A 123743-nucleotide genomic window follows, 5' to 3' on the forward strand; every position below is an offset into this window, starting at 1 on the left:
AGATAGAAACAGGAAGTCCTGCCCCCAAGGTGGAAGAGGCTGTTAGGCCCAGGTCTCAACCTAGAGTTTGGAAAGAGAACTCCGAAGCATGGACACCTTTTTGACTCACGGGAAGCAGAGTTCTCTCATACATGGGTGGCAACAGACTCCAGAGTTAGTTATCAGACCTGTCTCCTTGTCATCGTCTTCATTTTCTCAGCTCAGCTGAGCTGGGGAGCAAAGGTTGTTGGGTTCCTCTAGCCTTCTGCCTCAGTTCCTCTTGTTTTATAGTCTTACTACACAGTCCTGGCTGGTCTGGAATTCACATAAAGCCACCTGCCTCTGCCTACTAAGTACTGGGATTAAAGGTCTTTTTCCCTTTTTATTTTAAGTTTCATTTTGTTAGCATTGCATCTACTTTGTAGCCAGTGATGACCCTGAACTCATGGGCCCAAGCAAGCCAGCTTCAATTCACCCCACCTTCCAAAATCTTGACTTACACATGCCACTGTTGCTGACACCTTGGTCTCTCTCTTGAGTTTTCCTTGCTACAGGATTCCTGCATTATTCCATCTCCATAGACCCTTGCCTTTATTTTTTTCTTAAAGTACAGAATCTTGGGGAGGAGGGAGGTTTTGAAGTCAGGAAAACATCCTATTGTCAGGGCTGGAAAGGCCCGTTCTGCAGTTATGAGTGCTTGTTGCCCTTCAAGAAGACCCAGGTTTGATGTTGAACATCCAGATGGGGTAGCTCCAAAACCACCTGTAACTCCAGCTCCAAGGAATCTGACACCCTCTTCAGGCCTCCCAGCATTCACACAGGGTGGTGAATTTATGTAAACAGACACATAAATAAAAGTAGACCTCTAAAACAAGTTTCTCAGCTGAACGTGGTGGTGCCCGCCTTTAATCCCAGCACTCAGGAGGCAGAGGCAGGCGGATTTCTGAGTTCAAGGCCAGCCTGGTCTACAAGTGAGTTTCTGGACAGCCGGGGATACACAGAGAAACCCTGTCTCGAACATCCCCCCCCCCCCACACACACACAGAACCTAGTTTCTCAGTGTCATCTTCCTAGAAGATGAAAGGCCATCCCATAATGCAAGTAGGGTTAAGGACTAGACAGCTTTTGCCTTCATGCTTCCTAACGTTGGCAAGTTATTTAATGCCTGTGAGCCTCAAGTCCCGAAATCTGTACAAAAAGGGGCGCGCATCAAGTTTCACAAGTTGCTTTATGGAAAATGTATAATACATTTATATGTAGCATAGAATGAAGGTCAACACCGTGTGGCTACTATACTTTTCCACTGAGCCCTAACCCAGATCTGGTAACGTGGTATGGTGACACTTCTTGAGTACCTGTCCAAGAGATGCTGAAAGGCTAGGCAGGCAGACTGCAGGAACAGTGGCTTTTTTTTTTTTTTTTTCAGTGTTAATGGGAAAGAGCGAGTCAAGAAGAAACTGTGGGGACAGTAGAGGAAGTTTAAAGATACAGCTGTAGTTCTAGGCAGAAATGCTTGGGGGGGGAGAGAGAGAGGAGACAGAGGGGGAAGAGGTGAAGAGGGGGCGGTAGGGAGACCCGAGTCTGAGGAAGTAAACAAGGGGAGTGCCACCACCGAGAGGAGGGCTCGGCTGCTGGGAATCAGCCCCCTCACACTTTCCACTGCGAAGCGAAACCCCGCGCCTTGGTCTGGGGGGGGCGGGCAGTGGGGAGGAGAAGCAGAAGGACTGGGTCTGGAGGAGCAGCTCAGGTTCTAGCTAGCTGCAGTGGGTTTGCCTGTGCTCTGCTCTGGGTCCCAGCCCGGGCCTCTGATCATTGTCCTGCGGTCTCCAGTCCCCACTCCTGGGGCGTCCTCTTCACCCTACATTCTTTCCCTCTGCCTCACCTCCTCCTTGTAGAACTTCTCTCTCTGTGTCTCTCTCTTCTCTCTCTCTCTCTCTCTCTCTGTCTCTGTCTCTCTCTCTCTCTCTCCTCCCAGGACCTTTTTCTGACCTCCCTTGGAGAGCTGGGAAGGCCCGGGCCATAGAGGAGATGAGGGAGGACCTGCTCCTTGGCTTTTTGCTTCTGGGACTGCTTTGGGAAGCTCCAGGTAAGGTGGAGAGTCCTGGAAAAGCCAGCAGGGACCTCTATGGCCTGTCTCGTCAGCTCTGTGATGATATTCCAATGCTTTTGGTGAGGGGAGGTGTGTGTGTGTGTGTGTGTGTGTGTGTGTTGAGACAGGGTTTCTTTGTGTTGCCCTGGCTGTCCTGGGACTGGCTCTGATGACCAGGCTGGCCTTGAACTTATAGTGATCCACTTGCCTCTCCTCCCCAGTGCTGGGATTAGAGGCCTGCACCATCACCTTGTATAAGGGCAGTCCTTCCAATCCCAAAGCTGCCTCGGCCTCCCTTCAACAGGGAGGAATGATGTTTCTTTCTTAGGAAAGCCAGGGCATTTCTCTAGTCTCCAATCTCTTGGCTCAATGCCCTTGGCCTCTCTTTTGCTCCACTAGTTGTGTCTTCAGGGCCTGGGAAAGAGCTCTCCGTGGTGTGGGCCCAGGAGGGAGCTCCCGTCCATCTTCCCTGCAGCCTCAAATCCCCCAACCTGGATCCTAACTTTCTACGAAGAGGAGGGGTCATCTGGCAACACCAACCAGACAGGTATGAACTCCAAAGTTGAACAACAGAACCTCCCAATCCTGTCCTAATGGATAAAACCCTGTCCAAGCCAGCTTTGTCCTCGTTGTGAGCCCCTCTAAAGCCAGTAGCTAGCTCAGTGTCCTCTAAAACCACACAGCCTTCCTGTGGATTGCTCCACACACACCTGGCATCCTGTAGTGCCCCGCCTCTCCAGTAGCAGATAGTGCTGAAGACCAACGGAAGTGGGGACAGGGGTAGTTATGCGGGAGAGGGGAGGCTGCTGACGCTCAAGAGGTCTCTTAGGCAGGTTAATTTTATCCTCAAAGCATGCTTGAGTGCATCTTCTTCGTGGCCTTATCAAATTTCTCAATCCTATTCTCTCTCCCCAACCAGTGGCCAACCTACTCCCATCCCGGCCCTTGACCTTCACCAGGGGATGCCCTCGCCTAGACAACCCGCACCCGGTCGCTACACGGTGCTGAGCGTGGCTCCAGGAGGCCTGCGCAGCGGGAGGCAGCCCCTGCATCCCCACGTGCAGCTGGAGGAGCGCGGCCTCCAGCGCGGGGACTTCTCTCTGTGGTTGCGCCCAGCTCTGCGCACCGATGCGGGCGAGTACCACGCCACCGTGCGCCTCCCGAACCGCGCCCTCTCCTGCAGTCTCCGCCTGCGCGTCGGCCAGGCCTCGAGTAGGTGGGGCCGGACAAAGGGAGAGAGAGGGCCTGGGAAGCAGATCCCTGCTTCCCCCGGGGCAGGGAGAGCAATGGCTAGGGTTGTGCTTTAGACCCTGCCTGAAGACCTCCAGAAGTGTAGAAGAAGGGATGGCCCCCAGATGGCAGGTTGGAAAGTGCCCCCTGAAACGCACGCCTTTAGGCGGGGATGAGGGGGCTATGGAGAAATTGTATCACCCCACCCCCTCCCAACTCCCTTTCCCCCACCTACTGCAGGAGTGCCATCCCTTGTAGAGGTAGAGCTGGGGAATCACCTCTTCTTTGGGGGGCTAGAGTGATTCATCTAAGATATCTGTAGCTCGTCCTCAGACCAGGTCTGCCCAAAGAAGAATCGGCCAAGCCAAGTGAAGTAGAGGCAGGAGGCCGTGGAAGAGTCCCGGGTCTCTTGGAGATCCACCCATAAACACCCCCAGGTTTCAAGAAGTGACTTGGAATGTGCGGGTGTGTGGACAATCTGAAAGCAATGCCCCGTTTCTATGAGTTTTCGGCTTGGGTTGGCCGGCTGCGTTGAGAAAGCATTTTCACCTATTGGACTGATTTTTTTTTTTTTTTTAAACTTTTGCACAGTGATTGCCAGTCCCTCAGGAGTCCTCAAGCCATCTGATTGGGTCCTTTTGAACTGCTCCTTCAGCCGTCCTGACCGCCCAGTCTCTGTGCACTGGTTCCAGGGCCAGAGCCGAGTGCCTGTCTACAACTCACCGCGTCATTTTTTAGCTGAAACTTTCCTGTTACTGCCCCAAGTCAGCCCCCTGGACTCTGGAACCTGGGGCTGTGTTCTCACCTACAGAGATGGCTTCAATGTCTCCATCACGTACAACCTCAAGGTTCTGGGTAACTCTTCTAAGCAGCCTTGACCACAACCTTCCTGCTCACCACCTCTCCTGACTCATGCATGGGCCCCCCAAAACTTTCTCAGCTGCGTCCGGTCTCACTCCACATCACTTTGTCTCAGTGTCCAAACCATTTTCTCTCTGGGCATCTTTTAGCTGCTGTCTCTCTTACATTTATTTATTTTCATTTTAGCATGCATTGGTGTTTTGCCTGCATATATGTCTGTGTCAGGGTGTCGGATCCCCTGGAACTTGACCTACAGACAGTCATGAGATACCATATGGGTGCTGGGAATTGAACCCAGCTCCTCTGGAAGAACAGCCAGTGTTCTAAACTGCCATCTCTCACTGTTTATCCCTTGGCTGTTCAGCCTCCTGAGCCTTTGGTCTCTTGCTGCCTCAGTTTCCCTAGTTTCTCTGCTTTGCTCTGTTTCTTTCTGTGTTACAGCCAAATCCCTTCTTCCCCCTTCTGCCTCACTTCCTTGATGTCTCCACCCTCTGGCCCACTGCTTACTCTTGGTAATGGCTTGGCTTTTCCTTCTTCTCTCCAGGTCTGGAGCCCGTAGCCCCTCTGACAGTGTACGCTGCTGAAGGTTCTAGGGTGGAGCTGCCCTGTCATTTGCCCCCAGGAGTGGGGACCCCTTCTTTGCTCATTGCCAAGTGGACTCCTCCTGGAGGAGGTCCCGAGCTTCCCGTGGCTGGAAAGAGTGGCAATTTTACCCTTCACCTTGAGGCTGTGGGTCTGGCGCAGGCTGGGACCTACACCTGTAGCATCCATCTGCAGGGACAGCAGCTCAATGCCACTGTCACATTGGCGGTCATCACAGGTCAGCCACAGGTGGGAATGGAATAGTTTCCATCTCAGGGAGAAAGAACAGGGTGGGGGTGTTGGCTGTCAGAGACCGGGTGTGTGCATTCGTGCGTGTGCATGCCTGTGTGTGTGTGTGTGTGTGTGTGTGCGCGTGTGTGTGCACGTGCACACATGACCAGTACATGTTCCTCAGCATGTATTTGAGGTCACTGGACAACTCTATGGAGTTAGTTCTCTCTGCCCACCTTTCTCTGGGTTCTAGGGTTCACAGAGCAGGTACCTTTTCTCCTTTAGCTTAGGATGACCTTGAACTCCTGATTCTGCTACTTCCAAGGCCCAAGTGCTGGGACTAGAGACATGTACTACTGTGCCTGTCAAATTATGAGCTGTTTTTTTTTTTTTTTTTTACCCCTGTGATAAAACAAAACAAAAAACAAAACTGAAACTGAAAATCTCCCCTTGAGTCACAAAATAAAAGTTCCACTCTTCTCTGAGGGACTCCCCTACTCTGAATTGCCGGGATGTCCGAGAAGCTAGAAACAGAGATGATAAAAATTTGAAAGAAAAATTTGAATGGTTAAAAGAATGAGGCATATATTCTTGAACCCTTGTCTGCTTTTGGCCTAGGGCTCCGTTAAAATTGTGGGAGTTGACCTGGGTTTCGAAGGAGCTGATAAATCAATCTCTTGTCAGCAAATATTTAGTGAATAAGGTTTTTTTCTTTTTTAAAGGCAAAATAAAACAAATACAGGCAAAACCAAAACAAAACAACCCCAAATCAGAAAGTATGTGTTCATTGATTGGCAGCTGTCAGCTGTGACAGATCAGCTACATCTATGGTTATTTACCTTCGGCATTAAGATGCACCACATGGTAGCTGCTTAGCAATGTATATTGGAGCCAGGTGAGGCAGGACACTGATGTAATCCTAGCACTTTGCAGGAGGACCAGGAACTCAAGGCTAGCCCCAATGTACATGGTAAGTTCAAGGTCAGCCTGGGCTACATGAGCTCCTGTCTCAAAACAAACAGACATTGAATACATGAATGAGTAAATGACATAACAAATAATGTTATCCCTGGCTCCCACACACATTTTCTTTCTTTCTTTTTTTTTTTTTTTAAAGATTTATTTATTTATTATATGTAAGTACACTGTAGCTGTCCTCAGACACTCCAGAAGAGGGCGCCAGATCTCGTTACAGATGGTTGTGAGCCACCATGTGGTTGCTGGGATTTGAACTCTGGACCTTCAGAAGAGCAATCGGGTGCTCTTACCCACTGAGCCATCTCACCAGCCCCCACACACATTTTCTATAATACTATCTAGATATTATATTGACTCAACCCCTCAGCTTCACAGGGAACCCCATCTTTTCAAGTCACCCCTTTGCCAACTTAGCCTATTAGCAATGCCATTGGAATCCCACTGTCCCAAACCCTCCTTTGCCACATTCAACAGTCACCAAAGCCCACCCATCTCTTGCCTTTAATGTTTTTGAGTGATCCAGTGCACTCGGGCTTTCCAGGCAGAGGCAGGCCGATCTCTAAGTTTGAGACCAGCCTGGTCTACAGAGTGAGTTTAGGATAGCCAGGGCTACACAGAGAGACCCTGTCCTTTCCCCACCTCTCCCCCCCACCTCCAAGGGAAAAAAAAAAAAGAAAGAAAAAGAAAAAAATCAGCTGTGTTCAGGTGCTCAGGGGGAGAGAGATTGTCATTTCTGCTTTACAGAGAGGGAATATTCAAGGTCACACCACTGTGAAATGCTAGACTCATGGTCTAAATTTGAAAGTTGGATATCTGTGTTACTAAGTCCCGTGCCCTGCTTCTACCATCCTATCTCTAGTCAACTTAGAGCATGTTCTGCCTGGGGATCAATCAGTTGCTTACCTGTTCTGTAAACATTCAAGAAGCTGCTGTAACCTTCATTTAGAGACACTACAAACCTGGGGACACTGGTGGGGGCACTGGTGTGAGCGAGGTGATGGGGGCCGGGGAAGTCTTTGGAAGTAAGGGGTGCTGATTCACCTGACTGAGCCCTGAGAGTCCGAGCAGTTTAGAAGAGAATGTGCTTGTGAGTTTTGTGTTTCTGTGTGAGTGTGCACACATGGGGTGTCCGAGAAGACATGAGAATGGACTGTTGGGTTCCCTGGAGCTGCCAGGTGTGGGTGCTATGAACTGATCATGGGTCCTTTGGAAGACCAGTAAACCCTAATATCTTAGTAAACTCTGAGCTACCTCTCCATTTTATTTTATTTAAAAATGTATTTAATAAGCCAGGTGGTAGCAGCACACACCTTTAATCCCAACACTGATGAAGCAGAGACAGGTGGATCTTTGAGTTTGAGGCCAGCCTGGTCTACAGTGTGAGTTCCAGGACAGCCAGGACTACAGACAGAACCCCTATCTTGAAAACAAACAAACAAAAAGTATCTTATTATATGTGAATTGTGCCTGCTTGTACATCTGTGTCCTGTACCCACAGAAATAGAAGAGGGCGTTGGTCTCGAGATCTGGAGTTACAGACAAGAGTGAGCTACTATGTGGGTGCTAGGAATCGAACCTGGATCCTCTGGAAGAACACCAAGTACTCTTGACCACTGAGCCATCTTTCTAACTTTATTTTATATTTCAAAACAAGGTCTTCTGTAGCTCAGGCTGACCTTGAACTCAGTGTGTAGTGAATCTTTAGCTTCTGATTTTCTTGTGTCCACACCAGTTTATGGGATGCTGGGAACTGAACCCACGGACTCAAGCATTCTAAGAAAGTGTTCTTTTTTTTTTTTTTTTTGGTTTTTCGAGACAGGGTTTCTCTGTGTAGTCCTGGCTGTCCTGGAACTCACTCTGTAGACCAGGCTAGCCTCGAACTCAGAAATCCGCCAACTGAGGTACATCTCAGCATAAGTACTGCCTCTGTGGCCTTCAGCATCTGTCTGAGTTTGAATAATGTCTTGAAGGGTTGGGAACATTTCGAGTGCAGTATTAAGATGACTAATGGCCAGATGGGACAGCCCTGTAATCCCAGTACTTCTGAGATGGAGGCAGGAGGATCAGGAGTTCAAGGTTATGCTTGGCTACATAGGAAGTTCAAGGTCAGCTTGAGCACATGAGACCCTGTCTCAAAAACAAAACAAAACCAAGGATGAATGTCGTCGTGCCCTATGACCTCTGCCCCTGAGGTTTTCCCAGCTTGATCCCAGTGAGAGTTAGGTGACAAGAGGATTGTAACACTGATGACAACTAAGGGGTCGAGGCTCCCATGAGATCTCTCCCCTCTGATTTTTCAGTGACTCCCAAATCCTTTGGGTTACCTGGCTCCCGGGGGAAGCTGTTGTGTGAGGTAACCCCGGCATCTGGAGAGGAAAGATTTGTGTGGCGTCCCCTGAACAATCTGTCCAGGAGTTGCACGGGTCCTGTGCTGGAGATTCAGGAAGCCAGGCTCCTTGCTGAGAGATGGCAGTGTCAGCTGTACGAGGGCCAGAGGCTTCTTGGAGCGACAGTGTACGCCGCCGCAGAGTCTAGCTCAGGTTTGACGTCCCAACTCAGAAGTCTTCCAAGCCTCCCCACCCCCACCCCCACCCCCACCCCGCGCCTATCTCCTAACCCCACCTCCCCTTCCATCAGGGACCTGACTTCCAGCTCTCTAGGCCTGACCTATTTCTGTCATTAGTTAGCTGAATGATCCTGGACAAGGCCCTTAAACTCTCTGGCCTCATTGTATCTGTAATGGATAAGGGTATAGCAAGGTATCCTTTCCCATCTCCAACCCCGGATCTAACCCAGTGCTTTCTTCACAGGTGCCCGCAGTGCTAGGAGAATCTCAGGTGACCTTAAAGGAGGCCATCTCGTTCTCGTTCTCATCCTTGGTGCCCTCTCCCTGTTCCTTTTGGTGACCGGGGCCTTTGGCTTTCACTGGTGGAGAAAACAGGTGAGACAGACCTCAGAGTGCAGTGTGGGACCCCCCCCCCCACTTCCGCAAGGAAGAGAACCATACTGGGTTCTGAATTTGCTCCCAGAGTCCCTCTACTGGGAACACCTTGTAGCTGGGAAGCTTAAAGGTGCTGAAAGGCGGCCCTGGGCCAAATGGAGAAGCCTGGAAAGACAGAAGTGGAGCGCCGTGATTATCTTCTTTGTTCTCCATTGTCCTTTCTGTCTCCCCCCCCCCCCCCACACACACACACAGTTGCTACTGAGAAGATTTTCTGCCTTAGAACATGGGATTCAGCCATTTCCGGCTCAGAGGAAGATAGAGGAGCTGGAGGGAGAACTGGAGACGGAGATGGGACAGGAGACAGAGCCCGAGCCCGAGCCGGAGCCACAGCCGGAGCCAGAGCCCAGGCAGCTCTGACCTGGAGCCGAGGAGCCAGCAGGTCTCAGCAGCTCCGCCCGCCCGAATAAACTCCCTGTCAGCAGCATCAGCAAGCTGGAGTCTCCTCTGTCTTTCTTGTCTGAGTCTGGAAAGGTTCCTGTTTCTCCCAGCCACTAGGGGCTCCCTTCTCTCACTCCAGCCTCCCAACCTACTTTCTCCAGCCAATCTTTCTCCTCATTCCCTTTTCTGTTGCTTGCCTCTTTGTTTCTTTCACTGTTGTCCCCTTTCTGTTAAGTAATCCGTTCCTCTCCGCCTCCTTCCCCCCCCCCCCGCCCCTGAAAGCTCCAAAGAGCCCTCACTTCTGACCTCCGTAGTCCTTTCCCCATCTTGTACCACATTGTGCTCTCCTGGTCTCCTTTATATTCGGTCCCTTCGGCCCACACCTAGCTCAGCTGCACTTCAGTACTTGTGCTCAGACCCCTGGCTACAGAGAAGGAAAGCACTGACAGGCGGGTGCGCGTGCACACACACACACACACACACACACACACACACCTCACGCTCGCGGGCTCACACCAGCCATGTGAAATCCAGGAGATGGGAGCCTCCTAATCTTTCTGGATAACCAGCTGACGTTGCTACCTCTGCCCCATCCCCCATGTTTGTCATCCGTGGGTGACTTTTCTGGCCCCAGGCATGACAACACACTGCCACCTAGTGGTCACCGCTCGCCACGCCCCCAGAGGAGGTCACTGGACCAACTGCCACAGCCAGGATGCCTAACACACTGCAGTAGGCTAGGTGGAGCAAGGATGCAGGTGCTTCATTTACATATGCATTCTGGGTGTGCAGCCTCGAATGTGCTCCCAGCATCTGTCACGTGTCTGATGTACCCCGCAGGAGAGGGACTAAATAATAAAAGCTTCAGGAAATACAGCCCTGGTACTGGCAAGGTTATAATCCAAGTAAGACAAAGGGGAGGGCTGTAAACAAAGACCACAGGCAGGGAGAAAAACAAGCCACCAGGACTTCTGTGTACTGCCTGTGGGAGTCCTAAGTCCCAGATTCTCTTTCTGTTACCATTGATGAGGCTGTTACAAATATCTTTAAACCTTTGTTTTCTAATCTATTAAGTGGGACAATGACCAGGCACGGGAGGCAGGAGGATCCCCCTGGGTCCAGGAGTACTGGACAAACATGGGTAACATAGTGAGATCCCCCTCCCCATCTTTTAAAAGTAAAAACTAAATATGGAGGTGCCTGTCTGTAATTCCAGCACATGGAAAAGTCACCAATTTAGTAAGTTTGAGGCCAGCTTAGGCGACATCAGATCCTGACTTGGGAATAAATTATACAGTGGGGCATGCCATAGGGGCTCCCAACACTCAGGAGGTAGAGGCAGGGAGATCTCTGTGAGTTTGAGGCCATCCTGGTCAACCTAGTGAGTTCTACGACAGCCAAGGCTACACAGAGAGACCCTATCTCAAAAACAAACATTATTTTAATTACTAGGCCAGTGGGATGGAGCAGAGGGTAAAGGAGCATGCCACACGAGCTTGGTGACCTGAGTCACCAACGCCTGGGATGCAGGTAAAGATGGAAGAAAGCAACCACCAGTTCCACAACGTTGTTCTCTGAACATGCATGCCATGGGACCCACTCACATATACACCATGCACACATACCTTCATCATCATCATCACCATCATCATCATCACCATCATCATCATAATGATGAGGAGATGACTCAGCACACGCTTGGCAAGCCTGAGGACCCGAGTTCAGCTCCCTGGCACCTGTATTAAAGTTAGGTGACTTCCAAAGACCCTGCCTGTCTCTGATCCCCCTTCCAGGGCCACTGGGTTTCCACCTGTGACAACCCAAGAGTCCCAGCCCTGAACCCCAAACCTCAGAACATCAGATTGCCTTAAATGGCTGGGTATTCAGGCTTTGGGGACTCCCAGCACAAAATAATGGTGTCACTTTTCATTCTCTGTCCCCAAGTCTCCATAGAGACGGAGATCTTCAACCTCCTGTTTATGCTCAGGTACCAGTGTAGGGTGTTTGTCACAGCTGTGTGTATGCCACCACGAAACTCCTTCAGGCTCCCTTCCTCTTGGGGTCACTAATTTGCTCCCCTGTGCAGAGCTACAGCTCCCTGACAAACAGCAAGGGTCCAGGCTCCACCTTCATTACAGTTTAAGGTCTCAGGTCCTACCCCTTTGACTGAGGCCCAGTGTGTTCTGCAGAGACCCCTGCTGAGGCCCTGCCTTGCCTCAGGCCTTCTTTCCATGGCCTCAGGGGAGGCCACCATGTTTTCACAAGGCAAGGATTTCCTGGAAAGTTCTGTGGGTGGCATTTTTTCCTTTGCACTAGATAATAACCCATGCCCTTTGGGTTTGTGAGAGGAGAAGTCACAGGCTCACCAAGGCTCCTGCAGGGACTTCCCCACACTCTTTCACGAAGGGAGCAGAGGCAGAGTGGAAGACCACCTTGGTCTTCTGTCTCTCATAGAAGATGCATGAGGCCAGTGGCACAGAACACAAGACAGAGGGGCTGGCAGCTTGTGTTGAACAGTGCATAGTTCATACAGAGCCCCACCCTCTTGCCAGCAGGATAACTTCTAGCCCTTTCTTGCGGTGTGTATCCTTGTTAGATCTCTGCGAGTTGGGTTAATTCGCTAGCTGTGTTCCCAAGTGGCTGTTTATTTCGGTGTTTTGTTTTGTTTTTTTATGGCATTGGAGTTTGAACCTAGGATCTCGTGTTTGTAGCAAATGTTCTACCACTGGGCTCCTCAGCCTGTTGACCAGTTAGTTTATCTGTAAAACAGGGCTCTGGACTGGGAGCCTGAAGGGGAAGGGAGCCTGAGAGGAGGCAAGTTGATCGGGGAGCTTTAGGGGTTGGGCAGGGGGAGTCATCCCAGAAGCAAAGAATGTATATTATAGCTATCTATCACTGCACTTAAAAAAAAAAATCACCCCAGAACTGGGTAATCCCCTCCCAGGCAGAAATCAGGCTAGCGGATCGTGCTGGTACAGGGTTTGTCACGAGGCTGCTCTAATGTGTGGCCAAAGCTGTGGTCAAGGGGAAGCGAGGCCCCGGTTGAGGAATCTGTCTCCGAACAGGCTCGCTCACTTGGTCGAGGGCCAGAGGCCTCAGTTCTTCCTCTTTAGTGCCATGGCAACTGGCCTCTCTGTGGACAGGATGGATGAGACAAAAGCACTCAGACTTCATCACCTGATCTTGAAAATGATAGGTCATCATTTCTGCCCCTGTCTGTAGATCACACAGGCCACTTGTGACACAGTATAGGAAATGGAAATGGAAGATAATCATGTCAACCAAGGAAGGGGATTGCTGGGACCTCTTAGAGCCTGGCTGTCACAAGCTAGCAGTACTTGAATGACAGACAGCCCAAGAAAGAGGAGGGGGCATCTCTGATTATCCGACATCTGTGCCCTTCTCATGGAATTGGCAGGCTCCTCCACCGTCAACTTTGCAGAAGTTCTGGAGGCTAATTAAGGCCAAGCCTGCAGGTAGAAGGCTATCCGGTGGACCTCCAGACCCTTGGCTACTGCTCCTTCCACATCTGAACTTGTTTACAGGGCTCCATGGCTCAGAGCCTACCCAGAGAATTTTCTGTTCTACATCCCCAACCAAGCCAAGGTGTTGGGGTTCAAATTTGAGCCCCAGCTGTTAGCCCTCTGCAAAGAAAAAAAAAAAGAACAAAGGGCCTAGATTTCCCTTCTGAGCCCCACCCTAAGATGAAGCCTCTTCTTTCAAGGGAGTGGGGTTGGGGTGGGGGTGGATCCTGTCAGCTTTGCTCGCTCTGTGGCTGGCAGTTTCTCCAAAGGTAACAGGTGTCAGCTGGCTGAGCCTAGGCTGAACCCTGAGACTGCTACCTCCGTCTTCTCATGGCTGGAGGAAGCCTTTGTAAGTCACAGAAAGTAGCTGAGGGGCTCTGGAAAAAAAGACAGCCGGGGTGGAGGTAGATTGGTCCTTCTAGTTGCAGCTTCCAAGGTGCCACCAGGGTCTGGGCATTTCACCCCACACCAAGGAGAAGCCTTTGTAACCCAGCCCAGCTACCGACCCAAGCCCACCCCACAGCTATTTTTCGGGAGTGTCAGTGCTATAGCAGATGGTTTCTGTAACGAGGTCACCACAGGGCTGCACCTGGTGCTCCACTTCCATCGTCCTCATCTCTAATACACTGGCCTCCTCTAGTGCTCTTTTGGCAGCCTCTCACAGTGTCCGGGCCCCTGCTTCCTTTCTCCCATTTGGTCACCTCCCCCTCTTCTAGCTAGGAAGCACAGAATATGGACAGCAAACATAGCTCCAAACCAGAACTAGGAATCTGTAAAAATCAGGCTCTAAGCTCACCTTCAGGGACCAGGGCAGACAGCCTGACTTCAGTTTCCTTTGTAAAATGAGGACTGTGAGCTGACCCTAGTGGTTCCTGCCTGTAGCCTTCCAACTCGGAGGCTGAGGCAGGAAGAGCTCTGCTTCCAGGCCAGGCAGAGCTACTTAGACTATCTTCTATGATACTCAGGATTGGAGCCAGGGTCTCACACAGAGATCCCGAGCAAGGTAAATGCTTTCCCATTGAGCTATCCTCAGCCATATTTATTTATTCATTTATTTTGAGGCAGTGTCTAACTATGTAGTACAGGCTGGCCTACAACTCTCTTTCCTGTAGTCTGAGCCTCCCAAGGACTGGGGTTACAGGTGTGAGAGCACAGCAGCCAGTTTCTAGTTCTTAGCTGATATATCAAAACATTAAGTGCACTTATTAAATTAGGTGTGATGTCACAGGCCCTTAATCCCAGCACTTGGGAGGTAGAGTCAATGGATCTCTGTGAGTTCGAGGCCAGCCTGGTCTTACAGAGTAAGTTCTAGGATAGCCAGGGCTACACAAAGAAACCCTGTCTCAATTAATCAGAAAAAAAAAATCCAATTATTTGTGGGAGTATCTCCTGTGTAATGTGTTGACACATGTATGCTATGTAATATTTAAATAGGCAAATGGGATTATAGAGTTGGCTGAGTGGTTAAGAGCACTGGCTGCTTTTCCAGCAGACCTGAGTTTGAATCCCAGCACTCACAACCATCTGTGGCTCCAGTCCCAGGGATCCGAGGTCCTCTTCTGACCTCTGAGGGTACCAGGCATGCACACATTACACAGACATACATGCAGGAAAAAAACTCACACATAAAACAATAAAAATAATACATCTAGCGGGGAGGGTATGGGGGACTTTTGGGATAGCATTGGAAATGTAATTGAGGAAAAGATGTAATAAAAAATATAAAAAAATAATAAATCTAAATCAAGTTAACTACCTACTTCAAAAATAGCATTTCTTCATAGGGAACTTTTTGTTTGTTTGTTTGTTTGTTTGTGCCTTTGCTGCCTTGAAGTTTGCTATTCAGACCAGTGTGGTCTCAGAGTCACAGAGATCCACCTGCCACGGATTTCCAGAATCTGGGACTAAAGGCTTGTGCTGACACGTTGAGTCTCACAGTGTTTTTGGAGTCAGGGCTTGTATCTTGGATTAGGCTGGTTGGCTGAGTCTAAGGGTTCTTCCTATCTCTGCCTGCCTAGTGCTGGGGTTAAAAGTGTGCGCTAGTAGACTAACTTTAATTACCTGGGTGAGGGGCCCAAACTTCACAGCCTTATGCTTGCTTGCAAGCTCTTGACGGACAGAGCCATTTTTCTAGGCCCTTCAGCTCTAATTTCTAAAAGAATTTTGTTCTGCCCCAGTTTCCTTATCTCTGTTCCTGGGGAATGGTGTCTAGGTCCCCCTCCTCTTGTGAGGATTAAATAAAGACATCAATCACATAACACCCATAGCTATACCATCTGCTCACCACAAGCCCTCCCTCTCTTCCTCTTTTCTTTTCCTCTCTGGAGATCCCCGCAGGAGGAGCTAGGCTCGTGATGCCCTTGATTTTCAGGTGCCAGTCTGCACAGGCAATCACAGCCACACACACACAGCCACACACAGCACACACACACAGAGCCATACACACACACACACACACACACCACACACACATACACAGACACACAGACACAGACACAGACACACAGACACACCACATACACACACACAGACACACACACACAGATACACACACACACACACAGAGTCAGAAGGCTGACTAGGTTCTTCTGGCCCATAGTTTGCAAACTGGTGGGTCTGAAGCTAGAGCCAGATTGCTTTGTTTGATTTACCCAGTGGTATTACCAAAACAAAACACCCAAAAACCAGAAGACAACCCCCCCCAAAACCAAAAAACATTTCATTGCCCTTATTAAAATAAGGAGGTATTACATAATCCTGGTTTTTTATTCTCTCCCAACATCTTTTTTTTTTTGTTTGTTTGTTTTTTTTTTTTTTTTTTTTTGGTTTTTCGAGACAGGGTTTCTCTGTGTAGCCCTGACTGTCCTGGCACTCACTTTGTAGACCAGGCTGGCCTCGAACTCAGAAATCCGCCTGCCTCTGCCTCCGGAGTGCTGGGATTAAAGGCGTGCGCCACCACGCCCGGCTCTCTCCCAACATCTTTGCAGAGCTGGCAACTCTGGGCTCACGTCCTGTCATTCTGATAGAAGTTCTAGGATTGAGCAGGCATTGGTGCTGCAAACCTCTAGTCCCTGCACTTGGGAGATAGAAGGCAGGATGGTGGGGAGTGGAAGGCCAACATGGTCTGTGGAGAGAGAGAGTGTTCAAATCCAGCCCAGGCTGCATGAGACCTTGTCTGAAATAAACAAAAATCTAAACCGGGCATGTGGGCACACGCCTTTAATCCCAGCACTTGGGAGGTAGAGGCAGGTGGATTTCTGAGTTGGAGGCCAGCCTGGTCTACAGAGTAAGCTCCAGGACAGCCAGGGCTACACAGAGAAACCTTGTCTGGAAGGGGAAAAAAAAACAAACCCAAAAACAAAACCAAAAAAGAACAAAACCAAAAAGCAACCAAACATCTACTGGCTCAGCTGGACCTCTAAAGATGACCTTCTGCTCAACCTAAGTGAGGTGGGTACTCTCTGGCTTTCCTCAATTCCCACCCTTCCCTATTATGTCACAGCCAGCCTGCTTTCTCACTTTACTGGGCAGACTCCTAAAGGTAGTTAGGTCGGAAACCTGCTGCCATAGGCCAGGCCTTTTCATTTCTTCATCATCAAATAGCTAGGAGCTAGTAATGCCTCCCACCCGCCCCCAGGCGTGTGTGTATGTGTGTGTGTGTATGTGTGTGTATGTGTGTGTGTGTGGCTGTGTGTGGCTGTGTGTGTGTGTGTATGTGTGTGTGTGTTTAATGAGACCAGAGAGTTTAGGTGGGTAATGTGATAACATTCCAGTGGTGGATACTGGTATTGATGACAGAACTGTGTTAAAGAAACTATCTAAGATTTCCTAAGTTTAATAGCAAGGGCCAGACAGTGGAGAAGACCAACAGGAGAAGCCATCAGTAGCAGCTATGTTGTCTCACCAACATCAGCAGCACAGAACCACTCCACAGTTCCGAATGTATCCATCAAAAGTTTGACTCAATCAGCAGGTGGCTAACTGACAGGAGTCCCTGCATTTTGCTCCCAACTTAATCCAGAAACAAGTCTGTTCTCCTCATGGAGCTTCCCGGTCCAGAACGTTCCCCTCTTCGCTATCTCTTACCTCTCTTTTCAATGAGAAGCTTGTATTTTCCTTCCTTAACTTCTGTTATTAAAAAACACTCTTAAGGCCTAGCATGGTGGTGCACACCTTTGAGTCCAGTCCTTTGGAGGCCGGGGCAGGCTGATCTCCGTGAGTTTGAGGACAACAGTTCTAGGCCAGCCACACAGAGAGACCCTGTCTAAAAAACAAAAAAAAAAAGCACCTGCTCTTGAACATGAAAGAGCCAAGAAGGGGTGTATGTGTGTGTGTGTGCGCCTCTGGGGTACTATACCTTATTTTTTTTTTTTTTTTTTTTGCTTTTCGAGACAGGGTTTCTCTGTGTAGCCCTGGCTGTCCTGGAGCTCACTTTGTAGACCAGGCTGGCCTCGAACTCAGAAATCCGCCTGCCTCTGCCTCCCGAGTGCTGGGATTAAAGGCGTGCGCCACCACGCCCGGCCTATACCTTATTTTTTGAGACAGTTCTCTCAATGAACCTTGCCATTTTTTAGGTTAGTTTCCAGTGACTTTGGGGGTCTGTCTCTGTCCCCAACACTGGGGTTACAGGCACACAGTTGTGTCCATCTCTGCAAGTGCTGGTGCGTTGATAACTCACTTGGAGTTATCTTTCTTTCACCGCAAGTGCTGTGAACCATCCCCCCTCTCCCAGGGTAAAGGTTTTCTTTCTCCTTCCTTTCCTTTTCTTGCCTCCTCCATTTCCTCCTTCTCTTCCTCCTTCTCTTCCTCCTCCTTCTCAATATGATTCATGCCTGTAATCCTAAAACTTGGCAGAGACAAGACAGGAGGATTTCTATACATTTGAGGTCATCCTGGCCTACAGAATGAATTCCAGGCCAACCAGGACACTGGCTGTTCTTCCAGAGGCCCCTGAGTTTGATTCCCAGCACTCAAAAGGCAGTTCCATTCTCAGGGGATCTGATGCCCTCATCTGGCCTCCTAGGGGGCTGCATGGTCATATATGCAAGCAAGACACCCACACATATAAGATAAATCTTAAGAAAACCACCCAAGGCCGGGCGTGGTGGCGCACGCCTTTAATCCCAGCACTCCGGAGGCAGAGGCAGGCGGATTTCTGAGTTCGAGGCCAGCCTGGTCTACAAAGTGAGTGCCAGGACAGCCAGGGATACACAGAGAAACCCTGTCTCGAAAAACCAAAAAAAAAAAAAAAAAGAAAACCACCCAAAAAGCAGAGGTGTGATTGCCACATCTGTAGCTTAAGCACTTGGGAGAGGGAGGTAGAAGGACCAAGAGTCAAAAGCCAGCCTTGATTACAAGAGAGTTTGTGGTTGGTCTGAACTGCACGAGACCTTGTTAAATTAAACAAAAAATGAAAACAATGAATTTTTTTTTTTTGAAGTTCTTGGCTTGTAAGTCTAGTGGCCATATTTTCAACCGCTGTTTAGCTTTTGGCTGAAGGTCTGGGGACTGTCCTCTTCCTTAGCAGGAGTTGGTAATGATTCAATAAACCCTTTTCTTTCTGAACCTCTTGTTCTCAAGAGTTTTGCTTTAAGGTTTAATCAATACAGTGTGCCTGTGATCTCAGCGCTGGGGAGGCTGGGGTGGAGGGTTTAATCAATACAGTGTGCCTGTAATCTCAGCGCTGGGGAGGCTGGGGTGGATGGAGGGTTTAATCTTCTGTTTTGCTTTGCTTTTCAGCAGGGTCTCCTGTTCAGGATGGCCTCAAATTTGCTATATAAGCATAGGGTGACCTTGAACTTCTGATCTTGCTGCTTTTACCTCCTAACTGCTCGGACTACAGGCATTTGCCACCATGCCTAGCCTAGCAGAAGGAACTTTGGAGTAAGAAGCCAGTATAGGCTATGCACTGAGACTGTTTAAAAGGCAAAAGGATCCGGGTGTGGTGGCACACGCCTTTAATCCCAGCATTTGGGAGGCAGAGGCAGGTGGATTTCTGAGTTTGAGGCCAGCCTGGTCTACAAAGTGAGTTCCAGGACAGCCAGAGCTATACAGAGAAACCCTGTCTTGAAAAACAAAACAAAACAAACAAACAAACAAGACCAGCCTGGGCTATCTGAGACCCTTTTATCTACAAAAAAAAGTCATTACCTCCACAAGCAAAAAAATGTAAGTGGCTAACATGGTAAACTTCATGGTATGTATATTTTACCACAAGAAGTTTGATATCAATTTCACGTCAATTAATCTTAACATATAAAAATATATTTAACATATGGATATATGGATATAGGCCAGGAGTTGGGAAGTAGGAATTAATAAAACAACGATCTGGGCAGTGGTAGGACACACCTCACAGCACTCCGGCGGAGGCAGAGGCTGCCAGGGCTCTGAATTCCAGGCTAGCCTGCTTTACAGAGCAAGACACTGATAAAATAAAACAAAACACTACCCTGGTCAGAGTCTGCAACAGCCCTTGTCCCTATGACCCAGGGTCACAACTCATCCACCCAACACAGAGGAGGTACCTGTCTTAGTCAGGGTTTCTATTCCTGTACAAACATCATGACCACGAAGCAAATTGGGGAGGAAAGGATTTATTCAGCTTGCACTTCCATACTGCTGTTCATCACCAAAGGAAGTCAGGACTGGAACTCAAGCAGGTCAGGAAGCAGGAGCTGATGCAGAGGCCATGGAGGGGTGTTTCTTACTGGCTTGCTTCCCCTGGCTTGCTCAGCTTGCTCTCTTAAGAACCCAAGACTACCAGCCACAATGAGCCCTTCCCCTTCTTGATCACCAACTGAGAAAATGCTCCCCAGCTGAAGCTCCTTTCTCTGTGATAACTCCAGCTCGTGTCAAGTTGACACACAAAACCAGCCAGTACAGTATCTATTGAAACTTGAACTTGATTCTAAGAAAATAGCTCCTAATCCTGGAAATATACTCTGTTCTTCTTTTGTTTGCTCCAAAAAGCCTGCCTATTCTTGCTGAATCTCTTTGTGTGTGTGTGTGTGTGTGTGTGTGTGTGTGTGTGAACAAGGTAGCCCAGGTTATTCTAAACTTGTAGCACTCCTCTTGTCTTAGTCTCCAATGATATAGACATGCATACACCACCCTTGAATTTCTTTCTCCAAGGAAACCAAAAAAATGGAGCCTGTAGTCTGGTAGCATAGGTACTAGGTGTCTTTGCTGGGATCCTTGATGGGGGTGGGGTGGGGCGCGGGGCATCCAGTGCTAAATAAGGCACTAGCTACCACCATTGTGTTTAATGAGGTGGACAGCAGCTAATAAATATTTGATTTTGGTTGAAAGATGGCTACAGAGAAGAGGCGCAAGGCATCAGTCGTTCTTTACATTAGGGAAGTGTACTGCACCTGAAGAACTGGAGTGGCTACAGCCTGCCTATTCTTGCTGAATCTCTTTGTGTGTGTGTGTGTGTGTGTGTGTGAACAAGGTAGCCCAGGTTATTCTAAACTTGTAGCACTCCTCTTGTCTTAGTCTCCAATGGTATAGACATGCATACACCACCCTTGAATTTCTTCAAGGAAGAAATAAAAGAACAAGAATCCCAGCAGCCTCTTCTAGGCCCTGGAGTAGCTGGAGTAGCTGGAGTAGCTGGAGTAGCTGGTGCTCCCTCCCAAAGAACCACCACCCTCGACGTCTTTCTTATGAGGAACAGACTCTTCTCAGTCAAGCCAAGCAACTGTTTTGAATTTTCCTCCATTTGCCGCAGCATAGAAGCTCCTAATGCTTAGAATACACTTGGAGTTGGCATAAGGCTACTTTGTGGTAAGCGCTCTCTCTCTCTCTCTCTCTCTCTCTCTCACTCTCTCTCTCTCCTCACTTTTCCTTTTGTAGTGCATGCCATTTGCGATAAGATCATTCATTATGGACATGTCACACACCAAAGCTTGTGCGAGCTGATCTGCTTTGATATTCACTATTACATAGTCACACTCCCTGTTACACCCCCAACTTGGACTAAAGTGGCTTGGTCTGGTGGATGCTTAACACTCTTTGAATATATGGCTAGCTCGCCTCATAGCATTGTGGGTAATTGTTTCATGGAGGCTTCATTTGGGAACAGATGGTGGGCTAGTCTGAATGGAGAACTCTGAGGTTATGAGGAAAGGAACAGAGAGGGCGGGGACTTCTTGTATCTGTATCTGATCGGTCCTTTCCCATTTTCTCTCCTCTAGTCAACTGTAGTGGAGATGTGTTCACTGCCCTGATTGGGGAGATCTCAAGTCCCAATTATCCCAATCCGTACCCAGAGAACTCAAGGTAGGTAGGTGGGTGGGTGGCTGGATAGATGGGTGAGTGGGTAGATGAGTAGATGGGTGGTTGGATGGATGGATGGGTGGGTGGATGGATGGGTGGTGTAATGGTTTGTATATGCTTGACCCAGGAAGTGGCAGGATTGGAAAGTGTGGCCCTGTTGGAGTAGGTGTGGCCTTGTTGGAGAAGGTTTGTGACTGTGGTGTGGGCTTTAATACCCTCATCCTAGCTGCCTGGAAGGCAGTATTCTGCTAATAACCTTCAGATGAAGATGCAGAACTCTCAGCTCTTTCTGCACCATGCCTGCCTGGATGCTGCCATGTTCCCACCTTGATGATAATTGACTGAATCTCTGAACCTGTAAGCCAGCCCTAATTAAATGTCGACTTATAGGAGTTGCCTTGGTTGTGGTGTCTGTTCACAGCAGTAAAACCCAAACTAAGACAGGTGGGTGAATGGGTGGGTGGATGGATGGGAGGGTGGGTGGGTCTAGAGCACAGTCAAAAATTCAATTGCCTACTGAAGCCTGCTAGGTAGTGCAAATGAGAAAGGAGGGCTGTCTATAAGTTATAGGGAAGGGTTTGCATAGCAGACTGTAAGAAAAGAAAGCCCCAGGCAGGGGAGTCAACACCTAGCTGCTTTTAAAGAGCAACTCTGAGGTTTTGTCTGACACGTTCACTTCAATTCATTCACAAAACTGAGTCACTTGGCCAGAATGACTGCAAAGAAAGCTTGGGAGTGTGTGTGCTATCTGGTTGCTAAAGGCTGGCCTGCAATTCCAGCTACTTGAGAGGAGGCAGGAGGATTGTCTGAGCCAGGAATTGGAGATCAGGCTGGGCAGCCTTGTAAGATCCCATCTCAAAATAAATAATCAATAAAAAAAGTTGAGCTCAGTTGAAAATTGTGAGTTCTGGGGCTAGGGAGATGGTTCAGTGGATAAGGCATTTGCCTTGCAAGTGTGAGGGCTGGAATTTGGACCCCAGAACCTGCATAAAGCCAGCTAGATGCAATAGTGAATGTCTGTAACCTTAGCACTCCTATAAAGAGGTGAGAGGCAGAGACAGAGCAACCCAGCATGCTCATGGGCCCAGGATATACAGCAGAGGACAAGAGACCCTTGTTCACCCGAGGAGGAAGGTGGAGACCAACACCACTCGAGATTGTCCTTTGATGTTGTCATTGGCATGTGTGTCCCTTTACCCATACAGAATAACACCTCTTTCTCTCTTTCTCTCTCTCCCTCCTTACACACACACACACACACACACACACAGATGATAAAAAATGAGGGGGGTCTATTAGTAAGAAGAAAGAGAAAACCAATTTGAGACATAGCTAAATAAAACTGATAGCTAGGCTCTAAAGAATGAATAAAGAATCCCCTAGATTTGTGGTTCCCAACGTGTAAGTGTAACCCGTGGATCCCTAAGAGACCCTGAAACCTTAAAGGGCAAGCCAGCTTCATTAAGGCAACAGGACTCCATCTGCCCATTACTGTCCTAAATCCCAGCAGGGCCGCAAAAGCTTCCTGGGTGAAACAGCTGCCTCAGCACAAAGCGAGGTGGTGTCAGGAAAATGTACCCTGGTCCTTCACTGCCAGGCACTTGCGATTTTCAAAAACATGCCCATATTTTACTGAACAATGTCTTTGGTTGAAACAATAAAATTTAATTTTATTAAAATGCAACTTTTGGGAACACTGTGTTGTGAAACAGGAAGCTGCAGAGAGCACTTGTGGTGCAGATGGGGTTGGGATGTTTTCCTGAGTAGAAACTCGTGGGGGCTACAAGTCAAGCTACACTTTTAACATCTCTCGTTTCTTCTTACCATTTTTAATAATTTATTTTTGCTGCCAGTACTCTTAACTGCTGAGCTATCTCCCCAGCCCATTATTGTTTAAAGTTAACATGCATAGCAATGGGTTTCACACATATATGTCATCACAGTGATGGCATCTTCATATGTATAGATTATTATGCTTTGCTTTTATCTTATTCTTCCCATGCCCCTATGCCCATCTCGCTGAAGCAGCCACTTTTTTTTGGTTGTCTGTTTATGTGTGTGTGTGTGTTTTGTTTTTCATTTGTTTGTTGTGTGTGAGTATTTTGCCAATGAAAGAACCTAGTGGGGAAACCCCCACTCAACTCCCGATTCGGCATGCACCCAAGAGTCATGAACAGAACAGAACAGAACGCCTTGATGTAAAAACACGAGGTAGTTTAATGGTGGAGCTCCTGGTCGAAACATATCTCACGCAGGAGACAGTGGATTCGACTGTTTAATGGCGGAGCTCCGGGTCAAAATGTATCTCACGCAGGAGACAGTGGATTCAACCATGAGCCTTGGAAGCTAGGGGTTGTTATAGAAAAGGGGCTGGGGCTGGGGGAGGAATTGGCGCAGTTTCACATGATTGGATCATTCAAACATCAGCAGGGAGGAATTGGTGCGGTTTCACATGATTGGTCCATTTAAACACCAGCATCCTGTTTAACATTTAACTTAGGTCAGAAGGGCGGGAGATAGGGAGGCGCTGGGCCAGTCCATCATGTCCTGGCCTGTTCTGCTATGTTCTCAGTCCCAGGTTTCAAAGCTCACAAACAACTCTTTGGGCTATTTGACATCACAGGTCTCAAGTTTTATTTTCTTTCACCTCCACGTCTACATATCATGTGATGTACCTGGTGCCAGAGGAGGCCAGAAGATGGGGCAGATCTCCTGGTGCTGGAGTTACACACAGTAGTGAGCCACCAGGCAGGTGTTGGGAATCAAACCTGGATCTTCTGGAAGAGCAGCCAGTGCTCTTAACCACTGAGCCATCTCTTTAGGCCCAGAACCAGCCACTTTTTCAGAGTAGGGGGATGGCTAGAACACGTGTATACCTTTTAGTGATCACTCTGGCTGCTGTGTGGAACATGACCTGGAGGGAAGCAAAAGACAGAGTGGGAGCCGGGCGTGGTGGCGCACGCCTTTAATCCCAGCACTTGGGAGGCAGAGGCAGGTGGATTTCTGAGTTCGAGGCCAGCCTGGTCTACAAAGTGAGTTCCAGGACAGCCAGGGCTATACAGAGAAACCCTGTCTCGAAAAACCAAAAAAAAAAAAAAGACAGAGTGGGTACCCACCAGCCATGGGTATCAAAGGACTTGGCAGGGAGGGTGATGGTAGCCAGAGACCCAAGACTCTGGGTTCACTTCAAGACTAAACAATTTTGACAGGTGTGGTGTTGCATGACTTTAATCCCAGCACTCAAAAGGCAGAGGCAGGAGGATCTCTATGACTTTGAGGCCAACCTGTTCTATAAATGGAGTTCCAGGATAGCCTAGGCTGTTCTACAGAGAAAAATTCTCTCAAAAACAAACAAACAGACATGAACAGAGTTTGTTTTTTCTAAAACTGTTTCTATATGGCTTCTCTAGCCACTAAGAGATTGTTGTTGCAAGCAGTGCTTGAATAAACAGTGTCTTTGCCCCCTTATAAGAGTTCTTCCTGCCAAGCTCCCCTGACCTTGTGGCTTTGCTTGGCTCCAGAGGACATTCCTTCAAGGTTTTATCTGTGCTTGAAGTTTTCCAAAGTCAGACAGTCATGGGACTGCATCTGGGTCAGGATTTGTGCCCAATAAAGGAACAGCGAACCATCTGGATCCCAACAGGAGAGGCCAGGACATGGGAGGTAGGACTGGAGCCACCATGCCGGCATAGAATGGCAATGTCACCCTACGCTGGCATATTGGTTCAGAGTGACCTAGAGAGATTTTAAAGACATTTAGAAGAATTTGTAAATAGATACATGACAGGGACTGGGGACTGAGGAAGTAAAAGATTGCATCCGATGTGTTTGGCTTGGGTAGCTTGCCCTCACTCGGTAGAAAACTTGAGGCAAAGGCAGGCAGATGCTAAGTCAGTCCAGAACTAGTCTGAGATTTATGGAAATTGCTATGTGAAGAGACACAAAGACCAAGGCAACTCTCATGAAAGAAACCATTTAATCGGGGACTTGCTTGCAGTTTCAGAGGGAGTCTGTTATCATCATGGTGGGAAGCATATTGCTGGACCAGTAGCTAAGAGCTACATCTTGATCTGTAAGCAGGGAGGGAGGGGGGAGAGAGAGAGTGAGGGAAGGAGGGAGGGAAGAAGAGAGAGAGAGAGAGAGAGAGAGAGAGAGACTGGGCTTGGCATGGACTTTTAAAACCTCAAAGCCTTCCCCCAATGATATACTTCCTCCAATAAGGCCACACTTCTTAGTCCTTATAATCCTTTCAAATAGTACTATTCTCCAGTGACTTAGCATTCAAATATAAGAACCTATTAGGGCTATCCTTAGTCAAACCATAGTCAAAGCACCACAGTCTTCAGAGCTTAGGTGAGATCTGGGCTAGAGGAGAATATGGGGAATGTTAGCAACAGACTGCTCCACAGTCTCCACAGCCATTCCTGTCTTCTCAGATGTTCATATTTCAGTCCAGGCCTCTCTGCCACAGCGAGTCAGCTATAGAGTCTGCTGATCACAGACTGCACATTACACAGATGCTCTCAGGGGTGTGTAATGAGAAGCCCTTAGAGGGATCACCGCAGCTGCTCTCAAATTGTCGCTAAAGGAAGTGTAGCGTGTTTGCTTACCTGTCCAAAACAGTGGCCCTATTCTTCCTGTAAGACGGGCACACAGTCTGAAAGGTTTCTTTATGCCTTCCCCATAGAGGAGACACACAAGGTTCTCATCATGCATGCTTTTTTGCACCTTGGCCATATGCTACCCACTCAATCTCCAGCAATGGAGTAAGGGAAAGCCAAACCATTATGTCTTTAGTTGCTACAGAGCCGTGTTGACTCTTGCTGTTTCCCTATGGGCTCTTTGTCATCTCTAGAACAGCCGACTCAGTGGATCTGTTGGGCAATATAATCTAAATTTTCCATTGATTAAATTGCTAACTTTTTTTTTTTTTAAAAAACATGGCATTACTGCATAGGCAGCCTAGTCTGGCCTTGAGCTTGTGATTTTTCTACCTAAGTCACCCAGTGCTGGGGTTACAGTTATGTGTCCGTGCCCGTGCCTGTAAGCCTTGCCTCACGTCGGCCTAACCAGGCTGTTTCAGCTTTTTATGGCACCAAACAATGGTGACATTCCAGACTCCAGCTTGATTCTGCTCAGGCATTTTCAGTGACTTTGGCATTTTTAATTTTTCAACTTCCCCAACAACTGGGGGTGGGAGGGAGGGACTCCTGAGGGCTGGCTTACGTCTGCCGTGCAGAGGAGCCTCACGACCAGGCTTCCTGTCTTTTCGTTTACGAAGATCTGTGAAGGCATAGCAAGACTCTCTTCTTCACTAGGTACCTGTTTGCAAAGTCTCGAGCCCTCATATACACACACCTGTGCAAGAAGCAGAGTGAAGGAAGGACTGGCCAGAGGTAAGAGGGACGTGTTCAACTTTGTTCTTTCAAGGAGCTGGAAGGGGCAGCTAATGTGCTGGAATGTTCTGGATGCAGTTCTCTGATCTCAGTTGTGGCCTGGGGTTCTCCTGTATTCCTCTTAGAATGGGTCACGAACAGTGATCTCCCACTGCAATCATGAGCTTCGAAAGGCTCAGCAGTAAGCCCTTCTCATCTTTGCCTGCCCCTGGCCCCCAAGTATAGTTTAGTGCTCAGAACAGTAGGTGCCCCCTTGAACCACCCCAGGAAGAATGCAAAGTCAGAGGGGTAGAAAGGCAGCTGGGACATGGTGGGGTGTGGGGGCAATAGTGGGGAGTGGAAAGCTGGGGAGAGAGAAAATGCAGAAATAATTTAGCAGAGGACTGAAGATTAGAAAGAGGAAACATATTGAGAATGGAAGAGACACTAAAACAAAAAAAAGAAACAGAAAACACAAGAAAAACAGAGTGGACGATATGCAATTTAAAAAAAAACTTTCTTAAAAATCTTCACCAAGGATCATGCAATCAAGAATACTGTAGGCCACATGGTCAATTTTGGGCTCCCTCAATTTCAATTGTGTTGACGTGAGCTGTAAAACTCCTGTTTTCTTCTGTGAAGTTTTAGGGTTTTGGCTTGTTGTGTTTTGTTTCTGAGGTTTCACTGTGTTGCCTGTCTCAATATCCTGGGCCCAGATGATATTGTTGCTTCAGCTTCCCCAGTAGCTGGGACCAAGGCACATGCCACTCTGTCTGGACTGATATTTAGGGTTTTTGAAATGTTCTAAGAGGACTCTGTTTTAGTTACCCTGGGTTAGGAGATGAGGAGGGGATTTTATCAGAAAATGTTAAAACTGGCCCCTTATCTATGAATTGCTGTAAAGGGACACTTTTTTTTTTTTTTTTTTTTTTTTTAGTAGACATGTTAGAATAATTAATTCTAAGAGACTTAGTCTTGGCTACAGACCCCAGAGGGCTTGGTACAAAGCGGTCATAAGTCAGGAGTCTATTTCTCAAGATCGGGTGAGCTATTCAACTCTAGCCCCCCTGTCTCCACACCCTCAGACCTTTCTCCTTTCCCAGAGCCACATGGTCTTGAAGTTATGTTGTGCCCCCGAGTGTCCTTCAGTTCATAGACTTGTTCCCAGACAGTGGTCTCCTGAGCTTCATTCTGATCCTTCAAAATAGAAAGGTTCCATTGTGATAATTCAAAAACTTTTCTGAGTGGAATAGCGGAATATCCTGGTCTCGTAGGGAACTCTTCTTGGAAGCAAGGCTGGGAGAACCCGATGAGGGAGGCCAGTGCTAGTTAGCGTTCTGACCATTTCCGATGCTATCTTAGATTCTCTAGGTTAATACAAAATGGCCGCCCTGAACCACTAATGAACGATCCTCCGAGGAGCCAGATACCCAGAACCAATTTTCCCTTTCAATCCCGGGGCCCTCACAGAAGAGGCCTCTACGTACAGAGTCTTCCCCACAGTCAACCAGTTCTAGGCAGAGGCTCAAAGTGGCCTTGGGTCTCACTCTTGACCACAGTGGTGAAGCAGCAGTGGTTGGCACATTTTAGACACTTAGTAAACATTTGTTGGGTTAAATACCTTGGATGGAGATGGGAAAGGGGATGACGGAAGGGAGGATGTATATGTGAGTGTCTGTAGGGTGTGAATGTTCAGTGCTGCTTACAGCATTGCTTCGACCTTTCGTTCTGAGACAAGAGAAGCAGGGGGTACAGAGCTCCCACCCACTGCCACCCACCCGCTGCGTGTGGGCACCCGAGGCAAAGGAGAGGGTGGCAGAGGTTGCAGCCACTGAACCACAAGGGTCGCTTAGAGGGTCACATCTCTAGGAAGTTTATATGAAGCTTAGGCAATAGAGGAAGGGTGTGTGGCGGGGGGCACATCCCACAACTGGGCTAGAGTGGGCTGACTGGGGGGCCATGAGGAGAAGATGAAAACGCCTTCGGGACCACAGGCTGTCACTGTGGTGGGGCTGCTGTGCAGGGACTGTGCCCTCCTCTCCCATCTCTGGGGGCCATGTGAGGGTGGCAGGAACCCCAAGTACCTTAAAAGGTGTGTGGTGTGTACTGTCACTTGATAACATCCCTTGTGTGGTCCCTCTCTTTGTTCTTTTGGTGCTGAGTTCTCTGCATGTATCTTGCCTTCTAGAGTCTCTTCCTTTCTATGCCTCTCCTTCTGACTTGCTCTTGTCCTGTGTTGATGGAGCCTGTGAAGTGTGGTCGTTCTTACTGACTTTCCTTTGTTCCTTTCCCCTTCGCTCCTGTCTTCCCTTGAGGCTTCTGTGGTTGGTTTGTTGTTGTTGTTGTTGGTTGGTTTGTTATGTCTTTCCAGAAAACATGTCCCCTCTCCCTCAACTCTGCAGCCAGTTCCTCTCACATCCACCCTTCCGGTCCAGCCTATACTCCACAGCTTCCTGTCAGATCAAAGCTCCTGGAAGACCTGCCAGAAGCCAGGCTACTTGTTTACAGGGTAGAAGGAACCAGAGATCTTGGTGGCATCTGGGGAGGGGAAAGGGGAGAAAGAAGAGATAGGGGGCACTGCAAAGGGAAGAGAACACTAAAGGCTGCAGCTCAGAGGAAGACATCCAAGGAGCTGAAGGCCAAAGCACAAGCATGGAAAAATAGATTGAGAAATGCAGACATGAGCAGAGACGGGGGAGGGGGACATTGCAGCCAGTCAGCTCTTGCATCCTTTCCCAGGGGTGACGTACACAGGATGCTGCGCTTACTATTTGTGAGATATAGCGCCTCTGGGGAGGCTGAGGATGTGGGAATCAAAGGCCAGGTCTCTGGGGTAGCAGCGGAAACCTGAAGCATCAATGTAGGCTGTGGCTGGAAACCCACAGCCTCCTCCACTGAGCCAATTCCCAGCGTGCGTTGGTGTGGGGCCAGGAGATGGAGGCAGACTCCAAGGTTGTACAGTGAGGAAGAGAAAGTGCCTACCCTCTGGGGAAGAGCCAGGAATGCCCTTGCCCCTGCAGCATCTTTATCAGAGCTATGTGAATTTAGATCCCAAGGAGGAAGAGCCCAATAGAGCCTTGGTTTCTCTGTTAACTTCTACTCACCAGGGACTGACACACCCGCTCATCAAGGTTCTCCATCTAGGGTAGGGACAGTAGGAAACCTTCTTGGGCCTAGGCTGCTCCTTCAGCTCTTATCACCCCACACCCTTCCCTTAAATGCTTTGCAGGCCCTGGCCCAAGTCAACTGTGCCAACTTGTAATCCCCTCTGTGACTATAATGAGTAGTCTCAGGCCCACCTTCCCCAGAAACCTCTCTTTTGGCTATTTCTCTTTCTAGTTCTCTGATTAAACAAAATTTATTTTTCTATCTATCTATCTATCTATCTATCTATCTATCTATCATCTACTTATCATCTGTCCAGCCATTTGAAGCATCTTTGTGTTTTAGGTTCTGTTAGATTCCCCTTTCAGCCAGTGGAGGATCTGGACAGAGCTATTTCTTAGCTTCCCCTAAGCCATGTTGTTAGAACGAATTCCCCACACCTCCTCTGAGTGCTATGTCTCCATTAAGAATTATGTATGTGGGATCCAGATGGCCCAGTGGATAAAACTGCAAGTGTCATGACCATGACCTGACTTCAAGGGATTGTGTAGAAAGGGAGTTTTTACAGGGCTAAGGAGACTAACCCGTATTTGAGGGGCACAGATGCTAGAAACAACAGTGAAGTGTTTAAAAAGGAAAAAAAAATCATGCTTCTAGAAGCCAGGAAGAGCCTAAGTTGTGGACGAGGACCAACAGGCAGCAGTTGTAATGGGGCAGGGCAGAGGGAGGGCAGACACGCAGCTTTTGGCATCAAACACACCCAGATAGAGAGTGGATAGAGAGTAGGGAAACACTCTAGTCTCTGGCTAGGACACTCCCCTCTCTTTTTGACATTTCTCATTGGCAGCCCCAAGTGGTCACTGGAGAGCCAGGAAGCCTAAAGGATACAGTTAGTAGCAGCCAACTCCCTTGGTGGAATTTTGGGTGCATGGTGGGGTGGCTTGGCTCCATCCAGGCCAGGGCTGGGTGTGAGTATACACTTAGTGACTGGCCTTCTTTCTCAGGTTCCCTCCCTCTCCCTCACCCTTCTTTCCTTGAAGCTACATTTTTGTAATACTGAGGCTAGAACCCAGGGCATGCAAAGCAGACCCTGTACCCCTGAGCTTCGTCCTCGGCCTTCAGTGACCCACTTAAGGAACAGAATCCATGTACTGCGTATAGGAAGATGCACCAATGAGATACTTGCCTCTGTTCATCCTATTTGGCTTAAATTAAACAGGGACATTATCCACTTCCACTGGTGCCAGCCTCGTGGTGGCTTAAGGCAGCTTGAGACTGTCATCTCTGTCCTTGTAGAGTTCAGGCTAGCGGGGAAGGGATTATGTGAATCACTCTCTGTTAAGGTGGCAGAGGCAACATGGCCAAGAGAGCATCAACAGAGAACTGATTGAGTTCAGAAAGGGCAGACTGCTACAGAGCAACGCAGCAAGGGTTAGTCAAGGGGACAGAAAAATCAGGCTTGGGATAAAGAATAATGAATAACTCTTCATGAATATCTTTCCTCACCAGCTCTGGACCAGATTCCCTGTTGAGACTCACCCTTAACAGTCACTTCCCTGAGCCCCACTTAGAGCCCGGGCCACTGGGTTGCATTGCTTTCGTGCATGTGCGCATGCCCGTGTGTATGTGTGTGTGTGTGTGTGTGTGTGTGTGTGTAAATAACAGTGATTTCACTCATCACCAGAACCGATCTCAACCCTTCTAGCTTGCCTGTTAGGATTTATTGCCAGCCCCTAAATACCTTCCTATATCAGCCCCCTGTGCTGTGTTAGTTCTTAGCACCTCTAGCACACCCCGAGGGACTGAGAACGGTCCTTCTCCTTCTCCTGTCTGCTTGCTGAAGATGGCCTTGAACTCCCGATTTCCTGCCTCTTTCTACCTTCTGTGCAGAGATTATTGGTATACACCACCACAGCTTGGACCACTCCATGTCCGGTGCTCCTGAACCCATGGCCTCACACACACTAGGCAGATACTTACTAACCGAGCCACAGTCTCAAATGCTGCTTTTAATTTTTTTGGAAAATTTATATTAAAGCATTGCCACCGTCGGCGCAGACACACAGTGGTGGATAGAGCACTTGTCTATTGTGTGTGGCTCTGAGTTCCATCTCAACAGAAAATTTTATCAAAAATGAATATACCCAGCTGGTGAGGTGACTTATCTGGTAAAGGCGTCTGCTGCCACCGAGCCAAACCATCCCACTAGATCCCTAAGCCCCAAAATGGTGGAAGAAGAGAACTGACTCCCACAAGTTGTCTTCCGACCTCCACACAAGTGTAACATTTGATAAACAAATAGACAAATAATTAGATTTATAGATAAGTAAATGAATAAGTAAATAAGGTGAAAAAATTAATGAATAACAAGCTCTGCTCTCGCCACTTCAGTAAGAGATGTGTTTTGCTTTCAGTTTGATGTTTTTCTCTTTCTTACTTAAACATGTTATTTTTAGACAATTTCATATACCTGTAACTACATTCTGAGTATTCAGCTCCCACCATCTTCTCTTTCTCCCAAGTTGTCAACCCTCCCCTTCCCTGAAAACCTTGCTTCCCCTTTTATGTCTTTTTTGGTTTTGTTCTTTCATGACCCGTCCAGTTTAACTAGGGCAGCCCCCGTGCATGGGTTTGCAGTGATCCAGGGCATGGTCAAGACACCAGTGGCTACGCCGCTGAATACCATGACTGTTCCTCTTCCAGCCGCTGCCCGCTGTCTGCTGCCCGCTGCCCATAGCTGCTCAGGGAGAGGCGGGGCTGTGGCCTCCTGAGCTCCTGCCCATCCACAACTGGGCCCCGTCTTGTGCAGGGTCAGTGGTTTAAGGTTGGCAGGGGCCACAGCTTTCATTTGCCTTGCTTTTGGCCAGCAAGCAAGAGATGCATCAACACAAAAACAAAGAGCTGGGGGTCCAGTTCAGTGATAGACCGCTTACCTGGCAGGCACACACGGGGGTTGTGTCTCTGGCACCATGAAATGAGTAGACAAGCCAACTGCGCAGCCTTGGTGCAAGGTCCACCCATAAACCTAACATAGTAACTATTTGAAAATTACAGTTATCAGGGTTAGGAGTGTGGCTCAGTAGTAGAACACATATCTGATGCATGGGAATCTCTAGGTTATAGGCACACTACTGGGGTAAAACAAACAAAAAAATTACAGTATCAGTAAAGGTGATATGATTTATAGGTGAAATAAAGCTATCTGGAAATGGTTTACTAAAGTTTCTGAACTTGGACCTAAATGTGTGTGTGTGTGTACGTATAATTTTTATATACATGAAATGTTGTCGGTCTATGCTTATACTTTACTTTTTGTTTATTTATTTATGTGTATGGATGTTTTGTCTCCATGTGGGTCTGTGTGTCACATGCATACCCTGGGACTAAGTTCCAGACAGGCCACCAGTAAGTGACTGAACCCAGATCCCCTGGACGAGCAGCCAGTGCTCTTAAGGGCTGAGCCGTTGTTTCAGCCCCTGTTTATATGTCTAACCAGAACAGACATCGAAAGTAACAAGAGATGTTTCTCTATACGGAGTCTAATGGTTTCTTTTATAAACTACTTGTCCAAAGCTTCAAATAATTAACAAAACAACAAAACCCATTCATCATATTGTCTCTTAAAACTAGATTTGAGTGTATGTGAGTATGTATGTTTGGGATAGCATATTTGTGTGTGAGTACATATGTCCACTTAGCATGCTTGTGTGTGTGTGTGTGTGTCCATGCCAGCTTTTTGGGTGTGTGTCTGTATCCATGCCAGCTTGCTCCAGAGATCATTTGCATGGTAAACACTTTATCTTCTGACCATCTCTCCAGTTCAAAATTAGGTATTTCTTAAGCAAAGATAGCTCTCTCTCTCTCTCTCTCTTTCTCCCTGTTTGCCTTTTGTTTTTTGCTTGGGTTGGTTTTGGTTTTTAGAGACAGGGTTTCTCTGCATAGCCCTAGCTGTTGTAGAACTTATGTGGAATAGGCTGACCTTGAGCATCGAGATCTACCTGGTTTTGCCTCCTAAGTGCTGGGATTAAAGATGTGTGCCACCCAAGAAGACAGGAGTAGGTGGGGGAGCACCCTCATAGAGGCAGTAGGAAGGGATGGAGTAGGAGGTTTCTGAAGGGGAGACCTGGAAAGGGGAAAACATTTGAAACATAAATAATGAAAATAGCCAATAAAAAAAGAAAAAGAAACAGTATATGTATTTATAAAGAATACATTAGTATATATATATATATAATATATATATATATACATGTATATGCATGTTAAATTTGTGTGTGCTTGTAAATCTACACATATATGTTCCATGAATATAATAGTCTGCTGATAAACATTTAATGGTTGCCTCTCTAAAGCAAAACAAACAAAAAACCTAATGGTCAATATTTGGCAACTTCCATGGTGTGAAGATTCCTGCTGAGGCGGCTTTACCAGGACCCCTCCTGGTGACGTCACTCACTGTAGAGCTGGGGAGAAAACTGCACAATCAATTCTTGCCAATCACTGTGGGATGCTGCCAGTGCAGTGACAGATAACATACCCCTCACCAAAAGATGTGTGCCACCACCACCTGGCTATAATTTTATTAAAAGGCAAGTGGGTCCTTCTCCCCATACTTGAGATAGGGTCTTTTATAACCCAGGTTAGCCTTGAGCTTAGTATATAGCTGAGGCTGGCCTTGAACTGGGTGTTTGCCTGCATGTATATACGTGTACCATGTGGTTGGCTGGAGCCTGCTGAGGTCAGAAGAGGACACTGGATCCACAGTACTGGAATTACAGACATACCCATGTAGGATCTTGGAATCAAAGCTGGGACCTCCACAGGAGGAACGAGTGCTCACAACCGGTTAGTTTTATTTTTGAGATAGGGTTTCTCAGTACACTCCTTGCTGGCTTTGGACTCATGATCCTCCTGCCTTGGCCTCCTAGCTACTAAAAGTGTACACATATGCCTCTGTGCCAGGGTCAGAGACAATAACGGTGCACATGAGGACCTAAAACCGTAGTTTGTCTTTGACACCCAGGAATATACTTATTTCTGGGTCTATGTCATGCACTGCTGCTATTGCTCAGGATGTTTAAATTGCTCTTCAGCTACTGACATCACAGTCTTAGTTTGGCAGGACCTTTGGGGTGTATTATTGCAGGTTGCCCACTTTTGTGTATGCAGATAATGTTCTCTGGGTTGGTTATCAAGGTCCTGAGGAAGAGAGAGAGTTCTTGTGTGCCCCAGGCCCAAGGAATACCTGAAGACTGCTGATTTCTATCTTCCTCCGCTCCTGACATTTTTGTAGGCTCAGATTCCCATCGGCTCAACGAGACCACCATGTGCCGAGGCATCTCTCTTAGGCACTTGCTGCTGCTGCAGCTGCAGCTGTGTAAGTTTTCTGACTCGGGGACCAGTGGCAGATGGGGCAGGAGGAGGGGTAAAGGGGAAACCGCAAAGGATGGGACACAGGGAGACAGCTGTTAACATCTGAAATATGACCTTCTTTTCTGTGCAGCACAACTCCTAGCTGTCACTCAAGGGAAGACCCTGGTGCTGGGGAAGGAAGGAGATTCAGCAGAACTGCCCTGCGAGAGTTCCCAGAAGAAGATCACAGTCTTCAACTGGAAGTTCTCTGACCAGAGGAAGATTCTGGGGCAGCATGGCAATGGTGTATTAATTAGAGGTAGGATTCCCTGTCCCGCCCCCCTCCCCCCAACCCAGGGAGGGAAACAGTGAGTTGAATGAACCCTATTCCTAGAAGCCCAAAGTCCCATGATGGCTAGGCGCCACACAATCTCAGTGGTCCTCTTTTCTGAGACTCCCTTTTTCTAACTGCTGATGACACTTGGATCTAGAATTTTATTCTTTTAATGGACATTGTAAAATTTACTGTATAAAATATATGATCTCGCCGGGCGGTGGTGACGCACGCCTTTAATTCCAGCACTTGGGAGGCAGAGGCAGGCGGATTTCTGAGTTTGAGGCCAGCCTGGTCTACAGAGTGAGTTCCAGGACAGCCAGGGCTACACAGAGAAACCCTGTCTCCAAAAACCCCAAAACCAAAAACCAAAAACCAAAAAAAAAAAAAAAAAAGAACTCAAGAGTATTAATACTACAGACCGTGGAGATGATAGATACATTGTTTACACCTGTGAAGAGTATTAATACTACAGACCATGGAGATGATAGATACATTGTTTACACCTGTGAAGAGCAACAGCTGACGATGTAGAGTGCTTGACTAGACCATGTAAGGGCCCTGGTCTGATTCCCCAACAACAAAAAAATCAATCAAACAAACAACAAAGCCAAGTGGTGGTAGTGCACATTTTGAATCCCAGCACTCAGGAGGCAGAGGTAGGCAGATCTCTGTGAGTCTGAGACCAACCTATTCTATAGAGTGAGTTCTATGACAGTCAGAGCTATGTAGAGAAACCCTGTCTTGAAAAACAAACAAGCAAAAAACTTACACACACACACACACATACACACACACACACACACCTCAGTGCATGTCCTATGATCAATCCTAGCATTAAGAGGCTAAGGCAGGAAGCTGATAAGTTCTGAGGTCGTATACCAAGACTGTCTCAAAATTACATTTACTTACTCTTAAAAATGAACACATTCTAAGATGCTGTATAAAGCAGATAGATTTGGCAACACCATGTGCACTGTCTGTGAATGGCTGACATTTGAGAAACGCTGGGCTGGAGAGATGGCTCAGGGGTTAAGAGCACTGATTGCTTTTCCAGAGGTCCTAAGTTCAACTCCCAGCAACCACATGGTGGCTCACAACCATCTGTAATGGGATCCGATGCCCTCTTCTGGTATGTCTAAAGACAGCTACAATGTTCTTATATATAATAAATAAATAAATCTAAAAAAAAAAAAAAAAGAAAAGAAAAGAAATGAAACGAAACGCAGCCCTGGTCCAGCCTTTAGTCTTCCCAGAGAAGCATCTGAGGCCCAGCTCCAAGATTTCATGCCTACTTGTTATCACCATCATCATAATTAGTGTTTGTGTGTGTTTGTATATGCAGCCGTGTGAGAGTTACTGGATGTGTGTTGAGGTCAGAGGACAACTTTAGGGACTGAACTCAGGTAGTCAGGCTCCTGTGGAAGCACTCTTACTTGCTGGGCCATCACACCAGCCCTGAAGCCATTTCATGGTTGTTGCTGTTGCTTTTGAGACAGGGTCTCTCTTTGTGGCCCTGGTTGTCCTAGAAATTGCTACTTAGAGCAGGCTATCCTTGAACTCACACATGTCCGCCTGCCTCTGCCTCCCAAATGATTAAAGCCACACCCAGCTAAGATTATGACTTCAAACTTATAGTTTTATAAATTTAAGGCTGCTAAACTTTATTTATTTACACATTTACATGACACAGGGTCTCTTGTAGCAGCCTGGCCTCAAGTTCAATGGTGTAGCTGAAGATGACCTTGACTTCTGAGCCTTCTGTTTCTGATACCTTCCAAGCACAGGCATTACAGACCTGTATGAACGAGCACACTGTGTAGCCCATGCTGCCATACGTGCTGTTGAACTCCTTGTTCAGCATGCTATGAGAGGGCTCCACCAACTGAGCTACATCTGCAGCTTTGTTTACTTATTTTATTTTTTTCTGAGACAGGGTTTCTTTATATGGCCCTGGCTGTCCTAGAACTCACTTTGTAGACCAGGCTGGCCTCAAACTCAGAAATCTGCCTGCCTCTGCCTCCCGAGTGCTGGGATTAAAGGCGTGCGCCACCAACGCCCGGCTGACAATGTTCTTTTAAATGGGATTTATTTTCCTTACCTGTGAGATTAAAAACTTTCTAAATATTTCTAATCTTTTGTGTTAATGCTTTTGTTCTGTAGGAATGGTTCCTTTCTAACTTCCTGGTTGTGTGTGTTCGTGTGTGTGCACATGCAAGTGTGCTCACCTGTGTGTCTGAGTGGAGACTAAAGGTCAATGTTTGATGTCTTCCTATATTGCTCTCTGCTTATTATTTATTTATATTTTATGTGCTTTGGTGTTTTGTCAGGTCCCCTGGAAGTAGAGTCACGAACAGGTGTGAGCTCCCGTGTGGGTGTTGGAAATTGAACCCAAGTCCTCTGGAAGAGCAGCCAGGGCTCTTAATCACTAAGCCATCTCTCCAGTCCCACCTTTGCTTTGTTTTTGAGGCAGGGTTTCTCACTGAACCTGATGCTCAATGTTTCAGTGAGATGCTCTACTGAATAGCTCCAGGATCTGCCTGTCTCCATCTCTCGTGGAGCGGGACATGTGGGCTTACATCTTCCCAGTTGGCTGTCCGTGGCTGTAGGGAATTCCAACTCAGGTCCTCTTGGTTTTGCAGCAGGCTCTTTATCTATTGAGCCACCTCCCTCCCCTCACTTCCTGATGTTTAACAATGGCAGTGGCACCCTCTTGTTGCCTTGACTTGTGGACCTCAAACCCTTTCCTCTCCTCTAGGCTCCCACCCCTCACCACTCCCCAGCTGCAATCACCCCTTTCTTTGACTGATTTTTGGTTTCATCCTCTCTGAGGCACGCCTGTCTGTCTCAGGCACCACAGTGAGCAACCTGGCCATTCTCTTTCTTGTCTTTCTTCTTGGGTCTCTCTCTCTCTGCTGCTGAGGTGCAGACTGGCACGTGTCATCCCCTGTGAATGACCAAGCCTAGGAGCACCCACTGGACTTTCTGCTTTCTTTGCACCATGTCCTCGAAGCACCCCAGCTGAAAAGCTCCACGCCCTGATGTCTCTTGACAACTTGCCTTGAGCTACTTTCTTGTGTCATCTCCCCTTCCTGAACCTCCTTCCTCCCACCCCCCACATCCATTTTTCTGTTCTTAAATCTTTTGTTTTTCTTCTTGTGGCTGGGGAGCTGGCCAGTGTGTGATGAGAGTTCTTACAACCTGAAGACATGAGTTGGAGACTTCATCACTCATGTGGAAATCTGGAATAGTGTGACCCACCTGCAACCCCTGTGTTGTACAGGGCAGAGCCAGGAGGATCACAGTTTGCTCACCACCATACTAACTCCAAAGAAATAAGGTGGAGAGTGACATAGCAGAATATCTGATGCCCTCTGTTAGGCACCTACACACTCATGTGCACATATAGCACACACACACACATACACACACACTTGAAAGCTTTTTTCTTCCCATGTTAGAAACTGAAAAGAGGCAAGTGGTCTACTGTGAACCACACCCCAGCCAGCCTATATTTTCCTTCTTAAAAATAACTTTATTTATTATTGGGCTGGAGGGCAGCTGAGTGGTTAAGAGCATGTTCTCCTGCAGGGGACCTGGGTTTGGTTTTCAGCACTCATTGAGAAAGGCTCCCAACCATCTGTAACACCTGTGCTAGGAGAAATGATACCTCCTTTGGTTAACATGGGAACCGGGCACATATACATATGTGCTGTCAAAACACTCACACATACAAAAGAAATCTTTAAAAAAAATATTATTTATGCTAGGTGGTAGTGGTGCACGTCTTTAATCAGAGCAGTCAGGCAGAGGCAGGTAAACTCTTGAATTGGAGGCCAGCCTGGTCTACAGAGTGAGTTCCAGGACAGCCAGGGCTACACAGAGAAACCCTGTCTGGAAAAACCAAAAAAAAAAAAAAGACTTATTATTATCCCTCCAGTGAGTGTGTGTGTTCAGGGGACAGCTTATTGAACTCAGCTCTCTGCTTCTGCCTTTGTGCGGGTTACACTGAGGTCGTACCCCACCCCCACCCCATCACACTCACTTTTGGTGGTGGTGGGATAGAGGCTGAACCCAAGACCTCATGTCTACTAGTCAAGTTCTCTACCACTGAGCTACATTCTCCAGCCAGGCTTTTAAGACTTAGTCCAACACTGCTCTCCTCCACCAATTTGTCTCAGATTTGCCCATTTTCTTAGATACCCTATACTCTTTTGAATTGCGTTTTCAAATTACAGGGCATCATAGACAATCGAGTCATGATTTTCTTCATCAGGAAGGCAAGCAGGAGGGCTTATTTTAGGAGAGAGGCGATACATATTACTTTGAACAATTTACTCTGGTGTGGTGGAGGTTGTTGAAACACAGCTAACTATTCCTTGGGCTATGGGAAACACAAGCCTAGAGGAGAGCAGAAGGCTGGGCTGGTAATCTCATCTGCAGTGATGATAGAGCTATTTAGGGGAAGTCAGAATGGATGTAGAAACAGGGAAGCAGAGCAGAAGATAGTTAGGGCAACACCAGACAATAGTCTGAGGTCAAGACCAGCAAAGGGAACTAAGGTGTGAAGGGGAGAAAGAAAGGGTGAAAGGGGGTGAGACCGGTCAGCAGATAAGGGCACGTCCCACCAAGTCTGGTGGCCTGGATTTGATCCATTTGATCCCTGAGCCTCACACAGTGGAAGGAGAGAAACACACACACACACACACACACACAGGTGGGGTGGGCAGGGAGAGGATGGAGGGTCTGGTCAGTTGTGAGAAGAAAGGAGAAATGGGTTATGGAGCTGCCACTGTACCCAGGGAGCTGAAAGAGGAATTTCCTCTTGTAATCAGTTTGACAGGAACTGAAACCACCTTAGAGATAGGCCCCAGGGAACTGGGGAGACATTTTAGCCTCTAGGCATGACTGAGAGGGCTTCTCTTGATCAGGTTCTGGTGGAGGAACCAGCCCACTGTGGGAACAGGAAAAAAAAAAACAAAACAAAAATCAGAAAACAAAAAACAAGACCCCAGCTGAGCACAAGGATCAGTTGATCATACTCTGCCTCCTGCTGGTGTGATCAACTGCTTTAACTCCTGTTGTCTTGGGTTGAGCCATGATGGACTGGACCCTGGAACCTCGAAACTCCCTCTCTTAGGTTGCCTTTGTCAGGATGTTTTAGCATAGCAATAGAAAAAGAACAGAGACCGGACCAGGAGGCATGTAGTTCTGACATACAGCCTCCTTAATATGTGCAAGCCCTTGGGATCTGTCTCTAGCATGAATGAGGAGGAAGGGAGGAGAGAGGAGGGAAGGAATAAACAGAGCCTGAATTCATGCTGAAGGAGCTCTCCAGTGACAGCATTGCAGAGTGTACATATGGGGCTCAAACTTTAAGCTCCACCTCTTACAGATGTCAAAACTGTAAAGGTAGAAAAGGGATGTGGCAGGGGCTGGGGGGAGGGAGCCCTGAGTTTGAGGCCAGCCTGGTCTACAAAGCCAGTTCCATGACAGCCAGCACAACATAGAGAAACCCTGTCTGAAAAAACAAAACAAACAAACCAACAACAACAACAAAAATAGAAAACAAAACAAAAAAGTCATTATGGGGTAGAGGTTGTCAGGGGACAATTTGTGGGAGTTTGTTTCCACAAAGGTCCTGGGAGTTGAGCTAAGGTCACCAGGTTGAAAGTGTTTACTCACTGAGGTGTCAGGTAAGTTTTGTAGCTCAAACTGGCCTTGAACTCTCAAATCTTCTTTCTTCAACCTCCTGAGGCCTGGCTGAGATTAGAGGTATACAGCACCACCCAAGAGTGAAGTATTATTTACTCTACCGTCCTCTGGGGAAGGCATTTACTTCTGAATGGTCATTAATAGTTCTAATTCATGGGACAAATGACTAAGATGTATGAATTCGAGCCATTGTCTCAACCCTGAGTGATAGTGTCCATATCTGCCAAACAGTCTGTATTCTCAGGAATTATTGTGAAGATCATAGTAGATGGTATGTACAGTGTTCAGTTTGTAAGAGTGGGTGCTCCCCAAATCAGCAGAGAATCTTATGGTATTTCTGAGCTAGTGGGATACTTTACTGTTCCCACCATGTAAATAGACATTGGTGGGCCTTCTCATCAGTCCAGAGTCCTTCATGAGGGTGAATTAAAGACTGCCAACTCAGACCAGCAGAGTTGTGGGCACTCTTTTCGGCAGGGGTGCCAGGGTACTTCAACTTCTTTTGTATGGCTTCGATTTACAGGAGGTTCGCCTTCGCAGTTTGATCGTTTTGATTCCAAAAAAGGGGTATGGGAGAAAGGATCGTTTCCTCTCGTCATCAATAAACTTAAGTTGGAAGACTCTCAGACCTATATCTGTGAAGTAGAGAACAGGAAAGAGGAGGTGGAGTTGTGGGTGTTCAAAGGTGAGTCGGGCAGCCATGGGATGTAGACATCTCTCCCTCTTCCCTTCCATGCTCACACCAAAACCAGGACCTGAACTGATGATATTTCAGACCCCAAGTAGGTCAGAGTGTTCCTCTTGGTTAATGGGGGTAGGGCAGGAGGGGACCCCTGCTTTGTGCTGGGCATGGCCAGCTGGGAGTTGGGAGGGGAGGCACTGTAGAAAGACAATGATGGAGAGACACTGTTGTTCTTTCTCCCTCCGTCCTTGGGGATGGTGTGTGTGATGCAGGTACTCTGCTTCCTCTACAGTGACCTTCAGTCCGGGTACCAGCCTGTTGCAAGGGCAGAGCCTGACCCTGACCTTGGATAGCAACTCTAAGGTCTCTAACCCCTTGACAGAGTGCAAACACAAAAGGGGGAAAGTTGTCAGTGGTTCCAAAGTTCTCTCCATGTCCAACCTGAGGGTTCAGGACAGCGACTTCTGGAACTGCACCGTGACCCTAAACCAGAAAAAGAACTGGTTCGGCATGACACTCTCAGTGCTGGGTAAGAGGCTACACACCCTTCAGCTTCCTTCCTGCTCAGGCATTCCTGGGCCTCACTCTGCTCTTCTGTTGGTTCCTGGCTCTCCTGGAGGGAGTGACAGGATGGCTCTTGATCCTTCTCTAGCTCAGGTCTATGCTGAGGGCCCTTCCCCCTTAGGGAGTACAGTCTAGCAACCAAGGGAGTATACAAGAGGGAAGTGTGGGAAGTAGGAGGTGAGAGTAAGGGACACCTATTGCCCTGGTCTCTGACCTTCACTCCTACTAGTGGACAAGTCTGTAGAATCAGGAATACTACAGTCACAAACCAGTCACAAAGGCACCTGCATTGCATCTCTGTATTCTGAACTAGGCCCCGTGGGAAGACTGGGGATCCTGAACACAGGTCCTGTGTGTAGGTAGTATTGATTTAAAGTCCCAATTCACACACACACACACACACACACACACACACACACACACACCACTTGCTCAGTCTGTATAATGTGGGGCTTGTATGTATACATTTTTTACAGAGCTGATCTTTTGTTATTAGATAGCCAATTAGTGTGCTTTTCCTGGGGTAGACTTTTTTTTTTTTTTTTTTTCGGTCTGAGGTTGAGGCCTCCTGAGTTTTCCCCCTGGCTCAGGTCATGTTTAGGAAGCCATGTTGGTAATGAGAGCTTGCAGGCGTAGTTTCTGACATTCGTCAGAGACAGTCTCACAGCAAACTCTCCGTTCTTCTGGCCCTTACAGTCTTCCCACCGGTCTTCTGAAACGATTCCTGAGCCTTGGGTGCAGGAGTTGTGTTGTACTAGGTGGGATTGGGCTCCACACCTCTGCACTGAAAAGTCTCCATCTGTTACAAAGATTCCTGGATGAGGGGCGAGGACTACGCTTATCTGTGGGTGTGAGGACAAATGGTTAGGATGTTGTCAGGGAATGTGCTGGTTTAGTAAAGGGGTGATTGTAGGCTGTAGTGGTTTGGATAAAAATGTCCCCCCATAAGCTCATGTGTTGAAAGCTTAGTCACCAGGGAGAGGCACGATTTGAGAAGGATTAGGAGGTGTGGCCTTTGAAGTGGGCGTGCCATTCAGAGTGAACTTTGAGATTCCAAAAGCCTACAGCAGGCCCAGTCTATCTGCCTCTGTCTGCCTCTGTGCCTTTGGACTGGATATAGCTCTCAGCTCGAGCTCCAGAACTGCCTGTGTGCCACCAGGTTTCCCTCCACAACGAGAATGGACTAATTCTCTGAAACTGTAAGCCGGCCCCAGTTAATTGCTTTCTTTTATAAGAGTGGCCTTGGTCATGGTCTCTTTGCAGCAACAGAACAGTGACCACGACACAGGATGTCCTCCAGTACCCATGGCTTCAGCAGCCCTGGGGAGTTGCTTTGCTTCCCATACCAGGAATGATTTTGCTTCCTGACGAGTGATAACTACATACTCTTGTCCTGTGGCCTCTGCATTCATAAGATGGAGAGGATGCTAACTGTGGCAGCAGAGGCAACTTTCTAGTACCATAGAGAAAATTACAGTATATAGCATGTAGACTAGTGCCTGGCACACAGCAAGCTTTATTTTAGTATTGGTTCTTATTTTGTGAAGGATGATAAGCAAACATCAAATAGCTGCTGGCCTCCAGAGGTCCCAGGAGAGAGAAATGACCACCCTGCTTGGTAGATGGTCCTATGCCACACACTTGCCCCGACACACGCTCCCTCAACTTTCTCTTCACCTGCCCCCAGAGTTATTTCTGCTTATCTCACACCTCCAGGTTTTCAGAGCACAGCTATCACGGCTTATAAGAGTGAGGGAGAGTCAGCGGAGTTCTCCTTCCCACTCAACTTTGCAGAGGAAAACGGGCGGGGAGAGCTGATGTGGAAGGCAGAGAAGGATTCTTTCTTCCAGTCCTGGATCTCCTTTTCCATAAAGAACAAAGAGGTGTCCGTACAAAAGTCCACCAAGGACCTCAAGCTCCAGCTGCGGGAAACGCTCCCACTCACCCTCAAGATACCCCAGGTCTCACTTCAGTTTGCTGGTTCGGGCAACCTGTCTCTGACTCTGGACAAAGGGACACTGCATCAGGAAGTGAACCTGGTGGTGATGAAAGGTAAAGGGGTGGGCTGAGAAGGGCAAGTGGGGAGGTGGGGGGTTAAAGGTGAAAGGGGTGGTCTAGGCCTCTCCATGGCTGGTCAGGTCCCAAAAAGGGAATGCTTTGACCCTGGTTGTCTGGCTAAATAATGAAGGACTCTCTGGATCTTGAAACAGTTTTGTTGGTTTTTTGTTTGTTTGTTTGTTTGTTTGTGCATGCTATGCACAAACTCTATTACTGAGCAGCACCCAGTCCTGAGCTGGCTTTGAATTGAGGGTGAAATTCACACATTCTCCCCCAACATCTATAATCTGGGACTAGCTCCACTGAGAGTAACACACAGGATTTAGTTCTTCCTCAGCCTGACCCTCTGTGACCCTGGCTAAGCCCCTTCCACATTGTGGACCTTCTTGCTCCTTTTTTAGAATAACTTATTTGTTTATTCACTTTATATCCCAATATCAGCCTCTCTCTCCTTCCATTCTCTCTCCTCCCCTCAGTCCCCCTCCCCTTCACCTCTGCGAAGGGCGAGCCCCACCCCCACCCCCACCCCGGCCACCCCACCACACAAACATGTCAGTCACTACAGGACTAAGTGTATCTTCTTCCACTGAGGCCAGACAAGACCTCCCAGTTAGGGGAATGACATCCACAGGCAGTCAACAAATTCAGGGACAGCCCCTGCGCCAGTTGTTAGGGGACCCACATGAAGACCAAGCTGCACATCTGCTATGTATGTATGGGGGTAGCGGGGCTAGGTCCAGTCCCTGTTTGGTCTTTGGTTGGTGGTTTAGTATCTGGGAGCCGCCAAGAGTCCACGTTAGTTGACTCTTGTTAGTCTGCCTGTGGAGTCTCTATCTTTTTCAGGTCCTGCAATCCTTCCCCTAACTCCTCCATAAGACTCCATCTAATGTTTGGCTGTGGGTCTCTGCATCTGTTTCCATTGGCTGCCGAGTGGAGCCTCTCAGAGGACAGTTATGCTAGGCTCCTGTCTGCAAGCATAGCAGAGTGTTCATAGTGTCAGGGATTGGTTCTTGCCCGTGGGATGGGTCTCAATTTGGTCCAGTCACTGGTTGGCTATTCCCTCTGTCTCTGTTCTTTGTCCCTGCACATCTTGTAGGCAGGACACATTTTAGGTCGAGAGTTTTGTGAATGGTTTGCTGTTTTTATCCCTTCCCTGGGTGTCCTGCCTGGCCACAAGACTACTTACTTCAGTATCCATATGCACCACTGCTAGAGGTTTCAGCTCGAGTCACCCCCATATTCCCCCTGCCCCAGTCTTTGGCATGTTCTAGAAATACCCCTGCCTCCACCATCACTGATCTCTGTTCTATCTCTCCTGTCACTTTTTAAAAAAATATTTCTTTGTTTATTTTTATGTATATGTGTGCACTGTAGCTGTACAAATGGTTGTGAGCCATCATTTGGTTGCTGGGAATTGAACTCAGGACCTCTGCTCGCTCCAGCCCTGGCCCTGCTTGCTCCAGCCCAAAGATTTATTTATTGTTATATGTAAGTACACTGTAGCTGTCTTCAGACACACCAGAAGAGGCTGTCAGATCTCATTGCAGATGGTTGTGAGCTACCATGTGGTTGCTAGGATTTGAACTCAGGACCTTCGGAACAGCAGTCAGTACTCTTAACCGCTGAGCCATCTCACCAGCCCTAAATTTCTTTATTTTACATAATTTATCTTTATTTTATGTCTGTGTGCGGGTGTCAGAAGCCCTGAAACTAGAGTTACATACAGGTGCGAGCTGCCATGTGGGTACTGGGAATTGAACCTGAATCTGGAGGAAGAGTGACCAATGCTCTTAACCACTGAGCCATCTCTTCCGCCCCTTAAGATTTTATTTATTTATTTATTTATTTATTTATTTATTTATTTATTTATGTGTGTGTGAATGTATGCCACGAATGTGTATGACAGAGGAGTCCAGAGAGAGTATCAGGCCCCTTGCAGCTAGAGTCACAGGTGGTGTGCTGCGATGTGGGACCTCCGGAAGAACAGCAAACACTTGTAAGCTCTGAGCCATCTCTCCAGCCCCGTCATCTTTTGAAGACGGAATGAAATCTTTGCACACAGTAGTGGTTGTAACATCAACCTTGACGATGAGTTATCTGTACCCTTAACTCGTCATCATTTCACCTCCACAGATCACAGTGACTAACCCTTCCTCCTTAGCCCATGCCTGGCCCTATTCAAACACTTGAGGCATTCAGACATTTCACTACAGTCAGTGGTACACGCGGTTAAGCAGATTGTCCAGGGACACCCTGTTTCTGTGCAATCACCACAGCTGCCTGAGTAGCGATCGAGCCAGGGAGAAGGAAATTCGGTTCCACACTTACAGCTTGAACCCTGAGCAGCAGGATCCAGCTCTCTGCCTCTCTTTCCTCTGCAGTGGCTCAGCTCAACAACACTTTGACCTGTGAGGTGATGGGACCTACCTCTCCCCAGATGAGACTGACCCTGAAGCAGGAGAACCAGGAGGCCAGGGTCTCTGAGGAGCAGAAAGTGGTCCAAGTGATGGCCCCTGAGACAGGGCTGTGGCAATGTCTACTGAGTGAAGGTGAAAAGGTCAAGATGGACTCCAGGATCCAGGGTAAGGATCCAGTTTCTAAGGCCTCACCCTAAGCCTTGGACTCTTCAACTGTGGAAAGCCCCAGCGACAAGCTATGCCGACCTAGAGTCTCAGTTCCCTAGCTCCTCACGGAGGCATTTTGTACAGAGGCTGAAGATAGAAATGAGGAGAGAGAGAGGTCCTGGGCTCTAGGTTCCCACTTATATCCCCCAGTTACTTCCCACTTCCACAGAGCTTAGGAATGAGGTCTTCCTGGCTAAGAGCTACCCATCTCCTTGTCTTCCCCCTAAACCTAAACAAGCACACAGGGCCTAGTGCCAGACACCTGCTTCTAGTTCTCTGGAGAGCTCTCTAAGAAAAAAACAAAACAAAACAAAATGATCCCTTCCCTGGTCTGTACCCCCAAGAACCCTTTGCACTCAGCCTTGTTCTCTGACCTGGGGCCAAAGTTAAGTCTGTCCCTAGATAAAGGCACTGAGTATCTTTCTCTTTCTTCACAATATCTGGGGTGGACCCAAGGCTTCCTGCCACCAGAGCTGTATCCCCAATCAAAATACCTCCCTTCCTTCTTCTCCCAGTTTTATCCAGAGGGGCGAACCAGACAGTGTTCCTGGCTGGCGTGCTGGGGGGCTCTTTCGGCTTTCTGGGTTTCCTTGTGTTCTGCATCCTCTGCTGTGTCAGGTGCCGGCACCAACAGGTGAGTGAACACCCCATAATTGCCCGCTGGATCCTCAAAGCACCTCACAATTGCCCACTGGACCCTCAAGCACTGTATCCTCAGCTACACTGTATCCTCAGTACCCTGCAACGGGCTTCTGGTTTAGCTTTCTCTGCCTAGCCCCTGAAGTCCCTCACTGCAGACCAGTCCCTGCCTCTGATCCCAACTGAAGGGAGACACAAGGAGGAACAGATGTCACTGACAGGACGGGGACTTAAGCCACAGTAAATGCTTCTCCTCTGCCAGCTTCCCCCCCTCCCCCCTCCAAGGGGCACCTCCCTCCTGGAGGACTGGGACCCTCACGACTACTCTCCTTGTCCCTGGGCAGCGTCAGGCAGCACGAATGTCTCAGATCAAGAGGCTCCTCAGTGAGAAGAAGACCTGCCAGTGCCCCCAGTAAGGATCTGGGCTGAGGGGTAGGAGGGGGGAGAGAGAGAAGGGGAGACAGGGAAGAAAAGGGTAAGGGAGACAAGACAAGACAAGTTGAGAAGGATGAGAGGGGTGGAGTAAGGAGAGGGGTAGAAGGGAGGACTGGAGAGAGTGAGGAAGGGAACTTGGGAAAGGGTTGGCAGAGGGAGGTGAAGGGGCAGTGGGCCTCTGGGTCTGCACAGACACAGCAGCGGTGCCCTGAGGTATCAATGTGCTGCAGGAGAGAGGTGGGTAGCACATGGAGGGGCCGGGAGACCGGATGTGCTCCCCTGTCCTTCTCTCTTCCAGCCGGATGCAGAAGACCCATAATCTCATCTGAGGCCTAGGCCCCACCTGCAGCCCACCACCTGCGTCCTGTCTCATCGCCTGAGGCCTGGGGACCAGATGAATGTAGCAGACACGGTGCCTCCAGCCTCCTGCTCTCCTCTTCCACAACCAGCCATGGTCTCCCACCCTCTGTTCCCAAGCCCGTCCGTCCGCAGAGCTTGCCCTCTGCATTTCAGACACGCAAGCACACCAGATCAGCTTATTTATTCTTCGCCGCTGCCTTTCTGCCAGAGCCTCGGCCCTTCTCTAACGTCCTGGAACCTCTTTCCAGCTGTCTGCTTGGATTGAAGGGCAGTGTATAGCACCTGGCACGGATGGTGGGACTGGAGTCTGGAAATACACAGCACAGTTTACGAGAGGGCTCTGGGACCAAGCTGAGTGGGGCGGGGAGGGAGGGGGAGGTTGTGCGTGTCACACATCCTTTCAGGGGTAGATGCAGACTGAAAGGCTGCCGGAGTCAGCCTCAGCTTTCCATGATGACTGCTTCTCTTTTGAGTTTGCAAGACCAGACTCACATTCATTCTAACCAGTGCACCAACACACATCCAAGCCACACACCTGTCCATATATCCAAACAGCATATCTTAATTCATAAGCCACTTTAATGTCCTGGGTATTCGACCCTTACAAAAACCTTACATGTGGATGAATGGTAAAAAGCTCTTGCTGCCAAGCCTGATGACCTGAGTTTAATTCTTGAGAGTGGAAGGAGAAGATTAACTCTTGAAAGTTGTCCCCTGTGTATGTACCATGACCCTCATGTGTACACAACACATACATATGAACACGCGCATGCTGCACGCACGCATGCATGCTGAAATCCTACAAGCTGGCAGTGGTGACTAAGATGGCTGAGATAACCAGTCATCCCTAGTGAAATGGAACTTGGTTGAATAACTAACCAAGGTTACCCAGCTAACCAGTGCTGAGTCAGGGCCAACCCCGGGCTCCTGATCCCTAGAGCCACTACATGGAACACAGGGATGAATACCACACAGATCTCTGGAACCACACACACATAGGAGCACAGCCCCTGGCAGAGATCTTGAGAGGATGGAGGAGCCATTCTGGTTTCAAATCCCTCCTTGATCACTGCTGTCTGTCGTCCCCCCCACCCCACCCCGCCCTGTATCCCTCCCCCCAAGTCCTTTACCAAAGGACAAAACCCTAGTTCTCTTTGAGTGAGGCTGGGAGAGATGCACAGAGACCTGCCGCAGTGTGTGCAGAGCCTGGGGAGTGGACCAAGCTGGGGTCCTTTATGGAGAGCATTGTGACAAGTGGCTGTGCCTTCCATGCAGAAGATGAGGGGTCTAAGGACTCTCCCTGAGAGTCTTGATCTGTTTCTCACAGATCCACAGCCTCCTCTGCCTCTGTCGCTTGCCTGCTTCAGCACCTCCTTTCCCTTTTTTCCTCTTTTCTTCCCAGCTGGCCTCTTCTAAACATCCCTTCCCCATTTCTCCTCATTGTTCACTTCTTATTTTTGCCCACTCCCCACTCCTGCTTCCTGAGCTGATAGAAAAATAAAGGCTATAAATAAAATGCACTGTGTGTGTGTATGTGAGAGACAGATAGAGACAAGAGATGGAGAGAGACAGAGACAGAGACTACACTTCTCTGGGGGACCCAGGAATCTTTGGGGCTTTAGTTACCAGACCTGGCCCAGGGAGAAGATGAAGTTGCCCAGAGAAGGGAAAATTCCCTGGAGGCCGATTGCCCACCTGCACATCCTAAAAGCATTGTGTGTGACTCTGTAATTCACAGAGAGACTACACGGTGATGTATGGGAAAAGAAAGAGACTATGAGAAACCATGTGTGGCAATTGTGCGTGTCCCCATCCTAAGTGTCTGCTTGCATTCCAGGAAGAGAAAGAGGTGTACGCAGGTGCACAAAAAGCCCACTTCTTTTCTTGATCCGAGCAAGCACTTCCAACTTCACAAGCGATCTCAGCTGGCATCGCAAGCCCCTTTAGCTTCTAGCAGGCCTTCATGCGGGGCTCCTCTGAGCTCTACCCAAGAACAACCCTCACAAGGATGCACACAGTGACACACGGTGACACACGCTTCCTCCTCCCTGAACAGCTAGCTCCTTGGTCCCTAACAACACCAGCTGCCTCTTCGGGCTCATTCGTGTTGAAAATCCGGGATGGGGTGGGGGCAGGACACCAACCGCTTCACCAATGAAGCCCGCTCCCCGCCGTCCTCCTCGCCCCCTCCCTCCCCGTGCCTTCCTTGCCCCTCCTCCTCTAAGTCACCGCCGTCCAGTTTCCCCGCCCCACCCTCGCCACCCCCGACCCCAAGACTGGTCAGCGGCTCCCTAACCCCGGGCTCCCAGGCTGATGACCCTGGGAGACAGGGGCCTCGAGGGGCCGCAAACTAGCGCGCCGCGGGCTGAGCCCGAGAGGCCAGGCTGGGGGGAGGGAGGCCCGGAGGGAGGGAGTGAAGGAAGGAGGAGGGCTGGCGAGCTGGAGCAGGCAGGCGGCGGGAGCCCGGGCGAGCCTCGTCGGGAGTGCGTCTCCTCGGCAGAGCAGGACGCAGCCAGAGGTAAGTGGACCCCTGCCCGGTCCCCCGCGTGTCTCCACTCCCCCACCCCACCCCGCCCCGCGAGCTGCCTCCGCGCCCCTCCTCCCGGCCCTCCTCCCCAGCCACCTGCTGTTTCTGCCCTAGAGAACACCCTAGGTGACTGGAGGGAGGAGCCGCCTGACCTTATCCCATCAAGGCGAAGGGCGAGGGACCCCTGTCGGCCAGAAAGCCCCCAGTCTTCCTCCTCCCATTCCCTTTGCTCTCTGTCCTTCACCCCCTTCTCTCTGTCCTTCACGTCTTTCTTCTTCCCTCCCTTTCTGACTCTCCCTCTCTTTCTTTCGGAACCACCAACTGGGTCTGGGGGGTGGGATGAGGGTGAGTGGGAAGGGGTCCAAAGGCTGTAAGGGAGGGCAGTGGGGGGCATCCGGACCTATTCCCTACACCTCCTCCTGGCTGTCCATTGCCATGGCAACTAGGATGTACTGGGCTAGGGGGGAAGAGACAAAGATGGGGGTGGACTGGGACCTCTGGGGGAGAGCTAGGGTCTAAGGTTCTTCGCAGGAAATGAACGGTGGCACAGCTGTGCCCCACTTTCCCCGTCTGCCCCAAAGCCATCACACCGGTCCTTACAGCTCTAGTCTGTTCAGTGTTGCACTTGGTTTCCTAGTGCCTTCCCCAGCTCTCCCTGAACCATATCACTAAGACCAGAACCCTCCTGCTCTCTCCCAACAGAGGGAAACTGAGGCTCTGGGCCAGGGGAGGAGACCCAAAGTCTCCTAGTGAGGTCAGCCAGCCTATTTAAGGTCTACCCCCTCCCCATCACTATTCCCAGGCTCCCTACCTCCATCCTCCTCCTTCCCACCCACCTCCCTCCAATATCTCCGCCTCGGGGGCCTCTGGACCTTTCCGTCTATTTCCAGATACTACCACTTTCCCCCCTCTTTCTCTCCTGCTCAAACTCTCCTCCTTCTCCCTAGTTCCCCCTCTTTCCATTTCTGGATGCTTCTGATGTCAGTGGCTTCCCCGCCTTCAGGTTCCCTAGCTACAACCCCCCACCCCCACCCCAGTCTCAGTCTCCTTCCTCCCATTTTCCTTAGGTAGCTGAAGGGGTGAAAACCCAGGCTTAGATAAGTAGGCTGAGCACAAAGTCCAGGAGAATAGCATGCAGGAGAAGGGCTCCCGCTTTAATGTGAGTCCCCAAGGAGGAACTCATCACACCGTCTGTCTCCCATTAGCAAATGAAGAGAGACCTAGGGACATGGATACAGGGCTGGGTAGTTCTGAGCATGGGCTATTATAAGCACAAAACCTGGAATTCCAAAGCAGGGAGAAAAGGCTAAAAGGAATGGAGACCCTTCCATGTAGTCTGCAAGTAGATGAGGTCTTATGCCTGAGGGTAAGGGGGCATCTGACTTAAGGCAGGGGAATGCTCTGAATGACCCCAGCGACCCTCAGCATCAGTCATTTCATCAGTTACAAGGGAAAGGGGGTACAAGTGAGCCAAGCACAGCACAGGCCTAATGCTTGCTCCTCATCTCATCCTCCCTCACAGCTTGTCCAGGTGACTGAGCTCCACCCCTGTGCACCAAGACACCCCACCCCCACCCCCACTGGTCAAGCCTCGCTGGAGAAAGAGACCGGGAAGTCCCAGCATGAGAATCAGAGCTGCCCAGCCAGATTCATAGATGGGGAAGCAGCCTGCTTGCCTCCCCCATCAATTACAGGGATAACTGAGAAAAAGCCCCACCCAGTATGGAGGCTGAGGACTACTGCCTCTATTAATTCCCTGCCTTCTCCCCTGCCCTGCCCACCTGGCCTTAGCTGGGTCACTCATGCAATGCTGAGAAGTAAGGAAGACTTGGGGTCAGCTTGCCTGGCTACCAGGCAAGGACTGTGGGCATCATGGGGGTGTGTGTGAGCGGGGCTCCAGGGTGAGACCTAGCCCCCGCCCCCAGGAATTCAAGGGGGTGGGGGTGGGGCCAAGGATAGAATGGCTCGGGGAGGGTTGGGGGCAGAAGAGGCCTCCCTACGCTCAAACGCATTGTCCTGGCTGGCCTGTGGGCTCCTGGCCCTGCTGGCCAACGCCTGGATCATCCTTAGCATCTCGGCCAAACAGCAGAAACACAAGCCGCTGGAGTTACTGCTCTGCTTCCTGGCCGGTACTCATATACTCATGGCGGCTGTGCCCCTTACCACCTTTGCTGTGGTGCAGCTCCGGCGCCAGGCTTCCTCTGACTATGACTGGAACGAGAGCATCTGCAAGGTCTTTGTGTCCACCTACTACACGCTGGCCCTGGCCACCTGCTTCACGGTCGCCTCGCTCTCCTACCATCGCATGTGGATGGTGCGCTGGCCCGTTAACTACCGCCTCAGCAACGCCAAGAAGCAGGCACTGCATGCCGTCATGGGCATCTGGATGGTCAGCTTCATCCTCTCCACGCTGCCCTCCATCGGCTGGCACAACAACGGGGAGCGCTACTATGCCCGAGGCTGCCAATTCATAGTCTCCAAGATCGGCCTCGGTTTTGGTGTCTGCTTCAGCCTCCTGCTTCTTGGGGGCATTGTCATGGGGTTGGTCTGTGTGGCTATCACATTCTATCAGACACTGTGGGCCCGGCCCCGGAGGGCTCGGCAGGCCCGGAGAGCGGGGGGCAGTGTGGGAGCCAAAGCAGGGGGGCTGGGGGGGCTGGGTACCCGGCCAGCTTTTGAGGTGCCAGCCATTGTGGTGGAGGATACTCGAGGGAAGCGTCGGTCCTCGCTGGATGGCTCTGAATCTGCCAAGACATCCTTGCAGGTCACCAACTTGGTCAGCGCCATCGTCTTTCTCTATGACTCACTCACGGGGGTGCCCATTTTGGTGAGATTGAGGTCCTTCAACCTTTTTTTAATATACAGGGCCTTCCAGTTCTACCAGCCACGCAAAAGCTCCGTCTCCAGTCCCGGCATCTACCGTCCTCTCCTCTGTCTGTCTCCTGATATTTGGGGTTCCCTGTCTCAGTCCTCACCCACCACTACTCAATCCCCCAGCTCCTTTGACCATTCCTTGCTTCCACTTCTATTCTTCAGCTCCGCAGGCCCTGTCACTCTTCAACCTGTCACATGGCTAGCTGCCCTGAGCCTTTATCTATTCCCTGATTCTCCCTGGAGAATCATTCTCTGAGCACTCCTGAGTGGAAATGAGTAGAAACCCCAGGCTCACCCGACCATACTATCCTGGCCCGACTCCTGGGTTCCTCTGTCTTTGACTTTCTTGGAGTCTCACTCTCCTCCCACCCCCATCTCTCCCACCCCGCTCAAGCCCCCCACACCAGGGATTTGTTTATAGCACTTCTCCCCTTTCATCATTCAGCCCCTTCCGGAGGCTCACCTGCCTCCCTTCCTAATCCCTTGCTTTAAGGGTGGGTATCAGGCTTAGGTGGGGCCTGGGCTCTCAAGCCTGACCAGCCATTGCCTATTCCCCGTCAGGTGGTGAGCTTCTTCTCCTTGAAGTCAGACTCAGCTCCGCCATGGATGGTGCTGGCAGTGCTGTGGTGCTCCATGGCACAGACACTGCTCCTGCCCTCCTTCATCTGGTCCTGTGAGCGCTACCGTGCAGATGTGCGCACAGTGTGGGAGCAGTGTGTGGCGATCATGTCCGAGGATGACGGTGATGACGGTCAGAGGAGGGACGGGGCCTTTTCTTTCCTGGACAGCTACCTCTATTTTCTGTCCTTTCTACTGCCCTTCTCCTTGAGGAGACGTGCTGCCCTGGGGTGCCCCCTGCTGGACTAAGCTGGAGCCAACTCCAGGCTCCCTCTAGCCTGATGATGCTTGTCCATCCAAGCCCTGCTTCCTTTGATGAGCCTTTCACTAGGCTTCTGCTCCTCTCTGGAAGCCTATGCCAGCCAGCTTGGTCCATGCCAAACAGGGATTGGGGCTTACAGACTGATGGGAGCCAAAGGGTCCTCCTGGACTTTATGAAGGGCATGGGGAGAGGGTAGGTCTTCTCTGCCTGTAACCACTGGGCTCCTCCTCTCTCCTAGATGGCACCTGTGACGACTACACAGATGGCCGAGTGTGCAAAATTCGCTTTGATGCTAACGGGGCCACAGGGTCAGGGAGTCGGGACCCCACCCAGGTGAAGCTGCTGCCTGGGCGGCACATGCTCTTCCCACCGCTGGAGAGAGTACACTACTTACAGGTACGGAACAGAAGGACTCACCGCCATTCTGGTCCCCAGCACCACTGCTCTATGGCTTTGGACTGCAGGGTACCCTAGGGGGTCAGGTGAAGGAGAGACAAGAGGAAGAAAGTTTCCCTCAGGTCTCTCAGAACCAGGTTTGCCCACTAGAGTAAACGCGTTGGAGAAAAGGAAGAGTATGAAGCCATCTTGCAGAGTCCCCACCTTGGTTCCTGTCACCTCTACCTTTGTCTCTGCAGCATCTCCAGGTCTCACCTGCTCCTCTTCCCAGGTCCCGTTGTCCCGACGATTATCTCACGATGAGACCAACATCTTTTCTACTCCTCGGGCACCAGGCTCCTTCCTGCACAAGTGGTCCTCATCGGATGATATCCGGATCCTCCCAGCCCAGAGCCGAGCCCTCGGAGGCCCTCCGGAATACCTGGGACAGAGACACAGGCTGGAAGATGAGGAGGACGAGGAAGAGGCTGAAGGCGGGGGCTTAGCCAGCCTTCGCCAGTTTCTAGAAAGTGGGGTTCTGGGATCGGGTGGGGGACCCCCACGAGGTCCTGGTTTTTTCCGGGAGGAGATCACCACCTTCATCGATGAGACACCTCTGCCTTCTCCAACTGCGTCACCAGGACCCTCTCCTCGTAGGCCTAGGCCGCTGGGTTTTTCACCTCGACGGCTCTCCCTTGGGTCTCCGGATAGCCGAGCCGTTGGACTTCCTTTGGGGTTAAGTGCAGGAAGACGCTGTTCCCTGACTGGGAGCGAAGGGAGTTCAAGGGCTTGGGGAAGACCCTGGGGGCCAGGCAACCCCATCTTCCCCCAGTTGACCCTGTGAGGCCGCATGGGCCTGCTTCACTGGAGGGGGCGGGCGGGGCACGAGCGAGTGAGTATGCCTCATCCTGGCCCTGAGTCTATGGCAGCTGCCTCCAGGGAGATGGGGGGTGGGGGCTACATCCGGGCTCTAGAGCCCCAGCTCTCTCCCATCCAAGTGACCAGATACCCAACTCACCCGTCTTCACCCCTAGCAAAATGTATTAAAAGGCTGAGTTGCCGTGGAAACCTTGATGTTCAGCGTCTGCGGGGAGTGGGGACAAATGCTCAGTGGCTTGGGCGAGGGAAAGTGGCTGATAGAGGACAAACCGGATAAAGGACAGGGGGAAAAGGTATAGAAAGAGATGGCCCAATACGACGCAGACAGACATAGGAGAAATGGGCATAGGAGTGTATGATCCTGGGGTGGAGCATGGGACTGGAGTGTGTTAGTTTGAGTGGGAAGGATCTTTGCTTAAATTAGTAAAAACTGTTCAACTCTCATCTCCCCTAAATGCGTCTGGGCGCTCAGTTTCTGAGTAGAAAAGTTTTGGTGCCAGAATTGGTGTCCCAAACTCGGAGTCACCCTCTTCCAGGCAGCGTTTCGAAGATCCATCTTCACATGGTGGGTTGGCAGGAGCGTGGGTAGATGAACGTGTGAGGGGCGCCCACAATCCTTTTCCAGGATTCAAGGATAGACGGAAACGAAGTTACCCCCACGTCACAGGCCAGGAGCCCTATTTCACCCTTCTTTCTCCATTTCCCTTTCTTACCCACACTAGACCCATGTGTCCCTCGGAATTCTCGCTCCGTCTCACTTCGGTTTTCCAAGCGGCAGGCCTAAATCCAGTAGGTTTCTTCGGCATCACTCATTCCCTCTCTCTTCCTCTTCTCCATCTCTCCTTCCTTCTCCTCCCCCTGCTCCCCCTCCTTCCTCTCCCTCCCTCCCTCCCTCCAGTCTCCGCATTTCCCTTCGGCGGTGGGCCCGCGGCTCCGGCACCATGCTCCGGCTCCTGGGGTTGTTGCTTTTGCTGCTGCTGCCTCCCCCGGGGTCCCCCGAGCCTCCCGAGCCCCCGGGCCTGGCTCAGTTGTCACCGGGGTCGCCTCCCCAGGCCCCCGACTTGCTCTACGCGGACGGGCTGCGAGCCTACTCGGCCGGGGCTTGGGCGCCCGCAGTGGCGCTGCTGCGAGAGGCGCTGCAGAGCCGGGCGGCACTGGGCCGCGCGCGCCAGGAGTGCGGGGCGAGCTGCGCGGCCGAGCCGGGCGCTGCGCTCCCCGCCCAGCTCCTCGGAGCCCCGCATCCTGTCTCCCGGCCCGGGGTCTGGGAACCGCTGCTCCTGCGCGCCACGCTCCGCCGCGCCGAGTGCCTGACCCAGTGCGCAGCGCGGAGGCTGGGCCCGGGGGGCGCGGCGCGGCTCCGCGTGGGGAGCGCGCTGCGGGACGCCTTCCGCCGGCGGGAGCCTTACAACTACCTGCAGAGGGCCTACTACCAGGTGCGGGGGCCGGCCAGGGTGCTACCCCAAGCCTACTGACTGTCTTACTCGGAGCTGACCAGGAGAGGGCAGGATGCTCGCCGCCCGGACTCGGGGGTGGAGCCTTGGGGGGCGGATAACGGAGTTCTACTCTTGTGTGGGTACCACTGAAACGTGGCCAGGACTTGCGATGGCTGCAGAGGGAGGGTCAAGAGAGAGCGGGACAAGGGGGCGTGGAGAACGTGTCAAATTAGAATGAAGAGGAGTGGGAGTAGACCGAATATGTTGGGAGGGCTCCGCAGTTTTATTTTAGCGGGTCTAGGTGAATGAATGCAACCCTTCAGATACGAAGAGCAGATGGAGAGGGGCCCCAAACCAGCCATACACACACACACACAGACACACACACACACACAGACACACACACACACACACACACACAGAGAGAGAGAGAGAGAGAGAGAGAGAGAGAGAGAGAGAGAGAGGCAGAGAGAGTGCATGTGTTCGTTCAGGAGTGGGCGTTTGAGTAGGAGCTTTCTCTTGGGGAAGAATCGAGCTTCGGAAAGGCTGAAGGAGCGGGGCTAGTTTGCAGAAGGAAGTACAGCTGAGGCTGGAATCTGGGTCTGTGGCAGTAGACAGTGTGCAGTTTCCAGAACGGTAGCCGATGCCTACGTGGCTGGAGGCGGGAGGGGCTCTAGTTACACACACCTCAGCCCAGGGTCCTAGAGGCCTCAGATTCTCATCATTCAAGGTCTCCCCGCTCCCCCGCCCCTCCCCCATCTACTTGAGCCTCTCATTTCGTTGTCTCCAAAACAGAGATCCTGGGGCCTTCAGCCTGTGGCCCACCCACGCTAACGCTTCCAGATCTTCTTTCTGTACCAGAGTCCTGGGGAGCCCAACATTCTGGCTCCCCAGGGATCTGGTGGTTTCCAGTTTTGATTGGCTAGGCTGCCATAAGGCTCTGGGGGAGGCTGGTGAAGGATAGAGGTCCAAAATCCCACCTCCACCCACCATACACACACACACTACCACCACCCCATGCACACACATGCGCCCGCGCCCGCGCACACCCCTCTGGACTCTCATATCTCATCTCTTTGGATCCTTAGTTGAAGAAGCTGGACCTGGCAGCTTCTGCAGCACACACTTTCTTTGTGGCAAACCCAACACACCTGCAGATGCGGGAAGACATGGCTAAGTACAGAAGGATGTCTGCAATCCGACCCCAGAGCTTCCGGGACCTGGTGACGCCCCTATACTGGGTGAGGTCCTCAGTGCTGGCTGAAATCTGCCAACTCCAGCCTGTGCAGTTTGAGCGTATCTGGGTACCGCTCCTTGGCGGCACTGGGTGAGGAGTCTTTCCCTAGCACCCAGTTTCCTCAGTGGTCACTAAAGTGTGCCATTCTAGCGTTCTGATTCTGAGGCCACACCTGTTCTTCCTCTGGGTGTATGAAATACCATACAGATTTCCATGTTCCAAATAAGCTCATTTCTTTTCCACCTCCCTAACTTTCTTTTTGAAACAGGGTCTCACTGTGTAGACCTGGGCTGGCCTGGAACTCACTATGCAGACCAGGTTGGCTTCCAAGTCAGTAAGATCCGATTGTCTCGGCCTCCTTTGTGCCAGGTTAAAAGCATATGTCACCATGCCCCCCCCTTTTTAAAGAATTATATATTTATTTTATGTATGTGAGTACACTGTAGTTGTGTTCAGACACACCAGAAGAGGGCATCAGATCCCATTACAGATGGCTGTGAGCCACCATGTGGTTGCTGGGAATTGAACTCAGAACCTCTGGAAGAGCAGCAGTGCTCTTAACCTCTGAGCCATCTCTCTGGCCCGTCACCATGCCCCCCCCCCCAGTTTTATTTAGTACCTCCCCCCCCCCACTAATCTCTGGTGACTAGGTGTCCCATGTCCCCACAGGCAGCTTATGACACTGGCCTGGAGCTTCTGGAGCAACGGGAGGTAGCACTGGCTCTACCCAAACTGGAGGAGGCCCTGCAGGGGAGCCTGGCCCACATGGAGAGCTGCCGTGCTGCCTGTGAGGGGCCTGAGGAGCACCAAGGGGCTGAAGAAGAGGGAGAAGGGAGCCAGGGGGGCCTGTATGAAGCCATTGCAGGTGAGGGAGGGGCTGGACGTGTGCTGTGGGAGAGCGGCGATGTCAGAGATAGACCGACCGGAGGAGGACTGCACACAGCCTAAGGCTCATCTGGGTTCTCTGCAGGACACTGGATACGGGTTCTGCAGTGCAGGCAGCACTGTGTGGCAGACACGGCCACCCGTCCTGGTCGCAGCTTCCCTGTCCAGGACTTCCTCCTCAGCCAGCTGAGAAGGCTGCACGAGGCATATGCTCAGGGTCAGCATGGGAAGGATGGAGCCTGGGAGTCAAGATTTGTATCTGATGCCATTCTCAGCCGCATCTATCTATCTCTCCTGTCCCTCTGACTCTGCATTGCTAATTTCACTGTCAGGACCTCTGGGGACCTCAGCTTCAGGATGGTGTCCTTTGGCACCATTGTGCGAAGCTCAGGAGATGGCTTACTGCCTCCTTCAGCTCTGGTTGCTTCTCCCTTCCCTCTCATTTTCTCTCTGATTCCTCTTCTTTGAACTCTGCCATTGAAGGTAGGTTTGAAAGAATCGCTGGTTGGGCACAGCCCAAAGTGGGGCTGGGACTTCCTGGAGTTGGCAGTCTTCCCAGGTGACCTTTATTCTGTCTTGTTTGTTTCTGACCCCTTCCTCCAACTGCAGTAGGGAATGTGTCTCAGGCCATGGAAAATGTCCTGAGTGTCCTGCTCTTCTACCCAGAGGATGAGGCTGCCAAAAAGGCTCTGAATCAGTATCAAACTCAGTTGGGAGAACCAAGACCTGGCCTGGGACCACGAGAGGTAACCCCTCCCCCCACACTCACAGATAGGTAGGGCTTGGAACAAGGCAAACATCCAAGAGTGGGTGGCCTAGATGTTATACTTTATTTGGCTTGTTTACTTCATTTTATCTATCTATCTATCTATCTATCTATCTATCTATCTATCTATTATTTGTTTCATTTTATTTGTTTGCATGTATGTGCTCTATATATGTGCTCTCAAAGGTCAGAAGAGGGCATGGGGCCAGTGTGGTGGTACACTCCTTTAATCCCAGCAGTTCAGAAGCTGGAGACAGACAAGTCTCTGAGTTCAAGGCCAGCCTTGTCTACAGAGTGAATTCCAGGACAGCCAGGGCTACGTAGAGAGATCTTATCCTAAAACAACATCAGCAATAACAACAAAAGACAGTGTGGTATGGAATGGAATGGAAATTCCTGGGATGGAGTTAGGATGGTTGTGAATCACCAAGTAGGTGCCGAGAACTGAACCTGGGTCCTCTTCAAGATAAACAAGTGCTCTTAATTACTGAAACATCATCTGTCTGTCTGTTTGTGTATTTATTTATTTATTTTTAGACAGGATCTCAGTGTGCAGCTCTGGCTGGCCTTGAACTTACTATATACACCAGGCTGGCCTGGAATTAACAGTGATCTGCCTGCCTCTGCCTCCCAAGTGCTGGGCTATTAAATGTATAAGACCACACTGAGCTCATTCTAGCTTCTTACTCAAGTTTTTTAGTCACTGAAGAGGTACCCAAAGCTAGGTTCTGACTTTTCTGCCTTAGCTCCCTGCCTCCACATATTAGGTTGTACTTACTTGGGAGTCTATCCCCAGAAGTATTCTCTTCCCTTAATCTTATGTTTGCCTAATGTACACACACACACACACACACACACACACACACACACACACTCATGCACTCACGCATGCTCACACTTACAGAGTCTCCTGGGTACTCTCTTACTTGAGCCCAGACACTGAAGATTGAACCAACGCAGCATCGGAGTTGGTGAGGGCTCTCAAGAGCATGCGAATATCTCATACAAGCCAGGGCTGCCCTCTTTTCCAGCTTTCCCTTCCTTCCTCCTTATATCTCCATTCTCCTCCATCTCTGCCCTGCTCAGGACATCCAGCGGTTCATCCTTCGCTCCCTCGGAGAGAAGAGACAGTTATATTACGCCATGGAGCATCTGGGCGCTAGCTTCAAGGACCCGGTAAACAGTTATGTTCTTCTCCCCAGAGGGAGGCACAGTAGTGCTTGATAGGATACGCTGCTGCAGCCCACAACAACGGTCCACTTGCCCACAGCCCTGCAGACTTAACTTACTCTGGCATCCCAGGTTCCCAGGGATCTCAACTGTGTGCCTGTAGTTAAAATGGCCAAGGGAGGGACTGGAAAGATGGATCAGTGGTTAAAGAGCACTGGCTGATCTTCCAGAGGACTTGGGTTCAATTCCCAGCACCTACATGGCAGCCCACAAGTGTCTGTAACTGCAGTTTCAGGGCATTTCACACCTTCACACGGACATACGTTCAGGTGAAACACCATAAAATAAAAATAAATAGTTTTTTTTTTAATGGCCACAGGATCATGCATGGCTAAGAATCGGTCTCTGCCACAAATACCTTCTGGTTACCAGTTTGCCTTTATCCCAGTTTCCTTACCTATAAATTGTACAGATCACACACATTCCACAATCCTTTGCTGAAGCCATGCCATCTGATAAAAAAAAAAAAAAAAGGAGTACAGAGCACATCACTGCCACTTCATCCATGACCTCCCTTTAGCCGGGAGGATGCAAGCGCAGTGCCAGCCTAACGAAGCTGGTACTTAACCCAGTAGATTTTTTTATTGACTTTTTGAGGGCTCGGATGGCTTAGTGATGAGTGCTCGCCTGGCAGACACAAATTCCCAGGGTTCTGTCTCCATCACTGCAAGAAGACAAAGAAAGGGAGGGAGGGAGGGAGGGAGACAGTGAGGGAGGGAAGAAGGGGGGGACAGTTTGCATTGGATAGTACTTTGTTGGAGGAGGGATGGGCTGTCACTCCCGCACTGATGGGGTTTCAGCTGTTATCCTGACCTCTTCCCAGCAGATGTCAACAGCACACAGATAGCCCCTAAATCATAAAATCGATAGTTTCCAGACGTTGTTTAATGTCCTCCGGTGGGGTGCTTCGAATCGCTCTCACTGAGAAATGTTGGCTAAAAGTGAGGGTTTTACAAAGCTGGTTTAAATCCTACTCTGCCACTTACCTGCTGTGTGAAGGAGACACTGTCATTTGGCCTTTCTGTGTCTCGGGCCATCAGCATCAGGGCATCAGAACTTTCTGCTTCGTTAGATTGTTATGAACTTTAAACCAAATCTCACTGCAAGTGTAAAGCCTTAGCGCCTGACAAACTGTAAGGGAAGTCACTGCTGATTACAGTCTTGTCTAGAACCCGAGGCTTTAGGCTGTTGTGGGTGAGCTAGGTCTGGCGCTGAGTCCAGGCTCTTCCACCTTTGCCTTCTTCCCTGGAATCGGGAAGAAGACCTTAATAAGGACCTTCAAATCACCCCCCACTCCCTGCCCCAAGAAACATATTTAACTTTATTTAGAAAAAAGGCTATTTATTTTATATATATGAGCACACTGTAGCTGTTCAGATGGTTGTGAGCCTTCATGTGGTTGTTGGGAATTGAATTCAGGACCTCTGCCTCCTCCGGTCCATCCATCCCCCTACCACCCCAACCCCCCATCTCCTGCTTGCTCAGTCCCTGTAGCTGTCTTCAGACACACCAGAAGAGGGCATCAGATCTCTCTCTCTTTTTTTTAAAGATTTATTTATTGTTATGTGTAAGTACACTGTAGCTCTCTTCAGACACACCAGGAGAGAGCATCAGATCTCATTGCGGATGGTTGTGAGCCACCATGTGGTTGCTGGGGTTTGAACTCAGGACCTTTGGAAGAGCAGTCAGTGCTCTTACCCGCTGAGCCATCTCACCAGTCCCGATCTTCAGAGTCTAACGTTTGGAATCTCAGGAGCTAGTCACAGAGGGTGAGGATGCTCTTCTTGACTATCACAGGATTCTTGGACCCCGGAGGCTCTCATCCCTAAGGCACTGAGAGAGAAGCTCAGGTAGGGTGCACCCCATGGTGGGGGCCACTTGGCCCAGGCTGGGAGGTGAAAGGGCGGGTCTGCACTGTCTCCTGAGTATGTCTCTCACCCGAGAGAGGATCAAGAGAAGAAGCCCTGGGACCATGAGCCTCCACAGCAGAAGCCCTTGGCTCACTGGAAGGGTGAGTTCCTTAATACATATGGGGGAGGGGCAGGAGGTGAGAGATGGGTAGGAGGGTAAAAGGGGGAAGTGGGAAGCTCAGGAGGCAGAAGCCTGAGGGGCTGGGATCTGCCAACTCCTGCTCTTCACTTGAGCCCCAGTGACATCACCCCAACCCTTTCTTTTGTAGATGCCCTTCTGATGGAGGGTGTGACCCTCACCCAGGACGCCCAGCAGCTGAATGGGTCGGAGCGAGCTGTGTTAGATGGGCTGCTAACTCCGGCTGAGTGTGGGGTTCTGCTGCAGCTGGCCAAGGTATGGATGATGGTGTGTGGTTCAGCCACCTGGTTAGGCACCTGCAGGCTCAGCCGCCTGCTCCTGTGTCCACTCAGGGCTCTGTCTGTCTTGAGTTTCTCTCTTTCTTTTTTTTTTTTTCCTCCAGTGTTTCAAGATAGGGCTTCTCTGTCTAGCCTTAGCTGCCTGGAGATCATTCTGTAGACCAGGCTGGTCTTGCTGGCTTCGAACTCATAGAAATCCACCTGCCTCTGCCTTCCAAGCACTGGGATTAAAGGCATGTGCCACTACCTCCTGGATTCAAGTTTCTCTTAAAGTCTGTACTTTTTCTCAGCAGTGGAAAAATTCTCTTTCCTCCATTTATTTATTTATTTATTTATTTATTTATTGCATAAACATGGTGAGTTTATTCATGATACAGTCTTCATATTACCTCATTTAAAGTTACTAGCCAGTAAAGTCTTTTTAAAGCTATATTGATGATGTGGAAACAGGCATAGCATGAAAACAAAGACTGCTCCTGGTTTTAGAGACTGTCCTGCTGTGGTGTTATCTTTTAACATTTTAGTGTTGGTTCTGGGTGAACCAGGGTGGCCTCTCCCTTGCGTTGTTCAACAGTTCTTCTGCCCTGATCCTGTTCTGACAGTGTCTCTCGTGTGTACAGCGTCCTCAGAAGGAGCTTTAACACATACTGCCCCATTTTTGAGAATTGGTCTCACTAGATAGACCAGGCTGGCCTTGAATTCAGAGAAAGATCCAGAGGTCTCCGCCTCTCGAGTGCTGGGATTGAAGGCCTGTGCCACTTCGACCAGCTCCTTCTTGATTTTTTGTTTGTCATCTCCTCAAACATTTTCTTAGAGCAAAAGCCACAGAGGAAGTGTTTCTGTTTCGGGTGACCACATTCAGGACAAATGTCTACATTGTTCTTAACTTAGCAAGGTCAGCAGGGCTGCTTCTCCTACACCTGTTAACTTCACTCCTATATCTGTTTTGGGAGCTGCCATCTGAAAGACACTATCTAAAAGGCTGGCACTGTGTATTCCCACGGGTACCATTTGCTAGCTCTGTGGGCATGGACAGACCCTGGATGGCTAACACCCACAGAGCTCTGCAGCAGCTTCCAGAGCTCCCGGAATGGTCCAGGGTTACCAGACCCAGGAGCTCCATCAGCCATGCAGGTGCCGTGTTCCTCTACTTGTGTGTGTGTTTTCTTGGCTTTTATTTTTTGAGACAACATTTCTCTGTACAACCTAGTTTTCCCGGAACTCACTTTGCAGACCAGGTTGGCCCTAAATTCACAGAGATCTGCATGCTTCCACCACCCAAGTGATGGGATCCAAGGTGTGGGCCACTACCGCCCAGCTCCTTTGCATCTTAATTTAGTTGATATAGAGAGTGTGAGTGTTCTTTTTTTTTTTAAGATTTATTTATTTATTATATGTAAGTACACTGTAGCTGTCTTCAGACACTCCAGAAGAGGGCGCCAGATCTCGTTACGGATGGTTGTGAGCCACCATGTGGTTGCTGGGATTTGAACTCTGGACCTTCGGAAGAGCAGTCGGATGCTCTTACCCACTGAGCCATCTCACCAGCCCAAGAGAGCGTGGGTGTTCTTACTGAGACAGGGTCTTGCTATGTTGCCCAGGCTGGCCTAATAAATTCAGGATCCTCCTATCAGCACCCCATCTCCCCTTCAGTGCTAAAGGACAGCCTTGTAGGTGTATGGCCCCACACCTGGCCAGAGTGCGTATGCTTTACAAAGATTAGGAAGAAAAGACAAAATGGAAGGCTCCCTGGTTACCTGAAGTTCTGATGGGGTTCAGGAGTCCTTTCCCTGGCCTTTCATCCTCCCCTGGTTTGGGCTGAATGACCCACACTCACATGTTGAAGCTGCCATCCCATGATGCTTCCTTCAGGCCTCACTCAGTACATATTCACGGAGTACCTGCCGTGGCCTAGATTCTAGTTGGAGGTGGAGGAGCAGAAGCTGCCCGTTAGAGTCATGTATATAGAGGGAAACCGACATATATAGAGGGAAACCGACATGGAGACATGATGGAGCCGGTGGTGAGTGTAGAAAAGAAGTGTGTACTGTCCGAACAGAAACACCGACGTAGGCAGTTCATCAGAGGGTTGATGTTCCAGTTCAATCCTACACCAGTCTTGCTGTGATCTGCAGTGCTAAAAAGTCAAAATCAGGGTATTGCACACACTAGGCAAGCACGTTGCAGGAGGAGGAAAGGGGAAGAAGAGGAGGAGGAGGAGGAGGAGGGGGGAAAGGAGGAAGAGGAGGAAGCGGAGGAGGAAGAAAGAACAAGGTGTTTTCCAGGAACTGCAGTAAAACACAGATTGAAAGTGTGGACTTCCGGGCGTGGTGGCGCACACCTTTAATCCCAGCACTTGGGAGGCAGAGGCAGGCAAATTTCTGAGTTCGAGGCCAGCCTGGTCTACAAAGTGAGTTCCAGGACAGCCAGGGCTACACAGAGAAACCCTGTCTCAAAAAATAAAACAAAACAAATAAAACTAACCAACCAAACAAACAAAAACCAACAGATGAGGTATTTCTGTGACTTTGGGCAATTTACTTAAATGTCTGTGAGTTAGTTTCCCATCTGTAAAGTAGGACTGATCATAATGTTGTCCTGAGGGTTAAATAAGTTCGTACATTGAGAAGCCTTTTGGAGAATAAAGCAAGCAACGCAGGATGCACAGCTGCTGTTAGTTGGCAATTATCAAGACGGTACAGGGAAGAGGGAGAGAGCCCAGAGTGATGGCCTATCAGCAGACAGGGCCTTCTGTTCCCTACCAGGGAGTGTCAGCTTTATTGGACAGCTACTGCTGGATTTAAGCGATTCACTTGTGCCACTTGTGCGGACCATCCAAGCAAGTGCCGCATTCTGTAGACTCAGTGGCCCCCTCTAGTGGCGGTCTTTAGAAGGCAGTGGGAGGAACTTGGGAAGTATGAGGTTTTTGATAAAGAGGGGAACAGAGGAGACCGGCAAGGACTAAGAGGGTGACAGCAGAAGACTGAGAGGGTGACACCAAGGGTAGCCTCAAGTATCAGACGTCTTTTGGTTCCTTAACTCAGACTGGCCTCAGGACCTTCGCTTGTTTTCCCTTTCACATATCCAAGTGGCATCCTTGTGTTACTTGGTTTTAATTTACATGGCACCTCTTTAAGTATATGCAGACAAACACGTGTAAAAACCATAACCCTATTTAATGTTCTTCATATCACTTATCCCCATCGGAATTGGTTTTTCTGTGTATTTGTTATCCTAAAACAAACCCTGGGGATTGAGGTTGCCCTTATTCAATAGAGGGCTGGCCCACCTTGAACAAAGTCCTGGCTGTGATCTCTAGTTCCTCATGAACCAGGCGTGGGGGCACAGATCTGTAAGCGGCACTTAGGAAAGCTGAGGCTGGAGGAGCAGGAATGCAAAGCCATCCTTGGCTATCCTTAAAGTGGATACTTTAAGGTCAGCCCAGGCTACACGAGACACCACCTCTAAAAGCCCACAATGTTTATAGATGGACAGATGGACAGTTTGGTGTGGTGGAGATTGCTTAGCATGGGTTAGCCCCTCGGTTTGACCCCAGCACTGCAGAGGAGGAGGAAGAAGAGGTGTCAGCTTAGATGTCTTGCGTGACCAGGTGGACTCTCGGGCTGAGGTTTGTAAGCAGGGAAACTAGGGAGTGGCGCTTACACAGAGCTTCAACAAGTAGGCTGGAAAATGAATGTCTGCAGGAGGAAGATAGCTGCAAACTGGAGGCCAGACTGGGACACACAGTGATTTCCAGGCCAACCTTCACTACAGAATGGTACCCTGTCTCAAAAGAAAACAATCCCATAGGGCGACCCCGAGTGATGAATTATGGGAGGCAGGTGGCAATAGGGGTCTGGAGTTAGAGGCAGTGGAGTCATGGAGCCCATAGGTTCCCCAAAAACCATCAGTGGGACAAGCTCGGTGATGTCTCAACACCTCGTGCTTCCTATCAGAACTGGCCTGTCAGACTCCTGTCTCCCCAGAGAAGGGTGATGTACTTCCTTCCCCAGACTCTAGCTCTGTCTCTCCTTCAACCACTCTGACCATCTCTGGAGAGCATCCCTTCTTCCCCACTGTGGGATGCTCTCCAGGATAATGGCCACATTGTCCCCTTGGTAAGAGCATCCCAGAGCTTATCTTTGAGAGTGGCTCCTGCACATGCGCACAATGGAGCTTAGCGCCATCTAGTGACGGCAAATGTTATCACGGCTTCCCACAACTATCCAGAAAACCAGGACAGTTGCCATCCTCTGGGAAAGGGAAATGGCTGGGGTCAACTTAACCCTGTCTCTTCCGCACCTCTCTAATCCTATGGGCCATAGCTTAGGAAAAAGTCGCAAGGGGATTCTGGAAATTTCTCTTCAGCTCCAGGCATCGGAAAGGCCTGCAGAGGAGCCTGGTCCTGCGTGGTAGTGACGTCTGAGTGACTCAGTGTAAACCCCTTCTCTTTTTAGGATGCAGCAGAGGCTGGAGCCAGGTCAGGCTACCGTGGCCGCCGCTCTCCTCATAGTCCTCATGAACGCTTTGAGGGGCTCACGGTGCTCAAGGCTGCTCAGGTAAGAGGACGCCCTGTGACTGGTCTGGTGCTCAGAGTTTGAGAAGAGATGGCATATCAGGAGGCTGGATAGCAGGCCTGGGCTTCTGAGGAGGAGTCCCTGGGGACGAAGATCATATATGTCTCTGGGGACCAAGATCACATATTCTGAGACTTGGGGTCATGGAGTCGCTTGGTCCACTGGGCAGACTGTGGACCCACACTGAAGAGTAGTATCAGAGACATCTAGGCCTCCCTTCCCATGGCCTCTTTCCTGCCTGCAGCTGGCCCGGGCAGGGACTGTGGGCAGGCCAGGCGCTAAGCTGCTTCTGGAGGTAAGTGAGCGAGTGCGGAGTTTGACTCAGGTCTACTTTTCCCCGGAACGGCCACTGCATCTTTCCTTCACCCACCTGGTGTGCCGAAGTGCCATAGAAGGTAACCACCAGGGAACCCCCTCGCGCCGCCCATCTTCACTGCAGAAAGTCCCCCTCTGGCCTCACTGGGAGCAGGGAGCATCTCTGCTTATTTGTCACCCCAGGAGCTAAGGGCATCTGGGTGGGGTGAGCCCAGGGGGCCTGTGGTAGGGACCCTGATTCATTGGCTAGATCCATTGACATCCTAGGTGAACAAGAGCAGCGTATGGACCTGAGTCACCCGGTTCATGCAGACAACTGTGTCCTGGACCCCGACACTGGCGAATGCTGGCGGGAGCCCCCAGCCTACACCTATCGAGACTATAGGTGAGTGGCCAGTTTCTCTGGGGGAGGCGCAGGAAGGCACAAAGGCTGGCTGGCTGCAGGCCTGGGACTGGGTGGGGGCCTCACTGCCTCTTGCCTTTTACTTCCCAGTGGACTCCTCTACCTCAATGATGACTTCAAGGGAGGCGATCTGTTCTTCACGCAGCCCAACGCCCTCACTGTCACGGTATGGGGCTGGGGTGGAGGGCCCAGCTGTGGGGTCAGGATTCAAAACAGCAGCTCTCCAGAGGCAAATGCAGGGAAATGGCTGGGGCCACTTTAACCCTGGCTCTCCCTGCCTCTCTAGTCCTACTGGTCGAATGTTCAAGGCTTTCTGCAGAGGTCGACTGAGCCCCACAGGCAATCTCTAAGTGGTGTGCCCCCCCTCCCGTCTTCATGGTACGCCTTACCTCCTAAGGGTTGTCAAGTGTAGCTAGGTAAACGATATACACTTGGAGTTTAAACTATTGAGGAAGCCGAGGTTGGGGGAGTTCAAGGCCAGCCTGAACAATGTACCAAGACACCTTCTAACAAAAACAAAACACCAGCCGGTGAGGTAGCTCAGTGGGTAAAGGTGCATAGCCCTAAGCCTGACAACCGGAGTTTGCTCTCTCTAGAGCTGACATGGGAGAAGGAGAGAAGCAGTCTCTACAGTTCTCCTCTGCTGCAACACTCACCCCCCAGCCCCAACGAAAGCAGTAAAAACTCAAAACAAAACAAAACAAACAAAACAGGGAGGGACTGGAGAGAAGGCTCCGTGGTTAGGGACACCAGGCTGCTCTCCCGGAGGGTGTGGCTTGGTACCCAGCATCTACGTTCACAACCACCTCTAACTCTAGTTTCAGAGGATCTAATATCCTCTTCCAGCCTCTACAGGCACCAGGAATGCCTGGGGTATACAGACGTACATGGGGACAAAACATGCACATGAAATACAGTAATAAGCCGGGCGGTGGTGGTGCACGCACTCGGGAGGCAGAGGCCAGCCTGGTCTACAGAGTGAGTTCCAGGACAGCCAGGGTTACACAGAGAAACCATGCCTCAAAAAACCACCACCAACAAAAAAATTAATAAAAATTTTTTTGATTTACTTTATTTGTATGAGTACACTTGTCATTGTCTTCAGACACCAGGAAAGGACATCAGACTCCATTACAGATGGTTGTGAGCCACCATGTGGTTGCTGGGAATTGAACTCAGGACCTTTGGAAGAGCAGTCAGTGCTTTTAACCACTGAGCCATCTCTCCAGCCATATATATATATATATATATATATATATATATATATATATATATATATGATTTATTTATTTATTTATTTATTTATTTATTTATTTATTTATTATATGTGTGTATCTGTCTTCAGACACTCCAGAAGAGGGCATCGGATTTTTGTTACAGATGGTTGTGAGCCACCACGTGGTTGCTGGGATTTGAACTCAGGACCTTTGGAAGAGCAGTCGGTGCTCTTAACCGCTGAGCCATCTCACCAGCCCCAAAATATATTAAAAAAAACAAAAACAAAAACAACAAGAGAGCGTGAAACACAGCCTCTGGGGCCCCCGCAGAGCCCTGTGTCCCTATTCTAAGGATCTGACCATTTAACCCTACCTCCTCCATGGTGAGGCCCCAGTGGAGCTAGGGGCACAGGCACAGACAGGACCATTGGACTAGAGTTTATTTGGGGTTCTTAGCACTTCTGAGACTCCCTTTCCTAACTAAGGGTGACAATAGTACCTATTATTGTTGACATTGGTATTATTTTTATTGTTGCGGTTTATTGTTATTTACAGAGTCTTGCCACATAGGCCAGGTTAGCCTTGCTAGTAGTAGCCCCTGAGTGTCCCTGATACTATACTCTTCTATGTGGGTCTCACTGTGTAGCCAGGGATGCTTGGAACTTACTATGTAGACCAGGATGGCTTTGAACCACTGAGACCTGACTTTTTTTAACTCCCCAAGTGCTGGGATTAAAGGCGTGTGCCGCCATGCCTGGCTTTGCACACACACACATACTATGTGGCATGCAGGTGTGTGCACATGCTAGGACATGCGTATGTCACAGTGCACATGTGGCAGTCAGAACACAACTTCAGGTGCCATCCTCCTGTCTCTGCTTTACATCTGGACCTAGGAGTGTTGGGATTGCAGACAGGAGCGACTTCGCCTAGCTTTTCTGTGGGTTCTGGGGATCCGAACGTGGGCCCTCAGGCTTGCTCAGAAAGCCCTTACCTACTATGCCATCTTCCCAACGCTATGAGAAGTAATTTTTAAAAACGTTTGCTGATTTTACATGTGCATCTGTAAGGAGTGAGCAGGGGCGATGCACAGTGCTCACGGCATGTGTGCAAAGAACAGAGAACAACTTGCAGGAGCTGGCTCTCGCCTGCAACCACATGGCCTCTAGGGCTTGAACTCAGGTCGTTGATCTTGGTGGCAAGCGTCTTTGCCTCCTGAGCCAGCTCTCTGACCCCATAAAAAGTAATGTATGTAATATGCTTAGAAGAATGAGCCAGTACCTTGTGTTATTACTAACAGTCAATGAACGCTAGTTGTTGCTATTCTTCTATTGTCCTTCTTTGATCATGGAGACTTCTATTCCTGGGCCTAGAAATGGGGCAAGAAGAGGAGTAGACATGGTAGTATATACCTGTAATCCTAGCATTAGGGAGGCTGAGGCAGGAGTTCTGGGCTAGCCTGTGTTACACAGAGGAATTCTGCTTTACTCTTCACCCTAAAGCATGGACAGAAAGGAGCAGACGCTGTTTTGCACTCATGCACAATCTAGTGTTTTCTCAGGAGGAAATGCATTCACCCAAGGTCCTTGTCTCCTTCCATCCCTTCCAGGGCTGCCGCAGGGCCCTCAGATTTCTTCTCTCCAGTATCATGGAGTCAGGCAGGAAAGGTCAGGCTCTAGGATAGGGCACCAACAAGAGACCCTCCAAAAGGCTCTGCCCGCTTTGGCTTCCATGTTTGGCAGCCCCCGTTTTGCCTTTTTCCTTCCTGGCTTAGGGCCGGTTTCTCATTTGCCCTAAGCTCGTCCCCGAGTGAGAGGGGGGAAGAGTAAGAGAGTCAGGAAGCCTGATGCTGTGTTCCCACATCCTCAGGCTCAGGTCCGTCCTCGGTGTGGGCGCCTTGTGGCCTTCAGCTCTGGTGGCGAGAACCCCCATGGTGTATGGGCTGTGACTCGGGGACGGCGCTGTGCCCTAGCACTGTGGCACACGTGGGCACCTGAGCACAGTGAACAGGTAGGGAGGAAGAGGTGAGAGAGTGGGCAGGTGGGCAGGTGGTCACTGGAGAAGTGTGTGAGTGGGTGAGACCCCCAGCAAAGCTCTTGGGTGACTGAGATAGCCCAGGAGAGGTGGCTACAGGAGAATGAACCACAGTTCTCTCCATTCTCAGGAGTGGACAGAAGCCAAAGAGCTGCTGCAGGAGGAAGAGGAGGAAGAAGAGGAGGAGGAAGAAATTCTCAGCAGAGACCCTTCCCCAGAACCCCCAAGTCACAAGCTTCAGCGAGTCCAGGAGAAAGCTGGGAAGCCCCGCCGGGTCCGGGTCCGAGAGGAACTGTGAATGGCTGAGCCTGCTTCTCAGGATAAGGCCACTCAACTTGGGAAGGAACGGATGAGAAGGCCCTGGAGGATATCAGGAACATAGTAGCATGCCAAGTCTACCATCTTGGGGACCTACAAGGGCCACCAAGCCCTGGACTCACAAGCTTGCTACACAGACTTAGCCTACAGCACATCAGGCCCGGGAGCCAGGTCTGGCACCAGCTGAGGGACCTACAAGGTCCCCGGGACAGACAAAGATCACTATGCCTCCCTGAAAGGCATGTGGAGGAGTGCAGAGCAACTGATTCTAATAAGAAACACACAGAGGAGACAGGATCCATCCTCTTCCAACCTGTGCAATAAATAAAGATCATGAGGCTCTCCAGCCAAGGCCTGGTCTGCTCTATCCCAGTGGCTGCTGGAGGTGGGGTTGGTTAGGACTGGCCTGGGAGGGGACAGGTGGTGTCTTGGGGCCTCCCAGAGGTGGAGCCATGACAGCCCAGTGATTTGTCAGGGAAATCTCAGCCACCTGCTGCTTCATGCAAATAGCCACACACACCCCCCAGCCCCCGTGCCCCATCGCTGCCCGTGAGCCTCCAATTCTAAGCCATGCCATCCCTCCCCTTCTGGCTCCTACCTTCACCGGTCACTAAGACCCTGGGAGTCATGTGTGGGTGCATGAGGACAGACCCCAGAGAAGCAGGACACAGAGCTCTGTTCTCTTTTGTAGTCATTTCTTTGCCCACAACACAGGGGCACATGGGCCCAGCTCCCCCCACCCCCATCTCCCTGTCAACTCCCCCAACTAGGATCAGGCCCAGGGGCAGCTGGTCAGGGCTTGTCGAGAAAAGGGATTATCCAGCTCAGCCCATCTAATCTCAGCTTCTGCCTGGACCCTCCCCACCCCTCCCCACAGCCCTCAACGAGGAAGCATGGTTTGTAGTGTTGACAACAGGGTCATCTGTCACCCTCCTGTCCTGGCTCCTGGCCTGCTTGCTGAACAAGGCCACACTGCCAAGATCATGACCACAGGTTGGGGCTAGGGCTTGGGGAGGTCACTGGAGCTATGACTGCTCCTGTTCTACTTCCCCAAACGCAGCCAGTAATCCTCACGGCTTGTCTCTGATCCGTGGGCTGATGCTCTTATCTCCGCTGGCAGACTGACCGTGGACGCACCCCTCTATTCCCCCCCTTCTTGTGGCTGCATAAGGGGGGTGCTGCTCTTCTCTGGTTCACAGGCCTGTTTCCCACCCCTCCAGGCTGGCCCGGCCCGTCTCTGGAAGCCACATACCTCCCCTCCCTGGCCTCTCCCCCACCCCTGCCAGCTGATTTCATTTGCCTGGCGTGGTTGTTGCTGGCCTTACCCTTCCTTGTCATTCCCCCCTCCCTCCCAGTCAGGGCCAGGCCAGGCCAGCTTCTCTGGCAGCAGAGGGGGGCAGGTGACAGGCAGGCATCGCAGCTGAGACAGTGAGGAGGCGCCCGGGAAGCGGAAACCTGGGAGAAGTCCAGCCAGAGCCCAAGTAAGAGGGAGCTGGCCAGCTCTGCCCTCTGGGATCGGGGGCCCATGGGGAGGGCTCAGCAGGGCTGGGATTGATACCCAGGAGGGAGAGCCCCCCATCACAGGAATAGGGCAGGATGGAACGAACAGAAACACGGTCTGACGGGGACCTATTCCATGTCCCTGGCAGGAGCCAGAACTACCCCTCGACCTGTGCACCATGGGGGAGATGGAGCAGCTGAGGCAGGAGGCGGAGCAACTCAAGAAGCAGATTGCTGTAACCCCAGAGCCCTCATCCTGGGGACCTTGGAGAACAGAACTCAGGACACGTGGGAGTGTGGCCTGGGAGGGATTGGGTTCACTCTTGGGTGACACTTTAGACACCTCTCATCTAGAAGGGTTCAGAGACTTTAAATATGGACCTCACATTTGAGACCACCTCCCAACTGCAGAGCCCCATGCCCTCCCATATGTGAGGCGCATATGCATACCCCCTGCCCTACCACAGCCTCCCTGATGCCCACTTTCCCCACAGGATGCCAGGAAAGCCTGCGCGGACATCACTCTGGCTGAGGTGAGACCTTCTGCCCATCTGAGGCAGGGCATGATAGGAGGGGAGGGGACTGAGCAAGGACTTCAGGCCAGCAACATACTGCTGCCTGAGCTTTTAGCACATCCTGTCCTTGAAGGGAGGAAAGACATTCATGAATTAATTCAACAAATATCCATTAAGATCTGCTCTGGGCCAGCCATTATATTGGATACGGAAGGCATAGACTGGTCTTCACCTGAACAGTGATGGGGGTGGGGCGAGCAGGATTTCTCATAGACTCAAACTGGCAGCTGTCTAAAGTGACATTTCATCGATTTTAAGATGCGTGCTTTCTCACAGAGTTTTCTAGAGTCGAGATGCATCTAACAATACATGATACCTTCTTAGCCTATTGTTTCTTTCTTCGTGATTACACAAACTACTACCATTTCTTAGAATTGATAGCCCAAGCCATGTTAGGTGGCACAGACTTGTAATCTGGCTACCTGGAAGGCTGAGGTAGGAGTAAAAACTCACAGCATACCTGAGCTGTGGGGTGGACTTAAGACCAGCCTGGCTCAAAATAAAAAGTAAAAAAGTTGAGTTATGAGAAAAATTTCAAAAAGGAAGACATGAAGTTGTGTGGGGGTAGGAGGTAAGGGGTGGACGTGGGAGGAGTTAGGAGGAATGGGGCAGATATGACCAAAATACCTGTGCGAAATTACCAATGAATAGAAATATTATGTTAAAAAAAAAAAGCAGAAAGGGTCTGGGGATATATTTCAGTGCCGGAATTCTTAGCTATCATACTGAGGCCCTAGTTCAATCTACAGTACTAAGGGGAAAAAAGATAAACAGAATCGGTTGTATTAAATATGTACATAAGAGCAAACATTATGAGAAAGGCACTGGGCTAGTCGCTTAACTACATAATTCTACATGATTTCCATGGCAACTCTGAGATAAAAGGCTCAGGGAAAGGTGTGTGTGATGATTTGCTGAAGGTGACAAAGTACCAAAGACCAAGTCTGCAGACTCCTCAGGCTTGGTAGCTAGGAGGCTGCTTGTGGCTGTGTGGAGTGGAAAACTGGATTTCAGCAGCGCAGTCCCCGGCAGTGGTGATGCCATGGCTGTGTGCCACCATGGTGTGTGAGAACAGGCACCTGCCAATCTGACACCACCGTGTGTTTCTCTCCCCAAGTTTATGTTTAGTGACTTCATACCAACAGCCTGAAAATCAAGGTGGGAGTGTCTCCACACTAGAACTTCCTCCTCTTCCTCCTCCATGTAGTATGGAGACACTACATATCACTGGTTAGCAACTTGCCACAAGCTAGCCCAGCACCTGTCTACCATTGGAGGCTCAGTCACTCCAGACCAGGGCCTCTTTCTCTAAGATTGGGGCATCTGCTCAAGTGCCTGGTCCCCAGCAGACGCTCATCTGGAGCAGGGGCTCTTGCAGACACGTGAAACCCAACACCCCTTTCTCTGCAGCTTGTGTCTGGCCTGGAGGTGGTGGGCCGAGTCCAGATGCGGACACGGAGGACATTAAGGGGACATCTGGCCAAGATCTATGCTATGCACTGGGCCACTGACTCTAAGTGAGGATCCAGAGGAGCCTAAAGGGGTGAGGGGTCAGGGACAAAGAGGGACAGATGACACAGGGGCCCTTTTCCTCAGGCTGCTCGTAAGTGCCTCGCAGGACGGGAAGCTGATCGTGTGGGACACTTATACCACCAATAAGGTACCAGCCCTTCCTACTGACCCTCCATCCTTCCTGGGGATGCCATGCCTAATCTCTGTCCTGTTTGGCTGAAGCACAGGTTCCACGTGCCCCAAATCTACCCTCCCATGCAGGTGCATGCAATCCCGCTGCGTTCCTCCTGGGTCATGACCTGTGCCTATGCACCATCAGGGAACTTTGTGGCATGTGGGGGGCTGGACAACATGTGTTCAATCTACAGCCTCAAATCCCGCGAGGGCAATGTCAAGGTCAGCCGGGAGCTCTCTGCTCACACAGGTGAGCCGTCCTCTTTCCCTGTGTAGGGGCTCAAGAAAGTCCAGGCCCCTGGTCAGTTATGGCCAGGACCTTGAGCCAGGGTGCTGTCCTTCTAACCACCTCCAGGTTATCTCTCCTGTTGCCGCTTCCTAGATGACAACAACATCGTGACTAGCTCTGGGGACACCACATGGTAAGAGTTGAATGCCCTGGGTGCTGAGGAAGGTTACCCTGTCCTAGGCAACTGGGACATTTCTCTGTGTTGGGTTCCCTCTCTCCTGGCAGTGCCTTGTGGGACATTGAGACAGGACAGCAGAAGACAGTGTTTGTGGGACACACTGGTGACTGCATGAGCCTGGCTGTGTCCCCAGACTACAAACTCTTCATTTCGGGAGCTTGCGATGCTAGCGCCAAGCTCTGGGACGTGAGGGAAGGGACCTGTCGTCAGACTTTCACGGGCCATGAGTCAGACATCAATGCCATCTGTGTGAGTCTCTCTACGTGTACCTTCAGCAACTACCTTAAACCCCAGTACACACCTCACCCACTTTCACAGCGCCCACTTCCACAGCGCCCCCGAGCCCTTTCCTTATAACTTTACCTTGTAGGAGAGTTTCAAAGCCAATGGCAAGGATTCTTCCGTGTCCGCTTCGCCCAGATTCACCGTTAACGTTTTGCCACACTTGCTTCAGACACACACATGCACACACACTCAGTCACACTTAGGTCCTTCCTCCCCTCTGTCCTGTGTGTGGAGCTAGAGCTTCACATCCATCAGAGCTTCCACATGCTAAGCAAGTGCCCTACCACCAAGCTACATGCGAGGGCCTCAGTCCTGGGTTCTCCGAGAGTGCATTACATACATCACGGCTCCATGCCTCTTCGTTACTCCCTGGAGGGCCGAAGAGGGTGTTGGAGTCCCTAGAATCAGTTATAGTTACGAGCTGTCATGTGGGTGCTGGCAGCTGAATTGGGGTCCTCTGCAAGAGCAAGGATTCTTAGCTGCTGAGCCTTCTCTCCAGCCCTAAGTCAAGTTTAAAAATAATCCACCCTCCCCCAAGAGAAAGTCTTATTATATACCTCTGGCTATCCTAGAACTAGCTCTGTAGGTCAGGCTGGCCTCAGACTCAGAGCTCCACTTGCCTCCCAAGTGCTGGTATTGAAGGCATGAGCCACCACTGCCTGGCAACATTGCCTCTTTTTGGGGAGGGTACACCAGTTCTCTATAATTCCCCTCAAAGTATACCTGTTATTCTTTGTGATGTTGTTCAGGTTATATGCCTGGATCTTGTGCTATTCTTACACACCCTGATCTAGTCATTAGGGTAGCAGCAGTCGGAATCTGATCTTTTTGTGTGTGTGACACCCCCCCGTCCCCCCGGGAGACCTTGGTTCTCTTGCCTGCACCATGGGAGCAGGCAACATGCCTGCCTATGGTGCCGGAATCACTGGCGGAAGGAGCTACAAGAACAGTCAGTTAACGACTTCGATGCAGCTGGCTGCCTCGCCCTACCAAGAAACAGACCCAGAGACTGGGAGAAATGGCTTATACACTCTTCCCCAGTGGGAGCCAGGAAGCAGGCAGGAAGGCAAGGCTGCCCCAGGTCTGAGCCCTGACCTCTTCTTAACTGTATCCTCAGTTCTTTCCCAACGGGGAGGCCATCTGCACTGGCTCAGATGACGCCTCCTGCCGCCTCTTTGACCTGAGGGCAGACCAGGAACTGACTGCCTATTCCCATGAGAGCATCATCTGTGGCATCACTTCTGTAGCCTTCTCGCTCAGTGGGCGCCTGCTCTTTGCAGGCTATGATGACTTCAACTGCAATATCTGGGACTCTCTGAAGTGCGAGCGTGTAGGTAAGGGTCTGCCCCAGACTGGCCAGCCTTCCCTCTTTTCCTCTCAGTTGTCGTCACGGGGACCTCCTCACCACTGAATCCCTCCCTAACTGTTGCCTGACAGGAGCCTTGGGAACGAACACCCTTTGCTTCTGAGGCTAAGACCGTGTTCCCTCAACAGAAAGTACTCGAAGCAGCCCCTCCCCTGCCTAGTGCTGTACCCATTCCTCTGGTCACCCTCAATCCTCTGTACCTCAAATGTCCAGTATTGCGGTTCCAGGGCCATCCATTAAGGGACAGTCTCAGAGATGTGTGGATGAGAGTAAATCAGGATGTACGGAGCACCAGGGCCCAGGCTCGCCTAAGGGCGTGTCTAGCATTGGTCTACTCTAAAGTGGAAAAGGACAGTCTGCCTTCTATCAGGAGAGACCAAGAGCTGAATAAAATAACCCCTGAGACAGGCCCAAGGTCGGCTGAGTTGCTTACTTTTTGAGGTCCCCTATACATGTCACTCCCCTGGGCCTTGCCTTTATTTTTTTTTTTAACCTAGAAACAAAGGAGTCCTTGGGCCCTTCAAAGTGGCCCTGGCCTTCTTCACAGCACACTGACATTACTAATCAGTTTACCCTTGCCCCACCAGTGACTCAAGTTCTCGATGGAGGAACTGGCCTGACAAGAAAACCCTCTCCTTGGGGCTAACCCTCCTTCAGTTCCTTGGTCTCCATCAGAGCCATCGAAGCCAGGGCTTCCGTGCTCACCCAGACCCTCACACACTGTGGCAGAGCAGGCTGACTTTTTCTCTCTCCTTCAGGTATCCTCTCTGGTCATGACAACAGAGTCAGCTGCCTGGGGGTCACAGCTGACGGCATGGCTGTGGCCACTGGTTCCTGGGACAGCTTCCTCAAAATCTGGAACTGAGGAGGCTAGAGGAAGAGGTGGGAGGCCGTGAAGTTTCTCAGCAGGCTCTTCCTATGCCCCATCTCCTTAGGGTCAGTCTTCTATACCCCAGGGGCCATTCCTAGTAAACTTCCTTTAAAGGGCAGGTGGGATTATGGGAGTGTGCCTTTGGAAGCATCAGGGACTCAAGGGCAAGAACTGCCCCATTTCCTGCCATGGCCTCTCCTCTCCACAGCCCTCACAGCCTCTCCCTTAATAAACAAGAATGGACCCCTTGCCCACCCTAGAGTCCTCCTGGGTTACCAGTAGCCTTTGTCCAGACGGGGAATGGCCAGAGTGCTCAGCCCATGACTCTGGGTGTCGCTCCTAGTCTCCTGGCTCCCTTCCCGCCGCTTTCTCCTTTTCTGCCCTTTTGTTCTCTTTTATTACCTAATAAAATGTAGCATCCTGGTACCTCTGTGATGTCTGGCTTCCATGTCCTTTGTGCTCCAAGAAGTCCTAGGTCCCATTAATGGGCAATAAGCTCTAACAAGTGCTAGGAACAAGGAGAAGTACTAGGCAGATGTGGGCAGGAAGGATTGGAGCAGAGGCTGCGGTCTCTTGAGGGAGGGGGGCGGGGCTAAGTGGTGGGAGGCATCTAACAGAATCCTACAGACTACAGTTTGTAATGTGTGCGTGCCTGAAAAGGAGCTGGATGATAAAGGGCCCTGGAGGAGGCCATTCAAATGGGGTAGTACCATGGTCATTAAGCTTGTCAAAAAAACTGCCCTAACAACAGCGGTGAAGTGACTGGCCCTCTAGAGGCCCATCGAGGGATGAGGCAGGTGGTAAGAGATGCAAGGGGAACCAGACTCAGTAACAGAGTAATCATCTAACATGAACAAAAACTCTCTCTCTCTCTCTCTCAGGAAAGACAAGACAAGGGAGAAGACGACAAAAACCAGGCCCTAGTGACAACCTCACAGATATGTCATGTTCAATATGATGCCCAAAGCCCAGACTTAGGCTTGAGTAGCTAGGAGATGACCACCTTTCCCTAGCCACAGGGATAGGTGTAGGCAATGAGGAATAGCTTTTAGGGAAAGATCATGAATCTTATTTTAGGGGAACGTTGAGTGTTTATGTAGAGAGGGGGACCTGGAAATTACAAGCAGGTAAGCAATAGCTAAACCCAAACAAGAAGTGAAGAGGGCCAAAGGCAGAGCCCTGGGGACATGAAAGCTTAAGCTATATAAAGGAGGCTCAGAAGTGGCAGGAGAGATATCTATCCAGGTCTCACAGGTCCCCAGGATGCCATTCTATACACACAAGACCCACTGTAGCCTTGGTCTAACTTCTTAAAGCATCATTTAAAATCATCTACTTTAATATACAGGAAACACATAAAACATTTTAAAAGAACGATGTCCAAGTACCAGAGTTGGTAGCCTGAGAGGAATCAGAGAACAGGGCTTTCTTTGGTGCCCTTGGGGATGACTCCAGCACAGACCTAGCTCTCCAACAAGGCAAAATGCTGATTTTCCTTGTCGTGGTCCTGGTTTGGTTCACGTGCTCCTCCTCCAGCTTTGAGAAATCTTCCAGTTCCAAGAACGACTCCTTCCTTTAGGTCCTTAACGTTCTCACTGAGGGCAGAAGGCCGCTTACCCTGTAGAAGGCAGGACATGAGCTGAGGGGCCAGAGGGGTGCTGTGAGGGAGTCAGAGGCAAGAGCTGGGGAAAGCGGCCTCCCACTTTAATGAGGGATACTCTTTTTTGTTTATACGTATGAATGCTCTATTTGCATGTATGCCTGCATGACAGAAAGCATCAGACTCCTTATATAGTGGTTGCGGGCCACTATGTGGTTGCTGGAAACTGAAGACCAGACCTCTGGAAGAGCAGCTGGTGCTCTTAATTGCTGAGCCATCTCTCCAGCCCATGACAGATACTTGGTGACAATTTTCACCCCCCTCTTCCTTTACCTGTCGTAGTGTCAAGGTCCCAGGGGAGTTGTCATCCTGCAGGATGGTGAGAGGGGACCTCCCTAGAACCTTGCTGTTTGCTTTTCGTCTGCTGCGCTTAGAACCTATGGTAAGGAAGGTTTTGTTAGAGTAAGGACTCAAAGTCGAGGGCTTACAGTTGACTTGTCCTCCGTTATCCCAGGACGTGACTCTAGCTTCTCTTCCCTCCATCTTGCTCTTCGGTTTTGTACCTGAGGACTGGGGAGTCTCTGGGTCTCTGGAGGGCTTGTCTGAGTTCTGGCTGGCAGCTATAGTTTCTGCGGATTGTTTTGCTTCCTCCTTGGTAAACACCTGTTTGGGATAGAGTTCAGCCTGGCTCCAAGGCAGTAACTGGTCCTCAGGGGATAACTGGGGATCTGAAGACAGGTCCAGGTCAGAAGATAAAGGCGTTTCCCGGGGCAGAGCAAGCTTTGGGGAGGAAATTGATTCCGATGCTTCCGTCTCAAAAACTTCGCTCAGCTCTTTCACCAGTGAGCACTGAGGGTCTACAGGAGAGAAGGTTGAGAAGCTGCAGCTTTCGGATCCAAATCAAGGAGGGAAAGATAAGGGGGCATCGGGCTCCTGCTCAGAGGGAAGGGGAGCAGGAAGGGGGAAACCAGGATGGGGGAAAAATGATCTGGAGAAGATGGAGGTAAGCGCTGGGTGGTGTCCCGGCCAGGTACAATTCTAGCACTCCAGTACTGAAGTAGGATTGCCTCAAGTTCCAGGCCAGCCGGGGATACAATGGGAGGCCTTGACTTAAATGGGAAAAGACAAAAACAGCCAATCAGCGGACAAAGGAGTTGTTACCAAACCTGATGGCCCTAGTTGGAGGCCAAGAAGCTACGCGGTAGAAGGAGAGAACTGACCCCCTTAAATTGTCCTCTGCCCTTCACATGTGAACTGTGCCAGGTGTGTGCCTCCACCCCAACCCCAGATCAATGTTAGAAAATGTTTTTAAGTAAGAAAGGTCCCATACAGGAGGATAGAACCCCTGGCATGCTTAAGACCTTTGGTTAAAACCCCAGACAAACAAAAACCAAATAAATAAATAAACAACAACAACAACCCAGTAAAACAAAAATGGTGGTGAAAGCACCCTAGAATAGGTGTCAGTTTCAGTCTCCCCTGAGCCCATCACTTGCCTGGACCACTGATCTTCATGGGTGTCCGTGCAATGCCAAGAGTAGGAGAGCGGGGATCTGGGTCTTGTGCCTGTTTGAGACTGTTCAGCTGTTCTGCTGGTAGGCTTGGCTGTGGAGAGCTCTCCACCTGTCAATACCACAGGTTAGAATAAGTCTGGGCCCTGGGCTGGAGAGATGGCTCAGCAGTTAAGAGCACTGGCTGTTCTTCCAGAGGTCCTGAGTTCAATTCCCAGCAACCACATGGTGGTTCACAACCATCTATAATGGAATCTGATGCCCTTTTCTGGTGTGTCTGAAGACAGCAACAGGGTACTCATATATAAAATAAATAAATAAATCTTAAAAAAAAAAAAAAAAAAAGGTCTGGGCCCTGCCCTGACCTTTATCTCCTCCCCATATTTCTAGCCAGATCTGCGACTGCCCATGCAGCCTGCCCAGTGCAGGTTAAAGAATGCAGAAAGTTGCCAGGCACGGTAATGGCACATGCCTTTTATCTCAGTACTTGGGAGGCAGGAGGATCTCTATAAGTTTGAGGCCAACCTGGTCTCCATTGTGACAGGGCTACATGGTGAGACCCTGCCTTTAAAAAAAAAAAAAAAAAGGCAGAAAGTCAGCTAATGAAAAAGAGAAGATCATGAATTTGAAAGACAGCAAGGAGGGGTATATGGAAGGGTTTGGAGGGAGGAAGGGAAAGGCAGATATGACGAGATTATATTCGAGCCTCAAAAAATAAATAATAAAAGGGGGAGGGATGGAGAAAGTAAGGTTCCAGTGGCAGTGGGGATGAGGGCTCATGTAAACAAGCTAGGCAGAGGCCCGCATCCAGACAGCCTCCCTGCATTCCCCAGCCCAGCCCCGTATACCTGAATAGGAGTGCGCTGGATGCCAGCACTAGGTGAACGAGGGTCTGCTACTCGAGCCACTTGCTTGTTGCGTGGCAGAGGCCGTGCTGGAGTGCCTGAGACGCTCTGAGTCGAACCCATCTCCACTGGGGTTGGGGACGGGGCCCGGCTGTGCAGATGCAGAGGAAGGGACGTCCGTCAGAAGAGACTCAGAGCTTACTGCTTCCGTGTCGGACCACTGACCCCAGACCCACCCGATCTTCCCAGTTGCCAGCAGAGGAACCTCCGGGTCGCTAGCCCAGAGATCTCTGCAAGGATAACGAGTGGAGATTTTTAACAGAGCAGTCAGGTCTGCGGGAGCCTTCGAATTTAACCACTAATTCATTCACATTACTTACCGGGCCCCCAGCTCGACCTCTGCCCGAACACCAGCTAGAGAAACAACTCCCAAAGCCCGGAGTTTCAAACTTCCCTCCACGCCCCCTGCCCCGACCCTATTGGCTGAGCCGAAGCAGACTCTCATAGGCCAGTTGTGGAAAATGCGCCTTCCAGAGCAGAAAGCCATTGGTCTGAAGGATGTCTATCATGAGGACTGGCCAATGGGCTGAGGATTGGCTTGCCCTCCGGTGGTGGCTCGGTGAGCTGGGGACTTTTGTTTAGTGTCGGCCTGTCAGCGGTGGACTTGATGGGTGCCACTCAGCCTTTCTGTTTCATTAAACAAAATACAATGAGTTGTCAGACTGTATGCACAAAGCCAGCTGGAGACGGAGTTAATATGTTTTGTCTAAAGCGAAACAGCCATCCTTATTGGTTGACGGAGTTATCACGCATCTCTCAAAGTCGCCTCATTGACCACTGCTTTTCAAATACCAAGACGACAAGTGCTTTCCGATTGGACGAGTCCTTGGCAAAGTTTCAGTAATCAATGCGTTTAAACAACCCACAGTTTCTGCTCTGCACCTAAGGCATTCTAGAGTCCTTGAATCACAGCTCCTGCAACTCCCAGCCCTCCTGGAGCCGCCACATGAGCACTTGCCCTGGGAGAGCAGGATTGGTCCTTTCGGCCATCAGTTGTACCCGCGGCGCTTTTTATTGGCATTCGCTGAGTGGGGGCAGAGGGCGGAGCGCCAGGAGGCAGGCTGGGTCTAACTGCCGATCTCGCGCGTCTTGCCTTTAGCGCATGCGCACAGTGAGTCGCGCTCATTGGACGCGACAGAAGGAGGGGGGCGGTACTAGGTACAGTGGGAGCTGCTGTGTGAGGAGGAGCTGCTGCCGGTGTCATGGCGGAGCTGAGTGAAGAGGCGCTGCTGTCAGTGTTACCGACGATCCGTGTCCCCAAGGCCGGAGACCGGGTCCACAAAGACGAGTGCGCTTTCTCTTTCGACACGCCGGTAAGCCCATTCCCCACGCCCGCGGCGACCACGACTTCCTTCCATTGCCCTGGTCATTCGGCCAGGCCTGCAAACCTTGGGCTACCGCCTCCTTGCGATGCACCATGGGACTTGTAGTTTTCTCCATACCTCTCTGCTTTTGCTTTTCATTCTCTGTAGCTGTAGTATGACTACCACTCCCGGAAGCTACAGCTCTCGCCTTGCCCACTCCTGGTCTCGTGAAGCATTATGGGCATTGTAGTTGGCCATGTCCCTAGTTCCTAGTCTAAGTTCGAATTGGAACCCGACCGGCGAACTACATCCCCCAGGCGACTCCCAGAAAAAGCCTTGAATGTGGCCTTGCACGTTGCGCAGAGCTCTCCGGGTTTTGTAGTTTCATGTGGGAGGAGTAGGGGCGACTCCCCGCTGTTCAGGGCAAGGGTTGAGATTGGGAAGGTATGTATCCTGCAGCTTCTAGTCTGGAAGAGGATGCCAATCTGTGAAGAAGTCCGATTTAGAGAAACACTGAGTTAAATAGCCTTCACTCGTGGTTCATTTGGACAGGGGATGAGGAGATGGGCCATTGGTCAGGAGGAGGAAAAATGCCCAATGGAGAGTTCTAGTCGTTTTTTCCTTTGAAGTGAACTATAGCCGCGACCCCTCCCATTCCTTCACAGGTTGCCGAGACAACCCCTCTCTCAAGTATTCCTTAGAAAGGGTTTCTTTGGAGGATGCTAAGGCCCCTTTCTCGTCTTGCTCCCACTCTTGTCTAGTTAGACAAAGCCGCCACCCACACCGTGCTTCACGTTCTGCAGGCTCCACCTTGTACCTCCCTTCCTGCAGTTCTGCCTTCCTGTGTCATCTTCAGGCCCTAACTGAAAGGGCTGCAGTTTGGTTGGGATCCGCCCCCCTCATCACCCCTCCCCTCTAGCGGTTGTTGGGCCCTGCCCAGAGCTTTCAGCCAGACCAGCTCATGGCCTGAAAACTGCAAGTCAGACTGGAAAGGCTTCATTAATGCATCCCCAGTGCCGAGTATGGCAGCATAATGTGATGCCCACTTCAGGAGCAGTCCTGTGATTTGTGCTTTGCTTGGTTTGCTGGGCTTTGATCAGCGTCCCAGATAAGCTCTGCTTCTCTCAGGTTGGCCTTAGTAGAAGTAAAGGATGACTGCCCGGCACGGTTTTTCACCAGCGATGAAGCCAGCACCTTTCATTTTCATCTGAAGAGTTACTTGAGCGTGCCCACCTTCCTCCCAGGGGGGAAAGTTAGATATCAGTGGGTCAGTGTTTACACTTAAAGACAAGACAGTTGTTCTTGTCTCTCCTTAGTACCTTATATGACTGAAAAATAATGTTTTCGTTTGTTAATTGTTTTGTAATTTTTCCAACGCCTTCCCTTTTTCATTCTGAGGCAAGGGCTCTCCAGCCTGCTTGACGTAGTAACAAACTGAAGCTGGTCAGATCATCTTCTCATTCTTTTTATGGAAGCAAGAGAGTGTAGCTAAACTTTGTGGTGAGAAATGGTTTATTTTTATTTTTTAATTTTTTAAAGATTTATTTTATTTGTTATATGTAAGTACACTGTAGCTGTCTTCAGACACCAGAAGAGGGCATCAGATCTTGTTACAGATGGTTTTGAGCCACCATGTGGTTGCTGGGAATTGAACTCAGGACCTCCAGAAGAGTAGTCAGTGCTCTTAACCTCTGAGCCATCTCTCCAGCCCCGAGAAATGCTTTATTAAGGAACACTGCAGTCTACACTATTCTAGGGAGTGGTACAGTGCAATTTACTGGTCCACTAACTGCCTCAGATACCATACCGTCCTAACTTTACTATCACAGTGGAGAAAATTTCAAGGCCTCTAAGACTTATATCCCAGGAAGAGGATGCCTATGGCTCAAAGCCTTGGATCTGAGATAAGACTCTTCTCCAGCTTCCTCTCCCACTTGCTCATCACTCTTACAGTGGCACTCACGTAAAAACACATTGGAAGACTGGTCTAGTTTTAGGGGAGCCTGTCTTTCCCTCCTCAGCTGTGATTCAGGATGGGCACTAATTTTTCCTGTTCTTCTTGAATTTTATGTTGTCTGGCTCTCTCAGCAAGTGTTGCCAGATTGTTCATAAAAGGGATATCTCAAACAGGTTTGGTGGCAACAAACCTGTCACCCCAGGCAGGCCTGGGAGGCTGAAACAGAAGAAAAGTCTAGGCCAGCCTGGGCTACATAGTGAGTTCCAGGCCAGCCCTGGTTACAGGAGGAGATCCTGTCTCAAAAGTAAACAGATGAAATAAATAAAAAGGAATAGTTTTGAGGTTGCAGGTTGATGGAACTTGAGTGGAGCTCTTACGGGAGAGGTGTCAAGCAGGGGTAGCTAATGACTGTAAAATGATGGCTTTCGTGACCTAAACTAGCTTCAGGTTTGGTTGTAAGTCCCAAACAAGGTGTTTTACCCCCAAACCAGGGTTTTCCTCTAGTAGAGAGTGTGACAAAGGAGAGAGGCCTGACCCCTGTCCTGCTTGGTGCTGCGATGTCTGCCCTTGTGATCTAGGAGGTTGTCTGAGTTACAGACATTAGGTAGGGTTTGGCTGGCTGGCGACCATATGCAAGCGCAGGTCTTTTTTCTCTCACCCCTTCTAAGTGTGATCCCTGACAGTGTGACCCCCTTTGCCTTCTGGATCTCCTGAGCCAAAGAAGAGATGAAGGGAACCAGGCGTGGTGGCGCACGCCTTTAATCCCTGCACTTGGGAGGCACAGGCAGGCAGATTTCTGAGTTCGAGGCCAGCCTGGTCTACAGAGTGAGTTCCAGGATAGCCAGGGCTACACAGAGAAACCCTGTCTCGGGGGAAAAAAAAAAATCAGTGTCTGAGGAGTATTGTTCAGCTGACTCCTGAGCTTGGTGGCTGTTTTCAAATTCAGGATGCAGGAGACCTTCAGCCATATTTCGTGTCCCCAAAGGCTACATAAGTTGCTAAGTAAGAGCTGCAGTGTTAGGAAACAAACACTTTCTGACCCTTGATCCTTGGTTCCCCACACATACAAGTTTCATCCCTCTTGTGTTTTCCCACTCTCACTGTGCCCTGCAGGAGTCTGAGGGTGGCCTCTATATCTGCATGAACACATTCCTGGGATTCGGGAAGCAGTATGTGGAGAGACACTTCAACAAGACAGGCCAGCGAGTCTACCTGCACCTCCGGAGGACCCGGCGACCGGTAGGCACAGTGGCTGGGGTGGAACACCCAGGCACAGTCCACAAGGACTGAGTTTGAGTGTCTTCTCTTAGTTAGGGTTATTGCTATGTTAAAACACCACGCCTAAAACTAGCTGGAAGAATGGGCTTCCACTTTATGTGGTGTACACTCCCACACCATATTGCATCATTGAAGGAAGTCAGGACAGGAACTTAAGCAGGGCAGGGACCTAAAGGCAGGAGCTGAAGCAGAGGCCATGGAGGGTGCTGCTTACCGGCTGGCTCAACCTTATAGAACCTAGGACAGCCAGCATAAGGATGCCATTCACAATGGGCTGGACCCTTCCACACCAGTCATTAATTAAGAACATGCCCCACAGCAGTGATTCCCAACCTTCCAAATGCTATAACCACAACAGTTCTTCATGTTGTGGTGACCCCAATCATAACATTATTTTTGTTGCTACTTTATAACTATAATTTTGCTGCTGCTTTGAATTGTAATGTAAATATCTGGTATGTGATCTCTGTGAGGGTTACAAAGCATGGGTTGAGAACTGCTGCCTTGGAGGGTGGGTGGGGACATCCTCTTGAGCGTGTGTGTGTGTGTGTGTGTGTGTGTGTGTGTGTGTGTGTGTGTTGTGTGTATGTGTGTTATGGAATGTGGAACAGTCAGAGGTTGGATGGGGAGGGGGATAGAATCTGGAGTATAAACAAAAGATTAAATAAAATTGAGAGAGAGAAAGAGAGAGCATTGCTACTGCCCTCCAGGCTTGCCTACAGCCCCATCGTATGGAGGTATTTTCTCAGCTGAGGCTCCCTCCTCCCTGCTAACTCTAGCTAGTGTCGAGCTGACATCAAACTAGCCAGCAGCCCTCTGACTCCGCATTGTTCTCTGCTTTCCTTTCCTGCTCTCATTTGTGTCACTGAAACCTGACTGTTGATCAGCCTCAGTGTGCTGTATAGTTAACTGTTCTTTCCTCCCATCTCCCTCCCTCCCTCCTTCTGTCCCTGGGGCTCATTGCTGGTCCTGACCTTTCACTGAATAGCCTCAGCTAGCCTGGAACTCTTAGAGATCCCGCTTCTGCCTCTTGAATGCCAGGACAAAGTCTTGTGCTGTCATGCCCGGCCCTCTGAACCTCTTTCATTGCAGAAAGAAGAGGACACCAGTGCAGGCACTGGAGACCCACCTCGGAAGAAGCCCACCCGGCTGGCCATTGGTGAGCTATCTGCTAGGAGAACCCTAAGCCTGATGAGTGACCTCAGAGCTCTGGAGGGGACAAATTGGAGACATGATGACAAATGGTAGCTGCCCTACTTTCTCCCTAATTCTCTGTCCTACGCAGGTGTTGAAGGAGGGTTTGACCTCACCGAGGACAAGTTTGAATTTGACGAGGATGTGAAGATTGTCATTTTGCCCGATTACCTGGAGATCGCTCGGGATGGGTTGGGGGGGCTTCCTGACATTGTCAGAGATCGGGTATGCACCTCTTACCACCCTTCCCAGAGATTCCAGGGCAGAAGGGGCTGCTGTAGTCATGGCTTGCACAGTACTAACAAAACTGGAAACTGGGGGTGAAAAGGGTGTATGGGGCAGAGGTGGGGTCCTTGCTGACCTCTCAGTTCTTCTAGGTGACCAGTGCTGTGGAAGCCCTACTTTCTGCTGACTCAGCCTCTCGAAAGCAGGAGGTCCAGGCTTGGGATGGGGAAGTCCGTCAGGTGTCCAAGCACGCCTTCAACCTCAAGCAGTTGGACAACCCTGCTCGGATCCCTCCCTGGTGAGACCTGGCTCCGCTCATCCCTGGGCACAATCCCTGAAGTGGGGGTAAAGAGGCCACCTTTGTATGAGAACTGGTAAGAGAGGGTAGGGAGCAAGCCAGAAGGAAGATATGGGGGAGAGGAACAACACGGGGGGCAGCCAGATGAGAGAAGATGGGCTCTTGGACTGGTGGGGGCCTGCAGACTCCCCTCTCGCTGCCATTCCCATAGACCCCCAACCCACAATTGAGCTAATTTTCTTGTCCCTGGGCTAGTGGCTGGAAGTGCTCCAAGTGCGACATGCGAGAAAATCTGTGGCTCAACCTGACAGACGGCTCCATCCTCTGTGGCCGGCGCTACTTCGATGGCAGTGGGGGCAACAACCATGCTGTGGAGCACTACAGGGAGACTGGCTACCCCTTAGCTGTTAAGCTGGGCACCATCACCCCGGATGGAGCTGGTACCCTCCTGCCCCTCCCCTCCCCACTCAGTGTGTCCCAGTTACTCATTTGCAATGGCAGGAATAAGATGAGTGCAGTCCCCTGGTACAACAGGGAAGACCCTAGCAGTCGCCATCTGCTCAGTCACTGTCTTTCCAAACCTGTCTTACTGTGGTAGCTTATGGTGCAGGAACAGAATCAGGATCAGAGTTAAAACTGGGTATGGGATTGCACCAGTGCATGTCTGTTATCCCAGAACTTAAGAGGTGAAGGCTATCCTCAACTACATAATGAATTTGAGGTAAACCTGGGCTATGTAAGACCTGTCACCAGAAACTAAGAGGAAAAGAAAAATCCCCTGTGCATACACCGACGCATACATGTATTACAAAAGAAACTCAGAATTCCACTCCTTATTCTGTTTGACCATATCCTCTGACAATCCCAAGGGGCTTTGTGCCTCACTAATGTTCAAGTGAGCCAGGAGGGTGATCCTGTTGGCTGTCCCTCTGTCCTCTGGGCAGGAGGTAGAGTTGCTGGATAGGCCAGTGCCAACCTCTGTCCCTCCACATTATGTCCGCCTTTTCCTCTAGACGTGTATTCTTACGATGAGGATGACATGGTGCTGGACCCGAGCCTGGCAGAGCACTTGTCTCACTTTGGCATCGACATGCTGAAGATGCAGAAGGTGAGGGAGGGCCTCGCCCCCATTACTTTCAGATTCTCATTCCTGCCTCTGTGGCCCTTCTGTGTCTGAAGCTGAGGTAACCCAGACCCCAAGATATATGAATTTCTCTTGAAGAGACCTCTATAGTCATTTGATCATTCAGTAAATACTACCAGATATTACGTGCCAATCACTGTGTAAATAAAATAGATATGGTGATCCGGGCAGTGATTGTACACGCCTTTAATCCTAGCACTTGGGAGGGACAAGCAGAGGATCTCTGAGTTCAGGGCCAGCCTGGTCTACAAGGAGAGTTCTAAGACAACTAAAACTACACAGAGAAACCTTGACTAAGGAGAAGAAAAGGATAGGTATAGTTCTTGCTTTTATGCATATAGTGTAGGATCATGGCAGGTCTTAGTCATGTTCCCAAATAAATGACTGTTTGTAAACTACTGGCGAGTGTCTGAGAGAGGATGAAAGCCTGGTGTGCTGTGGTGTCCGGCAGAGGCCTGGCCTGACTAGGGTGTTCTTCAGTAATAATCTAAAGGTGAGCAGAGTGACTGCAGAGTGGGGAAGAACAGTCTGGGTAGGGAGAAGCCTGGTCATTGCGCTTCCTCATTCAAGCAGAGTCGTGGATCTAGGATGCTTCTCGGTCCAGAGCTTAGAGACTGTATGATATACAATATGCCCAGGCCCCTGATGCCATAAATCCTGGGCTATATCTAGGTCTTGCCCAGTCTTAAGTTCCCCTTCCCTGCAGACGGACAAGACAATGACTGAGCTGGAGATAGACATGAACCAGCGGATTGGTGAATGGGAGCTGATCCAGGAGTCAGGCGTGCCACTCAAGCCTCTGTTTGGGCCTGGTTACACGGGCATCCGGAACCTGGGTAACAGCTGCTACCTCAACTCCGTGGTCCAGGTGCTCTTCAGCATCCCTGACTTTCAGAGGAAGTAAGTGATCTCTTGTCCTTTCTGCTGACCTGTGCTGTGTACCTGTTTAGTTTACCACATTTTAGCATTACTTAAGGAGGACCGTGAGGATGGTGGAGATGGAGGGGGAAAGATTCCGTGGCTGAGAATTACTAGTTGGCTGAAACCAAGTACTTTTTAGCATCTTAGCTCCTCTTCTGGTTGCCAGTCTCTTTGCATACTGTCCTTCAGTTGTCCTCAGTGTCTGTGTGCCTGCTCTCATTCTTAGAATAGCTCTGCTCTACCATGGCAGGCGTGCTGTGAAGGGAACATGCTATAAAGCTGCCCTAGCACACCCTTCCCAGTAATAGAGCAGAAAAGAACAAAAGTGTATGAGCTGTGTTTATTCTAACCCTGGGCTGCCTTCTTGTTCTCTTGGTTCTGCCTTGGGAAGGAGGCCTAGAAGAGTGCCTTGGGCACACTGCTTGCTGTCTTCAGTTTGGAAGGGAGGATGAACTAGAACTCTAGGGAAAGCGTGTTTGTATGATTAGTAGATGGTTTATCCCTTCCTTTTTCCTGCTACTCTGCCTTTGTTGCTTAGGTATGTGGATAAACTGGAGAAGATCTTCCAGAATGCCCCCACGGACCCCACCCAAGACTTCAGCACCCAGGTGTATGTAGCCTACAAAGACTGTTGAGAGCTTCACAACTTTCTATCTTTCTACACCATGACCACCTGGGGTGGCCATGAATGGGGTCTCTGAACAGTTAGGAGCTGTGGATTGCCTCTTGTGCTGAGTTCCTATGCAACCTAAGGTGTCCCCATCCCTACAAAGCCACACACAGATTTTTTTTTAAAGATTTATTTATTTTATGTACACTGTAGCTATCTTCAGACACACCAGAAGAGGGCATCAGACCCCATTACAGATGGTTGTGAACCACCATGTGGTTGCTGGGAATTGAACTCAGGACCTCCGGAAGAGCAGTCAGTGCTCTTAACCACTGAGCCATCTCTCCAGCCCCCACACACAAATTTTTAAGAGTTGTCTAAGTTTCTTTTAATCATGAGCAAGATTGAAGGAAAGAGAAAAAGATGCATGCAGCTTCCAGGATCACTAGTTGACTAGCTAAATGGTTTTCTCGTTTACAGGGCCAAGCTGGGGCATGGCCTTCTCTCTGGAGAATATTCTAAGCCAGCACTGGAGTCAGGTGATGGGGAGCAGGTACCAGAACAAAAGGTGAGTTTAGGACTTCATCCTTGTCAGACTATAGAGATGTATAGGGAAACTAAGATCTAGGCGGCGTCTAAATTAGGTCATTTGGTGCTCACTGAATCTCTGCCCTGGTCCTGCCTAGGAAGTTCAAGATGGCATTGCCCCTCGAATGTTCAAGGCCCTCATTGGCAAGGGCCACCCTGAGTTCTCCACTAATCGGCAGCAGGATGCCCAGGAATTCTTCCTACATCTTATCAACATGGTGGAGGTAAGGATGTCAGAGAGGCCACTACTGATTCTCCTGTTTGCACCCACGTTCTTTCTCTCCCCACATCCAGTCCCTGTAATAAAGCAGTCTACTTGCACATAGCCTGCTCTGTGCATAGGAGTTGCACCTAAGGAAAATAGTCAGGACAAGTGATACCCTTGACCCGTGATTCCTACTTGCGGTAAACCCAATTAAGCTTAGAACAGCCAAGAACAGGGCTGGGAGGTGGGGCACAGAGGTAGAGCACTTGGCCAGCAAGCATGAATCTCTGGATTCATCTTAGAATACTTAGTACTTACAAGGAAAATTACAAAGAGAACTATTACAGTGGCCAGAAGTGAGGTTTGCGGGTGGTTAACTAGGGAAGGCTCTACTCTAATCTTGCATCCCTGTGTTCCTGAGTGGCATCTGCCAATCCACTGCCATTCCCTACTGGTTCCCTAATAAAAATTTTGAGCCTCAATTTGTTCTCTGGCTGCCCAGACCTTCCTATCCTGCCTGTTTCCCATAGAGGAATTGCCGGAGTTCTGAAAATCCAAATGAAGTGTTCCGCTTCTTGGTGGAAGAAAAGATCAAATGCCTGGCCACAGAGAAGGTTAAGTACACTCAGCGAGTTGACTACATCATGCAGTTGCCTGTGCCCATGGATTCAGCCCTTAACAAAGGTAGCTTGCTCACCCAGCAAGGCCTTGGTATGAATGGAAGCCCAGATCTGAAGGGAGAGCACAGCGGGCCAGGGTTAATTCTGCAGCTTGTTAGCACTGTTGAGATGGGAGGCAAGGTACATGAGACGTGTCTAGTGGGCTTTGGCGGGGTAGGGAAATGGGAATAACTTGGGGCACGAGGCCAGCAGGCTAAGACGAGCAGGGAACAAGGGACATCCTCTAAGGCCACACCACCTGGTGTTTTCACCAGAGGAGCTTTTAGAGTATGAAGAGAAGAAGCGGCAAGCTGAAGAGGAGAAAGTACCACTGCCAGAACTGGTTCGGGCCCAGGTGCCCTTCAGCTCCTGCCTGGAAGCCTACGGGGCCCCTGAGCAGGTGGATGACTTCTGGAGTACAGCTCTACAGGCGAAGTCGGTCGCTGTCAAGTATGTCCTTTGGCCTCAGTTTCAGCTGCCCCTTTGGTGGGGTAATCACTCAATATTCTGCCTCTTGGCTGTTTGCACATTCTTTTGGTGGAAATCCTAAGAGTATCCCCTGGGCCTTGGGGTTTGGTTTGTCCCCGAGTGTACCAGGAGGCTGTAGCAGGGGTAGACACGGGTGATGACTTCCTCTCACCTTATCCTTTCCTGACACTTCTCCTGTAGTGCAAGCTCTTTTTCCAGTATGGCCTCTGCACTTGGTTTCTCCATTATGCTAGAGCCCAGGCACCTAGTGTCTGGCTTCTAGAAGACAGCTTGCTTTTGGCCACTAGTATGGTTTTGGGACCTGGAGAGGTGCTTCAGTTTTAGCGACCAAGTTCTCAGTCCATTGCTGCTCCTGCCAGTCAAATACCTGGCTTCTGCAGCTCCTTGTGGGCACCGCTGATCTCTGCCTAGGCAAGAAGAGAGGGGAGGATCTCCTGGGGCCCCGTGCTTTATCGCAGAGAGACCAGGCCCAGTGCAGAGAGGAGAGAGCGCGGGTGCCAGCACACTTTCTCTCTGCAGGACCACGCGCTTTGCCTCCTTCCCCGACTACCTGGTCATCCAGATCAAGAAGTTCACCTTTGGCTTAGACTGGGTGCCCAAGAAGCTGGGTATGCTGTTGGGAAGGGGGTGGTGAGACACGAAGTCCTAGAAAAGATAGTTTTAACATGTATCAACTGTGGGCCTCAGAGTTTTTCTCTCAAAAGGGAAACATTTTGTGTATGTTTCAAAATGTATCTAGTTTGAAAAGATACTGATTAAAACTTTTTTGGGTTTTTCATTGTTCCCTGGTTGGCCTGGAACTTGCTATGTAAATCAGGTTGGCCTCACACAGAGATCTGCCTGCCTCTGCCTATTAAGTGCTGGGACTAAAGGCGGGAGCCATAATGCCTGGCTAAAACTATTTCGATAGTCATGACTGTTGTTAACATTTTTCTAGTTGATGACCGTGCTTTTATTGGGATAATCTTGAAGCAGCTAACAGGCTCCTGGCTCTAATGTGGCACTACTGATTTATCTTGCTTTTGTGGAGAAGGAAGCAGATCTTCAGAAGTATTAAGCACTCATTCCGACTGTTGAGGCAGGCCTCTTACCTGTCTATTGCTCATGGTAGATTTAGAACTAAAAATCTGGTTCCCTTGGCTCCTACACTTGCAAGTACTTCCCATGGTTGAAACTACTGAGCAGATCTAAACCACGGCGCAGGAGCGTGAGGGTCGACCATGCTTTTGCAGGTTAGCATCAGGAAGCTGCTGACATGACCCTTCTCACCGTTCCAATTGCAGATGTGTCCATTGAGATGCCAGAGGAGCTCGATATCTCCCAGCTGAGGGGCACAGGGCTACAGCCGGGAGAGGAGGAACTGCCTGACATTGCCCCACCCCTGGTCACTCCGGACGAGCCCAAAGGTAGCCTTGGTTTCTATGGCAACGAAGACGAAGACTCCTTCTGCTCCCCTCACTTCTCCTCTCCGACATGTTAGTGATTCTTCTTCCTGCCTGTCTCTCTCCCTTGCTGATGGGGGAGGGCTTCTCTGTATTCCTTCCTTCCTTCCCATCCTTGATGTTTCTCCTGTCCTCCCTTCCACATTCCCTCTGTGCCTTTTGAATGTGGAAACTGACTGAGATAGTCCCAGCTGCATTATGTGGGTGTTGGTAGCACTGGCTAGCCGCCTCTCTGTCTTTGCTCCTTCCTCGGTTTGGGTTGGGAGGTGTGGATTGGGAGGGAAAGAGCACCGAGCTCCACTAATGGCAGAAAATGGATCACCTCTGGGATACCAGGTTCCCATTTTGTGTGTGGTTATTTTAGTTCTGGTGTGAAAGAAAAAAGCACTTATGGGTGATGGGGAAAGGCTAGAGGCTTGGTTGTGGGAGGGTGAGGAAACTGGTGGAGACAGAAACAGGAAGTCATTGCGCTAATTCTACCACAGCACCCATGCTGGACGAATCCGTCATCATACAGTTGGTGGAAATGGGCTTCCCTATGGATGCCTGCCGGAAAGCTGTGTACTATACGGGAAACAGCGGGGCCGAAGCAGCCATGAACTGGGTCATGTCACACATGGATGATCCAGGTAGGCAGAGGTGGGTATAGGATAGAACAGGGCCTCCATCCATCCCCCAAACACTCATGCCCTCCTCATCCACAGATTTTGCAAACCCCCTCATCCTGCCTGGCTCCAGTGGGCCTGGCTCCACAAGTGCAGCAGCTGACCCCCCACCAGAGGACTGTGTGACCACCATAGTCTCCATGGGCTTCTCCAGGGACCAGGCCCTGAAAGCTCTGCGGGCCACGGTATGCGCTGCCCTGGTTCTGGGAGCCCATGGGAAAAGTGGGGTGGGAGTGAGGTTACATTAACACCTTTGGTTAGTGGTACCAAAACCCAGTACAGTGTGGTTGAAGCTGGCTGCTCTTTTTTGTGACTGCGATAGCCACAGTGTTGTGCCTGCCTGACTCTTTGGGAAAAGTAACACTTCCCTCCTCTCCAAGAACAATAGCTTAGAGCGGGCTGTAGACTGGATCTTCAGTCACATTGATGACCTGGATGCAGAAGCTGCTATGGACATCTCAGAGGGACGCTCAGCGGCTGAGTCCATCTCCGAGTCTGTGCCAGTGGGACCTAAAGTCCGGGATGGTCCTGGAAGTGAGTGTCCCCAAGAATCTGGGTAGACCTGAGGCTGTCTGCTGTGTAGCCCTCATTCTAGTGTTGTGTGTTTCTCACTCTGAGGGGCCAGAAGCTCTGTCTCTGATGGGTCTTGTGAGGGTGGGATTCCAGGAGCTGAGGTCCCCTTTGCCCATGTTCTCTGAAACGCTAGTTTTGATTTTGAGCTGTTAAATACTGCCCCACAGGAATCCCCTGTAGTTTTCTCCTCTGCTTTATCTTTCTCTTCTTCCGCAGAGTATCAGCTCTTTGCCTTCATTAGTCACATGGGCACGTCTACTATGTGTGGTCACTATGTCTGCCATATCAAGAAGGAAGGCAGGTAAGGGGCTGGCAGTGTGCATGGTGAATAAAGAGGTGCTGGTGAGGAGTGGGAGGACAGCCTGGAAGCCCCTACAGTATTTATGGGAGATGTCAAATAAAAAAAAATGCCTTCCCACAAGGATCGGCAGGCCACATCCCAGGGCTCCGTCTGCCTGCTTTTGTAAATGATGGGTTTCAGGCTCACAGTCATCTGCTTGTTTAGGGATTGCCTGTGGCAGCAGTAAAGTTAAACAATTGTGGCAAAGACTAATTTCTCCATGCAAATGGTGGTCAGTAGCTGTGTGTAGTGGCTTATGGCTTCAGTGTTAGCGTTGAGGTGGAGGCAGGGGAGCCAGCAGTTGAAGCTCATCTTTGGCTCCATGGTGAATGAGGGTTAAGCGATCCTGTGCTCTGTGAAACCCTGTCTCCAAAGGGGCTGGGGTGGGCTCTAGAGATGCTTGTTAGCTAAGAGCACTGCCACTCTGCAGAAAACCTAGGCTCAGTTTCCAGCACCCGAGTGAAGGCTAACAACAATCCATCACACCTTCCAGGGGGTCCGCACCGTCTGGCCTTCATAGGCACGCGCACACACACACACACACACTCTAAAAACAAATCCTTTGTTCAAAAAGGATATTAGACAGTGGTCTCTCTAGCTCCCCTAGCTTCACAGGAATGGGTGGAAGACGAGTGTAAAATACAGTCCCCAGTGAGGAAAGGCAGCTGCTGCCAGTCCTGACAGCCTGAGGTGGATGCCGAGAACCAGAAAACTTCCCATAGATCTCTATACACACCATAGTTCAAGTGGTTATTAGTACAAAATAATTATAATTTTGGAGAATACATGCTGGGCATAGTGGCACACAGTTTTAATCCCAGCACTTGGGAGGCAGTGCGGGGTTGGAGGGTATGGATATATGAGTTCGAGGTTAGCCGGTCTCCAGAGTGAGTTCCAGGACTACTGAGAGAAACCCTGTCTCGAAAAACAAAAACAAATACAGTCGCCTGGATGTAGTCATACACACATTTAATACCAGCATTGGGGAGGCAGAAGTAGCTAGATTTCTGAGTTTGTGGCCAGCCTGGCTTATATAGGGTTCCAGGCCAGCCAGGTTTGCTGGGACCCTGTCTCTAAATGAACAATCTGAGGCCATCAAATGGGAAAATGAGATTTCGAAGCTCCATTTAGATGCTAGCTGTATGGTAGATTTGGGGATGTGGCATAGAATCAATCGGGATCCTTCCCAGAAGCCCCTCCAGGGCGATGTGGAGGGCCCACCGCTCACCCTTCTCTGTCTCTTTACCCACTCCCCAGGTGGGTGATCTACAATGACCAGAAAGTGTGTGCCTCCGAAAAGCCACCCAAGGACCTGGGCTACATCTACTTCTACCAGAGAGTGGTCAGCTAAGAGCCTGCCCTCAGCCCTTCCACTTGAAGCAGGGGACAGATCATCTGGCATGAGGGATGGCTGAGGGATGGACTTCAGCCCCTGCTCTGTACCCTTTTTGTTTTTGTCCCCAGCAGCGGGAAGGAGCTGGAGGTCATAGGAGAATGGCCAAACAAAGAGGAGGGGTACTCATTAGACTCTGGGGACAGAGCAGGGATGGGACAGGAGGGGCCAACTTCCTGTCCACAGTGGGACCTTGTTGCTTCCTTCCCCTGCCCCTTGAATCCACAGTGCTTTGCTTCTCTGTGATGGCCCAACCCCTGATGTGGGGTGGGGTCTTACCTGTGTGTGTGTGGATGTGGCTTTATGCATCTTTCCAGGGGAGGGAGCGACTGCGCCTCCCCTCCCCTTAAGTGTTTGCTCCCTTGTGGTGGGGCAGAGGAGGCTCTGAGGGAAATAGGACCCTCCCCACACCCTTTGCCCTTCTGCCTCAGCCTCCGTTCTGTCTTTATGGTCCTCTGGAAAAATGCCAAAATACATGATGTGAATAAAAGTACGATGGCTGACTGGTTTTAGTTCTTTGGGGGGGGGGAGACTTACTAGTTTTGGGGAGGATTACTGGAAGGGGCAGGTTTAGAGAGGCCCAACTGGGGTCCTTTGCCTCCCCCCCCCAGGCAATTTCCTTGTCTCTAGCTCTAGAAATGCTCAGAAAACTGAGGTGGGGGATGGGAAATAAAGGGAAAATTCAGAAGCGTGGCTGCATCACACCCCCCCACTGACCATGCACTTGGTCTAGCCCCACTGTTGCTGGGCAAATGAAGGACCTAGCGCAGGGTGGGCAGTCCACACTGACTGATATCAGCTGACTCCTTTACAGGGCTGCAGCCAGCCTGCCTCCCTCCCCGCCCCACACACTAGTGTCCCACTCTGCTCCATTTGGCCAAGGTCTGACAACTGCAAGGACCCTGTAATCACCAGCGACGTTGGTGACACACTTGGCCCCTTTCCTTGTGATTGCTGGAAGGGCTCCTCAGCTGTGACTTTGCTTTATGCTATGAGGGAATGGGGCGCTTTCGGAGTTGGAAAGGTGCCCTCAACCCCAGGGTCCAAGGCCCTGTTGCTGCCACCTCCACAGGAAATGTCCCTTGGTCTTCTGAAATCCCAAAAAGTTTGTTTCCCTGAGCGCGAGGTTCAACATCTCAACTGTCGAGCCACTGAGGCAGGACGTTTGAGCCCCCTGAACCCTCTAGAACATAGCTACAAGAAAGGAGAAACGTCAGAACATCTAAACACCGGGAGGTGGAGAGGAGGATGGAGGGGAAGGCGGAGCAGCAAGGGGCCGGGCTAACCATGGCGGAGGGCGGGGAGAAGGAGGAGTTCTGCTTCACAGCCATCTATATAAGTGGCCAGTGGAGAGAGCCCTGCGTTTGTACTGACCTTCAGAGACTTGAGCCTGGTACAATGGCGCCTACCAGGAAGTTCTTCGTGGGGGGCAACTGGAAGATGAACGGGAGGAAGAAGTGCCTGGGAGAACTCATCTGCACCCTGAACGCAGCCAACGTGCCGGCAGGCACGGGTGAGCTCTCTGTTTGGCAGGGGCGGCGGGACGTGGGGGTAGAAGGTCGGGCGTGGCACCACCTGCTCAGTGTCTGAGTGGACCTGGATGGTGGCCTGGGGACAAGGGCCATTTGGTGTCCCGGCAGCACAGAGACTTGCTGAAGAGGAAACGCATTTAAATGCTGCACTGGGTTTGTGGGGCCCGAAAGGGGTTCTTGGGGTTGGGGGCAGGGTGCAAAGAAGATCGCCCTTGGGAGTGGACCGGAGGAGCTGCACCAGTTAGGGGTTAGGGTCGAGAAGAAGAACCAGTGTCGGGTTGGATAATCAAGTGGCACGTGTCCCCCAGATTGTGAGGGAGGAAGCTGAGCTTGCGCGAGCTCTCAGCTACCTGCCCCCTCGGCCTCTGGCTCCGTGCGTCTCTGCACGTAGCCCGAAACTCCTCCCCGCGCCGTCGCATGCTTCGGCCTCTGAGCGGGGGGCTTCCACATCCCTACCCTTCACAGCATGGGCCACTCCTGCCTTCCACCTTAGGCCCCTAGCAGATGCCAAACATGCTGAGCCATTGGGGAATTAAAAAAAAAAAAATTCCTACAGCTCTTCTCAGACTGGAAATAGGAAAACGCAAGGTCTCTGTGGGCTAGTCAGTTCCCTGCTGCTCACGACACTGCTCCTCCATCCTTCCCGCTTCTACCCATCTAAATCGGAGAACTTGGAGGATGACCAAAGGGTATTCTCTCTGATCATCCGTTTCCCAAAGAGCCCAATACAAACTCCCGCGGTGGACCTCTTATGCTAAAAATCCTTCCCGGGATGGGTATGTGGGATGGGCTATTTTAGAAAGGGGTTACCCCTGGAGAATGCTGAGTCGAGGAGATGCCCATTCCCAGAATAGCCTGAGGAAATGAGAGCCACAGCTGTTAAAAGAGCAGAGGGCAGGGTAAGGGCCGTGGCCTATCAGAGGCTTTGGGAAGGCTCTGGTATTGGTACAGGCCCAGCCTGGGCTCTGTAGTGAACAAAGGTCAACTTTCTGGACTGAAAAACGAAGGAAAGTAGAACCAAGAAAGTGAATGCAAGACCGGGAGCCCGAAGAGTGAGGGGCTTTCTCTGATCTCGTCCTCAGAGGTGGTTTGTGCACCGCCCACCGCTTACATCGACTTTGCCAGACAGAAGCTGGATCCCAAAATTGCTGTGGCCGCACAGAACTGCTACAAAGTGACCAATGGGGCCTTCACTGGGGAAATCAGGTGAGATGGAGGCAGAGAGGGATGCAGAGGAAAACCTTCCTTGTGGGCTTCTTGCTGATCTTGGTGTGTGTTTGTTTTAGCCCTGGCATGATCAAAGACTTAGGAGCCACCTGGGTTGTGCTGGGGCACTCAGAAAGAAGACATGTCTTTGGAGAATCAGATGAGGTCAGTAAACAGGAGGGGAGATATAGGGGATGCTTTGATCCTGGGGAGAGGGGGGTATCTTACCTACCTAGCATTTGTTCTTCAACAGTTGATTGGCCAGAAAGTGAACCACGCCCTAGCAGAGGGACTCGGGGTGATCGCCTGCATCGGGGAGAAGCTAGACGAAAGGGAAGCCGGTATCACCGAGAAGGTCGTGTTCGAGCAAACCAAGGTCATCGCAGGTATCTCTGCAGACATGGCTCTCTGAGTCTAGCAAAGGCCCCAGGGATGGAGGGGGGCAGAGGTCAAAGGTCCCACAGCCTGCCTGAGTCATACTGACCCCGGAGAAAGAGGGCGACCTGAATGGTTCTTGTCACTGTTCCTACAGAAGGCTCAAACCCCACCTTCAAAAGCTAGCAGGGTCTGTGGGTAAAGCCTGAGGCCCTGAGTTTGAGTCCTCCAAAGACAGCCACGTGGTAGGAAAGATACACCTTCTACAGGTTGTCCTCTGCCCTCATATGTGTGCTATAGCTTGTGTACACACACACGCGCACGCACGCACAAGTGTTTAAAAAGGGGAAGAAGCCCACCAGGTACTGTAGGCCATAACTGTTATAACAGGAGAGCTTGGCGGGTCAGCTCCTTCCTATTCACTCTCCTCTCTGCCCCACAGATAATGTGAAAGACTGGAGCAAGGTGGTCTTGGCCTATGAACCTGTGTGGGCCATTGGGACTGGCAAGACGGCAACCCCTCAGCAGGTAAACTACCCGGAGCTCCTTGCCTGTCTGCCTTTAACAGACTCACACAGCTATGGAGCCCAGCCAAGCCCCTCTAGAGACAGAGGGCCTCCAAACTCACCAAGGAGAGTAACTTTGCCAAAAATGTTCATTCCAAGCCTGGTGGGATTGGAGCATTGGCACTCTCTGGTCCCGGGGCTTTTCTGGAAACTCAACTCTATATGAGAACCAGTGGTTTTCACTCCTTGAATGATAGGAAGGAGCTTAGTTGACCCTGCCTCCTCCTCCTAGGCACAGGAAGTACATGAGAAGCTCCGGGGATGGCTGAAATCCAATGTCAATGATGGGGTAGCTCAGAGCACCCGGATCATTTATGGAGGTGAGTGGCTTTGGCTCTAGCTAAGACAGAAATGGGCTAAGACAGACTGAGGCTGCCTTGCACAGAGAGGTGGAGCTTAAGTGTTCTGATCGAGCCCTGACCAAACTGTCTTCTTGTTCCTGGTACAGGTTCTGTGACTGGAGCAACCTGCAAAGAGCTGGCAAGCCAGCCTGACGTGGACGGCTTCCTTGTGGGTGGTGCATCTCTCAAGCCTGAATTTGTGGACATCATCAATGCCAAACAATGAGCACTGCCCATCCCTCTGCCTTCCTGCATAGCATGGACTAGGTTGCCCAGAAGTTTAGTAACTGCTTCCACCGGTCACATGCTTCTGATGACATCATCTGCCCCATCTTGTGGCCTAATCCACGCTGTACCCTCCTGAGCCCTTTCCACCTCCCCATTATGGTTGGAACCAGGCCAATCCCTTTACCACTTACAGTGGGTAGAATCAACTGTCACCAAGGTGGCTCCTGGGGAGGGGAGGGAGTAGAACTACTGTCCCTTTGAGCCCTGATGGAGTGAAATCACCTTCCATTGGTTTGGGCTGGAAACTCATGGTTGGAGCACAGGAAGTGGGCTTCGTGTCACTTTGGCCTGTCACTTAGATGGCCTTGGCTCTAGCTTCACTCCCAAGTTCTACTGGATGTCTGATGCAGAAATTCAGAGCCTTCGGCTCTGAATTCAGTATACATGAAGGCCGAGCCCCTAAGAGGCCTGGGATAGTCCCCTCCCCCACGGTGCCGAAGCCCCTGTATTGTGTTTGTGAACCATCCTACATGTAAGGGAAATAAACACCTGGCCTGAGCTTTGGATTGTCATAATTCCTTAAGACAGTGATGGGGCTCTAGCCTGGGGTGGGGGAGTGTAAAACAAAACAGAAAAGAATAATGAAACAGGTTGTGACAATACATCTCAGTTTTTACTTCAAAAACCTCTTTGTCCCAGGCTGCCACAGTGTTTAATATCATTTCTATGTCTTGCTCCTGTGGGAAGGGGAGGTGAAGGGGTCTAGGCCCCTCCCCTCAGCTTCACCAGCTTTTTTAAGTTGTCTAGGCCAAAGGGTGCCAGCACACCCTGAACTACTGGGTCATTTGTAGAGCAGATAGCGCTTCATGGCAGGGGGCAAAGGCAGACTGGATATTTGACCCAGCCGGGTGTCCCCCAGAGCATGGCGCACACACAGGCGGCTCAGGTGAAGAAGGGATTGTGGTTCCTCCACTGCGGAGAGAGAAGGAAGACAAGGTAAGTAAGCAACTCCCGCCAGTCATCCTTGAACTCTAAGATCCTGCTCAGGCACCCTTCCTTCTTCCTCCATTTTCACCGCTACCTCAGCTGAGGGAGACCCAAAGGCTCTGAATTTGTGCATCACATCCAGTAGGGATTGGGAGTGAAGCTAGAGCCAAGGCCATCTAAGTGACAGGCCAAAGTGACACGAAGCCCCACTTCCTGTGCTCCAACCATGAGTTTCCACCCCAAACCATTGCCAAGAGTAGTTAATCTTCCCACACCTAGTCCGTATCTCACCTCTTCTTTCGCCCATGTAGCGGATGCGGACCTGGCACTGGCCCCAAACAGCACTTACAGAGGGATAGAGGGTCCTCCCCTTCAGTCCACGGAAGGCTGGTCCCAGGTACGTGCCCCCAATAGAGTAGCCAAGAGTCCCCTCCTCCATGTCCAGAACCACCAGCAGTCTCTCTGGCACCACTAGCTGCTCACCCTGAGGTCCAGCTGGATACTGGGGGGCCTCGAGGCCCTTACTCTGATGATACAATTTTCCCCGCCCAATATCCCAGCCCCAGGACTCGCTGTTGCTGCCCAAAAGCGCCGCATAGTGGTCAGCCTGCAGCGGAGCGAGGGCGGTGGCCACGCCCACCACGGCGTGTGTGCCCCTTTGCTCCTGGGGCCAGCTGATCTCCCAGGCGTGCAGACCTCTCGAATAGCCCCGTTTTCCCCGGACCCCATCAGTGCTCTGGGCCACAGGGCGCCGCTCAAAGCACAGACCCCCTTCCTTGACATCGATGTTCTCGGAGCAATCCTTGGGGTTCCAGCCGTGGTGCCGTTGGGCCCCCAGGTCAGGAGGGGGAGCAGACAGGAGCTCCTCCAAGCCCTCGGGAGGAGAGAAGTCCGAGTACAGAGCCTGCGAGGTAGGGGTGCTGCTGCTGCCCCTTGCCAGGGCCGTCTGGCCCATGAGGAGAGCCGCTGAAGAACTTCTCAAAACAGGCTTGCTGGGGCCTCTCGCTTTTGAAAGTTGAGCTCCGGATCGTCCCCTGGAGTGGTGTGGAGACAGAAAGGACTGTTAGGCGCAGCATCTTTCCCTAGGGCTCCCATCCGTTCACCGGTGTATGCCAACAGCCTGGTCTTCCCTTGGTCCCCTAACCCTCCCAGGTCTATCACTCTACTTTCACCCCATCTGTGTCGCGCCCCCCAAGTTTCTCGGGAGCTCTCTCTCCCTCGGACCTTACCGTGGACCGTCCCCTTGCTGTCTCTAACGCCGGGCCCCTACCCCGCACCTCACTGGGCTCCCCCTAGCTCGCAGAGACCTCTGTGGAAGTACAGATAGGGAAGACAAGAAGCGCCCCTGACCAGCCACTGCTTCCGGCTCCAGCGGGGCTGCGGACGCCCGCCCGCGCTCCGCCCCTGGGCTCTGTGGACAATTAACCCTATCGTCACCTCCCGGACCACGCCCGCCACGCCACTTACCGCCTTGAGAACCCACCGGCTGCAAAGAATCCAGGCAAAAAATAAGTGATGACTCCAGACGTGGACAAGCGCGCATGCTTTGTGGAGCACACTCTTTGAGTGGGTAACCTCTTGTCCCTCCCAGGACTCCCTGGCGTCAGACTCTTCAGCAGTTTGTTTTTCCAAAGCCACCTGACAGCTGTGTGCCCCACCCTCCCCCCCCATCCCAGACTAGAATTAACCCTTTGATGACGTCATCACCTTGGATTCTGTGTGTGTGTGTGTGTGTGTGTGTGTGTGTGTGTGTAGACTTCTCCACTGGAGACCTTTGCTCTCTCTGCCTGAGCTAGTCGTTCCTGAGGCCCTAAGATCAGTAAGAGGCCTTGACATCCTTCCTGAACTCCTGCTCCCATTTAGGAGAATGTCGGGATTGAGACTGTCCCCTGCGGCTCCCTAGGTTGCTGAAGCTGTAGTCCTTCAGCCTCCTGCTTCAGCCTCCTGAGTAATGGAACTACGAGTGGGCACACTGTCTAGTGGATGTGTGCTTTAAGGGTTGTTAGTTCTGAGTGTCGTTTGATCATTAGCTACATTATCATGGAGAGGTTGCTGTTGAAGTTTGACCTCCTCGAATGCCTATTGATAACAGTTCAAAATAGTGCCCCATAGTGGCGGGGCAGTGGTGGTGCAACGCCTTTAATCCCAGCCCTTGGGAGGCAGGGGCAGGTAGATCTCTTGAGTTCGAGGCCAGCCTGGTCTACAAAGTGAATCTATGCCAGGGCTATACAGAGAAACCTTATCTCAAAAAAAAAAAAAAAAAAAAAAAGTCCCATAATGCTACCGTGTGTGTGTGTGTATGTGTGTGTGTGTGTGTGTGTGTGTGTGTGTGTGTGTGAGAGAGAGAGAGAGAGAGAAAGAGAGAGAGAGAGACTGTAACCTCTGCGGGCCTAGAGCTCCCTATGTAGACCAGGTTGAACTCAAACTCACACTCATCAGCCTGCCTCTGCCTCCCGAGTGTTGGCATTAAAGGTGTGTACCCTGTGCCCAGCCTAATTTTAACCTTGTTGTTGTTGTAGTTATTGTTGTTTGGGTGGGTTTGAAATAGTCTCTTGTAGCCCATCCTAGGACAGGACGGGCTCTGTAGCCAAGAGCTGGCCTTGAATCCCTGTTCCTCTTAGCTCTGCTTTCAGATGCTAGGATTCTAAGGGTATGATTCACACACGGCTAATTTTAACTTTTAAAATTCTGATGTGAGGCTGCTGAAATGGCTCAGCAGTTAAGAGCACGGGCTGCTCTTACAGAGTACCCAGTTCAGGTTCCCACTCCCATGTGGAAGGTCACAAATGTGCATAAGTTCCAGTTCCAGGGAGGTTGGGTTTCTTCTGATCTGAATGTGGCATACAAACTGTGTTGTCTAGCCTTGTGTCAGCTTGACCCACAATCTAGAGTTATCTGAAAGGAACGAACCTTAATTGAGAAAATGCCAGCTGGGCATGGTGGTGCACGCCTTTAATCCCAGCACTCAGGAGGCAGAAGCAGGCGGATTTCTGAGTTCGAGGCCAGCCTGGTCTACAGAGCAAGTTTCAGGACAGCCAGGGCTACACAGAGAAACCCTATCTTGAAAAACAACCAAAAAAAAAAAAAAAAGAGAAAAGAAAGAAAATGCCCTACAGACAGATCTAGTGGTGGCATTTTTTCGAGACAGGGTTTCTCTGTATAGCCCTGGCTGTCCTGGAACTCACTCTACAGACCAGGCTGACCTCGAACTCAGAAATCAGCCTGCCTCTACCTCCCGAGTGCTGGGATTAAAGGTGTGCATCCCCACTCATGGCTAAGGCATTTTCTTAATTAGTTATTGATGTGAGGTTGGGAGCGGGGCACGGGGGAGCCCATTGTGGTGGTGCCATCCCTGGGCAAGGTGGTCCTGGGTTCTATAAGAAAGCAGGCTGAGCAAGCCATGGTTGTATATATTTAAATCCCACACAATTAGCCCTAATAAGCCAGCTTTTCTTCCAGATTGATTTTTTTTTTTTTTTTTTGGTTTTTCAAGATAGGGTTTCTCTGTGTAGCCCTGGCTGTCCTGAAACTTGCTCTGTAGACCAGGCTGGCCTCGAACTCAGATATCCGCCTTCCTCTGCCTCCCGAGTGCTAGACCCAGCTTCTTCCAGATTCCAGATGAAGTGGTTGCGCTGCCTTTGGATGGGTCCTGTTGTACAGAGACAAGGTACCTTAGTGTGATGCACCCTAACTGAAAAAAAAAACCAAAAAAACCCAAAACAGATCTAAGCCACACAGAGAAAGTCCGCACTGGGCTCACTGGTTTCCATCTGACAAGCTGGCCACGCTCTGCCCTATTTAACCAGACCCCTGTTGAGTTCGTGTGCAATATGTCTGTTATAAAACTCAACCTTTTATTCTCAGAATAGACTATTCCAGTTTTTACAGGCTTATACGGAAGGTTTAGATTCATTTAGCTTCAGCCTCGCCAAGAACTAAAGCGCTAGTAAAAATGGGGTGGTGTGGAGTGGGGGACTAGAACACCTGCTGAGAGACTTCTTTATGGGACAGAGAAGCTGCACCTGCGACATTGCAGCAATATGGTTGCCTAAACAAGGCCTGAGCAGTGACACCACCAGGTGACGCCAAGGAGGAGGCGGAAAATCACACAAGGCCCCGCCCCTGGATGAAGAGCTGCAGGCAGTTAATGGCTGCTGAGAGAGAATCAGTGTTCCTCAGGGAGCAGCCCTCTTGGACGTTCCAACACCACAGTGCTCAGTCTTAAAACCGTATTCATTGGAGCAACACTGAATGAACTCAGCTGGTTGCGTTTATATGCTTATACATATTAACAATTAAAAACAAGTAGTATTATATAATGTGTAACGCAAACCAGAAACGATCAAATCTGAAAAGGAAGCCTATTTTCCAAACTCACCAATAAGGATGAAATGGCAACTGGGCTGAGGTTGAGAAACCTGGATTACTGGTCGCCCATAGACCCCGCCTCCGGCCCCGCCCCCACACCCTTGGTGCTAGTCCCGTAACCAAGGCAACGCACTGGCATGGTCGGGTGGGGAAGCTGACTCATGCAGGCTGACGGTCACGCGTGGGCTCATCGTGTGCGCTGCGGCAGCCTGGGCATCTCGCATGCCCCACCGCGACTGTGTAGATGCTGAATCCTCAGCCAGTCCTAGTGGTCCGCCACTCGGGGCCTTCCCCTCGCAGCTTGTGCTTCGGGCGTTAACACTAAGGTCTGGAATGTTCCACCAGAGGAAACCTGGATCTAAGACTGGGAGAGGTGGGGTGGGGTTGGGGGTGGGAACTTGAAAGCCTGTGGATAAGAGGAGCAGCCCTAGGTCGGGCTAGGAAAGGTCTTTTGGAGGAAAGCTGACCAAGGAAAGCCTGAGGGGAAAGCAAGAGTTACGGGAAGCCTGGTGTGGTGACGCACGCCTGTAATCTTAGCTATTTAGGGAGGACGATGGAGTCAGCCTGGGCTACATACCAAGACCCTAGCTAAAAACAAAACAGAATCACACTGGGAAGTTTTTTTTTTTTTTTAATATTTATTTATTTATTTATTTGCTTATTATATGTAAGTACACTATAGCTGTCTTCAGACACTCCAGAAGAGAGCATCAGATTTTGTTATGGATGGTTGTGAGCCACCATGTGGTTGCTGGGATTTGAACTCAGGACCTTTGGAAGAACGGTCGGTGCTCTTAACTGCTGAGCCATCTCACCAGCCCTGGGAAGTTTTTATTTACTGCAAGCCGTAAGAAGGTTTGGATGAGCGGGGCGGTGGTGACGCACGCCTTTAAACCCAGCACTTGGGAGGCAGAGTCAGGCGGATTTCTGAGTTCGAGGCCAGCCTGGTCTACAAAGTGAGTTCCAGGACAGCCAGGGCTATACAGAGAAACCCTGTCTCGAAAAACCAAAAAAAAAAAAAAAAAAAAGAAGAAGGCTTGGATGCAGGGAGAACACAATCTGGACCCAGAGGGGGGGGGGGCAGTTAGGAGAACGCCTTAATTGTGCCTTGACTTACCCTAGTTTGTTTTTAAGACTCCATTGTGGCAGCCCTGATAAAATGTTCCCTTGCTCCTCATCTGCCAACCTTCCTGAAGTAAGGACTTTCCACAGGCAGTGTTTTTGTTGTTGTTGTTTTGCTTTGTTTTTGCCCCAAGGTCTGAAGTGTGTGTATGTGGTAAATCAAGGGGGGAGGGGGGGGCTTGCCTAGAGGGTACTAGACCTGACACTGGGGTAAAAACCTTAGGAAAAGGTCCAGAGACCCCACCTTTCTTGAGGATTTATAAGCAGTTAATCACGGTAGGAAAGGACAAAGGCTATCTTCTGTGATGTAGACACTGGTAAACTGCAAATGCCCCTTTAAATAGTTTCTCATGCTTACTCCTGTGGAGTAATTCTAAGGAAATCATTAGATCAACAAGCACCCAAATTCTGCAGTAGAAAGGAGCACAACCTTTACAGTAGCCGCACCCTCTTAAGCGCTGCCAATTCCACCAAGATTAGTCACCAAAAAAAAAATCTTAATTTACCTAATGAAATGCTTTGTAATCTTAGCACTGGAGGGGCTGGAGAGACAGCTCAGTGGTTAAGAGCACTGACTGCTCTTCCAGAGGTCCTGAGTTCAATTCCCAGCACCCCACATGGTGGTGGCTCACAACCATCTGTAATGAGATCTGATGCCCTCTTCTGGTGTGTCTGAAGACAACTACAGTGTATTCACATATGTTAAATAAATAAATAAATAAATAGATCTTAGCACTGGAGAGTCAGAGGCAAGGGAACCAAGATACAATACAACCTGGGGTACCTGTCTTGAAACAGTAATTGACTGAAAAATCTCATTTTTTTTTCTGCCCTTGCCTTTTTAAAAAGATTTTTATGGGCTGGTGAGATGGCTCAGTGGGTAAGAGCACCCGACTGCTCTTCCGAAGGTCCAGAGTTCAAATCCCAGCAACCACATGGTGGCTCACAACCATCCGTAACGAGATCTGGCGCCCTCTTCTGGAGTGTCTGAAGACAGCTACAGTGTACTTACATATAATAAATAAATAAATCTTTAAAAAAAAAGATTTTTATTTATTTTATATATATGGTGAGTATACTGTAGCTGTCTTCAGACACACCAGAAGAGGGCATTGGATCCCATAACAGATGGTTGTGAGCCACCACGTGGTTGCTGAGAATTGAACTCAGGACCTCTGGAAGAGCAGCCAGTGCTCTTAACCACTGAGCCATCCCTCCAGCCCTTGCCCTTGACATTCTTCTTCCCAGCCTCAGTTTCCTTCTGATAAATCCTAGCAAGGGTACTTTCCAGGCTTGCCCTTATATCATGATCATCCGTCAGTGATTCTCCAAAAGGACGGAGGGGCATTTTGTTAGTAAGAGCAAATCCAAGTGGAGGGGAGGGTTTTCGGGGATTACTTTTTTTGTTGTTGTTTGTTTGTTTGTTTGTTTTTTGGTTATTTGAGACAGGGTTTCTCTGTATAGCCCTGGCTGTCCTGGAACTCACTCTGTAGACCAGGCTGGCCTCGAACTCAGCAATCCACCTGCCTCTGCCTCCTGAGTGCTGGGATTAAAGGCGTGCGCCACCACGCCCAGCCCAGGATTACTTTTTAAAAGCATGATAAAGGGGCTGGAAAGATGGCTCAGTGGCTAAGAGCACAGGCTGTTCTTCCAGAGAATCAGGCTTTGATTCCCAGCTTCCATATGGCAGCTTAGAGCCATCTTAGTATCACCGGTTCCCTGGGATCTGATGCCTTCTTCTGGCCTTGGGGCACTAGGCATGTGTGCAGTGCACAGACATACATGCAGGCAAAATACTCATAAAAGTTTTTTTTGGTTTTGGTTTTGTTCTTTAATATTTACTGTGTATAAAACGTCCTGCCTGCATGTATGCCTGCAGGCCAGAAGAGAGCACCAAATATCATTTTAGATGGTTATGAACCACCGTGTGGTTGCAGGGAATTGAACTTGGAACGTCTGGAAGAGCAAACAATGCATTTAATCTCTGAACCGTCTCTCCAGCCTCAACTCATACATATTTTAAAAAATTAACAAGTAACAACAACAATATTTTAACCACATTAAAAAGCCTACTGTGGTGCAGATTTGTACCCCCGGAGAATAGAAGGGGAGTCTGGGCTACAAACTGGAAATCTAGTGAGACCATATCTCAAAACAAGAAAGAAAGCAAAGAGAGCAGAGCTAGGTGTTGTGGTACTCACATTTAATTCCAGGATGCAGGAGACAGAGTCAAGTAGATCTCTGTTCATTTGAGGCCAGCCTGGTCTATATTGCAAGTTCCAGGACAACCAGGACTATATAGTGAAACCCCGGAGAGACACAGAGACAGAGCTCTGTGTATACAAGTAGCTCACTGAGAGAGCATACGCACCTAGCGTATGCAAGGCTCAAGTTCAGTCTCTAGTTGTTATGTGACAAACTTCTCCTGGGGAGATGGAACACACATATCTACTCACCCCAGTTAGGGAACCCAGGACAGACCAAATAAAAGTATAAATACTAATATTTTGTGTTTGTATTTATAAATACAAGTATAAATACTAATCAAAGTTCAATTTGGTGAAGCAGTGAGTTTTACTGTAGTTACTTACAGGAATATGGGTGAGGGGTTGCTTACAGGAAAAGAAATGACTCAAAGGCAACCATATCACCAAAGCCCACCCCAGTATGGATGACAGCTCACAAAAGTTGGGGAACCTGGAGCACACTCAACAGCCTGCAGGCAGCTTAACGATCAGTGAGTATTCTTTCCAGATACCTCAGTTGGTCTGAACCTCTTCAGGCAGCCCTTTGTCTCAGAATTTTCTTTTCACCTCACCTTTTTCTCTGTCATCTGAAAGGAACACTCAGCTTTTATAGTTTACTTGTTAGGGAGGGGGGGCTAGTGAATCTGTTCAGTTTTAGGGACTTCCTGGAGCTATTTAGAGATGTTAACATTCTTGCCAAAGAGTTTCCTTGCTAAATAAAATGTTTCAATCTCAAAGGAAACTGTTGCAAAACACCCCTCAAAAAGAAAAAAAAGTGTGGTGTCAGGATATTTGAACCTGTTTCTAGTTAGGGTGTGGCTCAGCCCTTAGCACACACCTTTAATCCCTCTGACTGGCATACAGACACACCCTTAGTACACATCTGCCTACAACTATTAAAAATATATATGCAGGGATATGATGGAATAACAGAGGAATTTAATGAAAAAAAAAACAAATACAAAAACAAAAACAAAACAAAACCCGGAATAGATCACTTGCAGGGGAGTAATATAGGCTTTAATCCCAGCACTTGGGCTACAGAGGTGAGCAAATGTCAGAGTTGGAAGCCAGGCTGGTCAGAGCAAGTTCCAGTGTGACCAAGGCTACACAGAGAAACATTGTCTCAAAAAAGGAAAGAAACAAAGAAAGAAAGGAAGAAAGAAAAAGAAAGACTGGCAGCGCACACGTTGTGGGGGTGGCTTGGCAGATGGTTCTGCAGTTAAGAGTGCTTGTCCCATGATCTTGAGTTCAGATCCCATGTGCTCTTTTGGAACTCAAGTCCAACCTAGAATGAATGTTTCCTTTGATCATTAACTTGTCCCGAGCCTGTTTTCATTGCTAGTACAATTAAATGCTTGTAATGCATGAAAGCTCACTGTACTCTTTCAAAAACCTGTGCAGCCCTTGCAACACTGAGGAAGGGGCACACTCTATTCTTGACTCTGACTTTAAACTAACTTTAAACTTTCTACCAACACCCTAACTTTCCAACGTTATTTAACTCAAACTAACTCCCTAAAACACTTAAATAAAATCAGGAATTCCATAAAATCATTCCCTAAACAGCATTATCGCTTAAAAGTTCATCTTTGGGGGCCAGAGAGATGGCTCAGTGGGTAAGAGCACTGACTGCTCTTCCAAAGGTCCTGAGTTCAAATCCCAGCAACCACATGGTGCCTCACAATCATCTGTAATGAGATCTTACGCCCTCTTCTGGTGTGTCTGAAGACTGCTACAGTGTACTTACATATAACAGTAAATAAATCTTAAAAAAAAAGTTCATCTTCTTGTTGATCTGCAGGAAACTTGCCCAACAGAGTGGGCTATCACTCAGGGAGTAAATACAGCAGGAAATAGGCAGTGAGGTCCTCCCCATGCCCAATCACAGCATGCTAGATATATAAGGAATATAGAAATGACAAATATAGAAGGCACATTAGTAGCAAGAAGCAATCCTGGGATGAAGTCCCTTGATCTGCGCATCTCCTGGGTATACCTATCATAGCTGAACAAAATGGTGGGCTGTCTCCCAGAAGCTCGCTTGTCCACTTCGGCTCCTGCATGGTATCTGCTGCTTTCTTTCCTATCTCGTGTTGGGGGTGAGGCGGGGGAAGGGATAAAAGGACAAAAGGGGGGATAATGGGATGAAAGGGAAAAAAAGAAGGGTGAATTATTGTATCTATTTTTAGACTAGAAAGCAACAAATCTCAAATACTTTAGATTAGTATGGGTTTTTTTTTTGTTTTGTTTTGTTTTTTATTATTATATGTAAGTACACTGTAGCTGTCCTCAGACACTCCAGAAGAGGGAGTCAGATCTTGTTGCGGATGGTTGTGAGCTACCATGTGGTTGCTGGGATTTGAACTCCTGACCTTCGGAAGAGCAGTCGGGTGCTCTTACCCACTGAGCCATCTCACCAGCCCTAGTATGGGTTTTTGAATATTGATAGAAATTTAAGATGATTTTTTTTTTTTTTTTTTTTTTTTTGGTTTTTTCGAGACAGGGTTTCTCTGTGTAGCCCTGGCTGTCCTGGAACTCACTCTGTAGACCAGGCTGGCCTCGAACTCAGAAATCCGCCTGCCTCTGCCTCCCGAGTGCTGGGATTAAAGGCGTGCGCCACCAACGCCCGGCGTTTAAGATGATTTTTGTTACAGCATATTGTATATATGCTTCAACTCTTTAAGGTATTATACTTAAGTAATTCATTAAAAATATAAAGTTCTAGCCGGGCGTGGTGGCGCACACCTTTAATTCCAGCACTTGGGAGGCAGAGGCAGGCGGATTTCTGAGTTCGAGGCCAGCCTGGTCTACAAAGTGAGTTCCAGGACAGCCAGGGCTACACAGAGAAACCCTGTCTCAAAATAAATAAATAAATAAATAAAGTTCTAGTCCAATGAAAGCTACTATTGTAAACTGTTTAAGATAATAAGCCGGGTGTGGTGGCACACACCTTTAATCCCAGCACTCGGGAGGCAGAGACAGGTGGATTTCTGAGTTCGAGGTCAGCCTGGTCTACAGAGTGAGTTCCAGGACAGCCAGGGCTATACAGAGAAACCCTGCCTCGAAAAACCAAAAAAAAAAAAAAAAAAAAAAAGATAATGAAGAAATACAATTTAGTAGTCAGTCAAACAGATTATCAAACTTATATCATGTTAGGTACTAGTTTAGTTAATTGCAGAAATAAGCTTTATTTAGCCTCCTGTAGATGTTTCCAAAGATAAGTAGATAGTAAGTAGAAACAAGCAATGTTTGCCTATTTAGATATTCTTTAGATAAATAGGTTGTCCTCAAATACATCAGAGATCTGCAGAATGTGGCATTTAAGATGTAATAAAAGGCTTTTCTGACAGAGAGATACATCAGCACCCCCATTCTATTCCAAAGAAAACGAGGACCAAAGAAAGAATCTCTACCTGGAGTTTGCTTCAAATGTGGCCATTGGGCAAAAGAGAACTGTCCCTTACTTCGACTGCTGACAGCATGCTATCTAAACTGTGGACAAGCAGGAGATCGGGAAGCCAATTGCCCAACTTTGCAGAGACAAGGTAAGGTAGAACAATTTTTCAAAATTCCTGTTTCACAAAAAAAGGCTGTCAGATCATCTGGACTTGGTGGCCAATGGTGGATGCCCCAATGACAGAGAGGAATCTTTGGCGATTATGAAGGTAGCCAGAAGTCTCTGCACATCCTTTTAACTCTGGTGAAATTTATCCTTCTCCAGTCTCCGATGGGGTTGAAGACCAGGCAGTTATAGTTTTACCATTTTCCTTGTGATCAGATGTAGAAAAGAAAACTCACAAAAGAGGTGCAAATTTATAAAGACATAAAAGCTTAAGTTGTTTGGGATCTAAGGAAAAGTTATAGGGTCTAAGAAGGTGCTTTAAAGTTGATACATACAAGTTATAAAGGTTAGAAGATATGGAAACTTTAGTGGTGATAGAAAGTGATTTAGGTAGAGAACCCTAGACTCACCAAGATAGGATAGACACTGGAGTGCTTTCCCCAAGGTTGCCAAATACAAATGGCCTAGACCTTGTGAATGTAATTCTCACTCGATAGTTCCCATAATTGTTCTTATTGTATATAGTTTACTGATGTCAGAGATAACACTCTTTCTTGGACTAAAAGGGGGAGATGTTGGGGTAACTTGTTTTACATTATGTGAAGGTATATCTCTGTGTTTTCAATTGTTAATTCTGTACCAGCAGAGAGCTAAATGCCGGCAGAATATTGGCATTGTCATTTCTATGGCCCATCACCTGTCATATTTGTAAACACTTGCCCTTCTCACCTGCTCAGATACTTGCAGTTCAGACAGCCCTCTAGACGAGCTAGCTGGGAGATTGTCCAAGCAAAAGGCCTAAGCTTTAAACTATATAGAAATCTTGTGTCATTTTTTTATACTGCTGGCTGGCCAGCAAAAGTCTCGCTCTACTGGTCTATGTAGTGAGTTCCAGGTCACTCAGAGTTACATAGTTAGACACAAAACAAAACAACCCACAAGTGTACACCACCACCTCTAGCATATAATCTGAACATAAGTGACAAATAGGGGCTGGAGGAGATGGTTCAGCTGTTAAAAACACTGGTTGTTCTTTCAGAGGAACAAGGTTCAATTCCCGGCACTCACACCAGGCAGATCACAGCTGTCTGTAGTCTAGCTTCAGGTGATCCAGCACCCTTTTCTGGTCTCAGAATGTATTGTATGCATGCGATGCACAGATATACATGCAGCCAAAACACCTATACACATTAAAAACTAGTAACAAAAAGAAGGGGGAAACACATACACACACACACACACACACACACACACACACATTTTTTGTTGTTTAATACCAAAAACTCTGTGTGTGGCTGGTCGAAATGGCTTACTGACAGGTACACTGAAATATGTTCCCATGAGGCTGATCTTACGCTGTTTCCAGTCTAGAGAATGTAGGTATCTGGGTGCGGTGCCGCACATCTGTAATCCTGGTATAATTGAGGTGGAGGCAGTAAGACCAGCTAGCTGTATGAGGTCAGCTTCTACTTATGAGACCCTAGCACCACCACCAAAATGTAACCAGTTATCTAGAATGCCTTTGGAAGCCCCAGAGCACAGTGGTCAGGGCTCACATTGGCCCAGTCAAGTCCTTGTGACTGAGGAGTGTGTGATTAAAGCCCTAGGCGACCAAAGCCTGCAGTGCCAGCACTTGGGAGCTGGAAGCTGGAGGATCAAAGGTTCAGTGTTAGGGCTGGTGAGATGGCTCAGTGGTTAAGAGCACTGACTGGCCAGGCGGTGGTGGCGCACGCCTTTAATCCCAGCACTTGGGAGGCAGAGGCAGGCAGATTTCTGAGATCGACGCCGGTCTGGTCTACAAAGTGAGTTCCAGGACAGCCAGGGCTATACAGAGAAACCCTGTCTCAAAACAAACAAACAAACAACAACAATAACAACAAACAAAAACAAAAAAGAGCACTGATTGCTCTTCCGGAGGTCCTGAGTTCAAATCTCAGCAACCACATGGTGGCTCACAACCATCTGTAATGAGATCTGATGTCTCTTCAGATACTGTTGTCTGAAGACAGCAACAGTCTACTTGTTTATAATGATAAATAAATAAATCTTTAAAAAAATAAAAGATAAATTTTCCCCCCTTTCCTTTCACTCCAGCCCCACTCACTCTGGCCCACAGGTTTGTTTTGTTTTGTTTCTCTTTAAGGATGGTTGTGACGCCTTTAATCCCAGCACTCGGGAGGCAGAGGCAGGCGGATTTCTGAGTTCGAGGCCAGCCTGGTCTACAAAGTGAGTTCCAGGACAGCCAGGACTATACAGAGAAACCCTGTCTCGAAAAAAAAAAAGAAAAAAAAAAAAAAAAAAGGATGGTTGTGAGCCGCCATGTGATTGCTGGGATTTGAATTTATGACCTCTGGAAAAGCAGTCAGTGCTCATAATCGCTGAGCCATCTCATCAGCCCGATAAATCATTTTTTAAAAAATAAATAAAAATAAAAAAAGTTCTGGTTCAAGGTTATCCTCAACAGTAAATGTGTAGAGTAAATTTGAGTCCAATCTCAGTTATGTGTGACTCTTAAAAAAAGCCTACGTATGGCCAAGTAAATGTAAAGTTAAGACTTTTTTTTGTTTTGTTTTTTCTTTTTTTTTTTTTTTGATTTATTTATTTATTATATGTAAGTACACTGTAGCTGTCTTCAGACACTCCAGAAGAGGGCGCCAGATCTTGTTACGGATGGTTGTGAGCCACCATGTGGTTGCTGGGATTTGAACTCTGGACCTTTGGAAGAGCAGTCGGGTGCTCTTACCCACTGAGCCATCTCACCAGCCCATGGCCAAGTCTTCTAGTCTCTAGAAAGGTGGATCAAACACACTCCCCAGTTGTGGCCTCTGAATGAATGCTGGGTCCTCCGTGTTGCTGACTCCTTAATCACAGGCAATAGCGAATCCTACTTCCTAAGGGAAAACAAAAGTGAACCTAATTCCCTTCTGCTTGAACAGAGGCAAGACTTAGTGAGAGGCATCCATAGAAGTGATGACGTGTGATTCTATGTATATTTATGTGTATGGGGCAAATCAGTAGTGTATGCATGTGGAGGACAGAAGCCATCCTTAGATACCATTGCCAGGATGCCAGCCACTTCTCCTTTGAAACCAGATTTGTTATTCGTGCCAGGCTCACTATATAGGCTAGCCACATGGGCCCAAGGGTCCTATTTCTGCCTCCCCAGCCATGGTGGGATTTCAGACCTATCCCACCATGCCGTGCATTTGTGTATGGGTTCTGGGAATTGAGTTCTAGTCTTCCTGAATGCAGGCAGGTCTGTGCCTTGAGTAATCTCCCTAGTCAATGGTGTGTAATTTATAGATTAAGTTGTGTTTTGTTTTTGATTTTCTTTGGTTGGAGGTGTTAGAGTGTGTGTGTGTGTGTGTGTGTGTTTACCTGACACAGGGTTTCACTGTGTAGTGCTGGCAGGCCTGGAGTTTATTTTGTAGATGACAGTAGTCTCAGACTACTTTTTCTGAGTGACTCAGTCCTGCCTTTTGTCTTATTTGGGGACAGGGTTTCACTAAGTTCCAGGCCGTAACCCAGACTTCTCTTCTGTCTTCCTGCCTCGCTCTCCAAGGATCACAGACCCGCACTTCCAAACAACATGTTTTGTTGGTTATAGTGGGATTTTCTCAGGTCCACCAGCGATATAAATAACGACATGAAGGCTTCGAATATAGTTGAAAGCTTAGGCCTTTTGTTTGGGCAGCCTCCTGGCTACCCTAAACTTAACCAGACTAACTAGCCTACAATCCACCATGTGGCTAGTTCTCCACCTTTCTCTGTTATTCTATGGCCCATGTCTGTTTTCTCAGTGTTTGCTCTCTGAATCTCCCACGCCTGCATTCTTCCCCTACGACAATCTCTATGCCTGAAAGTTCTGCTGCCCACTTCCTATCCAGCTATTGGCTGTCAGATCTTTATTACAACCAATCAGAACCTCTGATGCAATTCTAGATTGCCTTTAGGCAAGTGAGGAAGGACGAATATTGACAAAATACAAGGCTGGTAATACCAATATTCTGCCGGCATTTAGCTCTCGGCTGGTACAGAATTAACTATTGAAAACACAGAAACACCTTCATACAATGTGAAGAAAAGGTTACCCCAACAGTTGTTTTGTTTTGTTTTGTTTTGTTTTGTTTTGTTTTGTTTTGTTTTGAGATAGGGTTTCCTGTATCACAGACTGGCCTCAGACTCCATGTAGCCAAGGATGACCTTGAACCTTCTGATCCTTCTGCCTCCACTTCATAAGTGCTGGATTACAGGTGTGCTCCACCATGCCAAGATTTGGGGATGTTAGCATTCAACCCAGGGCTTCAGACATTCTAGGCAAGCTCTCTACCTTCTGAGTTAGATCCTAACCATGGAGAGAAGTTATAAAAAAGAGAATGCCTTATAATCTCAGTCTCTTTCTTTCTTGGGCCACTGGGTTCATGTGAATCAGCTGTTACAGTCTGAGGACACTCAAGGTCTAGAGAGAGGACCAGAAGGAATGTGGGTTGTCCTGGCAGTCGCTGTACGTGTCTGCCATCTTAGAGGTGAGTCCTCTAGTTCCAGTCTTGCATCAGACACTTGCAGCCCCAGCCGATTGTCTGATTGCAACACAACAAAGCGACTCTTGGACTGTGACATACAGAAAGTGAGAGAATGTTTAAGGAAGTGAAATGTTTGGAGCCAGCTCAGCAGGTAAAGATGTTGGACACCAAGCCTGATCACCTGACTTCAATCTCCAGGACACACATGGAAGAAGCAGAAACCAGACTTCCATAAATTCTCTTCACACCTTGACACTTGCTCTGTGGAGTGTTCATGTTCATACACAGACAGATACACAGACACACACATACAAGCACCCACTCACATATGCACACATGCACACATACAAGCACCCACCCACATATGCACACACGCACACATACACACACACACAAAATAAATAAAATTTAGTGTTACTAGGTATAGTTCGGGGCTGGAGAGATGGCTCAGCAGTTAAGAGCACTGACTGCTCTTCCAGAGGTCCAGAGTTCAATTCCCAGCAACCACATGGTGGCTCACAACCATCTGTATTGGGATGTGATGCCCTCTTCTACTATGTCTGAAGACAGCAACAGTATACTTACATACATAAAATGAATAAAAGATTTATTCACTTTATTTATATGAGTACACTGCAGCTGTCTTCACACACAGCAGAAGAAGGCACAAATTCCATCACAGATGGATATGAGCCACCATACGGTTGCCGGGAATTGAACTCAGGACTTCTGGAAGAGTAGCCAGTGTCCCTAACCACCGGACCATCTCTCCAGTCCATAAATCTTAAAAAATAAAATAAACAAAGACTAGGAGTAGTTTAATCCTAGCATTTAGGAGGTAGGGCCAGGGGTGACTTTGTGAGCATGAGGCCAGCTTGGTCTACATATTGAGTTCCAGGACAGCCAGGGCAAATAGGCAAATAGATATACAGCAAACAGAGTAGACATTCACTAACTCCCACCAGAAGTTCCCCTGCTAGCCGGGCGTGGCATCTCACGCCTTTAATCCCAGCACTTGGGAGGCAGAGGCAGGCGGATTTCTGAGTTCGAGGCCAGCCTGGTCTACAGAGTGAGTTCCAGGACAGCCAGGGCTACACGGAGAAACCCTGTCTCAAAAAACAAAACAAAAACAAAAAAGTTTCCCTGCTGTGCAAAGCATAATTTAAAATATGGTGGAAAGTGCATGGGCTGGCAAGACGTCTCAGTGGGTAAAGGCGTTTACTGCTGAGCCTGAGAGCTGATGTCAGCCTCCAGGATGTACCTGGTGAAGGGAAGAACCACTGCCCTCCACTTGTGTGTCTTAACATCAGAAGCTTCAACTTTATAAAAACAGACAGGGGATGGAGCGATGGCTCAGGGGTTAAGAGCACAGACTGTTCTTCCAGAGGACCTGAGTTCAACTTCCAGCAACGACATGGTGCCTCACAACCATCTGTAATGGGATCTTATGCCCTCTTCTTGTGTGTCCGAAGAGAGCAATAGTGTACTCATATACATAAAATAAATAAATCTTTAAAAAAATAAATAAGGGGCTGGTGAGATGGCTCAGTGGTTAAGAGCACCGACTACTCTTCCAGAGGTCCTGAGTTCAAATCCCAGCAACCACATGGTGGCTCACAACCATCTGTAATGGGATCTGATGCCCTCTTCTTGAGTGTCTGAAGACAGCTACAGTGTACTTACATATAATAAACAAATAAATAAATATAAAAAAATAAAACCAGACAGTCCTCTCAGTGGTTGCTGTATCTGGCTATCTAGTCTCCTTTTTCATATTTTCTTTTTTTTTTTTTAATTTTTTTTTTTTTTGTATATGAGCATACTGTACAGATGGTTGTGAGCCACCATATGGTTGCTGGGAATCGAACTCAGGACCTCTGGAAAAGCAATCAGTGCTCTTAACCGCTGAGCCATCTCTCCAGCCCCCCATATTTTCTTTAAAAGATTCGTTTCATGCGTATGTTCTGCTTATACACAGGCCTGTGCACCACTGAGTGCCTGGTGCCTGAAGAGGTCGGAAGAGGATGTGGGAGCCCTCAGAAGGAAGTTACAGACAATTCCGAGCCACCCTGTGGGTGCTGGCAGTCGGACCTGGATGCCCTGCAAGAGCAGCAAATGCTCCTAACGGCCCAGCCGTCTCCCCAGCTCAGATCTTAACCTTTGTTTTCTTCTCCTAGATGTTTACAGCAGTTTGTTTATTAAAACCTATGATGCTAAGGATGCAGAAAAGGAAAATAGATATATTTGCTCTCAAAATATATGAACTAGGGGCTGGAGAGATGGCTCAGAGGTGAAGAGCACGGGCTCCTCTTCCAAAGGTCCTGAGTTCAATTCCCAGCAAATGCATAGTGGCTTATAACCATCTCTAATGAGATTTGGTGCCCTCTTCTGGCTTGTAGGCATATATGCAGGTAGAACATTGTATATATGATAAATAAATAATTCTTTAAACAAAAAGCAAAAATATGATCTAGTAAATGTGGTTGAAAAATATATTTTTGTTTGATCTATTTTTTGAGACGTCTCAATATGTAGCCTGTTCTAGTTAGGGGTTATAAGATACTTAAAAGACAAACTTTTAACTGGGGCTGGCTTACAGGCTCACAGGGTTCAGTCCATTATCATCATGGTGGGAAGCTTGGCACTGGAGATACTGAGAACTCTCCATCTTGTTCCGAAGGCAAACAAGACTGGCTTCCATGTGGCTAGGAGGAGAGTCTCAAAGCCCACAGTGACACACTTCCCCCAACAAGGCCACACCTCCTAGTAGTGTCACTCTCTGGGCCGTGCATATTCAAACCACCACAAAGACCAAACCAAAGGATCTGGAACGTGAAGCAATCCTCCTGCCTCTCCCTTTCAAGTGCTAGGATTATAGTCAGGATCCATTGTCAATGAAGTATATCCTAACTAGCCACCGGGGAAGACTAGCAAGTATGTTAGGGAATCTATCTCTCATTGCATAGTGTAGATGTAGCCCTTGCCAAATAAACACAAAATAAAACCAGTGGCTCCCCACAGCTTCCAGGATAAAGTCCAAGTTCCTCACTGTGAAGTAGCTCTGTTTTCCTTCCCATTGCACACACCCCCTCAGGACACCTACTGTTCCAGCCTGGAGAGCCACCTGCTTTCTTTGAGGGGCATCGAGCTCTTTCTTCAGGCCTGTGGTACAGGTGCCTCCTCAATCTGTATCCCAAATATATAATAATGTGTTTACACAAATACTGAGAAATTACCTCCTTGGGTTTAGGGTGTGGTTCAGTGGTAGAGTGTTTGCTTAGCACAGTTAGGGCCCTGGGTTCCATCTACAGCATGAAGAACAGAAACAAATGGCAACAAAAGTAACAAAAGTTTCCTGCCACTCAGTAAGAGCCTCGTTAGGCTAGTCAGAGTTACGCTGGCATCTTTTTTTTTTTTTTAAGATTTATTTATTTATTTTATGTCTGAGTACTATTGCTGTCTTCAGACACACCAGAGGAGCATCAGATCTTATTATAGATGGTTGTGAGCCACCATGTGGTTGCTGGGATTTGAACTTAAGACCTCTGGAAGAGCAGTCGGTGCTCTGAACTGCTGAGCCGTCTCTCCAGCCCCGATGGCACCTGTTTTAATTGTACTGGATTGCCTGTGTACTTAACCCCAACACTGTAGAGCCCTTGAAGGCAGAGGCCGCACTAGACTGTCCCTGGCTGGGGACTTAGCTCTCACAGCCTGGCCCCAAGTAAGAGTCACCCCTAAGAAAAGGGTGCGTCTAGCAGTCTAGCATCTCTGCCTATTTCTTCTGGGATAAAACCGTGCCCTTTCCCATTGATCACAGCCTACCACGAGTCTCTTTCCCTCCTCCAGTGAATTCATCTCTTTGTTGTTGTTTTGATACAGGGTCTTGCTATGCAGCCCAGTCTAAGCAAGGTAAGAAAGATGGGGAAATTATAGAGCTATGGGGAGCGAAAGGAGTTCCCCTCTCCAGAATCTGACTG

General features: G+C 49.6%; 9 protein-coding genes and 1 long non-coding RNA gene across 18 annotated transcripts; 8 read left to right on the plus strand and 2 right to left on the minus strand.

The window, feature by feature from the left end:
* Window positions 1-1721: 1721 nt before the first annotated feature.
* Lag3 (lymphocyte activating 3) lies at window positions 1722-9379 on the plus strand. Its single transcript, XM_085839591.1, has 8 exons — window positions 1722-2065; window positions 2468-2615; window positions 2988-3280; window positions 3890-4153; window positions 4704-4979; window positions 8251-8490; window positions 8761-8891; window positions 9147-9379. Exons 1-8 carry the CDS (start codon window positions 2008-2010, stop codon window positions 9309-9311), a joined length of 1575 nt encoding a protein of 524 aa, XP_085695717.1. The 5' UTR covers window positions 1722-2007; the 3' UTR covers window positions 9312-9379.
* A 16978-nt stretch (window positions 9380-26357) lies between these two features.
* On the plus strand, window positions 26358-50104 carry Cd4 (CD4 molecule). Its single transcript, XM_021165727.3, has 10 exons — window positions 26358-26532; window positions 34910-34993; window positions 35120-35287; window positions 41541-41702; window positions 41992-42228; window positions 43980-44315; window positions 46703-46903; window positions 47461-47579; window positions 47929-47996; window positions 48318-50104. Exons 2-10 carry the CDS (start codon window positions 34942-34944, stop codon window positions 48346-48348), a joined length of 1374 nt encoding a protein of 457 aa, XP_021021386.3. The 5' UTR covers window positions 26358-26532; window positions 34910-34941; the 3' UTR covers window positions 48349-50104.
* Window positions 50105-50490: 386 nt separating this feature from the next.
* Gpr162 (G protein-coupled receptor 162) lies at window positions 50491-55881 on the plus strand. Of its 3 annotated transcripts, none has more exons than XM_085839920.1 (5): window positions 50491-50897; window positions 52429-53733; window positions 54342-54522; window positions 54899-55056; window positions 55328-55881. In XM_085839920.1, the coding sequence occupies exons 2-5, from the start codon at window positions 52867-52869 to the stop codon at window positions 55877-55879; spliced, it is 1758 nt and encodes a 585-aa protein (XP_085696046.1). In that variant the 5' UTR covers window positions 50491-50897; window positions 52429-52866; the 3' UTR covers window positions 55880-55881. The 3 variants fall into 3 exon arrangements, with proteins under 3 accessions (XP_085696046.1, XP_029334697.1, XP_021021300.1); XM_029478837.2 differs by having other exon boundaries at window positions 50494-50897; window positions 54342-54531; window positions 55296-55600; XM_021165641.3 differs by having other exon boundaries at window positions 50503-50897; window positions 54342-54531.
* A 197-nt stretch (window positions 55882-56078) lies between these two features.
* Window positions 56079-73007, plus strand: P3h3 (prolyl 3-hydroxylase 3). Of its 3 annotated transcripts, XM_085839918.1 has the most exons (17): window positions 56079-56207; window positions 56387-56479; window positions 56637-56703; window positions 58436-58588; window positions 59254-59449; window positions 59555-59686; window positions 60079-60215; window positions 61322-61411; window positions 63263-63315; window positions 63409-63476; window positions 63645-63769; window positions 68250-68351; window positions 68614-68764; window positions 68952-69069; window positions 69178-69253; window positions 72174-72314; window positions 72469-73007. In XM_085839918.1, exons 3-17 carry the CDS (start codon window positions 56641-56643, stop codon window positions 72634-72636), a joined length of 1773 nt encoding a protein of 590 aa, XP_085696044.1. In that variant the 5' UTR covers window positions 56079-56207; window positions 56387-56479; window positions 56637-56640; the 3' UTR covers window positions 72637-73007. The 3 variants fall into 3 exon arrangements, with proteins under 3 accessions (XP_085696044.1, XP_085696045.1, XP_085696043.1); XM_085839919.1 differs by lacking the exons at window positions 56079-56207; window positions 56387-56479 and having other exon boundaries at window positions 56622-56703; XM_085839917.1 differs by lacking the exons at window positions 56079-56207; window positions 56387-56479; window positions 56637-56703 and adding an exon at window positions 56798-57347.
* Window positions 73008-74028: 1021 nt separating this feature from the next.
* Window positions 74029-79824, plus strand: Gnb3 (G protein subunit beta 3). The gene is made up of 10 exons (XM_021164463.3): window positions 74029-74137; window positions 74306-74392; window positions 74651-74689; window positions 76142-76248; window positions 76328-76391; window positions 76505-76667; window positions 76773-76839; window positions 76932-77133; window positions 78287-78503; window positions 79294-79824. The coding sequence occupies exons 2-10, from the start codon at window positions 74336-74338 to the stop codon at window positions 79398-79400; spliced, it is 1023 nt and encodes a 340-aa protein (XP_021020122.1). The 5' UTR covers window positions 74029-74137; window positions 74306-74335; the 3' UTR covers window positions 79401-79824.
* Window positions 79825-80325: 501 nt separating this feature from the next.
* Window positions 80326-84494, minus strand: Cdca3 (cell division cycle associated 3). The gene is made up of 6 exons (XM_021164464.3): window positions 83743-84494; window positions 83366-83513; window positions 82503-82629; window positions 81570-81863; window positions 81340-81443; window positions 80326-81024 (listed from the first exon to the last, which is right to left on the minus strand). The coding sequence occupies exons 1-6, from the start codon at window positions 83907-83909 to the stop codon at window positions 80869-80871; spliced, it is 996 nt and encodes a 331-aa protein (XP_021020123.2). The 5' UTR covers window positions 83910-84494; the 3' UTR covers window positions 80326-80868.
* A 66-nt stretch (window positions 84495-84560) lies between these two features.
* Usp5 (ubiquitin specific peptidase 5) lies at window positions 84561-99210 on the plus strand. 2 transcript variants are annotated; one of them, XM_021164453.3, is made up of 20 exons: window positions 84561-84735; window positions 87797-87922; window positions 89054-89120; window positions 89247-89380; window positions 89533-89678; window positions 89934-90118; window positions 90692-90786; window positions 91529-91722; window positions 92282-92353; window positions 92834-92921; window positions 93040-93165; window positions 93677-93830; window positions 94081-94255; window positions 94814-94902; window positions 95578-95769; window positions 96222-96365; window positions 96441-96586; window positions 96782-96935; window positions 97191-97275; window positions 98572-99210. In XM_021164453.3, exons 1-20 carry the CDS (start codon window positions 84625-84627, stop codon window positions 98663-98665), a joined length of 2577 nt encoding a protein of 858 aa, XP_021020112.2. In that variant the 5' UTR covers window positions 84561-84624; the 3' UTR covers window positions 98666-99210. The 2 variants fall into 2 exon arrangements, with proteins under 2 accessions (XP_021020112.2, XP_021020113.2); XM_021164454.2 differs by having other exon boundaries at window positions 95578-95700.
* A 769-nt stretch (window positions 99211-99979) lies between these two features.
* Tpi1 (triosephosphate isomerase 1) lies at window positions 99980-103513 on the plus strand. The gene is made up of 7 exons (XM_021164465.3): window positions 99980-100220; window positions 101322-101445; window positions 101526-101610; window positions 101699-101831; window positions 102263-102348; window positions 102619-102706; window positions 102835-103513. The coding sequence occupies exons 1-7, from the start codon at window positions 99995-99997 to the stop codon at window positions 102951-102953; spliced, it is 861 nt and encodes a 286-aa protein (XP_021020124.2). The 5' UTR covers window positions 99980-99994; the 3' UTR covers window positions 102954-103513.
* Window positions 103514-103600: 87 nt separating this feature from the next.
* Spsb2 (splA/ryanodine receptor domain and SOCS box containing 2) lies at window positions 103601-105579 on the minus strand. 4 transcript variants are annotated; one of them, XM_021164468.3, is made up of 3 exons: window positions 105426-105579; window positions 104234-104976; window positions 103601-103927 (listed from the first exon to the last, which is right to left on the minus strand). In XM_021164468.3, the coding sequence occupies exons 2-3, from the start codon at window positions 104895-104897 to the stop codon at window positions 103797-103799; spliced, it is 795 nt and encodes a 264-aa protein (XP_021020127.1). In that variant the 5' UTR covers window positions 104898-104976; window positions 105426-105579; the 3' UTR covers window positions 103601-103796. The 4 variants fall into 4 exon arrangements, with proteins under 4 accessions (XP_021020127.1, XP_021020125.1, XP_021020129.1 ...); XM_021164466.3 differs by having other exon boundaries at window positions 105410-105579; XM_021164470.3 differs by lacking the exon at window positions 105426-105579 and adding an exon at window positions 105172-105325 and having other exon boundaries at window positions 104292-104976.
* A 2873-nt stretch (window positions 105580-108452) lies between these two features.
* Window positions 108453-120260, plus strand: LOC147003809 (uncharacterized). Its single transcript, XR_015047563.1, has 3 exons — window positions 108453-108636; window positions 115032-115226; window positions 119676-120260. It is a non-coding gene; the product is annotated as an uncharacterized LOC147003809 (long non-coding RNA).
* The last annotated feature ends 3483 nt before the right edge of the window (window positions 120261-123743 follow it).

Source organism: Mus caroli, unplaced genomic scaffold (assembly GCF_978045245.1).
Source record: "Mus caroli unplaced genomic scaffold, Mus_caroli_1 scaffold_7, whole genome shotgun sequence".
Classification (NCBI taxonomy): Eukaryota; Metazoa; Chordata; class Mammalia; order Rodentia; family Muridae; genus Mus; species Mus caroli.

Coding starts and splice junctions, on each gene's coding strand:
- P3h3 (XM_085839917.1), top strand. CDS start 56,856: ATGCTCCGGCTCCTGGGGTTGTTGCTTTTGCTGCTGCTGCCTCCCCCG. Junction 63,316..63,408: donor GCACTGAGAGAGAAGCTCAG/GTAGGGTGCACC, acceptor CTCTCACCCGAG/AGAGGATCAAGAGAAGAAGC. Junction 72,315..72,468: donor CACCTGAGCACAGTGAACAG/GTAGGGAGGAAG, acceptor CTCCATTCTCAG/GAGTGGACAGAAGCCAAAGA.
- Gpr162 (XM_021165641.3), top strand. CDS start 52,867: ATGGCTCGGGGAGGGTTGGGGGCAGAAGAGGCCTCCCTACGCTCAAAC. Junction 53,734..54,341: donor TCACGGGGGTGCCCATTTTG/GTGAGATTGAGG, acceptor ATTCCCCGTCAG/GTGGTGAGCTTCTTCTCCTT. Junction 55,057..55,327: donor AGAGAGTACACTACTTACAG/GTACGGAACAGA, acceptor TCCTCTTCCCAG/GTCCCGTTGTCCCGACGATT.
- Lag3 (XM_085839591.1), top strand. CDS start 2,008: ATGAGGGAGGACCTGCTCCTTGGCTTTTTGCTTCTGGGACTGCTTTGG. Junction 3,281..3,889: donor GCGCGTCGGCCAGGCCTCGA/GTAGGTGGGGCC, acceptor ACTTTTGCACAG/TGATTGCCAGTCCCTCAGGA. Junction 8,892..9,146: donor TTCACTGGTGGAGAAAACAG/GTGAGACAGACC, acceptor ACACACACACAG/TTGCTACTGAGAAGATTTTC.
- Spsb2 (XM_021164468.3), bottom strand. CDS start 104,897: ATGGGCCAGACGGCCCTGGCAAGGGGCAGCAGCAGCACCCCTACCTCG. Junction 103,928..104,233: donor CTACATGGGCGAAAGAAGAG/GTGAGATACGGA, acceptor CTCTCTCCGCAG/TGGAGGAACCACAATCCCTT.
- Cdca3 (XM_021164464.3), bottom strand. CDS start 83,909: ATGGCTTTCTGCTCTGGAAGGCGCATTTTCCACAACTGGCCTATGAGA. Junction 82,630..83,365: donor TCCAGCGCACTCCTATTCAG/GTATACGGGGCT, acceptor TGGTATTGACAG/GTGGAGAGCTCTCCACAGCC. Junction 81,025..81,339: donor GGACCTTGACACTACGACAG/GTAAAGGAAGAG, acceptor TGCCTTCTACAG/GGTAAGCGGCCTTCTGCCCT.
- Tpi1 (XM_021164465.3), top strand. CDS start 99,995: ATGGCGGAGGGCGGGGAGAAGGAGGAGTTCTGCTTCACAGCCATCTAT. Junction 100,221..101,321: donor CAACGTGCCGGCAGGCACGG/GTGAGCTCTCTG, acceptor TCTCGTCCTCAG/AGGTGGTTTGTGCACCGCCC. Junction 101,611..101,698: donor TCTTTGGAGAATCAGATGAG/GTCAGTAAACAG, acceptor GTTCTTCAACAG/TTGATTGGCCAGAAAGTGAA.
- Gnb3 (XM_021164463.3), top strand. CDS start 74,336: ATGGGGGAGATGGAGCAGCTGAGGCAGGAGGCGGAGCAACTCAAGAAG. Junction 74,393..74,650: donor AACTCAAGAAGCAGATTGCT/GTAACCCCAGAG, acceptor CTTTCCCCACAG/GATGCCAGGAAAGCCTGCGC. Junction 76,668..76,772: donor GGAGCTCTCTGCTCACACAG/GTGAGCCGTCCT, acceptor AACCACCTCCAG/GTTATCTCTCCTGTTGCCGC.
- Cd4 (XM_021165727.3), top strand. CDS start 34,942: ATGTGCCGAGGCATCTCTCTTAGGCACTTGCTGCTGCTGCAGCTGCAG. Junction 34,994..35,119: donor GCTGCTGCAGCTGCAGCTGT/GTAAGTTTTCTG, acceptor TTTTCTGTGCAG/CACAACTCCTAGCTGTCACT. Junction 44,316..46,702: donor GAACCTGGTGGTGATGAAAG/GTAAAGGGGTGG, acceptor TTTCCTCTGCAG/TGGCTCAGCTCAACAACACT.
- Usp5 (XM_021164453.3), top strand. CDS start 84,625: ATGGCGGAGCTGAGTGAAGAGGCGCTGCTGTCAGTGTTACCGACGATC. Junction 89,679..89,933: donor CCTGCTCGGATCCCTCCCTG/GTGAGACCTGGC, acceptor TCCCTGGGCTAG/TGGCTGGAAGTGCTCCAAGT. Junction 90,787..91,528: donor ACATGCTGAAGATGCAGAAG/GTGAGGGAGGGC, acceptor CCTTCCCTGCAG/ACGGACAAGACAATGACTGA.